General features: G+C 48.1%; 1 protein-coding gene across 5 annotated transcripts; it reads right to left on the bottom strand.

Moving 5' to 3' along the window:
* Positions 1–7,748: 7,748 nt before the first annotated feature.
* Positions 7,749–106,523, bottom strand: LOC140387886 (protein NLRC3-like). 5 transcript variants are annotated; one of them, XM_072471170.1, is made up of 14 exons: positions 106,388–106,513; positions 83,646–83,777; positions 82,586–82,640; positions 80,889–81,236; positions 76,355–76,513; positions 73,107–73,136; positions 59,049–60,765; positions 58,070–58,156; positions 57,800–57,967; positions 44,181–44,433; positions 23,685–23,840; positions 22,372–22,542; positions 18,608–18,675; positions 7,749–8,042 (listed from the first exon to the last, which is right to left on the bottom strand). In XM_072471170.1, exons 2-14 carry the CDS (start codon positions 83,646–83,648, stop codon positions 7,997–7,999), a joined length of 3,261 nt encoding a protein of 1,086 aa, XP_072327271.1. In that variant the 5' UTR covers positions 83,649–83,777; positions 106,388–106,513; the 3' UTR covers positions 7,749–7,996. The 5 variants fall into 5 exon arrangements, with proteins under 5 accessions (XP_072327271.1, XP_072327273.1, XP_072327270.1 ...); XM_072471172.1 differs by lacking the exon at positions 83,646–83,777 and having other exon boundaries at positions 106,388–106,523; XM_072471169.1 differs by lacking the exons at positions 83,646–83,777; positions 106,388–106,513 and adding an exon at positions 87,018–87,038.
* Positions 106,524–144,179: the final 37,656 nt, after the last annotated feature.

Below are 144,179 nucleotides of genomic sequence, written 5' to 3' on the forward strand. Positions count from 1 at the left end.
CCCGGCACCTGCAACAACCATTCCTGTCCCTGCTCTATCCATGTCTCCAAAATGGCCACAACATCGAAGTCCCAGGTACCAACCCATGCCGCAAGTTCACCCACCTTATACTGGATGCTCCTGACATTGAAGAAGACACACTTTAAACCACCTTCCTACCTGCCAGTACACTCCTGCAACTTTGAAACCTTACTCATGACCTCACTACTAGGTCAATCCACCTAGCCTGCATATCTTTTGGGTTGTGGGGGTGAAACCCATGCAAACACAGGGAGAATGTGCAAACTCCACACGGACAGTGACCCAGAGCCGGGATCGAACCTGGGACCTCGGCGCCGAGACACAGCAGGGCTAATCCACTGCGCCACCGTGCTGCCCTTCACTAAAGGTAATTGGGAATAACTGCAGTATAATCATCCATTCTCTCAGTCTTCAACTCCATTTCCATTTTTAAAATTATATTTCGAGTACCCAATTAGTTTTTTTCAGTTAATGGGCAATTTAGCATGGCCAATCCACCTACCCTGCACATCTTTGTGTTGTGAGGGTGAAACCCATGCAAACACAGGGTGAATGTGCAAACTCCACTCAGTGACCCAGAGCCGGGATCGCACCTTGGACCTCGGCGTCACTGTGCTGCCCTTCAACTCCATTTCCATGACAAATATTCCTTCTCCGTCGCACACTCGTGCCTGCGACACTCCTTTCACTAGCTAATGAGCAGTGAAAAGTTGCATCTGTATAGTACCCCAGCATGTTGCACACTGTTTTTGAAGCAAATTATTTTTGAAGTGCAATCGATAAATGTGTGAGTTGTCACCATCACTTTCACATGGATAAAGCTGGCCAAAGTTAATTCTTTTGTTGTTCAGGATGTCACAACTGAAACCTCCCATTTGATTAAATGCTACTTTTCCTATTTTAACTTAAAATCCTTAGCTTAGAAGAATTACTCTTGAAAGACAGACATTTATGGTGCTATGGGATAAGAGAAGGACTAAGTGGAAGAACCAGTACAGATACAACATGCCAAGTGGCCTCCTCCTGTGCTGTATGATCCGACAACTGTGGAATAAAGAAAAGCCATTAAATTCACAGAGCTTCCCTTCTCCCTGCAGACTGGGTAAGATTCACACTCTCAGCTCACTCTCAACCCTTCTGCAATGGGTTAAAAGTAATCTTCAAAGCTAGTATATTCAAAACATGTCAATATGTGCGTGAGTGGACCTGACTTTGCCTTGACGATTATTTTCACATAGATTTGCCAGAAATCCTTTTTGAAGATGTTGTTCCTTTAGTAGATGCTCGGAATGCAGAATTCCTCTTTAAAGGAAAAATTAGTTGTATAGCACTTAACTCTCGGAAATAACTCCAGACATTATGCTCCTGTTACGTCCATAAAAGGGAACTGTTTGTGACTATATATAAACACAAGCCCCATGTTCCCATTTTGCTTGTATATACAGTGGCTGCCAACCCACAAAGATGTCATCAAAACCATAGCCAAATACGAAGATAATCCAGTGTCAGCATTTCTTACTTTGACATTTAATTGGGCCAGGACTAGTTGCAAAACTTATTTTTTAACCTGTTGCCCAGTTTTGATTCTTCCCTTCTGATTTTTCTTCCTCTGCCCTCTCCTCTCCAGAAGTCACTCATTCTGGTTGGGGTACTGTTCCACAGAATCAGTCAACCTCCAACAGCTCACAAAATTTTAACTGTGTAGTTGCATAAAATTGGAGATTGGGAGCCTCACAGCCGAGCTCACTCCTGTCTTTAATTGATGTCTGCATGTCATCAAGAGAGAGGGCAGCACGGTGGCGCAGTGGGTGAGCCCTGCTGCCTCACAGCGCTGAGGTCCCAGGTTCGATCCCGGCTCTGGGTCACTGTCCGTGTGGAGTTTGCACATTCTCCCCGTTTGCCTAGGTTTCGCCCCCACAACCCAAAAATGTGCAGGGTAGGTGGATTGGCCACGCTAAATTGCCCCCTTAATTGGAAAAAATGAATTGGTTACTCTAAGTTTAAAAAAAAAGAAAGAACCAAGGCCAACCTTCCCCACCCTAATGAGGAGATCTCAGGTCAATGGTACAGTTTCTATCACCATCTCAGCTTAGATGAGTGGGGATCAAATAGGAGATCAATTGGAAATCCCATTGACAAGCGGCAGGATAGCTAATCTCACCGCCAGCGAACAGCGCGCCGCAGAGAAACACGTGTCTGGGGGACCGGAGAATCCAGTCATGGGAATGGGGGGTGGGAATCGCAGAATCGGGTCTCGCCTGCCATTTGAAAGGGCCCCTGAGTTAACCAGACTCAGCAAAAATCCAAATGACTATTTCCACAAGTGAGGGGAGTCTGGAACAAGAGGATACTTCAGTTAGTTTGTGTGATATCTGAAATCAGCACTGAACAAAGTAAGTGGAAATCTGAAACTTTCTTGCTCAAAAAGCTGTAGAAATAAATTAGAAACCATTAATTTGATCAAATATTACAAAAAGGTAATTTTTTACAAATCCGCAAAAACATTTCAGGAAAAAATACTAAAAATAATATAAACCCACATAAACCCCCCCCCCCCAACTGACGGTGATTAGTTCTTTAAAAGAGGCTATGATTGGACGCCTCCTCTGGTAGAGTCCCTCGATTGATCACCTCACGGAGTAGTTAACCTTCTCCAGGTAAATTTGAAACCAAAAGAGGTGTTCACAAACTGTTGGATTGTTAACTGGTTCAATAATGTCCTTTCAAAGGGAAACCTGCTTCCTGTGACTCCAGACCGTACGTGGCTGAACTCTGAACTGTCCTGTGAAATGAGCGAGCAAGCCATTCAGTTGTGTCAAATATACTAGACTGCAGTGGTCCAGAGGACCAACCACCAGCCTAGGCAACCAGGGATGAGCAATAAATGTCAGTCTGACCAGAGATTGTTAGATCTACAATCCAGATTCAGCTGCACTTTGCGAATCACTAAATCTCAGTAGAAATTTAAGTTAAAACTTCTCAGGTGCAAATAAGAATTGTTTTATTTATCTTCTATTGATTACAATTGAGAGTCATTTAAAAGGCAATCTGTAGACAATTGAAACTTTCAAAGAATCATAGAAATGATTTTCTTGCTTAGGCAAACAGCTCGCAATAACTTCAAAAATCAAGTCAGAAAGTGAAATATGAAAGACAGCGAATAGTTAAGTCAAAGTATAGATTGATTACGGAGAGAGAGAATGATCCAGCTAAAAATGGCCGAACAAAACTTCAGTTATACTGCATCATATCTGTCTTTAGCTATCTAATTACACCCCAACATAATCCTAATTGGTTTGGGTTAGATTCAAATACATTTGATTTGATGGTAAGCTGTCCATCTTTAATATGCAACATGAACTTAAATTGTTTCATAGATGAATTCCTGTATGAGTTATGGAATGCGATTTAGCGCTGTTAGCGCAAGTGACCTGAACTGGTTTGTTGCTGAGTACAATAGCGTCTTTAGGTTCCTGTGGCGTTGCCATGGCGCCTGCCCTGTCCCTGGTCACTTTATTTTGCAAATGTATTTGTTAGCTGCGTAAGAATGCTGTTTTAATCTATCTGCTTCTGTGTTCTGTTGAAGTTATGTTTTGAAATGACCTGAGGTTATCAGTGAGTTTTAAAATGGTATTTAATAGACATGGGGCTGAATGCTAAATAGCTATCTTTTACCTGTAGAAAATAGCTGGCTTCTACAGACATGCCCACATGCCAAGAATGAGTTCAAATAAATTTTGTCCTGAGGTACTTGATTGCAGCCGGGGCAGTGGCAGATGCGGATTAGGAAGCAGAAAATCCACCAGGGCTCTCGTTCCATCATTATCCAGTGATCCCTGCTGTATATGTTTGTGTGTGAATACCAGGTGAGAATATGTGTAACCTCCATGCTGAACATCCTTCCAATGTTCATTCGCTTGACCACTCGATGGAAATATCACTATCAAGGTACCGGAGGGATACTGGCAATCATGGACCTGTCCTGCAGTATAACTCAGCATCAGCACAGCAGAGGTGAAAATTAGGAGATTAAAAATCTTTAATGTTGATTTACTTTTGTAGAACTCTCAGACAGGGGTAACAATTCATTGCTACGTAATGTGTTAGTCGCCTCAGATTTCTCTCCTTTGAGCTACACTCCTGTGCTCGATATACATCACCCTGGAAAGAGTTTTGGTTGCAGAAGGAGATGAAAAGTGTCAAGAGTTTATTATTTCTCTATCATCACTGTGCAAGAGGTAGGTTATACTTGTGTTAGATTCTGAAGCACAATGATGGTTTGGGATCTCATTGCCACAAAGCCAAGGATTTTTCTGCCACACTTCATTAATCACAGTTCACATCAATGCAAAATTAAAATTCATCTGTCACGCAGTTACGTATTAGTTTTTTTTTGTGTTTTTTTAAATTTAGAGTATCTAATTCATTTTGTTCCCAATGAAGGAGCAATTTAGCGTGGCCAATCCACTTTCCCTGCACATCTTTGGATTGTGGGGGTGAAACCCACGCAAACAGGGGGAGAATGTGCAAACTCCACAGTGACCCAAAGCCAGGATCGAACCTGGGACCTCAATGCCGTGAGGCAGCAGTGCTAACCACTGCGCCACCGTGCTGCCCAGTTACGTATTAGTGACCAGTATTAGTTACTCAGGTCGCTGCTTACATTTACCTGAGCCTTTCAGGGCTCTCTCCTGCTTTTTCCTTGCATTTCTGGATAGGGAACAAGAGAGTGTAACAACGATCTCCTTGGCAGGAGATCCTTGGAGGAACAGCACCTCATCTTCCGATTAGGCATATTCCAGCCTTCCGGACTATAGTTCAACAACTTTAGACTGTGACTGTTCTCCTTCATCAATATATCCCATACATTTCTTGTCTCAGAACAAAAACCCTCCCTCCCCATCCAAACCGGGCTTTCTATCTTTGTTCTTATGTTTGCTGCCTCTTACGTTGCAATCCCTCCCAGCCACAGTATGATATCCAACACATTGTCCCGCTCTTTTAGATCCAATGAAGAGTGAAACGGACTTGAAATGTTAACTCTGTTTCTCTCTCCACAGATGCTGCCAGACCTGCTGAGTTTTCCCAGCATTCTCTGTTCTTGTTTCATAAATCTCATTCCTGCTTCTGAATAGACACCAATGTTTATATGAGTTACAATTTTCTCACAACAGGTTCAATAAAAACATTTACACGTTTCCTCCAAGTATTTATAAGCTTTAATTGTCTTTTTAAAACACAAAATGCAATTAGTAGGTTAATGAATAAAAGATTGAACAGCACAAATAAAACCAGACTAAAATCAATTGGAACAACTCCCAAGTCATTCAATTTACTTAAAACTAAATCAGTGACAGAAAAAAAAGGAACTTGACATTTATATAACTTCTTTCATGATCCAGAGGGTGTACTAAAGTGCTTCCCAGACAATTAATTACTTCTAAAGTGTGTGATTACAGGGGAAATGTTTTCACACAGCAAGATCTTCAGAGATTTCCAGGAGATATTTTACATTCACCTCAATAGGCCGATTCAACATCCCCCCTGCCAGGTGGCACTTTCACCAAAACCGTACTCCTTCAGTAGTGCCCTGAAGTATCACCCAAGATTGTGTTCAAGTCCTAAGCACCCCCAAAACCTATAAACATAGAAATTGGTATCATTAAAGGCAATGGTGGGCGGCACATGGCACAGTGGTTAGCACTGCTTCCTACGGCGCTGAGGACCTGGGTTCGAATCCCGGCCCTGGGTCACTGTCCGGGAATTTTCACATTCTCCCCATGTCTGCATGGGGTTCACCCCCACAACCCAAAGATGTGCAGGTTAGATGGATTGGTCATGCTAAAATTGCCCCTTAATTGGAAAAAAAAAGTAATTGGGTTAAATTTATTTTAAAAAACATAAAAGGTAACGATATTAAAAAGAGTTTAAAAAAATGCTTGATGATGGATGTCAGATGAATTGGGTTGGCTAACATTGTGGATTTGAAGGAGAGAGAAATGAGGAGCACCACAGAAACTTTGGTCAAACAGATTTTTTCTTGCATATCTTTACATATGTTTCTAAAATATAGAATATTTTCTAGCACAGCATTGGAGACTTCATAATATGAGCTAAATTCTCCAGGCACAACAGGGCTGAGAGACTGGTACACAGAGAAGCAAGGTTAGGTACAATAATGAAGGGTGTTCAAAGGAGACATGACACACCCTTTACACTAATGAAAGGTATCAAGAGGAGGTGGAAATAAATAAACAGTTTAACTTGCTCAATAATCTTGTCCTGCACTCACTCAAGGCCATTAGGCTGCGACAATGTGAACAAAGTAAAGTTGATCAAACTGGGCAAGCTGGTCATGGTACAGAGTTCCTGAAATGTAATCAAGGTTCAAGATTACAAACAAAATTTCCCCAGCGGGTTGGTTTGAGACAAGTGACATTTAATTTGAGCTGGTCCCTATTTGTTGAGAAGTGAGACTAAGGGTTATAAATATATTAATGGCTCTGATTGTTTTCAAATTGCTGAGGGGAGTCAAGTCAGGAAATTGACCCTTTCTCATGCGGGGGACATTGGCAGGTATTGTGGGACGGGAGGTCCCTGATAACCCAATCAGACGTGGACTCGGGCTGGAATAAGCTTGATTGTCTGAGTGGCCTTTTCTCATTTTCTGTACTTTTGTTGTGTAATCTGAGAAATGAGGAGGCGAGGTGGACAGTCCAATGCGATCCCCACAACCAAGTGAAGAGGAAAGATTTGGGCCCGTTTGAAAAGAGACTTTGAATCAAAATGTTCAAGAGTTAGGAACGAGGCTGTGTGAAGCCCAGCCAGGTAAAACGTCAACTGCAGTGAAAAGTTCAAAGATCCAGAGACCCATATTTAAAATTAGGGAGCCCGAGTCATAGAAAGAAAGAATCTGCATACATAAAGAGGAAAAGCCAGGCAAAACCCGTTTACTCAGAGTTAATGAATTTATGAAACAACTAAAGGAGCTGATAACAATGAGCCGAGGAGGAAACTGGATGAAATTGCAGAATATGGTAAAATTAACCAAAAAGGAAATGGATATTTGACCCCAATTTTTTCACGTTGCTGAAAATGTTGGCAGATCAAAGTACAACCTTCAAGGGCAGCACAGTGGCGCAGTGAGTAGCACTGCAGCCTCATGGCGCCGAGGTCCCAGGTTCAATCTCGGCTCTCGGTCACTGTCCGTGTGGAGTTTGCACATTCTCCCCGTGTTTGCGTGGGTTTCGGCCCACAACCCAAAGATGTGCAGGCTAGGTGGATTGGTCACACTAAATTGCCCCTTAATTGGAAAAAATGAATTGGGTACTCTATAAAAAAAAGTACAACCTTCAAGAAAGTGACTTTGTTGAAATGTTTTCATTTGTTTTAAAGGTGGACAATGGAATGACATCTTTCACTGCATCAATGGCCTCACATTTTCACTGTGAAAGAGTAAACTTCTCTTCCAAAAAAGTTCATCTACATAAAGACAGTTTCCCAGTAAGAAGAGAAGACCTTTGTACCAAGAACAGACTAATTCTTAAAGCTGAGTGGTCCTGTGCATCCATCAGATAACCAAGCTGTTTATCTTTGAGACCATCAGCACAGGACTTATTCTGTAAACGTCACACAATGGTCTTAACTCTATCACTCAGCACACCTCGCGACCGGGTTTGATTTGCACCATTACCAATGGGTGTGTGTTACAAGAATGAAGCACGTCATATTTTCAGTGCACACTTTATTTTTAAAAAATACAAGGGTTCTTTGCGGTTTGCTTTTGCATCAAGTGATTTGTGGGTCAGTAGTAAACCCCAACCCTGTCCAGTTATTCTGAATAATGTGGCCTAGCCAGCAGCACCAGAGAGAAGCTGGCAGCTTTACAAAGTTTTGATTCCAGTTAGAAGACACTACAAGTTGAAAGAGGGAGTTGCTTGTCTTGACTGCATGAAGAGAAATGGGTTCCACTTTGTCATTTCTTCAGCTTCTCACTTACTCGGTCAATCGCTTCCTTGATCCTGTTCAAAGGCAGTATGATTACAATGCAGCTCACGTACAGAGAGAGAACGCAGAAAACATCTTAAGTGATTCATTCCACAAAAAATACTAGAATTACTCAGCAGGTCTGGCAGAATCGGTGAAGTGAGTTAATGTTTCAACAGATTGCAACGAGACAGCTGCTCTACTACGCACGAATCTCAGCCAGAATCAGGTCATCTACGAATAATTTGGCACCAGGATCGGTTCATGACCTTTCAGAGTTCTGATGAAGGATCATTGTGCTGAAACATTAACTCTGCTCCTCTCTCCACAGATGCTGCTGGATATGCTGAGCAATTCTAGCGTTTTCTGTTTTTATTTCAGATTCCCAGCATCCGTGGTACTTTGATTCTTATTTATTCAGCAAGCAGGAGCATCACTCAAGTCCAAGTCGGGAGAAACATCTCTTACCATCCAGAGAATTTGAATGACCCAGCTGTCCAGCACGGAGAAATGCAAGACTCTGAGATGAGAGCTCCATTGAGCCCCAATTGCAATTTTCAAGAGCTTTATTAGACTCAATTTGACAAAATGGAAACTTGTTAAAGAAAAGCAGGTACATTACCTGCTTCTCAACACTTTTAGTTTGGTGTGTGTCGTGCACAATTTGTGTTTTCTACTGACACCTGGTGACCGAAATGCCAAATACTTTTCTTAATCCACTGACACCAGACTAACAGCTTCAAAGCTGCAGGGACAGCTGGCCATGTCCAATCGGGATGCCCGGGGTTCCCTACTTCAAGGCGAAGTTTGCCGTTGGCTTAAGACTGCAAGATGATTTCAGGTCTCCCAATTTTCAGGTGGGTAATTCAGGTTTGTAATGACGGAGGTAAATGGTAACATTTTCAACTGACAAGGGTATTATTGCTGTTACCATGGACATCCTGCCCCTAACCCTTCTTGTTGCAGTTACAGCCGCTCAGTATTTGTACAATAGTTTCCCCCATTTATTCTGGGTAAACAGCCTGAGAACAGTTTAATAATGTAAAATAATATAAAATTTAAAGCACTGAATCAGGCAACTGGACATCAACTAGTCTGTCTTGGTGTTTATACGCCACACAAGTCTCCTTCCATTCATCAAGGAAATAAGAAACTGCCTCATCTCAGCCGTTCAGGGGCAGCACGGTGGCGCAGTGGGTTAGCACTGCTGCCTCACGGCGCCGAGGTCCCAGGTTCAATCCTGGCTCTGAGTCACTGTCCGTGTGGAGTTTGCACATTCTCCCCGTGTTTGCGTGGGCTTCGCCCCCACAGCCCAAAGATGTGCAGGTTAGGTGGATTGGACATGCTAAATTGCCCCTTATTTGGAAAAAATGAATTGGGTACTCTAAATTTATATATTTTTAAAAAATCTCAGCCGTTCAGTGTGTCCTTTGGTATTGTTTCCCTCTCATGTGATGCATATAGTTTGTTTTTGAAAGCATTCAAGGTATTTGCCTCAACCACTACCGGTCATAGTGAGATCCACATTCTTTTTTTTTTTGAAAGTTTGAGTATCCAATTCTTTTTTTCTAATTAAGGGGCAATTTAGTGTGACCAAATCACCTACCTGCACATCTTTGGGTTGTGGGGGTGGAGACACACGCAGATGTGCAAGCTCCGCATGGACAGTGACCCAGGGCCGGGATCGAACCCGGGTCCTCGGAGCCATGAGGCAGCAGTGTTAACCACTGCACCATCGTGCCACCCCTTGAGTTCCACATTCTAACCATTCGGAGTGAAGTGATTTCTCCTAATTTCCCGATTAGTAACCTTGTACTTATGGACCTAGTTTTGGAATCTCCCACAAGTGATTTCCACATTTATCCTGCCCGACCCCATTCAGAAAGACCTCAATCAAGTCTCTTCTTAAGTCTTCCGTTTTCTAACAAAAAATGCCCCAACATGTTACCTTTACCAGTAGCTGTAATCTCCCAGTTCTGGCACCATTCTCACACATCTTTTTTGCACTTTCTCCAGTGTTTTCTATATTATGGAGATCAGCAATGTCTTCCTCTTCGGTGGTCATTCACTAACAAGTATGCTTATCCACCTGAGAAACTCCATTACTGGTCATGGGTTTGGTGGGTCCTTGAACTGGCTGATGAGCCCGATCCGAGAGCCACATCTTTTTTTTTTTATTAAATATTTTATTGAAAATTTTTGGTCAACCAACACAGTACATTGTGCATCCTTCACACAATATTATAACAACACAAATAACAATGACCTATTTTATAAACAAAAAATGAATAAATAATAAATAACAAAAATGAAAACTAGCCCTAATTGGCAACTGCCTTGTCACAAGTAACACTCTCCAAAAATATAATTTAACAGTCCAATATATAATTATCTGTAGCAACGACCTATACATACTATACAGTATATATTAACAACCCTGAGAGTCCTTCTGGTTCCTCCTCCTCCCCCCCCCCCCCCCCCCACCGATTCTGGGCTGCTGCTGCTGCCTTCTTTTTCCCATTCCGTCTATCTTTCTGCGAGGTATTCGAAGAATGGTTGCCACCGCCTGGTGAACCCTTGAGCAGGCCCCCTTAGGACGAACTTAATCCGCTCTAGCTTTATAAACCCCGCCATGTCATTTATCCAGGTCTCCACCCCCGGGGGCTTGGCGTCTTTCCACATTAGCAATATCCTGCGCCGGGCTACTAGGGACGCAAAGGCCAAAACATCGGCCTCTCTCGCCTCCTGCACTCCCGGCTCTTGTGCAACCCCAAATATAGCTAACCCCCAGCTTGGTTCGACCCGGACTCCTACTACTTTTGAAAGCACCTTTGTCACCCCCATCCAAAACCCCTGTAGTGCCAGGCATGACAAAAACATATGGGTATGATTCGCTGGGCTTCTCGAGCACCTCGCACACCTATCCTCCACCCCAAAAAATTTACTGAGCCGTGCTCCAGTCATATGTGCCCTGTGTAATACCTTAAACTGAATCAGGCTTAGCCTGGCACACGAGGACGACGAGTTTACCCTGCTTAGGGCATCTGCCCACAGCCCCTCCTCGATCTCCTCCCCCAGCTCTTCTTCCCATTTCCCTTTTAGTTCATCTACCATAGTCTCCCCTTCGTCCCTCATTTCCCTATATATATATCTGACACCTTACCATCCCCCACCCATGTCTTTGAGATCACTCTGTCCTGCACCTCATGTGTCGGGAGCTGCGGGAATTCCCTCACCTGTTGCCTCGCAAAAGCCCTCAGTTGCATATACCTGAATGCATTCCCTTGGGGCAACCCATATTTCTCGGTCAGCGCTCCCAGACTCGCGAACTTCCCATCCACAAACAGATCTTTCAGTTGCGTTATTCCTGCTCTTTGCCACATTCCATATCCCCCATCCATTCCCCCCGGGGCAAACCTATGGTTGTTTCTTATCGGGGACCCCCCCCCCCCCAAGGCTCCAGTCTTTCCCCTATGCCGTCTCCACTGTCCCCAAATCTTCAGTGTAGCCACCACCACCGGGCTTGTGCTGTAGTTCCTCGGTGAGAACGGCAATGGGGCTGTCACCATAGCCTGTAGGCTAGTCCCCCTACAGGACGCCCTCTCTAATCTCTTCCACGCCGCTCCCTCCTCCTCTCCCATCCACTTACTCACCATTGAAATATTAGCGGCCCAATAATACTCACTTAGGCTCGGTAGTGCCAGCCCCCCCCCTATCCCTGCTACGCTGTAAGAATCCCTTCCTCACTCTCGGGGTCTTCCCGGCCCACACAAAACCCATGATGCTCTTTTCAATCCTTTTAAATAAAGCCTTCGTGATCACCACCGGGAGGCACTGAAACACAAAGAGGAATCTCGGGAGGACCACCATCTTAACCGCCTGCACCCTCCCTGCCATTGACAGGGATACCATATCCCATCTCTTGAAATCCTCCTCCATCTGTTCCACCAACCGCGTTAAATTTAACCTATGCAATGTGCCCCAATTCTTAGCTATCTGGATCCCCAGGTAACGAAAGTCCCTTGTTACCTTCCTCAACGGTAGGTCCTCTATTTCTCTACTCTGCTCCCCTGGATGCACCACAAACAACTCACTTTTCCCCATGTTCAATTTATACCCTGAAAAATCCCCAAACTCCCCAAGTATCCGCATTATTTCTGGCATCCCCTCCGCCGGGTCCGCCACGTATAGTAGCAAATCATCCGCATACAAAGATACCCGGTGCTCTTCTCCTCCCCTAAGTACTCCCCTCCACTTCTTGGAACCCCTCAACGCTATCGCCAGGGGCTCAATCGCCAGTGCAAACAATAATGGGGACAGAGGGCATCCCTGCCTTGTCCCTCTATGGAGCCGAAAATATGCAGATCCCCGTCCATTCGTGACCACGCTCGCCACTGGGGCCCTATACAACAGCTGCACCCATCTAACATACCCCTCTCCAAAACCAAATCTTCTCAACACCTCCCACAAATAATCCCACTCCACTCTATCAAATGCTTTCTCGGCATCCATCGCCACTACTATCTCCGTTTCTCCCTCTGGTGGGGCCATCATCATTACCCCTAACAACCTCCGTATATTCGTGTTCAGCTGTCTCCCCTTCACAAACCCAGTTTGGTCCTCGTGGACCACCCCCGGGACACATTCCTCTATTCTCATTGCCATTACCTTGGCCAGGACCTTGGCATCTACATTTAGGAGGGAAATAGGTCTGTAGGACCCGCATTGTAGCGGGTCCTTTTCCTCCTTTAAGAGAAGCGATATCGTTGCTTCAGACATAGTCGGGGGCAGTTGTTCCCTTTCCTTTGCCCCATTAAAGGTCCTCGTCAGTACCGGGGCGAGCAAGTCCACATATTTTCTATAGAATTCGACTGGGAATCCATCCGGTCCCGGGGCCTTTCCCGCCTGCATGCTCCTAATTCCTTTCACCACTTCTTCTACCTCGATCTGTGCTCCCAGTCCCACCCTTTCCTGCTCTTCCACCTTGGGAAATTCCAGCCGATCCAAGAAGCTCATCATTCTCTCCCTCCCATCCGGGGGTTGAGCTTCATATAATTTTTTATAAAATGTCTTGAACACTCCATTCACTCTCTCCGCTCCCCGCTCCATCTCTCCTTCCTCATCCCTCACTCCCCCTATTTCCCTCGCTGCTCCCCTTTTCCTCAATTGGTGTGCCAGCAACCTGCTCGACTTCTCCCCATATTCGTACTGTACACCCTGTGCCTTCCTCCATTGTGCCTCTGCAGTGCCTGTAGTCAGCAAGTCAAATTCTACATGAAGCCTTTGCCTTTCCCTGTACAGTCCTTCCTCCGGTGCTTCCGCATATTGTCTGTCCACCCTCAAAAGTTCTTGCAGCAACTGCTCCCGTTCCTTACTCTCCTGCTTCCCTTTATGTGCCCTTATTGATATCAGCTCCCCTCTAACCACCGCCTTCAACGCCTCCCAGACCACTCCCACCTGGACCTCCCCATTATCATTGAGTTCCAAGTACTTTTCAATGCACCCCCTCACCCTTAGACACACCCCCTCATCTGCCATTAGTCCCATGTCCATTCTCCAGGGTGGGCGCCCTCCTGTTTCCTCCCCTATCTCCAAATCCACCCAGTGTGGAGCGTGATCCGAAATGGCTATAGCCGTATACTCCGTTCCCCTCACCTTCGGGATCAATGCCCTACCCAGCACAAAAAAGTCTATTCGCGAGTAGACTTTATGGACATAGGAGAAAAACGAGAACTCCTTACTCCTAGGTCTGCTAAATCTCCACGGGTCTACACCTCCCATCTGCTCCATAAAATCTTTAAGTACCTTGGCTGCTGCCGGCCTCCTTCCAGTCCTGGACTTCGACCTATCCAGCCCTGGTTCCAACACCGTATTAAAATCTCCCCCCATTATCAGCTTTCCCATCTCTAGGTCCGGAATGCGTCCTAGCATCCGCCTCATAAAATTGGCATCATCCCAGTTCGGGGCATATACGTTTACTAAAACCACCGTCTCCCCCTGTAGTTTGCCACTCACCATCACGTATCTGCCCCCGTTATCCGCCACTATAGTCTTTGCCTCGAACATTACCCGCTTCCCCACTAATATAGCCACCCCCCCTGTTTTCCGCATCTAGCCCCGAATGGAACACCTGCCCCACCCATCCTTTGCGTAGCCTAACCTGGTCTATCAGTTTCAGGTGCGTTTCCTGTAACATAACCACATCTGCCTTAAGTTTCTTAAGGTGTGCGAGTACCCGTGCCCTCATTATCGGCCCGTTCAGCCCTCTCACGTTCCACGTGATCAGCCGAGTTGGGGGGCTTCCTACCCCGCCCCCCCTTGTCGATTAGCCATCACCTTTTTCCAGCTCCTCACCCGGTTCCCACGCAGCTGTATCTCCCCCAGGCGGTGCCCCCCCGCCCATCCTCTCCCATACCAGCTCCCCCCTCTCCCCAGCAGCAGCAACCCAGTAATTCCCCCCTCCCACCCCCCCCGCTAGATCCCCCGCTAGCGTAATTACTCCCCCCATGTTGCTCCCAGAAGTCAGCAAACTCTGGCTGACCTCGGCTTCCCCCCGTGACCTCGGCTCGCACCGTGCGACGCCCCCTCCTTCCTGCTTCTCTATTCCCGCCATGATTATCATAGCGCGGGAACCAAGCCCGCGCTTCTCCCTTGGCCCCGCCCCCAATGGCCTACGCCCCATCTCCTCCACCTCCCCCCATCACCACCTGTGGGAGAGAGAAAAGTTACCACATCGCAGGATTAGTACATAAAACCCCTCTTTGCCCCCCACATTCGCCCCACCACTTTGTTCGAACGTTCTTTTTAATAACCCGCTCATTCCAGTTTTTCTTCCACAATAAAAGTCCACGCTTCATCCGCCGTCTCAAAGTAGTGGTGCCTCCCTCGATATGTGACCCACAGTCTTGCCGGTTGCAGCATTCCAAATTTTATCTTCTTTTTATGAAGCACCGCCTTGGCCCGATTAAAGCTCGCCCTCCTTCTCGCCACCTCCGCACTCCAGTCTTGATAAACGCGGATCACCGCGTTCTCCCATTTACTGCTCCGAGTTTTCTTCGCCCATCTAAGGACCATTTCTCTATCCTTAAAACGGAGGAATCTCACCACTATGGCTCTGGGAATTTCTCCTGCTCTCGGTCCTCGCGCCATCACTCGGTATGCTCCCTCCACCTCCAACGGACCCGCCGGGGCCTCCGCTCCCATTAACGAGTGCAGCATCGTGCTCACATATGCCCCGACGTCCGCTCCCTCCACACCTTCAGGAAGACCAAGAATCCTCAGGTTGTTCCTCCTTGCGTTGTTTTCCAGTGCCTCCAACCTTTCCACACATCGTTTCTGATGTGCCTCCTGCATCTCCGTCTTCACCACCAGGCCCTGTATATCGTCCTCATTCTCGGCTGCCTTTGCCTTCACGACCCGAAGCTCCCGCTCCTGGGTCTTTTGTTCCTCCTTTAGCCCTTCGATCGCCTGTAGTATCGGGGCCAACAGCTCTTTCTTCATTTCCTTTTTGATCTCTTCCACACAGCATTTCAAGAACTCTTGTTGTTCAGGGCCCCATGTTAAACTGCCACCTTCCGACGCCATCTTGGTTTTTGCTTGCCTTCCTTGCCGCTGTTCTGAAGGATCCACTGCAATCTGGCCACTCTCTCCTCCTTTTTCCATCCGTATCCAGGGGGGATTCCCTTCTGGTTTACCGCACAGTGTTTTTAGCCGTCAAAATTGCCGTTGGGGCTCCTATCAAGAGCCCAAAAGTCCGTTTCACAGGGAGCTGCCGAAACGTGCGACTCAGCTGGTCATCGCCGCACCCGGAAGTCCTCGAGAGCCACATCTTCGACCGCACACTTGGCAGGTGTTTCCGGGATGTGGGATCGGCCCTACACTCCAGATCGGCAGTATTCATTTCTTAGGCTCTTTTCCGGGCCTCCATTTGCTGTCAGGTGTCCTCTAAAAATTGTCTCTCTTGAATCAAGAGATGCCTCCAAGTAGGCCTCTTCTGAACAAGGGTCTCTCAAGCACTGACATCTATGTTACACTTCTTGAGGTAAGCCTTCAGGGTGTCTTTGAAGCACTTTCTTTGTTGTCCTCTTGTTTCGGAAGCCCTCCTTGAGCTGGGAGAGAATTTGCTTTGGCAGTCGGGACTCTGACATCCTTATGGCGGCACAGTGGTTAGCACTACTGCCTCACAGCTCCAGGGTCCTGGGTTCAATTCCAGCCTTGGGTCACTGTGCGGAGTTTGTACGTTCTCCCCTGTCTGCATGCATTTCCTCTGTGTGCTCCGGTTTCCTCCCACCGTCCAAAGATGTGCAGGTTAGGTGGATTGGCTGTGCTAAATTGCCCCTTAGTGTCCAGGGATGTGAAGATTTGATTGGGTTACTGATTATGGGATAGGGTGCGGCGTTGGTCTAGGTAGGGCGCTCTTTCAGGGGGTTGGTGCAAACTTGATGGGCCGAATGGCCTCCTTCTGCACTGTAGTGACTCTATGATTCCAGATCCTAAGCACTTGGCTGGCCCAGCGGAGTTGGTTTCAGATGATCATGGCCTCGATGCTGGTGCTCTTGGCTCCTTCAAGGACACTGATGTTAGTACGCCTGTCCTCCGAGCTGGTGCAGAGACTCCGTCTCAGACAGTATTGATAGTACCTCTCCAGGGCCTTGAGGTGGTGCCTGTACGTGGTCCATGTTTCTGAGCCGTATAGAAGAGTTGGGAGGACGACTGCCTTGTACACCAGGACCTTGGTGTCAGCACAGATGTCGCAGTTGTCAAAGACTCTCATCCTTAGGCGGCCGAAGGAGGTGCTCACTGATTTGATACGATGTTGGATCTCCACATCAATGTCAGCCTTAGGTGGCTCCTTAGTAATATTCCACGTTTGGGAGGGGTTCTCTGTTGATCTTCATATATGGAGAGACCAGACCTTTCCCTAGGGTGGGTTGGAAGAGGAATTGAGTCTTCTTGAGGCTGAGACCGATTCTTTGGTATGCTTCCGCAAAGGTGTCAAGCATGGCTTGGTCATTCTCTTCTGAGAGAGTGGAGGTGACAATGTCATCCGCATACTAAAGTTCTACGAGTGATGTCAGTGTCTTTTTCTTCTTGGATTTCAACCGGTTGAGGTTGAAAGGTTTTCCGTCCATCCTGTAGGCGATGACCACTCCACTGGGAAGCTTGCTCTTGAAAAGGTGAAGGATGGGAGTGATAACACATCCCTGCTTGACTCCAGTTTGACGTTGAAGGTTTCTGTCTTATTTCCATTGGTGAGGCCTGTCGCCGATATTTTCTCGTGGAGGAGTCGGAGAATGTTGATGAATTTCTCTGGACAGTTGGCCTTTGACAAGGCCTTCGACAGCATTTCCCTACTGATTGAGTCAAAAACCTTGGTCAGATCAATGAAGGCCATGTGGAGTGGTTGATGTTGCTCCTGGCATTTCTCTTCAAGTTGCCAAGCTGTGAAAAGCATGGCCGCTGTTCCACGGTTTGGTGGGAAGCCACTGACTTTCTGGAAGGAGTTTTTTCAGAGACGAGGAGAAGGCGGTTAACGAGGATTTGGGCGATGATCTTCCTGGCGATGAAGAATAGGGAGATTCCTAGTCCACTTTGTCTCCTTTCTTGAATATTAAGCATCCGTGAGTCGGCAGGGATTCCTTGTCGGTCTCAGATTTTCAGGACGAGCTGATGGAGATGACGGGTGATCTCTTCTTCTCGAAGTTTGAAAATCTCCGCTGGAATTCTGTGCACTCCTGCGGCTTTTCCAATCTTCATGGGTTTAATGGCAGCTTCGACTTCATCCACCGTTCTCACAGATCTTTTTTGCACTTTCTCTGGTGCTGTTTAATAGTAGAGATCAGCAGCGTACACAGAAGTCCAAGTGCAGCCTGCGCGTGTCCTATAAAAGTTTAGCACCATACTCTTGTCTTCCATATCCCAAAAGATAAATTCCAGCAGCTTGTGAACATTTTAAATTGTTTTGATGACTTGTGATGCTGCTTCTAATCATTTGTTCACTTTTATCCCTAGATCATACTGCTCTTCTGCACCAGTTTCTCATTTTCTAAGGTGTAAACAATGTTTCTACCCTATCTACCAAAGTGCACCACCTCACATTTATTCATGCTAGTTTATATGCTACTTATTGACCAATCTGCATGTTTTTTAATGCCTTCCTGTATTATGTTGCATTCTTCCTTATACTTATAACATCAAACTTTTCACTAAACATTTGCTGAAAATTATTAGAAAACACACACCCAGAGCAGCACGGTGGTAGTGGTTAGCACTGGGATTAGGGCACTGAGGACCCGAATCCCAGCCCTGGGTCACTGTCCTTGTGGAGCTTGCACATTCTCCCTGGTGTCTGCATGGGTTTCACCCCCACAACCCAAAAGATGTGCAGGTTAGCTGCATTGGCCATGCTAAATTGTCCCTTGATTGGAAAAAAATAATTTGGCACTCTGAATTTATTTAAAAAAAAGAAAACGCACACCCTTTCCTCACTCACTATTGTCTGCAAGGGTCTCTGTTAAACGGCTAAGTGCCCCCCCATGGGTTCTCTTTATTTGAAATGCCTGTGTATGTGGTTGTTGGAATGGGGGGGGGGTTACCGTACCGTGTCAGTGGGACCCGCTCCTCACACAGACTGACGAAGGCACTCAGTTGGTGACGAGCATACTCGTACTGCAAAAATAAAAAACACAAATGGACAATTAGCCAGGACGTCCACACCAGTTAAGAGAAACTCTTGCCTCGATACCAGTTACAGCGAGATGCTCTAAAACGTTAAATGAATTTAGAGGTTGAACCTTTTATTTTGCTAACTATTCCTAACTGCACCTTTCACTCCCATTCCTTGTAAAGTACCACATTCCCCGAGCCAAGAATGAGAATTGGAACGACGAATATAAGGGCATTAGCATAAATATGGGCTGGAGCAAAGGGTACAGACGGATAGACGTTTGTAGCCGGAAGGCTGTTTGTGATATTCTGCAGAGCTCAGTACTAGATTCTTTGTTTTTTGTGGTGTACCCATCAATGATTTAGATTTAAATGTAGGGGGTATGATTAAGAAATTTGCACATGATACAGAATTTAGCCATGTGGTTGATAGTGGAGAACACTGGTGTTGACTGCAGAAAGGTATCAATAGACTGGGCAGAAAAACGGTAAATGGAATTCAATCCAGAGAAGTGTAATAAATTTGGGGAGTGCAACGGAAGAGACCATGGCTACAGATTCCAGTGGGTAGCAAGACAAACGAGGTGGTTAAGAAGACATTTGGGACACTTTCCTTTATTTGTCAAGGCATAAAATAAATGTAAGAGCGGCAAGGTTATGCTTGAATGGTACAAAACACAAGTTAGGCCACAACTGGAATTCTGCAAACAGTTCTGGTCGCAAAGATATTGCCAGGACTGGAGAATCATAGCCAAGAGGAAAGATTAGGAGCTGGATTCTCCGCTGTCAGGAATCTCTGTTCCGCCGGCAGCGCATCCACGCCCAGGGATTTCCCGACGGCGTGGGGCTGCCCACAATGGGAATTCCCATTGGCCGGTTGGCAGGATGGAGAATTCCACCCTAGATTTCCTGGAGTTGCTTTCTTGGGAGCAGAGAAGGCTATATAAGAACATAAGAACTAGGAGCAGGAGTCGGCCATCTGGCCCCTCGAGCCTGCTCCGCCATTCAATGAGATCATGGCTGATCTTTTGTGGACTCAGCTCCACTTTCCGGCCCGAACATCATAACCCTTAATCCCTTTTTTCTTCAAAAAACTATCTACCTTTATCTTAAAAACATTTAATGAAGGAGCCTCTACTCTTCACTGGGCAAGGAATTCCGTAGATTCACAACCCAAGAAAGTAACTCCAGGAAATCTAGGGTGGGATTCTCCATCCTGCACAACCCTTTGGGGTGAAGAGGTTCCTCCTAAGCTCAGTCCTAAATCTACTTCCACTTATTTTGAGGCTATGCCCCCTAGTTCTGCTTTCACCCGCCAGTGCAAACAACTTTCCCGCATCTATCCTATCTATTCCCTTCATAATTTTATGTTTCTATAAGATACCCTTGCATCCTTCAAAATTCCAAAGAGTACAGTCCAAGTCTGCTCAACCTCTCCTCGTAATCCAACCCCTTCAGCTCTGGGATTAACCTAGTGAATCTCCTCTGCACACCCTCCAGCGCCAGTACGTCCTTTCTCAGGTAAGGAGACCAAAACTGAACACAATACCCCAGGTGTGGCCTCACTAACACCTTATACAATTGCAGCATAACCTCCCTAGTCTTAAACTCCATCCCTCTAGCAATGAAGGACAACACTCCATTTCCCTTCTTAATCACCTGTTGCACCTGTAAGCCACCTTTTTGTGACTCATGCACATCCAGGTCTCTGCACAGCAGCACGTTTTAATATTTTATCATTTAAATAATAATCCCTTTTGCTGTTATTCTTACCAAAATGGATAACCTCACATTTGTCAACATTGTATTCCATCTGCCAGACCCTAGCCCATTCACTTAATCTATCCAAATCCCTCTGCAGACTTCCGGTATCCTCTGCAATTTTTGCTTTACGACTCATCTTAAGTATCGTCTGCAAACTTGGACACATTGCACTTGGTCCCCAACTCCAAATCATCTATGTAAATTGTGAACAATTGTGGGCCCAACACTGATCCCTGAGGGACACTAGCTACTGATTGCCAACCAGAGAAACACCCATTAATCCGCACTCTTTGCTTTCTATTAATTAACTAATCCTCTATCCATGCTATTTTCCCTTAATGCCATGCATCTTTATCTTATGCAGCAACCTTTTGTGTGGCACCTTGTCAAAAGCTTTCTGGAAATCCAGATAAACCACATCCATTGGCTCCCTGTTATCTACTGCACTGGTAATGTCCTCAAAACATTCCACTAACTTAGTTAGGCACGACCTGCCCATGCTGCGTCTGCCCAATGGGACAATTTCCATCCAGATGCCTCGCTATTTCTTCCTTGATGATAGATTCCAGCATCTTCCCTCCAACCGAAGTTAAACTAACTGGCCTACAATTACCCTCTTTCTGCCTACCTCCTTTTTTCAACAGTGGTGTCACGTTTGCTAATTTCCAATCCGCCAGGACCACCCCAGAGTCTAGTGAATTTTGGTAAATTATCAATTGCAATTTCCCTAGCCATCTCTTTTAGCACTCTGGGATGCATTCCATCAGGGCCAGGAGACTTGTCTACCTTTAGCCCCATTAGCTTGCCCATCACTACCTCCTTAGTGATAACAATCATCTCAAGGTTCTCTCACCTGTCATAGCCTCATTTCCATCAGTCACTGGCATGTTATTTGTGTCTTCCACTGTGACGACCAACCCAAAAAACCTGTTCAGTTCCTCAGCCATTTCCTCATCCCCTATTATTAAATCTCCCATCTCATCCTCTAAAGGACCAATATTTACCTTAGCCACTCTTTTTTGTTTTATATATTTGTAGAAACTTTTACTATCTGTTTTTATATTCTGAGCAAGTTTACTCTCATAACCTATCTTAATCTTCTTTATAGCTTTTTAGTAGCTTTCTGTTGCCCCGAAAGATTTCCCAGTCCTCTAGTCTCCCACTAATCTTTGCCACTTTGTATGCTTTTTCCTTCAATTTGATACTCTTCCTTATTTCCTTAGATATCCATGGTCGATTTTCCCTCTTTCCACTGTCCTTCCTTTTTGTTGGTATAAACCTTTGCTGAGCACTGTGAAAAATTGCTTGGAAGGTTCTCCACTGTTCCTCAACTGTTTCACCATAAAGTCTTTGCTCCCAGTCTACTTTAGCTAGCTCTTCTCTCATCCCATTGTAATCTCCTTTGTTTAAGCACAAAACACTAGTGTTTGATTTTACCTTCTCACCCTCAATCTGTATTTTAAATTCCACCATATTGTGATTGCTCCTTCTGAGAGGATCCCTAACTATGAGATCATTAATCAATCCTGTCTCATTACACAGGACCAGATCTAGGACCGCTTGTTCCCTCGTAGGTTCCATTACATACTGTTCCAGGAAACTATTGTGGATACATTCTATAAACTCCTCCTCAAGGCTGCCTTGACGGACCTGGTTAAACCAATCGACATGTAGATTAAAATCTCCCATGATAACTGCTGTATCATTTCTGCATGCATCAGTTATTTCTTTGTTTATTGCCTGCCCCACCATAATGTTACTATTTGGTGGCCTATAGACTACTCCTATCAGTGACTTTTTGCGCCTTACTATTCCTGATTTCCACCCAAATGGATTCAACCTTATCCTCCATAGCACCGATGTCATCCCTTACTATAGGAGAGATCCTATGTTGTTCTGCTGGCCTGTCTCTAAATTCCAGCATCACAGACGTACCTCTTGCTTGCGCCAGTCGAAGCAGTGAATGCGGAAATATTCCACTGCTGCGTTATAGTTTTCCCGCTGCGTGAGGTGCGGTTTTGTGGTTAGCACACGTTCGGCCTGTTCCTTCGAGTCCGTAGCCAGTCTAACGACTTCCTGCACTGACTGTCGGATCAATTCTCTTGTCTGTGAAGTAATGGATTGATTTAGTTACACCCCAATCACCTGATAAAGGACCGACAGTGAATGAGATTCCACCATTTTATTCCCCTCCTGTGTAAACCAATATCCAGGTTTGGGCTGACAAGTGGCAAGTAACATTCACGCCACACAGGAGACAGGCAATGACAGCTGCACTCATCCAGGCAAGTGGAGAGTATTCCATTACACTCCTGACTTGTGGGCAGGGAATGACCATCTCCAACAAGACAGGATCTAACCATTGCCACATAACATTCAATGCCATTACCATCATTGAATCCCCTACTATCAACATCTTGGGGGTTACGATTGACCAGAAACTGAACTGGACTAGCCATATAAATACTGTGGCTACAAGAGCAGATTAAAGGCTAGGAATCCTGTGCCAAGTAACTCATCTCCTGACACCCCCAAAGCCTGTCCAGAAGTCAGGAGTGCAATGGAATATTCTTCACTTGCCTGGATGAGTGCAGCTCCAACAACGCAAGAAGCTTGACACCATGCAGGACAAAGCAGTCCGCTTGATTACTACCCTTCCCACAAATATTCAATCCCTCCACCACTAACAGTGGCAGCCGTGTGTACCATCTACAAGATGCACTGCAGTAACTCGCCAAGGTTTCTTAAGTAGCATCTTCCAAACCCACGACCACTACCATGTAGAAGGACAAGAGCGGCAGATACCTGGGAACCCCACCACCTGTGGGTTCCCCTCCAAGTCACTCACCATCCCAACTTGGAAATATATCGCCGTTCCTTCTGTCGCTGGGGCGACATCCTGGAATTCCCTCCCTAACAGCACTGTGGGTGTATCTACACCTCAGGGACTGCAGCGGTTTAAGAAGGCAACTAACCAGCACATTCTGAAGGGCAACTAGGGATGGGCAATAAATCTTGGCCTAACCAGCGATGCCTACATCCCATAAAATGAATAAAAATCTCAGGGATGGGGGTGCTCTCTGGTAGCAACATTCCCTAATGCCGAGTCAGCCAGTTAGTGAGCACCCAATCCCATCACTTCCTTAGTCCATCACTAAACAGTAATATTCAATCACTAGTTATGATGCGAGGAAGCACCCATTGGGTGGAGGGGTGCGGTGCGGGACTCCCACCCTATGTTCAGTTACCTCAAGGAGCTGGTCCAGGTCTTCCTGAAGCTTCGCTGTCTCCTCAGGGTCCTGGGCAGCTTTGATCCGATTCTGAAGGATGGCAACAGGTACATCGCATTGTTTCACAGCCTCCATTCCAGCCATCGGCACGGCACGGCGAGACTCCAACTCTACCTGTGGCAAGAACCATCACAAGATGATATTCAACTTCTGCCCAATGAAGCAACCCAAAGGGAAGAGACAATGAGTCTGAACAAATTTACACAATGCATTGAAACAAGGTGGACTTGCTGCGAGGAACTGCTTTCAAACAGGGTGAGCGTGCTGGGATACTCAGAGAGAGAGAGACTGATAATAACTGGATCAAACAGCAATAGCCGAGGTTGAATTGTGATTTTTATCATGAGCAAAATCCCCATTGGAATTTTGTTGTTACATTCAGTACCTTTAAATATTTTACACAAGTTGAAATGACCAGACAATACCTCCAATGTTGTTGGGCCAGCTGTGCATGTACACAGTTTACTGATCAAATGTTTTGACTTGTAGGAAACACAGTACACAATTTGCTCAAATATGATCCCAGGAACTGTTTGGGTGATATCGGTGGAGGGATAAACATTGGTCAGGTCACAGCGATACTTTCTCTAATTTTCCTCAAAGTACTGCCATGGACTCTTTTCTTTCTGTGCATCTGAGCTGGTGGCCCAGTTTCAAATCAAATTTGACAGAGTGCACCTTGACAGTGCAGCACTCCCTCCAGTACTGCAATTGGGAGTCAGACTGGATTGTTTTGTTCACATTTCTGAAATTAACTTCAATTCACCGACGGCTGGTTGAATGTCCAATTTGATTTCATGAAGGACTCTTACAGGTGCCGAGAGAAGAATTTTCATTCCATTGCCCTCTTGGTTCAATGGCAGCACTCAGCGATGAAAGTGCTCCTCAATGAACCATGCCAGACATCGCAAACGTCACTCGTTGCCAATGTGGTGGACTGATGGCGAGGGCAAGAGGATTCCAAAATGGGACGGAGTACAACTACACTGCAGAGCCATCAGACAATCAAGAATGGGATCCTGATTTTTCTCTCAGCTCAGGGACACTGTGGGAACACAAACTGGGAAAGGAACTTAAAAAAAAGCAGGAAATTCTGGAAATAGACAGTAGATCTGCCAGCATCTGTGGAGAGAAACAGAGTTAATGTTTTGGGTCGAAATTTAATCAGAATTTAATCTAATGTCCCCCATCTCGAAATCTCAGCCAAGTCCAAATCAACAAATAACACTTTTGTAGCACCTCAGCCCCCCTCATAGGGTAACCCAAAGAACTTCATAAACAAAGACTTAGATTCAAGTGTGATCGTTATTGATGTTTGACGGAATGTTGTGACCAAATTGCACACAGCAACGTGATACAAACAGCAATGTGGCAAATGCCAGGTTAATCTGTTTTGGATAATGTTGGTTGAAAGATGAATATTGGTCAGGATGCTGGGGAAAAATCCCAGCTTTTCTTCAAATAAATTCAAATTCTTCAATGTGATCTTTTACAAGCACCTGAATGGGCAAACGGGGCCTCAGCATAAGGTCTCATCTGAAAAGGAACACCTCTGGCAATGCTGCACCTCCCCCAGTACTGCACTGCAGAGCCAGCCTCGGTTAGGACTCTTTCCTGGAGTTCCCAAACCTGTAACTCCCTAAATCACAAGAGGAATGCCACCACTGAGCCAAGCTGACAATAGGAATGGAGGCTTTCTTCACCAAGTCTACCAGAAATTAGTTTGCAGTATTAACTAGAAGTCAGTGTGGGCAGCACAGTGGTGCAGTGGGTTAGCACTGCGGGCTCACGGCGGCGAGGTCCCAGGTTCAATCCTAGCTCTGTGTCATTGTCTGTGTGGAGTTTGCACATTCTCCCTGTGTTTGCATGGGTTTTGCCCCCACAACCCAAAAGATGTGCAGGGTAGGTGGATTGGCCACGCTAAATTGCCCCTTAATTGGAAAAAAATGAATTGGGTATTCTAAATTTATTTTAAAAAAACTAGAAGTCAGTGAGCACAGATCCACAATTGGGAAACTGCCAACAACCTGGGTCTAAACTGGCTTCAAGAATGGCTGGTGTAAGAGATGAAAACATTTAGTCTTGTGCAGTGGAGGCACTTTCAAGGCATTTTGGTTTGGAATGAATACTAAGTCAATAGCTCCGAGGTGAGTGGTCTAGCCAGATTGGATTCCGTTCATGTAGCATAATTATAATTAATCTGGTTGGTGGCTTATCACAAGCTAACAAAGATGCACTGGAGATTTATTCAGTGTCTCCTCTAAAACCACATTACATTCCTCCTGCAGAAACAGAGCATACTGCTCCATGGATTCCATCAATGCCTGAAACAAGAGGCCACTTTGTAGGATTGGGAAGTGAGGTTTGGAAACACCCCTCTCAAAGAGAAGTCAATGTGGATCACTTGATGCAGGCACGGGAATAGTAGCGTTTCCATGGGCTCTGTCGCTACTCGTCCTTTAATCCTCTCATTTATCCTGTTTGTGGCACATTCTTACCTAATCAGAGAGTGAATACTCCATAGCATGTCACAAGTAGATTTCCGGCTAAGCTTTGATGACAAAATGCCGAAGAATCCTAATAAAATTGTCGGCAAAAGGGAGCAGTCAGATGCAACCCGGGTGGAGCTGACTCCCCAAGATGGAGACCTGATCCTCGAGCACCCTACTCCTCGACTCCCCGGGTGTCAACCGGCCAGCGCACAACCACCGACTTGTGCCCCGCTGCTCCACGACTGAACTGCCGCTTCGTGTGCTCTGCCACGCTACAACATCTCCCTCCCCCTTAAACTTCTTTACTACCCCATTTACAATCAGACAACTATTTACAAGAATAGTTCTTTAAAAGAAATGGTGGGGTAACACAGTAGAATCACTCAAATTTCAGTCTATCAGGAGACATCCAAATTCTCAGAACGCGTCAGCTCTCTGGCCGGTTCTGCCTCAGTTGAGGTAACGATATCTTGTGCAGCAGTTGGGAAGCGTACGAGTGCAGACATCTGCTTCAGTTCCCATTGGAACAGGAGGCCTTTCCTCTGGAGTAACCGGTCCCACTGAACTTGACGCTATCGGAGGGACACTAGTATGTACTGCTGAATCAGCCTGCTTTGCTTTAATATGTTAGTTTTTCTGTTCCTTTTATGATCTACATATTTCCTTACTTTTTTTCCCTTGGCGGTCAATCAGACAGATACACGGCCTGTTTTTGTTATGATCTTCCCGGGGACCCAGGCTGGGCCAATCTTAAAGTTCCAGATGAATACTAAGCCATTTACCTTGAAGGACCTGTCACCTTTGACAGAATTGTGATATTTCTTTTGTGTATCTTGTTTCGCCCCCACCTTCCCTGCAAAATTGGGGAACATTGGGTCAAATCTGGTCTAAAGGCACCTCCCCATTAGTAGCTCTGCAGTGGATATTCTCAAAGTAAAACGTGGTGTCGTTCTGTAAGTCAGGAGGAATCCAGCAAGCATCAATCCTAAGGGTGTGGTGGCTATTTCTCAGACTTGAATATCTGGACAACTCTTCCTGTGAAGCTAGTCGAGGCTGGGTGATAGGGCTCAGTGCACACATGTTGCATTCCGTTAGTTTGAATAAAATGCTGAAACTTTGCCTCTGTAAAGGTAGAGCTATTATCAGAGACTTAAACTTCTGACAGGCCATGCATAGCAAAGATTTGTCGTAGTTTTTCGACTGTTGAACGACATTGCTGTTCTCATTTCATGAATATCAAGCCATTTGGAATGGGCATCAACAATAAATGGTGCCCAGAAAAAGACCTGCAAAATCCACTTGTAACTGTGCCCAAGGTCGGCTAAGCTGCTCCCATGGGTGCAAGTGAGCCGATAGAGGCAGTTTATGGCGATTGGCATTGATCACACCAGACTAGGTTTTCAATATGCTTATCAACACCTGTTCACCAAACACGTGAGCATTTTCATTTTGCTCTGACCTGGGTGAGCATCGTGTAACTCCTGCAGCAATGTTCCCTTTGATGGGGCTGGAACCACCACTCTAAATCCCCACAGTAACAGTCCATCCTGACAGCTGAGTTTGTGGAGCTGGAATGGCTGGACTTGGTCTGACCCATCAAAGTGCCATCTGTGAAGGACCATATGCTTCACTTTGGACAATCCTGGAGTCAAGTTCAGTATTTGCTGCAATGATATCAGCAGACCATCCAAGACGTTGAGGGCTAACACCATCTCTGGTGGTACTGGGGGTGGTGGCATAGTTTGAGGCAGTGGAAGTCAGCTCATGGCATCTCCGTTTGGGATTTGGGCACCTGGTCTGTGTTGTAAGCTGCTAGAAGTAAAGCCCACCGCTGGACTCTGGCTGATGGATGAGGCGGAATAGGCTTGTCCTCCCGAAATAACCCTAATAATGGCTTGTGATTGGCGATGATCATGAATTGATGCCTCTACACATACTAGTGGAATTTGTAATCCCCACAAAGGATGGCGAGGCCCTCTTTCTCAATTTGGCCCTCTTTCTCTCAGTATTAGTTAAGGTTAGTGTTGCAAAAGCGATGGATCGTTCTACGCCATCTTCCATTCTAGGACAAAATGCTGCCCCGATGCCAATAGGTGAAAGGTAAAAGACGAGACCTTTCCTGGTCCCCTGCTTCACTGAGATATGGCAATCGGAAACCCTGGCTCAACCAAAGGATCCACTCCCCGCTGAAGTCCCGGACAGAGGACCTCAAGTCTGACAACCCTGACCTATATAAGAAATCCAGGTACGACGTACGGAAAGCCATCAGGGATGCTGAAAGACAATACCGGATCAAACTAGAGTCCCAGGCCAATGACACAAACCCACAACATCTATGGCAGGGCTTACACGAGATCACAGGCTTCAAAGCAAGGCCAGGCAGATCTCTGGGGCTGGAGCATCCCTCCCCGATGAACTGAACAGGTTACATGCCCGCTTAGAACAGTCAGCCAATACATCAGTGCCACCCGCCACAACAGACTTGGACACGCCCACAGCCACTATGACAGCCTCAGAGGTAAGACCTACCTTCTTGAAAGTGAACTCACGGAAAGCGACGGGCCCCAACTGAATCCCTTAGCGAGGACTCAGAGCCTGCGCAGACCTACTGGCGAGTGTATTCGCAGATATCTTCAACACCTCACGTCTCTGCTCCGAGGTCCCCACCTGCTTCAAGAAGACCACCATAATACCAGTACCAAAGAAGAACAAGGTAGCCTGCCTCAACGACTACCCACCGGTGGCCTGCCGTCTGTTATCATGAAATGCTTCATGCAGCTAGTCATGAGATGGACCAACGGCAGCCTCCCAGACAGTCTCGATCCATTCCAGTTCGCCTATCGTCACAACCGATCCACAGCAGATGCTATCTCCCTGGCCCTACAATCAACACTCGAACATTTCGACAACAAGGACACCTATGTCAGACTGTTCATAGATTACCGCTCCGCCTTCAACACCGTTATCCCAACAAGACGAATAACCAAACTCTGCAATCTTGGACTTGACCCCTCCCTGTGCAGCACGGTAGCACAAGTGGATAGCACTATGGCTTCACAGCGCCAGGGTCCCAGGTTCGATTCCCCGCTGGGTCACAGTCTGTGTGGAGTCTGCACGTTCTCCCCGTGTCTGCGTGGGTTTCCACCGGGTGCTCCGGTTTCCTCCCACAGTCCAAAGACGTGCAGGTTAGGTGGATTGGTCATGATAAATTGTCCTTAGTGACCAAAAAGGTTAGGAGGGGTTATTGGGTTACAGGGATAGGGAGGATGTGAGAGCTTAAGTGGGTCGGTGCAGACTCGATGGGCCGAATGGCCTCCTTCTGCACTGTATGTTCTGTGCAGCTGGATCCTTGTTCCTGCAAGGTTTTCCATAAGTTATGTCTTGAACTCACTGTATGTGATGTTGTGCACCATATCACCTTCTCTCCTATTCTCTAACTTATCTGTTCGTTATACCTTTTTATTATACAGTCGGGGAGTCAATTTAACGATTAAGCTGAATCAATTGTGTTGGTGTTTTCCGGTCTTTTTCTGCATTCACATACGCAAAGCATTTATGCTGCATTGAGTCAGCTGAGGGTTTGTTGCGCTACTTGTAAAAAAGAAAAAACTCTAATAAGAAATATTTTATAAAGAGGTTAATGCACAGATATGTAATTCTGATTGAGGGGGGCAGGGTGCTGAAATCCAAATTTTTACTCAAATATTCCAATACAATGAGAACTGGCTGGTGGCGTGTTAACATTTGTAAAACATAATTACACATTGCCAAAAATATGTAAAGATTCATGACTCTACCTAACAAGAGAATGTGACAGCCATGCAATATCTCAAGTGTCTGACACACAGGCTATCATGTCACAAGGATTTCCGGTTAATAGGAAACACAATTCAAGTTCCACCTCTAGAGGGGACCTCTATCCAGGATTCCTCTGTGAAACTGGACACCCACTCTGCTTCCTGAGTTGTACTGTCTCACGAGGATTTCAGTAAACTGTCATTGTGGACTTTTGAAATGGGAATTTAGCTACACCATTTTGGTCCATCCCATTTGAATGTTGCTGGCCACTGAAGGCATCAACATGACTAAATCAGTGCAGCATGGTGGCACAGTGGGTTAGCCCTGCAGCCTCACGGCGCCGAGGTCCCAGGTTTGATCCTGGCTCTGGGTCACTGTCCGTGTGGAGTTTGCACATTCTCCCCGTGTTTGCGTGGGTTTCGCCCTCACAGCCCAAAGATGTGCAGGGTAGGTGGATTGGCCACTCTAAATTGCCCCTTAATTGGAAAAAATTAATTGGGTACACTTAAAAAAAATTTTTTTTAAACAAACATGACCAAATCAGCGGAGTCCTCAATAGTTTGTGCCTGTTCAGTTAGCAGCTACTTTGTATTCTTGTAGTTACCTTCTTGTATGTACCTTATACATACACGGACAACAGCCAGCTCCAGGTCTCTTGCTCCCTCTACTGCCTCTTTGCTGTAACCTGGTGTTGTAAGACTTCTTACTGTGCTTCTTTGCAGTCTCACTGCTTGTCTCACATCCAATCTTGGGTCATCCCACCTGAAAGTGGACCACCTCCACATCCTGCTTTAATACGGGTCCAGTTTCAATCCTTACAATCCATCACCGAGATTGTCAATTCCATTCTGAAATGGTGCCTTCCTCTGTCCCATCCTATCTAGACTGTCATTCAAACTCTCATCCATAGCTCCACCAGTTCAAAGCTTGCCGTCTCCAATATTTTCATTGGCCAACCTCAAATCCAACTCGTCCAAAACTCTACCATTTGCATCCTATTGTGTGCATGTCTACGTTAAAGGTGCTATATAAATGCAAGTTGTTTCCTGTGTGAAAGGCTAGAATGTACAATCATACAGTGTGGGTTTACCAGACTGATACACAAACTATGCTGCATTCCCTGGAATCTGGAAGGTCAAGGTCATTTGATCCAAAATTTTCAGTATAGAGTAGATCGATAAATTATTTTATTTGGTTGAGGAGTCTACAATTGCGAGGCATAGTTAATGCCTGATTTTTGAAGTTAAAATTATGGAACACTTCGACACACAAACCATGATGGAATTTTCTTCCAACATCAGCTCGATCAAGCAGCATTTTCCCAGTTAACCAAAAGGCATTCGGGCAAGGGGTAAAGGTAGGTGTGGAGTTATATTGCTGATCAGCCACCGAATGATGGAAGCTGGAGAGAGACTGGTCCTTGCTGGATGTTGTTTGGCTCAGTTGGCTGGTTTGTGATGTGGAGCGAGGCCAGCAGCGCGGGTTCAATCCCAGCACCGGCTGAGGTTATTCATGAAGGTGCACCTTGCCCCAGGTGTGGTGATGCTCAGGTTCCCCCCCCTCTTGGCAGCCCCAGCTGCCCCTCACTGGGGAAAGCAGCCTGTGGCTCTGGCGATGTTTCTTACTTCCTGCGTCTATGTTGTGGAGAAGATTCCCGATCCCACCCCCAACGCAAAAACCTCCTTTCAGCTCAATAAACTGTTCCTCTCTGGGAAGCGGCACACTTTCTGTCAGTTTACACATTCACACGGCCAGAGGGGAAGATACAAACCCTGCTCAAACTCACCGGGGAGCAGGAAGCGCCGCCCCTGCCGCTCACCCTCTCTGCGCGAGGCCCCGCCCTCTCACGGGTCCGCAGCCTCTCCCCTCGAGGCCCCGCCCTCTCGCAAGCCCGCAGCCTGATTGACCAGTGGGAAGCTGTGCCCACAATGCTCCGCGCGCAGGGCTGAGCCGCACGCCTGTCCATGACGTCATGGGGTGGGGACACGGTCGCCATGACAGGATGAGACAGTGTGAGCGGCTCCTTTCCCCCTCAGGACTGGCTTCAAATAGGCACCATTGCTGCTCCTTCATTCTCGGCTTGTCTCTTGTTTGGTGTCGGCTGCGGCGAAGGGCTCGGACTCTAAAAGCTGCAGACTGGAGACTTTGGCCCGGAGTTAGTGGTGAAGGAGAGCTGCACTGTCTGGCCGTCCTGCTATTGGAAGGAACATTTAATTAAGCTCCGTTTGCTTTCTTACAACATAATCCCTACAGTGCAGGAGACAATTTTTTGAAGAAAACAGTATTCCCTTGGTGCCTTGGGTACTTACAAAGAAAGGAATATTGTAGACAGCCGTTATAATTGAAATCAGGTGAAATAGGAATACACAGTGCTCCAAGCTCAATGTCCACCCCCCCCCCCCCCCCAACTTTACTACTTTTCTGATAGCTGTGTCTTCATTACCAAAGCCCCAATTCCCTCCCTAAACCTCTGCTTTTCCACTGCTCCTTAAAAATCAACCTCCTCTCTTGATGTGGAGATGCCGGCATTGGATTGGGGTGAGGACAGTAAGAAGTCTGGCAACACCAGGTTAAAGTCCAACAGGTTTGTTTCGAATCACTAGCCTTTGGAGCACAGCTCCTTCATTCACCTGAGGAAGGAGGAGTGATTCGAAACAAACCGGTTGGACTTTAACCTGGTGTTGTAAGACTTCTTACTGTACAAAACCTTTTACCCGTACCAGCCTCCGGCTTTTCACAGTAACTTCATTTGAAGCCTACTTGTGACAATAAGTGATTTTCATTTCATTTTGACCATCCAATATAATATTTCCTTTTCCTTAATGTCCATTTTGTCTCCTTACTCTTCTGTGAAATTACTTGAGTTTTTTGCTTATTTAAATGCGGTCTATTAATGCAAGTTATTGCCATTGGTGGAGAGGTTGAGAGATGCAGAGTGAGAGGAGATTAGAATGAGAAAGTATATGATGGTATTTATAAACAAAAAATTGGAAATCAGTGCTTTGGGGAAGGGGTGTGTGTTACAACCCATGTTTGTTTTACTACTGGACAGGAAGGTCCCAGAATGGAACGCCGGCTCAGAAGACTAACATTTAGTTTTTTTAGAAACATGTTGGAACAGAGTCACAGACTGCCAGTTACTTTTTAAAAACAAGAAAATACATTTGGTAAATATGAAAAGCATGATTACAGTCCAATATACTTCACTCACCTTTATCTTCACAAATGTCAACAGATATCAAGGATAACACCCCACTGTAAAACCAGTGACCCCGAGTTCTAGATTCCCCAACAAGAGGAAACATCCAATCCAAACCCACCGTATCAAAACCCCATGGCGACCTCTCATAACAGCAACTAACTACTTGGTGGTTAGCAAGGTATTGATGTGGATTTAAAGTGCTCCTTAAAGGGATAATTTCTTGTCCATTTGCTGCTGCAGTTGTGAAAACTATTACAGGGGGAAAAGATGCTACTGGATCTCAGGGGACAGATGCTGCTGGAGCCCGGGGGACAGATGCTGCTGGTGTCCGGGGGGAAGATGCTGCTGGAGCCCGGGGGAAAGATGATGCTGGAGCCCGGGGGACAGATGCTGCTGGAGCCCGGGGGACAGATGCTGCTGGAGCCTGGGGGACAGATGCTGCTGGAGCCCGGGGGAAAGATGCTGCTGGAGCCCGGGGGAAAGATGCTGCTGGAGCCCGGGGGAAAGATGCTGCTGGAGCCCAGGGGACAGGTGCTGCTGGAGCCCGGGGGGAAGATGCTGCTGGAGCCTGGGGGGAGGGGGGAAATGTTGCTGCTTGGAGCACTGGATAAACATGCTGCTGGAGCCCAGGGGGGAACGTTGCTGCTTGGAGCCCAGGGGGGGTGGGGAAACGTTGCTGCTTGGAGCCCAGGGGGGGTGGGGAAACGTTGCTGCTTGGAGCACTGGATAAACATGCTCTTGGAGCCCAGGGGGGAAATGTTGCTGGATAAACATGCTGCTGGAATCCAGGGGAAAGATGCTGCTGGAGCCCGGGGTACAGATGCTGCTGGAGCCCGGGGGGAACGTTGCTGCTTGGAGCACTGGATAAACATGCTGTTGGAGCCCAGGGGAAATATGCTGCTGGAGTCCAGGGGGGAAGGTGATGCTGGAGCCCAGGGGGGAAAGTTGCTGCTGGAGCCCAGGGGGGAAAGGTGCCAACAAGATAGTCGCCCCGCCCGAACATGGAGCCAAGTGACTAATGAAGACTTGCCCTCGTCACTCCAGGATCCACTTAGCTTCGTCTCCCGGGGCGGTGTTGGTTTCTTGCAGGAAGCACACCTGGTGCTTTCCATCCCAGAGGACAGAGGAGCACTGGAATCGGTGATGCGTGTCCCTGCTGCCGTGGATGTTGAGGCTGGCTATGGTTACCTCCATGTCAGTTGTGTGTATCCGTCACCAATCACACACAACGCAGTGCTCAGAGGGACGCCTGCGAGGAAGAGGACAACTTGGCACTGCTCCTCCAGGTCTTGGTCGAACTCCCGTGCTGGAATCTCGGAGCAGCGCCAGGTCGAGTCAGCTGTCCAGGGCCAGCCAATTGCAGTCTCGGTGACCGTGATGCTGTTTCAAAAAGGTCCGGAGTTCCCCCGAGGGGATGAGGGAAGACTCTGTATCGCTGCAGAGTGTCAACATTCTCCTCATCGCCCGCTACCGAGCAGCTGTCCTCCTCCGGGCGGCACAGGCCCACCGTCTAGCTCTTGGCCCGAGTCGATCGCACCCCCAGGGTCAACAGCGGGTGGGTTCCCCACTGGCATCTCCCGGGGTTCAGGGTCCGTGGGCGGCAGCGGCTCCGACCCCACCCCCGACGCACGTCCACCGGAGAGATTGGGGAACAGCCCCGGAAACAGCTGCAGGATGGTAGCCGGGCACTCTGGCGCCGAGAGTTGGGATGGAGGAGGGGGGCTCCCTCACCACCACCTACCCACAACCCGAAAATAAACGAGTGCTGCTGCCCCCGAGAGTCGAAAAAAAGGTATACGGGGTGCAAAACCGCACAGGGCGGAATGAGCTCTCGGGGGTCGTGCCTCCGCACGGACCCTCCTGCTGGGGGGGGGCAACGGCGACTCAGGCGTCTTGGCGGCCTTTTTGATTTTCTTCCTCGTGGTTCTGGGTGTGATGTCGAGGGGATGTACTTGGGCGACACCCGTCCCTCACCTGGGATGGGGATAATGAGATCTACCTCCCCTCCCGGAAATGCGGCGCTTACCGGGGAGGGAGGGAGGGGGGGGGGGGGTGTCACCCGTCTGCGGGGCCTCACCCCGTCCGCATCGCCCAGCCCCTGGGGTCGTGGCAGGGCCATAGCACCGCCGGCTTGGGGCCTGACACAGAGTCCCCGCTGCCCTCTGGAGACCATGAGGTGTTATCGCTGGGCCCAGGATATTTCGATGTGGCAGTGAAGTGAGATGGGGTAGTGTGGTGATACACCACTGTACCTCCCTAGCATTGTACATAGTTATATAATCGTGTGTAACGTGGCCCTGTAATCCTGTGTATGGTACTGTGCATTGTACTGTAGCTCTGTAGAGGTTCGGTCACCTGTATGTAACCTGACCTGGCCACGGAGAGCTCCGCCTTGGCCACTCCCCCGGGAGTTAAGTATAAGACCCAGCTTCTGAGACCGGACCCATTTTGTCTGGGGTCGTCTGTGTCGGGTAAGCTTCCTATGTAGTGTATTAAAGCCTTGGTTAAAGTCTCACATGTCTTTGTGGTTCTTGACGCTTAGTGCATCAGGTAGCGGCCACCAAGCTGGACTGGATGGGCACAGGGTCCTTGTCCCCGACCGCCGTGACATCTTTTTGCCTTTTTGGGCAGTCAGTGGTCGTGAGGAGGCTCCGTCTCCCCCTACCCAGCAGCCGCGGTGTTGTCATGGGCCGGCTGCTGGGGTGGGGGAGGAGGGGGTGGTAGTGCCAGCCGCGGCCGCCTTGGTGGTGGTAGTAGTGGCGGCTGTAAGGGCGGGGCAGTTGAAACTAATGTGCTCCACCCCTCTGCATGCAGTCCGCGGACCAGAAGATTTTGAAGGTCTCCCTCTGGTGGAAGACACCGCTCCGTGACCTCCTCCCGGGCCAGGCGGACAAAGACCTGGCGCCGGAAGGAGTAAATACGGCGGAGGGAGGATCCCTCAGGCCGAGCGTGAGCTGCGGCACCCCGGACCTAACCTCCTCCAGTAGGTGGAGATGGGGGAAGAAGAAGCTCGGTGGGATGTAGGGCGGGACGTTGGAAGGAATAACATGCTCGGCGGTGGCCTCCAGCGGGTCCACCGCATGTGCGTCCGCCCATTGCACGAGTGGCCTCAAGCGGGTCCACCGCCCCGACAACCCCGGCCATTGCACGTGTGCACACCTCAATGGTCATGGTGGGGTGAGCATAGCATTTTACCGCCAATCGCCTCGTCAATAGGCGGAAGGGTGACGGGGCCGCGGAGAATTTGGAGGCTGCAACCCCTGCATTGGTGGTTTTCGACTGTCCCGCCCCCGGCAGGGTGTAGAACACCTTTGGGGTATTAGCCACGCCCACCCCAGAACCGTCTCGGCCGTGTAACAGTGTGCAAGGGGGGGGGGGAGGGTACCACAAGGGAAGCCCTGGAGTGGCTGGCCCCCTGTGCTGTCGACAAGGGTTAAGGTGGATAGCTCTCTACGCTGCTGAGGCCACCTCCCTGGACTTTTGTTGGACACAGGTTGGAAGTTTTTTTTCTGTTACACCATGCCTCTTTATGAACATTTGGGTGTCTTTGATGCTGCGCTGGAAAGTTGGAACCAGTATGCACAACGGTTGCGGTACTACTTCCGGGCGAATAACATCACCAAAAACGAGCGCCAGGTGGTCATTTTGCTCACCGCCTGCGGCCCGCATATGATTGGGGTGATTAGGAGCCTTACATAACCAGCTGCGCCTGACAGCAAAACATTTGATGAACTTGTGACCTTGGTGGGGCAACATTTTAACCCAACCCCATCCACGATAGTCCAACGTTACCGGTTTAATACCGCTGAGAGGACCCCAAGAGAATCCCTTGTAGAGTTTCTATCCAGGCTACGCAGGATTGTGGGGTACTGTGACTATGGTGAGACTTTGTCAGAAATGTTACGTGATCATTTGGTTTGTGATATTAACAACGCGGCCTCCCAGAGGAAGTTGTTAGCCGAGCCGTCATTGACTTTTCAACAGGCCATCCAGATAGTGTTGTCCCGAGTGAGCGCAGAACGGGGAGTGCAGGAGCTACAGGGAATGGAGGTGCATGCCTTGGGGTGCAACCCCTTCTGTCCAAAAGGGTCTCCCCGCACCCCTGCTGTACCTTGGGCGGGGTGGCGTCCGAATCGGCGCCAGTGGCCGCTGGACGTTCCTCCCCAAACGGAGCCTTCTCCAGAACCGATAGACGAGGAACCGTGTCAGTGTTGGACTTGTGGGCGCTGACCCCGTCGGGGATGCCGGTGCTGGGGGCACCAGGGGGGCTGTCGTTCTGATCGAAACTGGGCCAGCCCAGGGGCTGTACCTTCCATTTGGATGAACCTGCGGGGACTACACCCGAGGATGTGGAGACGGAGGACTGCCGCCTGCAGCTGCATTGTGTGGCAGCTCCCAGAGTGTCCCCCATTAAGGTGACGGTACGGGTCAACGGTCACCCACTTGAGATGGGAGTTGGATGCTGGCGCATCGGTCTCCGTGATTGCCCAGAGGACATTCGACCACATCAAGCAGGGTATACAGACCCTTACATTGACTGATACACAGGCCAGGTTGGCCACCTATACGGGGGAACCATTGGACATTGCGAGAACTACGATGATCCCTGTTGCTTATGGACGCCAGGAGGAGCGTTTCCCGCTTATCTTGATGTGCAGCCACAGGCCAGCCTGTTGGGTTGGGACTGGTTGCGCCATTTGCGGCTGCAGTGGCAGCACATTTTTCAAACAGGTTCTGGAGGGTTAACAGAGGTACTAGGACGGTACCCAGTCCAGTTTGGGAGAAGATAAAAGGGTCTGTAGCCCGTATCCAGGTTGCACCGGGAGCCACACCGCGCTATTTCCGGGCACGCCTGGTGCCTTACGCCTTGCTCGAGAAGGTAGAAGCGGAGCTCACTCGTTTGGAGACCTTGGGTATTATCACCGACTGGGCAGTGACAGTTTTACTGGTCAGGAAGCCAGATGCCACGGTTCGCTTGTGCGGCGACTATAAACTTACAGTGAATATGGCTTCCTGCTCGACCGATATCCAATAGAAGATCTCTATGCGAAGCTTGCAGGCCGACTCTCGTTCATGAAATTGGATATGAGTCATGCCCATCTACAGTTGGAGCTGGGCCCTGCCTCCTGGCCATATGTAACTATTAATACACACAAGGGCCTGTATGAGTATACACGGTTGTCCTGCTTGCGCTATCTTTCAATGAGTCATGGAGGGCATCTTGAGAGGTTTATCGCATGTCGCTGTCTACTTAGACGAGGTTTTGATTACGAGAACTTCGGAGCAGGAACATTTGGAAAATTTGGAGGCTGACCTTAGACGCTTCTCAGAGGCTGGAGTCCGTTTCTGTCGAACAAAGTGTGTTTTTCAGGCAAAGGAAGTGGTCTACCTGGGTTATCGGGTGGACTGCGAAGGTTTGCACCCCATTGCAGAGAAGTTACGCGCAATTCAACAGGCCCCCCCGCCCCAACTGACGCTTTGCATCTTCGTTCTTTTCTCAGCCTCAAACTATTACTGGAAGTTCCTCCCCAATCTGGCAACTACGCTGGCCCCGTTGCACCTTCTGGTGAAGAAGAATCACACCTGGGTTTGGGGTCATCAGCCGTTAAGAAACTGCTTTCCGGTGGGTGAAACAATTGCCGTCTGGATTATTAACCCACTATGATTCTGGAAAGCCATTGCTCATCACGTGTGATGCATCCCCATATGGTATCGGGGCCGTCCTGTCCCACAAGATGGAGAACAAAGCCGAGCGGCTGATAGCTTTTGCCTTCTGCACATTGACTGCAGCGGAAAAGAAGTATGCGCCGATCGAGAAGCAGGGCCTGGCGGTGGTCTTTGCGGTGAAACGCTTCCACCAGTATGTTTATGGCCGCCACTTCACTATCGTGGCTGATCATAAGCCTCTGCTTGGACGTTTACAAGAGGATAAGCCAATTCCTCACATCGCATTGCAGATCAGTGAGTGGACCCAGACGGACCCAGTCCTGTCAAAGGTTCGGCACATAGTCCTGTATGGAAGACAACAAAGACAGATCCCAGGCGAGTTGTGGGCATTTTCCGCCAAGCTGTCAGAATTTAGCGTGGAAGACTGTATCCTTTTGTGGGAGACGCGTGTGGTCGTCCCGGAAAAAGGACAGGAGCTGATACTAAAGGACTTGCGCAATGGACATCCGGGTATGACCAAAATTAAAATGTTGGCCCGGAGTTATGCCTGGTGGCCAAGCATCGACGCTGATATTGAGAAGGTGGCCTAAAACGGATCCATTTGCCAGGAGCATCAGAAGCTTCCGCCGGCCGCGCCCTTACATCACTGGGAATGTCCAGGGCGGCCTTGGGTGCGCTTGCATGCGGATTTCGCCAGCCCTTTTCAAGGATCCATGTTCCTTTTATTAATCGCTGTCCAATCTAAATGGCTAGAGGTGGATAAGATGGTGGGCACAAAGTCCTGCGCAACGATCAAGAAGATACGTTTGTATTTTAGCACGCATGGCCTCCCCGAGGTGCTCGTCACGGACAATGGCACTCCTTTTACAAGTGAGGAGTTTGCGAGATTCATGATGAATGGCATACGCCATATCTGCACCGCTCCGTACCACCCAGCTTCCAATGGGTTGGCGGAGCGCGCAGTGCACACGTTCAAATGGTCTTTCGGGTCTATGGACAGTAGACTGGCTCGCTTTTTTGTTTTTGTATAAGACCACTCCACATGCGGTGAATGGGATAACTCCCACAGATCTCCTAATGGGCTGGAGACTTCGCACCCGCCTTAGCATGGTTTTCCTGGACATTGGCGCAAAAGTACACCGCAGGGGCATGGCCTTTCTCGGCATCGGGTGATTTGGCAGTTTGCGCCTGGTGACCCGGTGTTCATTCAAAATTTTGCTGGTGGTGCCCAGTGGGCCTGGCATTATCTTTCGATGAACGGGCCCGATCTCGGACCAGGTGCAAGCCCAAGTTGTCTCCAGCATAAGCACGTAGACCACGTTTGGTCCAGAAGGCCGCTTCTTCCAAAGATTCCCTGCCCCCGGAGCTTACTTCCACAGCCGCAGAGACCAGACACAGTGGATATTTATCCTCACGATCTTCCTCTGGCGCTGCACTCAAAGCTTGCGCGGGTTGTTGCAGATCCGCGTGGAGTTATGGACGCCGAGATGACAGAGGTTTTTGACTCTGACTCCGCGATGGAGACACAGGACAGCTCCGAGGGGGAGTCCTTGAATCCATGGCCCGTGGATGTAGAACCGTTACACCGTTCATTGCGGAAGTGTCGTTCGCCTTCTCGTTATGTGCTGCCCAATCCAGCGACTCGTGCAAATGGTGTCCGGCCTGCGGCAAAACGAGTCCGACGCCCTCCTTCGCCAAGGTCTTCAGTGGATTCCTCAGACTTGGGGGGGGGGGGGGGGGGGGGGGGGATGTTATAAACTGCCTGATTATTATTGGCTAGGGACTACTGGCAATATATTTTAGTTTATTGACAACTCAATAATACAGCAACATGCAGAATAGCAGTCAAAGAAAAGAACAGAAACATGTCAAAAGCAGTTACAAGATACAAAGACCACCAGCACACCCACACAACCACCCCCTGTCCCCAATGGCAGCTCCACATCAGCGGAAAGGTGCCCAACGAGCAGCACAGAACACTGTTAAAGGACACACCGATGTAGTGCACAGTGTGAGAGAGAGAGAGCGGGAAAATCCTTCCTCTCCCATGAAGGGGGTCACAGTTCAATCCAAAACAACAGTTCCTTTAAATAGGCCACCAGCTGCAAAGCCAGCATATGCAACCCCCCCCGCCCCCCCCCCCCCCCCCCCCCCCGGTGGCCCCACATCGGTGGAAAGGCACCCAAATGAGCAGCACAGACACTGGAAAAGGAGACACCAAAGCCCTGCCCCAACGTCAGCCCAACATCAGTGGAAAGGCACCCAAACGAGTAGCGCAGACCACCGGAAAAGGACACACTGATACAGGACATGGAAAAGAGAGAGGGATCTCCCTTTACAAAACCAAATACAGAGCAACCACAAGAAACTCAACAATCAGTTAAATACAAGGCCAAGCTACCAGGCCCCAAGCCAGCGCACGCTCCCCTCCCCCACCCTCCTCCGGCTCCAGCAACAGCCTCACATCGGTGAAGAGGCGCCCGCAAGCAGCTCAGTTCACCGGAAAAGGACGGGCAGCGCGCGGTTGAGGAGAGAGAGAGAGAGAGAAAACACCCCTCCCCCTCACTAACACCAGGACAGGCCCCTCAACCCCCAGTGCACAGAAGCAGGAGGGTCGCAACTGGCAAGCACCCAGCGCTAAGCCCAGAATAATACACAACAAAAAATAGCAATACACCCCCCAACAATAAAACACAACCAATATCAGTACAAACAGTACACAGTCAATTGGGCCACCGCCCTACTGCACTCACAGTCCTGGCGTCCGTTCTCAGACTGGAAAAACGAGTCCATTCCACTCCTCTTTCAGCCTGGCAGCTGGCCAACCAAAATCCGCTCCTTGCTCCACTCCAAGCCAACAAGGGTGAAGAAGGCAAATGGTATGTTGGCCTTCATAGTGAGAGGATTCGAGTACAGGAGCAGGGATGTTTTGCTGCAGGGCCTTGGTGAGGCCACACCTTGAATATTGTGTGCAGTTTTGGTCTCCTTATCTGAGTAAGGATGTTCTTGCTCTAAAGGGAGTGCAGTGAATGTTTACCAGACTGACTCCTGGGATGGCAGGACTGATGTATGAGGAGAGATTGAATCGGTTAGGATTACATTCGCTGGAGTTCAGGAGAGGGGATCTCATAGAAACCTATAAAATTCTAACGGGACTAGACAGGGTAGATGCAGAAAGGATGTTCCCAATGGTGCGCGTGTCCAGTATCAGGGGTCACAGTCTGAGGATATGGGGTAGATCATTTAGGACAGAGATGAGGAGATGTCTTCACCCAGAGTGTGAGCCTGTGGAATTTGTTACCACAGAAAGTTGTTGAGGCCAAAATATTGCATGTTTTTAAGAAGCAATTAGATATAGCACTTGGGAGGGGCAGCACGGTGGCGCAGTGGTTAGCACTGCTGTCTTGTGGCGCAGAGGTCCCAGGTTTGATCCCGGCTCTGGGTCACTGAAGGAATCTTAGTTGAAGGATCTTATCGAGCCGAACTATGACAAGTTGAAAGAATCTGTAATATTTTTGGACTGCGCCAAGTTGTTAGATTCCTACTACTTTTTGACTGTGTAAAGTTGAAGGAATTTATATTATTTCTACTATTCGGTTACCAGTAGCACTTTGCGATTACTGGGACTCAGCAGAAATTTAAGTTAAAACTTCTCGGTTGCCCAAAATAATTGTTTTATTTGTCTTCTATTGATTACAATTTGAAAGTCATTTAAAAGGCAATTCGTAGACAATTTGAAGCTTTCAGAGAATCAAAGAAATTATCTTTTTGCTTAGGCAGACAGCTCGAAAGTAACTTTTAAAAGGTCAAAGTCTGGAAATGAAACATGAAAAGAGAGAGAGAGCTAATCTTCAGCTAAACTCAAACTCAAAGTCAAAAACACTACATCACTACAAAAACAGACTGACAGACAGACAGACTAACAGACTTACTAAACAGACTAAAATGGCGGGGGGGAAACTTTTCAGTTATGCACTTTCATATCGGTCTTAAATCATCTAATTACACCCTAATATAATCCTAATTGGTTTGGTTTGACTCAAACACATTTGATTTGACCGCAAGCCGTCCATCTTCAATGTGCAACATTAGCTTTAAATGTTGCGTATCTGCATACTTGTCTATGTTACGGAATGAGATATTCTGCTTTATCTTTACCGGCAATAAATTGGTTTTAAGCTAGCTTGGCTAATGTAACAATGGAGACTTCATGTCGAGAAAGTTGGAATCAAATATATATTTGATTCAATGTTTTATAAACTGTCCATTAAAATGTTTCAGCGTGAGAAGTTCTGGAATGTGGTTCACCCTGTAATCACTAATGGCCTGAAAAGAGAACAATAGAGCTTTAGTTACTGGACTCTTGTCACCTCGTTGCCATGGAATTCAGCCCTCGTCCTTGACAGCAGCACAAGCAGTGCCAAATTGTCTTGCAACTGTGCTGTTTTAATCTATGATGTAATTATGCTGTTTCATGTATCTATTGAAGCTATATGTTTTGAGATGACCTGAGGTTATGGGTGCTGAAATTCTCATTTTTAAATGGGTATTTAAAACTGGGGCTTAATATTTATGCTTAAACAGCTATCTTTTACCTATACTAGTTGTATTAGAAATACCTGGCTTCTACAGTCACTGTGTGTGTAGTTTACACATTCTCCCCATGTTTGCGTGGGTTTCACCCCCACAACCCAAAGATGTGCAAGGTAGGTGGATTGGCCACGCTACATTGCCCCTTAATTGGAAAAAATGAATTGGGTACTCTAAATTAAAAAAAAAAAAGATATAGCACTTGGGTGAAGGGGATCAAGGGTTATGGGGGGGAAATGGGATTAGGCTTTTGAATTGGATGATCAGCCATGATGATAATGAATGGCAGAGCAGACTGGAAGGGCTAAATGGCCTCCTCCTGCTCCTATTTTCTATGTTTCTAATAACCTATCAACTGCCAATTGGTTAAACAAGGGAGTCAAATTAAATGTAGTGTTCAGATGGAGTTACTTGAGAGGATGGTTGATAACTGGACCAGATATGTGGAAAGCTTGCACTTTAAAGAAGAAGTTCTGTCTCTGCCCATCAGTCTTTTGTTCACTGACAGTACTGACATTGAGCCAATTGCCAGGAGGTTGCTAGTCCACAGTACTCTTCCTGAGACCCTGGCCCGTTTCTCAACATCACTGTCTAATAGGGAAGCTGCTGCAAAGGGAATGAATACAAAAATGTGGACCTGCTTCAAGCAGACATGGTTTGTTCCTGACACAGAAGTTTGTTAATATTTTCTTTTATGTTTCCCACCCTAGTCTTTGTTCTTTGGTCCGTTATGTCGCTCTCGTCTCCAAGATCTTTCAGTATGGACTCCATGATTTTCCGAAGCCATTCTCGGTTGTACTCGTGACTTTGAGAGAGTAACTGAATAGCCTGTGTCTCAACCCGGAGTAACAAATCTTCCTCTTCTACGATTTTAGTGACAATCTTCAGACCATTCAGCAGCTTTTTCGCTTCTTGAATATTTCTCCATCCTTGATCACCAAATTTATTTGCACATAAACTGAAAATGGAAAGGCAATGATATTTCGTGAAATTTCAATCATACATAAATCTTCAGGACAATACAAGAATCAAAAAATCCGTTCACCTGGTCATCCTGAAAGAATTATCCCACACAGAAGTGTTCATTCAGCTCATTGTGCCTGTGCCGGCTATTTAAAAGAGCCACCAATTAATCCACTTCAGATTCTTCCAATAGCCCCACAGAAGTTTCCCTTTCAAATATTATTCAATTTCTTTTTGAAATTTGAATTAAATTTGCTTCCATCCTTCACAGAATCATAGAATGTACAGTGCAGAAAGAGGCCATTCGGCCCATCGAGTCTGCACCAGTCCTTGGAAAGAGCTAACCTAAGCCCACCCCTCCACCCTACCTCGGTGACCCAGTAACCCCACCTAACCTTTTTGGACACCAAGGGCAATTTAACATGGCCAATCCACCTAACCTGCACATATTTGGACTGTGAGAGGAAACTGGAGCATCCGGAGGACACCCACGTAGACATGAGGAGAACGTGCAGATAGTGACCCAGGCTGGGAATTGAACTTGGGACCCTGGAGCTGTGAAGCAACTGTGCTAACCACTGTGCTAACGTGCCGCCTTCAGGCAATGAATACCACAGTAACTCACAACGTTAAATAAATTCTCATCTTCTCCCTGGTCCTTTTGATAATTATTTTACATTTGTGAAGGACGGGAGTTTCACTTGGCGGGGGGAGGGGGGGGGGGAGGCAGCTGCAGTGCTGGAGAACTTCATCCCAGTTAAAATAACAGAAAGGCATGGCACCTTTTACACCTCCCTCATGCCTCCCACCCCACCCAACATCTTTAGCGCTTTATGCCCCTATGCAAAGGTATGAAATTTCAACACCCCCGATGGCCCCTCCATGCCCATTTTCCTACTATACAGTGCATAGATTTGGTGAACCCTATAGTGATAGCAGGATGTGTAAAAAAAGCTTTAAAAAGTAATTAATTGATTACTTACCACTTGCCTGAAAAAAAACTTTTTGCTACAATCCTATAAAAGTGTCAATCACACTGACCCTGCAAGCACTTGAAACTTCTTTATCTTGTGTAAATGAACATTGTGAAATTGACAGCTGTTACGGCACCCTGGGCTAGTGCGTGGTCATTTCCAGACCCACTTGACACAGAGACACAAGACAATTGAAATTAACTATTCATTCCTAGAAAATACCCAAGTCTTTGGCTGCCCAATACTTCAATCACCAGGTTTGTAAATTTAAACACAGTTAATTTTTATTAATAACAATAACTATAATTAAATAGGCAGCAATTACAATTGGTTACCTCTTGTCTAATTCCAAACCTCCTCTTTAACTCACCCCACCCCCTATACACACACACATACAAGACAGACAAACACAGAGGGGTGTATAGGAAATTAATACAAAAAGGAGAAAGGATAAAAGTTTGATTCAGATGGACGGCTTCCAGTACATTTTTTAGCCTGGTTTTTCAGTTGGGAGATTTTTATTTTCAGTCTGTAATGGTTTTCACTGTGGATTCATCACAATATCAAGTTTTCTCTGCAGATCGAGAGAATCAGGCAAGAAACCTTTTTGGAGAAAGCGAGAGAGAGAGAGAGCAACTCACAGCTTCTTCTCTCAGCGCCCAGGATAGTTTTGATTCCTTCCTGGGTCCTCTGAAAACCTCCCACATGACTGAAGCCAATCACAGTCTGTTGCCGGGCAGAATACAGACTTTGACCAATTCAGTGGCCACCAGTCAACCAATCAAACCGAATCCCTCTGATCTCTCAGGTGCCAAAAAGTCTTGAGTTCTTTTAAAAATTAATTTGGAGTACCCAATTCTTTTTTTCCAAGTAAGGGGCAATTTAGCATGACCAACCCACCTAACCTGCACAATTTTGGGTTGTGGGGGTGAGACCCACACAGACAAGGAGAGAGAGAATGTGCAAACTGTACACGGAGAGTGACCTGGGGCCAGCATTGCGCCTGGGTCCTCGGCGGTGAGAGGCAGCAGTGCTAACCACTGTGCCACCGTGCTGCCCCGAGTGCGAGTTCTTCTTGTTAAAAATCTAAATCTTCATAGCACAGTGTACTATTTTGCAGCTTTTGAATTCCTCACTTCCTCTGCTCGACTTAAAGGTATACATAGAAAATAATGTAGAAAATAGCAGGTGGAGGCCATTTGGCCCTTCGAGCCTGCTTCGCCATTCATTATGATAATTGCTGATCATCAAATTCGATACCCTGATCCAGCCTCCCCCCCCCTCCGTAGCCCTTTAGCCCCAAGAACTATATCTACCTCCTTCCTGAAATCACACAACGTTTGGCCTCAACCAATTTTTGTGGTCGTGAATTCCACAGATTCACCAATCTCTGGGTGAAGACATTTCTCCTCACCAAAGTCCTTAAAGGTTTACTCCTTACCCTTAAACTATGACCCCCAGGTCTGGACTCCCCCCACCCCCCCCCCCCCCCCCCCCCACCCCCACATTGGGAACATTCATTCTGAATCTACCCTGTCTAATCCTGTTAGAATTCTATAAGTTTCCATGAGTTGGGGCAGCACGGTAGCATTGTGGATAGCACAATTGTTTCACAGCTCCAGGGTCCCCAGGTTCGATTCCGGCTTGGGTCACTGTCTATGCGGAGTCTGCACATCCTCCCTGTGTGTGCGTGGGTTTCCTCCGGGTGCCGGTCCGGTTTCCTCCCACAGTCCAAAGATGTGCAGGTTAGGTGGATTGGCCATGCTAAATTGCCCTTGGTGTCCAAAAAGGTTGGGTTGGGTGGGGTTACGGGGATAGGGTGGAGGTGTTGACCTTGGGTAGGGTGCTCTTTCCAAGAGCCGGTGCAGACTCGATGGGCCGAATGGCCTCCTTCTGCACAGTAAATTCTATGATAATCCCCTCTCACTCTTCTAAACTCCAATGAATATAATCCTAACCGATTTAGTCTCTCCTCATATGACAGTCCCCGCTATCCCAGGAATCAGCCTGGTAAACCTTCGCTGGACTCCCTCCTTAGCAAGAGCACCAAAACTGCACACACCCGTCCTGGTGCGGCTTCTCCAATGCCCTATACAGTTGCAGTAAAACATCCCTATTCCTATATTCTTGCTATGAAGGCCAACATACCATTTGCCTTCTTTACTGCCTGCTTTGTATCTGCGTGCTTACTTCCAGTGAGTAATGCACAGGGACACCAAGGTCTCACTGAGTATCCACCTCTCAATTTACCCCATTCAAATAATAATCCACCTTCTTATTTTTGCTACCGAAGTGGATAACCTCACATTTATCCACATTATACTGCATCTGCCATGCATATGCCCATTCACATAGCCTGTACAAATACCTCCTCACATCTCACCTGCCCACCCAACTTTGTATCATTTGCAAGTTTGGAGATAATTGTTCCCTTGTCCAAATCATTCACATATAATGTGAACAGTTGGGGTCCTAGCACAGATCCCTGCGGTACCCCACTAGTCACTGCCTACCAATTGGGAAAAAAAACATTTATTTCAAGTTTTTGCTTCTTGTCTGCCAACAAGCTTTCTATCATCTCAAGACACTACCCGCAATCCCACCCTTTAACTTTACATAGTGATCTGCTTTGTGAGACCGTGTCGATAGCCTTCTGAAAATCTAAATCACATCCACCGGTTCTCCCTGACCATCCCTACTAGTTACATCTTCAAAAGAATTCTAGTAGATTTGTCAAGCATGAGTTCCAGTTCGTAAATCCATGCTGACTTTGTTTCATTATACCACTGCTTTCCAAATGCTGTGCTATGAAATCCTTGATAATGGACTCCAGCAATTTCCTTAGTACTGAGGTTAGGATCATTGGCCTACTTTCTCTCTACCTCTCTTTTTGAATAGTGGGGTTATATTAGCTACACTCCTAGGACCCATTCCAGAATCCCAAGAATTTTGGAAAATTACTATCAATGGATCAACTATTTCTAGGGGCACTTCCTTAAGTACTTTGGGATAAAGATTATCAGGCCCTGGAGATTTATCTGCCTTTAATCCCATTAATTTCACTCAAATCTCTACTAATAGTAACTTCCTTCAGCTCCAACTACAACTTGTGTTACTTAGAACTTCCAGCACATTATTCATGTCTTCTTGGGCGGCACAATGGCGCAGTGGTTAGCACTGCTGCCTCATGGTGCTGAGGTCCCAGGTTCCTGGTCCTGGGTCACTGTCCGTATGGAGTTTGCACATTCTCCCGTGTCTGCATTGGTCTCACCCCCACAACCCAAAAGATGTGCAGGGTAGGTTGATTGGCCATGCTAAGTTGCCCCTTAATTTGGAAAAAAGAATTGGATACTCTAAATTTATTTTTAAAAATTCATGTATTCTTTGTGAAGACAGAAGCACAAATATAGTTCCTCAGCCATTTTCTTTGTTCCCCGTTATGAATTCCCTCGTTTCTGACTGTTAAGGGGCCTACATTTGTTTTGAATCAATCTTTTTGTCTTCAAGTACCTACAGAAAACTTTAGTCAGTTTTTATGTTCCCCACTAGCTTACTTTCATATTGTATTTTACCCTTCTTAATCAATCCCATGGTCCACATTTGTTGAATTTTAATCTATTCCCAATCCGCAGGTCAATTGCTTTTTCTTGATAATTTGTATGCCTCTTCTTTGAATCTAATACTATCTCTAATTTCCATTGTAAGCCATGGTTTGGCCACAATTCCATTTCTACTCTAGCGCCAAATAGGAATAAACAACTTTTGGGGTTCACCTCTTCATTCCTTGAATGCCTGCCATTGCCTGTTCACTGTCCTTTCTTTCTCAGACCCTCATAACCAACTCATGTCCCATACCATCATTGCTACCTTTATTGAGGTTCAGGACCCTAATTTCAGAATCAACAACCTCATTATCCACCTTGATGAAGAATTCTATCATATTATGGTCACTCATCCCCAAGAGTTCTCTCACAACTAATTCTTTCTCAATGCACAACACCGAGTCCAAGATGGCCTGTTCCCTTATTGGTTCCTCAACTTATTGGTCCAGAAAACCATCCCATATACACTCCAGATATTCCTCCTCTATTGTACTGTGACTAATTTAGCTCGCCAATCTTTTTTTAAATAAATTTAGAGTATCCAATTTTTTTTTACAATTAAGAGGCAATTTAGTGTGACAAATCCACCTAACCTGCACATTTTTGGGTTGTGAGGGTGAGACCCACGCAGACACGGGGAGAATGTGCAAACTCCACACATACAGTAACCTGGGGCCGGGATCGAACCCGGGTCCTCAGCGCTGTAGGTAGCAGTGCTAACCACTGCACCACCGTGCCACCCTGACTCACCCAATCTATATGCAAATTAAACTCACTCACAATCACAGATGTTCCTTCATCACATGCATCTCTGATTTCCTGTCTGATGCTATTCCCAAAATTACCACTGCAGCTTGGTGGTCTGTGTACCACCCCTACGAATGTTTTTTGCCCCTTTGTGTTTCTGAGAATAGAATCATAGAACTGGCACCGTGGTTAGCACTGTTGCTTCACAGCTCCAGGGACCCAGGTTTGATTCCCGGCTTGGGTCACTGTCTGTGCAGAGTCTGCATGTTCTCTCTGTGTCTGCGTGGGTTTCCTCCGGGTGCTCCAGTTTCCTCCCACAAGTCCCGAAAGACGTGTTGTTAGGTGAATTGGACATTCTGAATTCTCATTCTGTGTACCCGAACAGGTGCCGTAGTGGCGACTAGGGGATTTTCACAGTAATTTCATTGCAGTGTTAATGTGAGCCTAAATGTGATACTAATAAAGATTATTATGAAAGAATCACTACACTGCAGGAGGCCATTTGGCCCCCTCAGGTCCGCACCGACCTTTGGAAAGAGCATCCAATCTAGGCGCACATCCCCACACTAGCCCCGTAATCCAGTAACCCCACTTAACCTTTTTGATACTATATTTTAATATAAATTTAAAGTACCCAATTCATTCTTTTTCCAATTAAGGGCAATTTAACATGGCCAATCCAGCTACCTGGCACATCTTGGAGTGTGCGGTTGAGACCCACGCAGACACAGGGAGAATGTGAAAACTCCACACGGACAGTGACCCGGGGCTGGGATCGAATCCGGTACTCACTGCTGTAAGGCAGCAGTGCTAACCACTGCGCCATCATGCAGCCCCAACCTTTTTGATACTACGGGGCAATTTAGCGAGGCCAATCCACCTACCCTGCACATCTTTGGCTTGTGGGGGCGAAACCCTTTGCAAACACGGGGAGAATTTGCAAACTCCATACGGACAGTGACCCAGTGCTCGGATCAAACTTGGGACCTGAGCGCCATGAGCATCAGTGCTAACCACTGTGCCACCGTGCTGCCCTGGTACATTGGTGTTTTGATACTCTAATGGATTTCTGGTCCCTCATTATGTATTCTTGACCAAGAACCCTGACATCCATAGAGCACTAAAACACATGAACTCCAGAGAAAACATTTGCTTAATTGACAGCTCTGGCTCTCTGATCAATTTCACAATGTTTATATACATAAGATGATAATGTTTCAAGTGCAGTTTCAGCTATTGAAAATTTAAAAGGTCTGGATGACGGCGTTTTTTAAAATGTTAAAAAAAAATTTAAACCACAAGACCAACCAAAGCCTGAAGTCACAAATTCTCAAACACACAAACATACATGTGGCTGTATATACACACGTAGATGTGTAAGTGTGATTATTGTAAGAAATTAATATTTGATATCATTTGCACTAATGTTATGAAAACCTGGATTAAGATGCGTATAGACAGCATGTCTGCTGAGCTATGATTAAGGGATCGTACAAGTGATTGTTATTTTTATTTATTTTTTAAATTTAGAGTACCCAGTTCTTTTTATTCCCCAATTCAGGGACAATTTAGCATGGCCAATCCACCTACCCTGCACATCTATGGGTTGTGGGGGTGAGACCCACACAGACACAGGGAGAATGTGCAAACTCCATATGGACAGTGACCCAGGGCCAGGATCGAACCCAGGTCCTCGGTGGCATGAGGCAGCAACGCTAATCACTGCGCCATCGTGCCGCCCCAGGAAGATCGTCATTGATTTTACAGGTCAAGTGTTTTGCTTATAGATCTTGAAACATTTACTTGTTTCCAGATAGCTGGGTAATAGAATATTGTTTACGTTTGAAGGACTCTTGGGATGTAGGTAATTTATGAGGGTACTGTGTTTAGTCCTGGCTAAATAAGTCAAGGACATCTTGTAAGAAGAGACAAAATACTGCCTTATGCTTTGGGTGTAGTTAATGGGAGGGGCAGGTCTGAATGCAAAGGTCAGTTGGTCCTCAAACTTTGGAGAAAGGTTCTTTCTTTAAAGGTTTTGCACAGAGCAAAGCAAGTAAAAACCTGGTTGTTAGCTTCATTCATGAGTGATATTTGAAATATATTGGTTTGCTTAATTGGAATAGGGAAGGTTTAGGAAGTAAGTTAAGGTTTTTCTTCTTTAACTTTAGAACTGTTGTAACAGTAAACTATAAAGTTATTTCTTTGCTGCTAATGTGGTTAATTATGTATTTAAATTAAAGTTTGTTTTAACATAAAATATTGGTCAGTGATATCACCCCTGTGCTGCAGTAATACTTCCCCACAGTTTTACAAATTGAAAATAGTTGGGTTCTCCTCCAGGATCCTAACACAAGTAGAAACCTCCTGCCGTAGATGCATTTATTTATGATAGTATCAGTAGGAGTGACCACCTCATAATGCTTGTAGAGACAAGTCCCATATTCACATTGAGGATACCCTCAACCACAATCTGTAACCTCATGACCATTCTCCATTCTACCATTACCATCAGGCCAGAGAATCAACCCTGGTTCAATGAAAAATGCAGGAGGGCATGCCAGGGGTAGCAGAAGGCATACCTAAAAATGAAGTAAACATCTGGTGAAGTTACAACACAGGACAAAGTGCATGCCAAACAACATAAGCAGTAAGCGTAGACAGAGCTTCGCAATTCCACAACTAATGGATCAGATATAAGCTCTGCTGTCACATCCAATGGTGAATGATTAAATAACTCACTGGAGGAAGAGACTCTGCAAATATCCCCATCCTCACATGATGGAGAAGTCCAGCACATCAGTGCTAAGGATAGGGCTAATGCAGTTGCAACAATCTTCAGACAGAAGTGCCGAGTGGATGATCCATCTCGGACTCCTTCAGAAGTCCCCAGCATCACAGATGCCAGTCTTCAGCCAATTGATTCAGTCCACGTGATATTAATTAATTTTAATCATTTTTATCGTCACAAGTAAGTTTACATTAACAATGCAATGAAGTTACTATGAAAAGCCCCTAGTTGCCACAGTCGCCCCTTGTTCAGGTCCACAGAGGAAGAATTCAGAATGCACAATTCACCTAACAGCACGTCTTTCGGGACTTGTGGGAGGAAACTGGAGCACCCGGAGGAAACCCACAAAGACACAGGGAGAATGTGCAGACTCGCTCATTAACCACATCAAAGATAGATGATTCTTTAATAACCACTTAAACCTATCAATGCAAATATTAAGAAATGTCCGAAGTCATTGGACGCTCAAACGACTACAAACTGACAACAGTACCAAAGACTTATGCTCTAGAACTTGCTACGGCCCTTGCCAAGCTGTTCCAGGCCTTGACATCTACCCTGCAATGTGGAAAATCGCCCAGGTATGTCCTGTATGCAAAATGCAGGACAAATCTAACATGGCCAATTATGATGATCAGTAAAATGATGGAAGGAGTCATCAACAGTGCTAATAAGTAGCACTTCCTTAGCAACTGTGTGGGGTATGCCTGTTTTTGCTGTGTCTCCATGGGTTTCCTTTAGGTGCTCCGGTTTTCTCCCACAGTCCAAATATATACAGGTTAGGTGGATTGGCCATGCTAAATCGCTCCTTAGTGTCCAAAGAAGTTCAGGTTAGGTGGATTGTGACTTATGACACTAATAAAGATTATTATTATTGATTGGCTATTATCAATGTGCAGGGTTACAGGGCGGTGGTAGGATGCTCTTTCAGAGAGTCGGTGCAGACTGAATGGGCCAAATGGCCTCCTTCTGCACTGTAGGGATTCTATATAACCTGCTTATTCATGCTGTTTGGGTTCTGCCAGAACCACTCAGCTCCTGACCTCACTACAGCCTTTTTCCAGACATGGGGAAAAGCGCAGAACTCCAGAGGTGAGATGAGAGTGACTGCCCTTGACATCAAGACAGCATTTGACTGAGTGTGGATTTAAGGAGCCCCAGCAAAACTGGAATTAATGGGAATCAGGAGGAATATTCTCTGCTGGCTGGAATCATACCTAACACAAAGCATGATGGTCGTGGTTGTTGGAGATCAATCAGCTCAGTTCCAGGATATCACTGCAGGAGTTCCTCAGGGGAGTGTCTTAGGACTGACCATCTTCAGCTACTTCATCAATGACCTTCTTTCCATCATTCGGTCAGAAGTTCGGTTCAATGATGATTGCACAATGTTCAGCTCCTTCTCAAACTCCTCAGACGCTGAAGCAGTTCATGTTCAAACGGACGATATCCAGGCTTGAACTGACAAGTGGCAAGTAACATTTGTGCCAAACAAGTGCCAGGTAATGACAAATCTCCAACATCAGACAATCTAACCATCACCCATTGACATTCAATGGCATTACCATTGCTGAATCCCTTGCGATCAACATCCTTGAGCTTACCATTGACCAGAAACTGAACTGGACTAGCATTTAAATACTGTGGCCACAAGACCAGTTCAGAGGCTAGGGAAACTAATGAAGCTAAAGGCCAATAAGGCCTCTGGACCCGACAGGCTGTATCCTAGGATATTAAAGGAAGTAGCTACAGGGATAGTGGATGCACCAGTAGTGATCTTCCAAGAATCCTTAAATTCTGGAGAAGTCCCAGAGAATTGGAAAACTTTCAATATAACATACTCATTCAAAAAGAGAGGGAGTCAAAAAACAGGTAATTATAGGCCAGTTAACTTAACATCTGACATTGGGAAAATGTTGCTTTGTCCACTATAAGGGATGTAATAGCAAAGCATTTCAAATACATAATATAATCAAGCAGAGTCAACATGGCTTCATGAATGTGAGATTTTCCTGACAAATGTATTAGAATTTTTTGGGGTGGTTAGCGAGCAGGATCAATAAAGGGGAACCAGAAGATGTAATATACTTGGATTTCCAAAAGTTTGATAAGGTACCATACAAAAGGTTGCTTAATAAGATGAGAGCCCATGGTGTTGGTGCCATTTATTGGCATGGATAGAGGATTGGCTAACTAATAGAAGACAAGAGAGTTGGGATAAAAGGGGTATTATCGGGATAGCAACCTATAACTAGTGGAGTGCCACAGGGACCACTATTCTGTTCTGGGGCCACTATTATTTGCAACATATATGAATGGCTTGGACAAGGGAAATTAATGCACTATTGCCAGATTACAAAAAAAAGATGGGAAGGTACATGGTGAGAAAGACACAAAGGACGCGATTCAGCGGACTCCAGTTAAAGTCAGCTGAACGGCACGTTCAGTGGGGTGTTTCTTGGCCCCAGCGAAGAAGTCCCCATCCAGACCACTCTAAGGAATTTCCAGGGGCGGGATTCTCTGACCCCCTGCTGGGCCGGAGAATCGCTGGGGGGACACGGCGTGAATCCCACCCCGCCACCGGCTGCTGGATTCTCTGGCGCCGGTTTTTCGGCGGGGGCGAGAATCGTGTCGCGCCGGTCGGGTGCAGTTGGCAGTGGCCCCCCCGCCGATTCTCCGCCCCACGATGGGCCGAATGGCCACCCATTTTCGGCCAGTCCCGCCGCCGTAAATCAAACAAGGTCCTTACCGGCGGGACCTGGCTCTGCGGGTGGCCTGCAGAGTCCTCGGTGGCACGCGGGGGGATCTGGCCCCTGGGGGGGGGCCCACATGGTGGCCTGGCCTGTGATCGGGGCCCACCGATCCGCCGGTGGGCCTGTGCTGTGGGGGCACTCTTTCCCTCCACGCCCGCTGCTGTAACGGTCCGCCATGGCCGGCGGGGAGAAGAACCCCCCTGCGCATGTGCTGGGATGACGCCAGTACACGCTGGCGCTCCTGCACATGCGGCAACTCACGCCGGCCGGCGGAGGCCCTTCGGCGCCAGTTGGCGTGGCGCCAACCCCGCGTCAGCTCCATCTTTCGACCCCACTGTGGCTTCAGGACCCCCAACCTACCTCTCCGGGTCCTCAAGCCACCCTTGCCCCTACTCTTATGGCCAAGGACCCCCCCAGGCCCGACCCCTGGCATGAGCAACCTGGCACTGGGTGGCACTGCCAGAGTGCCAGGCTGGAAGTGCCAAGGTGCTACCTTGCCTAGTGCCCAACCATCCGGGCAGGAGCCTCAACTCCCCAGCATGACCCCTTGAGATGCCATCACGACTGCTTGACGACTTTGCGGACCAGTACCAAACAGCTCCTGGTTGAGGCCTCGCATGCAATGCTGGTGAATCCGTCGCCCAGCAAGAGCGAGATCCAGTTTGCGACCCGCCGGGAGATTCCTTTGAATCTCACAAGATGTTTTGAGCGTCGCGAATCCCGATGCAAATCTCTTGAGAGATTCAACAGCCTCGTCCCAACACCAAGTCAGGTGCGGCAAGGCCGCTGAATCCCACCCAAAGAGTCTACAGAGGGATATAGATAGGTTAGAATTGGGCAAAATTTAGAAGATATAATAAAATGTAGGAAAATGTGAAGTTATGCACTTTGGTAGGAAGAGGATAGGAGTTGAATAGTACTTAAATGGGGAACGACTGCAGCACAGAGGGATTTGGGGTCCTCATGCATATGTCATAAAACTCTAGCATGGAAGTTCGGCAAGTAATAAGGAAGGCAAATGGAATGTTGGCCTTTATTTCAAAGGGAATGTAGTATAAAAATAGGGAAGTCTTGCTCAAACTATACAAAACACTAGTTAGAGACCACACCTGGAATACTGTGACCGGTTGTGGTCCCAAGATATACTGACATTGGAGGCAGTCTGGAGAAGGTTCACTGGGTTGATCCCGGGTATGGAGGGAATTTCTTATGAGGAGAGGTTGAGTAGATTGGGCTGTACTCATTGGAGTTTAGAAGAATGAGAGGTGACCTTATTAAGACATATAGGATTCTCAGGGGGCTTGACAGGATAGATGCTGAAAGCTTGTTTCCTCTTGTGGGAGAGTCCAGGACCAAACGTCATAATCTCAGAGTAAGGGGTCACCCATTTAAAGCAGAGATGAGGAGGAATTTCTTCTCGGAGGATATTGAATCTGTGAAATTCTTTACCGCAGAGAGCTGTAGAGGATGGGTTGTTGAGTATGTTTAAGACTGAGATAGCCAGAATTTTAGGAAGTATCAAGGGTTTTGTGGGGATATGGTAGAAAAGTGGAGTTGAGGATTATCATTTCAGATCAGTCGTGATCTCATTGAGACTTGAGAGGCTGAATACCTACTTCTGCTCGTATGTCTTCTGGAATCCTGCAGTGAGTAACTCACCTCCTGACTCCACAAAGCCTGTCCATCATCTACAAGGCACAAGTCAGGAGCGTGATGGGAATATTCTCCACTTGTCTGGATGAGTGCAGCTTCAATGACACTCAAGAAGCTCAACACCATCCAGTACAAAGCAGCCTGCTTTTTTAAATATAAATTTGGAGTACCCAATTCCCCCCCCCCCCCCAATTAAGGGGCAATTTAGTGTGGCCAATCCACCTAATCTGCACATCTTTGGGTTGTGGGGGTGAAACCCATGCAGACACGGGGAGAATGTACAAACTCCACACAGAGAGTGACCCAGGGCTGGCATTTGAACCCGGGTCCTCAGCGCCGTATAAAGCAATCTGCTTGATTGGTATCCCTCCCACAAACATTCAAACCCTCCACCACCAATGCACAGTGGCAGCAGTGTATGCTATCTACACTATGCACTGCATGAACTCACCAAGGCTCCTTAGACAGCACCTGCCAATCCCACAACCGTTACCATCTAGAAGGACAGGAACAGCAGATATCTGGGAAAACCACCTCCTGGAAGTTGCCCTCCAAGTCACTCATCACCCTGACTTGGAAATATATTGCCGTTCCTTCACTGTCGCTGGGTTAAAATCCTGAAACTCCCTCTCTAACTGCACTATGGGTATACATACACAAATGGAATGCAGTGTTTCAAAAAGGCAACTCACCACCAGCTTCTGAAGGGCAATTAGGGATGAAGCAATAAATGCTGGCCTCGCCAGCGAAACCACATCTCTTGGATGAAAAAAAATAATTCTTAACTCAATAACACACACATATGCAGTGCACAAATGTGCAAGGACACATACTGCATACTTACTAGAGCTTCTCAAGCGTTCTGTTGCACCTCAGGTGCTGAACCATGTTTTCTGTACCTTCATCTGTAATCTGATTATCGTACAAACGAAGGGATTTGAGGCTTTGATTTTTTGCCAGAGCTTTCCAAACAAATTGAGCTCCTTTGGAACCAAAACTGTTTGTGCCACATCTAAACAAAAACAATAAACCAGAGACACAAATGATAGGGTTTGGATTTTATATTGAAAACTGAACAATTTTAATAAATGAAGTTTGCGATGAGAAAACTCACGACAATGTCTCAATGTTGCACTTCGGGCCTTGAAGGATTTCACTCAAAATCTCTGCTGACTTTTCAGTCAGTTTGTTGGAACTTACTCTGTAACACAAGATGATAGTGACAATTAAGAGTTTTGAAACATGCCTAATAAGAATCTCCAACCTGACTATTGGACGGCACGGTGGCACAGTAGTTAACACTGCTGTCTCACAGCGCCAGTGACCCGGGTTCAATTCCAGCATTGGGTGACTGTGTTGAGCATGCACTTTCTCCCAGAGTTTCCTCCGGGTGCTCCGGTTTCCTCCCACAGTCGAAAGATGTACAGGTTAAGTGGATTGGACATACTAAATTGCCCCTTAGTGTCCAAAAAGTTAGGTTGGATTACGGGGATGGGGTGGGGGCGTGGGCCTAGGTAGGGTGCTCTTTCGGAGGGTCGGTGCAGATTAAATGGGCTGAATGGCCTCCTTCTGCCAAGGGGCCTGTAAATAGCACAAATGCATGCTACAGCAATGGCGGTCTGATCCAGGCGACCCCGACCCCAAGGGAGACATCCCGAGAGCACAGACCTGGCACCAAGTCATTCCCCGCTATTCCTCCTGGCCCAGGCAGCGCCCCCCCCCCCCCCCCCCCCCGCGACCCTCAACAGCCTTGGCACCCGCTTGTAAATACTTCCACCAATTCACACTCAGTAACTCCCGCCTGAGAGGGGTGGAACATCACATGCAGAGGGGTGAAGCATACTTTTTTTCAACATGCTAATGAGATTTTAATCCATACAAATGGCAGTTCTCCCTGGGTCCGTTGGCGGGGGTGCGAACTTCACTAACTCTTGCAAGCGGGGGACTGGAGAATGGTTCCGGGTGCAAATCGTGATTTTTGCGTTATCGACTATTCTCCATCTGATCGCAATTCCAGCTGCCGCCGTCGGGAAGCAGAGAATTCAGCCCCTATTGTACTATCACTTCAAATTCTTACAAAGAATATTACTCACAAAACAGTTTTGCACTTGAACAATACTTCTTTGAGCTGTTTTATTCCAACGTCCCCCAAGGTACAGAGCCTTAAATCCAATGTGTCCACAGTGGAATTACTGAGGCAATAACGCAAAGCAGTGAGGTCGAGTGGGCTCAGAGAAATGTTGAAAAAATCTACACTTTTGATATGTGGAGACACTGCTGCTGTTACAGTTGAATCATGCAGTTCAAAAAGACAACGCATTAAACTCAGCATCTCCGACTTCTTAATATCTTGTTCAAGATGATTTTTGAACCAAGTTATGAGAGCTCTGGTTGTGGAACGAGTGAGAGGATCGTTACAATTCCATAATGTGCTATCTTTCCCTGCTCTTAACGAGCCCATGAGAAGTCTTGTGAAATTGTCCATTTTCTCGGTGTCTTCAGGCTTAAATGCTCTCAGGTAATATTGGCTTTTTTGATTCAGTGGCATTTTCCCAAAACACCAAAGATCTAGACTTTTGATCAACTCTTCAGTATCATCTTTCAGTGAAGTTGCACAATACAAAGCTGCAAACTGTTCCTTCAGCACACCGTGCTGGAACTCAAAAGTACTTTGACCCTCACACGTGTTTTCCAAGATAAGGTTTGAAAAATATGCTGAAAGAACTTCTGGGTTTATTCCATAGGCATCCAGATCATCCGTTTTCAATTCAAGTTTCCCTGACAGCAAACTGTTGAAGCACAGTTCTCCCAAGTTCAGGATGGTATCTTTAAGCAATTTCTGTTCAGTCTCAGACTTAAATTTTTCAGCCGCATCACAGTTAACCAGGCTGTAAAGGAACAGCAAGAATATTTTGCTGTTCGTCACTGGTAACTGTGTTATCGCATCTAGACTGCAGCTACATCTGTCCAGAATATTGCACAGGATATAACTGTTGAGGGGATTAGAAGTCAGGTAGTTGATGCTGTCATTTTCTATAATGTGTTGATACATTTTTGCTGCTTTTTCCTTTCCCTGATAGAACAATTCACAATATCTTCTCAGCTGATCATTAGTAAACCCGGAGATAATAAGGATGCAATCAAAATATTTCTTGTTAGCTTCTATCGGTTTGGTATTCCATCGGGAGGTAACCAATACTTGTGCTTCTTTAAGGAGATCCTTGGAAATTATTTTGGAAACAAGAATATTTACTTCAGCCTTGGTGTCTATGTTAAAATCACCATCCAATGAATCCCATTGCAACTGATGACTGAATTCATCCAATCCATCCAAAATGATCAACACACCCCGAGGGTTACTGAGAAGTTCTGTTAGGACTGGTGACAATGGTGCACACTGCTTCTCAAACAATTTCCGTAGAGTGGTCTTTCCTTCAACCCTATTGAAGTCGTAGAATCTGAAGACAATGACACAGCTGGCCGGTGGACTTGGTTGAGATGCTGCCCACTCTTGCTGGATGCTGGTCACAGCCCAACTTTTCCCCACTCCTGCATCACCTATTAGCAGGACTCGCTTTGAGGAGCACATTTTCTCCTGGGGTAATGACAGGAGATGTGCAGCATTCACTTCTCTCTCAATATCCGAAGTACCTGACTCCACAATGTCATCCAGTGTGCACTGCTCTTTTGGACAGGTGACCTTCACAGTTCTGGCAAGTGAGCTGTAGGTTTTGGGCTTCCTCTGTGACACCTTGTCAAAGCAATTTGTTGTGTTTTTCATAATGTACGCCTTGAAAAGTTGAATGGCCTCTGGAAGGGAACGGTTACATTTCTCAACATGAGTTTGTGTTTATTGCAGTGGATCAACAAAACATGCGAAATGTAAGTTTCCAAAAAATTCTAAAACGTTACAGCATTTACTTGTTCGTCGTCAGTATTTGATAAATGGGGCAGGACTTGGATGGTAAAATGAGGGTAGGAACTGAGACAAAAGGGACCTGTTGGGTTCAACAATTATGGAGGGGGTCCTTTAAAAGAATTAGCTGAAATATACTGGAAAAAAATTATTGAATTTGGAGAAATATGATCAAGTTATGAAATTGGCTAAACTTTTGAATCCTGACCATGACTTGCAAAAGCTGTACAGTAGAGAAGCGATATGAGGGCACATTCAATAAATTTGCAACAATCACGTATGTGAGACCAGACGTGACGTAGGAAGTTTGACCATTGGAGAGGAGCTATGAGAAGGATAATTAATTTGGAGTAATTGACTGTCTAATTAACCAATCACCTGTTAAGTGACTTGACACTTTCCTGCACAAATCAAGGGGGTCTCAGCTGAGAATTAGAACCAATGAAAGTAAATAAGGGGCTAAACCATAGCTAAGGATTCCCTTAAGAATGTGATCCGTGTGACTGATTAGAAGAAATTAGTCTTCCACGATTCTTGAAGCATTTTTCAAAATTACTTTTAAAAAGCCTTTTGTTGAAATGATTTATTTTGTACATCTGGAGTTAATTGTATCTTGAAGCTTTTTGCTTTCACTCTTTAGTTTCTCACAAACTTTTCAATGTACTTTCAAAAACTTTTCGATTTAATTTTCTGCAAATGTACCAAGTGAATTATTGAAAATAAAGAGTGCTTTGTATACCTCTTCAACCGGACTGAGTACCTTGTCCTGAGGAAGAGATAAGTGCATCTTTCATATTGGTGAGCCAGCCAGGACAAAAAGGAGGAGATACCGAATGCCTTACCAGAGTACTAGACATGGAAGAAAAGAAGCGAGGGACGTTAACCTGCAAATCTGTTACCGTGTGTAGAGATCGGCTGACTCCTTAGCTCTCTTTACGAACCAAATGTGTCCAGAGTGAACCGAGGCTACAAGCATGGTCTCAGAGTTGAAATGGCAGCCGGGAATCTGCTAGCAACCTCGAGGCATGGACAAGATCCACCAGAGATTTCCATAGAAGAAATATTTTGTTTGGCAAACAATTTTGTAGACTGGCAACTTTAGTTAATCAGGATCAGTACAGAAATTGAACAAAGGTTTTTAAAGCACGATGCTTCAAAGGGACAATGGTCCACTGACGATTTAAGAAAGGTTTGGGGAAAAACTACCAGTATGACATTGGAAAACACAAAGTTTAAAATGAGCATAGCAGACCTTTTTAGTCAAAATTGGGAATTAAAAAATAGAACACCAGTCGAACTCTTGACCTGGGGTGAACGCCTTTTCAATGGGTCCCCGACACCCATTAAACAAAAATCCATCCCGAGCACAGCAGACTCAACTTCAGAAGTCCCGCCTCTATGGGCAGCACGATGGTGCAGTGGTTAGCACTGCTGTTGTCTCGAAAGGAGGAAAACCAGTTACAGCCACAAGCAGGCAGGTGGAAGTCTCACCCCATTTAAAAATGAAAATAATTAGATCAAAACAAATAAAAAAGAAAAAAACTCTTCTTTGGAGTCTGATGATGATTCTGAAGCAGAACTCAGGAGGGAAATGCTTGAGAGACACAAAAGATCCAAAGCTAAAAAAAAGAAGGGTTCGGCTAGCTCCATAAAGTCAAAGCGGTATAAAACTGGGATAGTAGAAGCAATTGTTGGGGATAGGAGGATCACTCAAGCCCAATATGTTCAACGTATAGCCCATAAACTTGCTGACCCAGATAGAATTGGCCAGTGGTCCAAAGAATGATTCAATCCAAGGAAAGGAGGAACATGGGAGGGTTTGAGACACTGAGACAGATTTACAATCCCCACCCATGAGATGGAGTTCGAGTTTTGACCGTAATAACCCCTAAACGAGAGGGTGACCAACTTTTTAAGAGAGGTCAAAAGAGCATAAGGGTACAGTGGTTAGCACTGGGACTGTGGCGCTGAGAGTCCTGGGTCTCTGTCCGTGTGGAGTTTGCACATTCTCCCCGTGTCTGCGTGGGTTTCACCCCGACAACCCAAAAATGTTCAGGTTAGCTGGATTGGCCACGCTAAATTACCACTTAATTGGAAAAAAAATAATTGGGTACTCTAAATTTAAAAAAAGAGCATAGGGTGGGGCAGCAAGAGGATTGCTGGCTTGTAATAAAACAGTGGCTGTTGCAATACAGGCTGCCGAAAACCGATTGGACAAAAATTAATGCTTGTCTGAAAAAGAGGTCAGAGGATGTAACAGATTATGAAGAAAGATTTATGAATGTGGGCAGAACACTCAGGACTGAAGTTGCCAGGGGAACTGAAGTCGTGGGTTGACAGTACTCTTGAACCGTTAAAGTCTACATTCCTTGCTGGTTTAAAAATAGATGTATCCAATGCATTGAAACTAGTGCTTCCTGACTGGGATTGAGAGGCAACAATGTACTCAGCATTAGTAACTCGATGTATGGAAGGGTTCACCAGTCTGGAGGAGTTAAGGGAGAGGGTAGAGGTGCCGGGGGAGTGAGTTCAGGAATCTGCAGGTTATTGACTTTGCGCGAAAGGTTAGGAGGGGGTTCCCTAGGTTGCCGGGATACTCCCTGCTGGAGCGACTGCTGCTTCCAGATGTGGAAGGGGAGGGAAGAATTGGGGATATATACAAGTGGTTGGGGGAGCAAGGAGGCGAGCGGTGGTGAAGATCAAGGAGAAATGGGAAACGGAGTTGGGAGGGGGATTAATTGGCGAGTATGGAGTGAGGCACTGTCTAGGGTAAACGGGACCTCTCCTTGTGCAAGGATGAGCCTGATACAGTTTAAGGTGGTGCACAGGGTGCATATGACTCGGGCGAGAATGAGTGGGTTCCTTCAGGGGGTAGCAGATGAATGTAGAGGTGTGGACGGGGGCCAGCGAATCACGCGCACATGTTTTGGGGTTGTGAAAAATTGGGAAGATTTTGGGAGTGTTTGCGGTCTTAGCCAGGATAGTGGCGATATTTGGGGTTTCAGAGAAGCCGGAGCTCATGGAGAGGAGGAAGGCCGATGTCTTGGCCTTCGCCTCTCTGATTGCACGGCGACGAATTTCACTGGAGTGGCGGTCGGCATCGCCACCGGGGATAGCGGCTTGGTTGCGTGTCCTGTGCGACTTCCTGAGATTAGAGAAGATAAAGTATGAGTTAAGGGGCTCTTCAGGGGGTTTGAGGAAAGGGGATGTTTGTGACCGTGTCTGAGGGACTGTTCGTCGCGGGGGAGGGGGTGGGGGTTTGAAAAAGAGGAAAAATCTGTATAGTTGATTGTTGGGAAGTAAGTTTCCCGGGGCGTTTGTTCACTGTAACCTGTTTTGATACATGTTTGTAATAAAGTACATTTTTAAAAAAAAGTAACTCAATGTACTCAAATTGATAGAGATTTTGATTCTAAGATCAGTGTTTTTCAAACAGAAATACAACCTAAAGAAGTAGCAGTCCAATCAGTAAATAATGGCATGTACAATTCAAATGCTTCTCGAAAATCAAAAATTGCAAGAGGAAAATGTTATTTTGTGGAAAGGAAGGACACTGCGCTAGGTCATGTCGAGCTAGATTACAAGAACGGCAAGGACAGTATGTGCTTTTAAATTCTGCTCCCGCATCCACACCTACATATTATCCACAATTTCCACCATCCCACTCTAATTCTTCCTTGCTGATTGGGAGGAATTTAAGAGACTGTCACCAAATGCACTGTGGGAGTTACATAAAAATATAGGAAAATAAATAGGAGCACAAAGTTAACTATTTCAGCAGCCGATTAATTAAATTGTCCAGAAACTTAAGTGTCTAAATTATTCGATACAAGGTTTAAGTGTTAATTTATAGGAACTCACTGACGGTTGTTAAAAGCAGGAATCATTGACTGAACTTTAAGAGCAAATGAATAAGTGGGTGTTATAATCATGTTATTGTTAAGGTTTATATTTATTGCTGCTGGTGTGTGAATGATATTCATGTGTGTCTATTTCAAATGTTGGATTGATCTGGAGTTAAAACATCTTGTCAGGTTCAAAAAAGAATTGTTCCTAATACAACTGATACAAGAAGAAAGACAGGAAAATTCTGAGATCGGAGTGTAAAGTCGCGATTGTTAAAAAAGCAGGTCCCGAGAGGTAATGACATCCAGCTGAAAACTTTTACTCCGCCCCTTTTCAAACAAGCAGAGAATTAATGCTTGCCTGTTAACAGCTGAAGATGGATTTATATTTTTACATTCTATGTGGATGGCCCGATTAGAGGTGGGGGCAAAACAAAATTGGATGCAATTCAACGGAATATTTCAATCTGGCATTAATATGAGGGGGAAAGTCTAGAGGAGGCTAGTAAATTGATAAACTTTCTCTTGGTTCCATCCCGGCCCCGGGCCACTGTCTGTGTGGAGTTTGCACATTCTCCCAGTGTCTGCGTGGGTCTCACTCCCACAACCCAAACAATGTGCGGGGTAGGTGGATTGGCCAGGCTAAATTGCCTCTTAATTGGAAAAAATAATAATTGGGTACTCTAAATTTATTTAAAAAAACATTTCCAGTCTCATGCCAAAGGAAGTATGGTCAATGGATCACTAAATTCAAGAGGAAGTATTTTCCTGTGGCCTTTCCCCCCTGCACATTGGGAACAATTGTGGGTCCTGAGCCCGCATTTGCTAGAAGCCCGACTCGGTGATCTGTTTTCCCAGAGACAACCTCCTAATTGGCCACCTCTGTGCTCACTGTTCAAATAAGGAAAGCAGATGGGATCCCTGTGCCACCAATCCAATCAAAGGGCCAGCAGCTCCAGAGCCTTGGCAGCCCCACCAGAGAGGTGGGCTCTGCTGATGTAGGTCTGAGAATACAAAGCTGCTTCAAAATGGAGGTGTCCTTGGAAGCAAACATTTAAATGTAGAATTCAGAGGGTCACACAGGCAGGCCAACTTGGAGCAGAGAAGTAATCCCTCACGGCAGGATTTTGCCCACGGCTATGGCCTTTGCTGATCGTGATCCTCTCCGGATACGGATCCTCTGGTTCTGATGAACGCCCGGCTGGAAGCAAGGAGGCTTCTCCTGAGGGACTGGTGGCTTCCACAGGATGCAGCAGAAGGAAACATGAAGTTAAGCCCCCTCAATTGCCCCTAATTGGAGCCCTAGATATGCAAATTAGCTGCCCGGTTCCATTCAACTTGCAGCCTATCAATTTCTCTGTCCATCCCTGGGAAACCTCCCTGACAGTGAGACTGTGTCAGGAAACTGTCTCAATGTGGTTCCCTGCTGTTTCTTTCCAGCCACCTGCCTTCTGCCCTGGGACTGAGAAAATTCAGCACAAGGGCTCACTAATTGCTCTGAGCCCAAGGCCCTTAAAAGCATGGGAAATATTGGTGGAATAATGAACCCTGTTGCAAAATTGGAGTAAAACTGATGTGCACAACTGGTTTTCAAACCTAGACTTTGGTGACATTCCTATATTGCGATGTTTTCACATGACCTCCAGTCGATGGTTTATGCACATCTTCCCTTTTGCACTGCCTGGACGACATAGACACACAGTATTTGATGTCATTAATACAATATTGTGTACACTTTCGTTCCAATTATTTGAAACACTTCAGAGATGGTTCACTCAACTATATCCTGCAATGAAGGGTTTATCTTATGAAGAACAGATTGGGCCTATCTCCATAGGAATTTAGAAGATTGAGAGATGATCTTACAGAAACATACAAGATCCTGAGGGGATGTTATAATCTGCCTGCTTACCATTGGCTGGGGACTAATGACAATCCCACAATCCTGTGAGAATATTCCCCAATGAGGGGGGTGGAGAAACCATTAGTAAACTCCAAGTATAAATAAAGCTGGCCAGTTTAGGAACCAGCAGGAAGGAGTGTGCAGCAAGGGAAGTTGCTGCTGCTGTTATATATATATGTTATTGTAAATAAATGTTATTACTTTGTATCCTTAAACTCGTGCTGGATTCTTCGTGGCCCTTACAAAACTGGCGACGAGGGTTAAAGTGAATAGCTGTCTACACTGCTGAAGCCACCTCCCTGGATTTTTGTTCGATACAGGTTGGAAGTTGTTTTCTATTATACCATGCCTCTGTACGGACGTTTGGATGTTTTTGATGCTGCGCTGGAAAGCTGGAACCAGTACGCACAACGGAGGCGTTACTATTTCCGGGCAAACAATATCACCGAAAACGAGCGCCAGGTGGTCATATTGCTCACCGCCTGCGGCCCACATACGTTTGGGGTGATTAGGAGCCTTACGTACCCAGCTGTGCCGGACACCAAAACGTTTGATGAACTTGTGAATATAGTGGGGCAACATTTTAACCCAACCCCGTCCACGATAGTCCAGCGTTACCGGTTTAATACCGCTGAGAGGACCCCTGGAGAATCCCTTGCCGATTTTCTATCCAGGCTACGCAGGATTGCGGAGTACTGTGACTATGGTGAGACCTTGTCAGAAATGTTACGCGACCGTTTGGTTTGCGGTATTAACAATGCGGCCACCCAGAGAAAGTTGTTAGCTGAGCCAACATTGACTTTTCAACAGGCAATTCAAATAGTATTGTCCCGAGAGAGCGCAGAACGAGGAGTGCAGGAGCTACAGGGAATGGAAGTGCATGCCTTGGGGCGCAACCCCTTCCATCCGAAAACGTCCCCCCGCGCTCCTGCGGTACCTTGGGCGAGGCGACGTCCGGACCAACGCCAGTGGCCTTCGGACATTCCTCCCCGAAGGGAGCCTTCTCCAGAACCAATGGATGAGGAGCCATGTCCGTGTCAAACTTGTAGGCGCCGACCCCGTCGCGGACGCCGGTCCTGGGGGCGCCAGAGGCGCCGTCGTTCCGACCGAAACTGGGACCAGCCCAGTGGCCGTAACTGGGACCAGCCCAGGGGCCGTACCTTCCATGTGGATGAACCTGCGGCGACTACTCCTGAGGACGTGGAGATGTAGGTCGACTGCCTGCAGCTGCATTGTGTGGCAGCTCCCCGTGTGGCCCCCATTAAGGTGATAGTACGGGTCAATGGCCACCCGCTTGAGATGGAGTTGGACACTGGCGCAGCGGTCGCCGTGATCGCCCAGAGGACATTCGACCGCATCAAGCAGGGTATACAGACCCTTACATTAACCGACTCACAGGCCAGGTTGGCCACCTACACGGGGGAACCACTGGACATTGCAGGAACTACAATGACCCCTGTTGTTTATGGACGCCAGGAGGGGCGTTTCCCACTTATCGTGATGCGTGGCCATGGGCCCAGCCTGTTGGGTCGGGACTGGTTGCGCCATTTGCGGTTGCAATGGCAGCACATCCTCCAAACGGTTTCTGAAGGGTTGACTGAGGTGCTAGGACGATACCCAGATGTATTCCAGCCTGGTTTGGGGAAAATAAAAGGGGCTGTAGCCCGTAGCCAAGTCGAACCAGGAGCCATGCAGCGCTATTTCCGGGCGCGCCCGGTGCCTTACGCCTTGCTCGAGAAGGTAGAAGGGGAGCTCACTCGTTTGGAGAGTTTGGGTATTATCAGGCCCGTCCGTTTTGCTGACTGGGCAATACCAATTGTACCTGTAATGAAACCAGATGCCACAGTTCGCTTGTGTGGCGACTATAAACTTACAGTGAATACGGCTTCCCGACTCGACCGATATCCAATGCCTCGCATAGAGGATCTCTACGCGAAGCTTGCAGGCGGACTCTCATTCACAAAATTAGATATGAGTCACGCCTACCTGCAGTTGGAGCTGGACCCTGCCTCCCGACCATATGTAACAATTAACACACACCGGGGCCTGTATGAATATACACGGTTGCCCTTTGGAGTATCCTCTGCGTGTGCTATTTTTCAACGTGTTATTGAGGGCATTTTGAGAGGTTTACCACGTGTTGCTGTCTACTTAGATGACGTTTTGATTACAGGGACGTCGGAGCAGGAACATTTGGAAAATCTGGAGGCTGTCCTTAGACACTTTTCGGCGGCTGGAGTCTGTTTACGTCGCACAAAGTGCGTATTTCAGGCAAAGGAAGTAGTCTACTAGGGTTATCGGGTGGACCGCGAAGGTTTGCACCCCGTCGCAGAGAAGGTGCGTGCGATTCAACAGGCTTCCGCCCCGACTGACACTTCGCATCTTCGTTCTTTTCTCGGTCTTGTAAACTATTACGGGAAGTTCCTCCCCAATCTGGCAACTACGCCGGCCCCGTTGCACCTTCTGCTAAAGAAAAAACACACCTGGGTTTGGGGTCAGCCGCAAGAAACCGCTTTCCGGCGGGTAAAGCAACAATTGTCGTCGTCTGGGTTACTAACCCACTATGAACCTGGAAAGCCTTTGCTCGTCACATGTGATGCATCCCCGTATGGTATTGGGGCCGTCCTGTCCCACAAGATGGAGAACGGGGCCGAGCGACCGATAGCTTCCGCACATTGACTGCAGCGGAGAAAAAGTATGCGCAGATCGAGAAGGAGGGCCTGGCAGTGGTTTTTGCGGTGAAACGCTTCCACCAGTACATGTATGGCCGCCATTTCACTATCGTGACTGATCATAAGCCTCTGCTGGGACTTTTCAGAGAGGATAAGCCAATACCGCCCATTGCTTCCGCACGGACCCAGCGCTGGGCTTTGTTGCTTGCTGCATACGAGTATTCTCTGGAGCACAAACCAGGACGCAGATAGCAAATGCCGATGCACTGAGCCGATTGCCTTTATCGACCGGCCCCACGACCGGTGAGGTAGTTGCAACCCTAAATTTTATGGACACCTTGCCTGTCACGGCATCACAGATCCATGAATGGACCCAGACGGAGCCAGTCCTGTCAAAGGTTCGGCACATAGTCCTGTATGGTGGGCAGCATAGACAGCTCCCAGGCGAGTTGCGGGCATTTTCCTCCAAGCTGTCAGAATTCAGCGTGGAAGGTGGCATCCTCTTGTGGGGGACGCGTGTGATTGTCCCGGAAATAGGACAGGAGCTGATACTAAGAGACTTGCACAATGGGCATCTAGGTGTGATCAAAATGAAAATGTTGGCCCGGAGTTATGTCTGGTGGCCAGGCCTCGACACCGACATTGAGAAGGTGGCCCAAAACTGCTCCATTTGCCAGGAGCATCAGAAGCTTCCGCCTGCCGCGCCCCTACATCACTGGGAATGGCCAGGGCGGCCTTGGGCACGCTTGCATGCAGATTTCGCAGGCCCTTTTCAAGGATCCATGTTCCTTCTATTAATCGACGCCCAGTCTAAATGGCTAGAGGTGCATAAGATGCAGGGGACAACGTCCTGCGCAACAATTGAAAAGATGCGTTTGTCCTTTAGCACGCATGGCCTCCCCGAGGTGCTGGTCACGGATAACGGCACTCCATTCAGGAGTGAGGAGTTTGCGAGGTTCATGAAGATGAACGGCATACGCCATATCCGCACTGCCCCTTACCACCCGGCTTGAAATGGGTTGGCAGAGCACGCAGTGCAGACATTCAAAAGAGGACTAAAGAAGCAGTCTTCCGGATCAATGGACACGAGACTGGCTCGCTTTTTGTTTACGTATAGGACCATCCCCCATGCGGTGACTGGGCTAGCTCCCGCAGAACTCCTAATGGGCCGGAGACTTTGCACCCGCCTTAGTATGGTTTTCCCGGACATTGGCGCAAAAGTACGCCGCACACAAGAACGGCAGGGACAGGGATTTTCTCGGCATCGGCCGATTCGGCAGTTTGCGCCCGGTGACCCAGTGTTTGTTCGGAATTTTGCTGGTGGTGCCCAGTGGGTTCCTGGCGTACTCTTTTGCCAAGCGGGCCCTATATCTTACCAGGTGCAAGCCCAGGGTCGTCTCCAGCGCAAACATTTAGACCATGTTCGGTCCAGAAGACTCTCCCCTCAAAAGATTCCCCGCCCCCGGAGCTCATTTCTACAGCCGCAGAGACCAGAGACAAGGGAAGGTAGTCCTCACAATCTTCCACTGCTGCCTCACTCAAAGCCTGCGCAGGTCGTTACAGAACCGAATGGAGTTAGAGACGCTGAGATGACGGAGGCAGCAGACTCTGACTCCGAGATGGAGACACAGGACGCATCAGAGGGGGAATCCTCGGGTCCACGGGCCGTGGATGTACAACCGTAACGCCGTTCATCACGGAAGCACCGGTCTCCGTCTCGTTACACGCCGCCTGATTCAGCGCCGCGTGCAAATGGTGTCCGGTCTGCGGCAAAACGAGTCCGACACCCTCCTTCGCCAGGGTCTTCGGTGGATTCCTTGGATTTTGGGGGGGGGAGTGATGTTATAACCTGCCTGCTTATCATTGGCTGGGGACTAATGACAATCCCACAATCCTGTGGGAGTATGAGCTTCCCCAATGAGGGGGGCGGAGAAACCATTAGTAAACTCCAAGTATAAATAAAGCTGGCCAGTTTAGGAACCAGCAGGAAGGAGTGTGCAGCAAGGGAAGTTGCTGCTGCTGTTATATATATATGTTATTGTAAATAAATGTTATTACTTTGTATCCTTAAACTCGTGCTGGATTCTTCGTGGCCCTTACAAAAGGAGGCTGGAACTGGAACCCCAGTTTAAGAATAAGATGTCTTCCTTTTAAGACAGAGATGAGTAGAATTTTGCTCTCTCAGAGGGTCATTAGTCTGTAGAATTCTCTCGCCCAGGCAGCCGTGGAGTCTGGGTCATTGAATTTATTGAAGGTAGAGTTAGATAGAGTTTTGATAGACAGAGTTAGATAGAGTTTTTATAGACAATGAGTCAAGGGCCATGGGGGCCAAACAGGAAAGGGGAGTTGAGACCACAGCCAGACCAACAAGGATTTAGTGAATGCCTGAGCAGGGTCAAAGGACCAAATGGCCTAATCCTGCTTCGAAGGCTTATGTTCCTTTACCTTGTTACTCAGCACAGAAGGAGAATCACAGTTTCATAACCATGCTGTCAAATTGAACGTGTGAGAAAAGGTTATCAGGTTTGGATCTCCAGTTGAATCCTAATTTATATCTGGGTGACAGACGTGAAAGAAATTACTCGGAGAAGTGTTTCAACAGAATATGGGGTGGGATTCTCCACTCCCACGCCGGTTGGGAGAATCGCCTGGGTCGGATTTTCCCGCGACGCCGGTCCGACGCCCTCCCGTGATTCTCCCAAGCGGCGAGAACGGCCCCGTCGAGTTCCACGCAGCGCAGGCCGGAGAATCGCCCGAGACACCCAAAATGGCGATTCTCCGGCACCCTGCTATTCTCAGGCCCGGATGGGCCGAGCGGCCAGGCCAAAACGGCGGGTTCGCCCCGGCGCCGTCCACACCTGGTCGCTGCTGGCGGGAACAGCGCGGGAACGCTGGGGGTGTGGCCAGCCCGGGGGGGGCCTCAAATGGGGTCTGGCCCGCGATCGGTGCCCACCGATCGTCGGGCCATCCTCTCTGAAGGAGGACCTCCTTTCTTCCGCAAGATCCGTCTGACATCTTCTCGCGGGGCGGACTCGGAGAGGACGGCAACCACGCATGCGCGGGCAAACCCGCGCATGCGCGGGTGACGCCAGTTATGCGGCGCCACCTTTACGTGGCGACAAGGCCTGGCGCGTGTAAATGACGTGGCCCCGCTCCTAGCCCATTATCGGGCCCTGAATCGGTCGGGATAGGGGCCGTTTCGCGCCGTTGTGAACCTCGACGGCGTTCACGACGGCGTGGGCACTTCGGCGCGGGAGTGGAGAATCCCACCCATGGTTACACCCCAAAAAACTCTCCAGAAGGGTGTTCCAAAGATATTTTTGGAAGATCTAAAGGAAGCATGAAAACCAAGTCATTTTTCTCATCAATGTACTGTGTGGGGAGGTACATCCAGATGACATTATCGAGGTTTTAAAGCAGTATCTTTCTTTCTAATGTGGGCAGGTGACTTGAGGAGAAAATTGAACTGTAGATACCTATTAGACTGTTCATGTTTTCTGAATGGAATGTACTTGATAAAGCTAATGTTTTTTTTAACATGTCCCAATATACATAGCTTGAAAATGACATAGGTCTATAGTTTATAATCTCCTTTAATATATGGAAATCAAGTTCCAAATTATTTAATGAAAAGAATTACATTTTTGCCTGGTTAAATTACAAAATCAAACATGTCATCACTGTTCTCAGAGGATCAGGTCGGGTTTCGTTTTTATAAAAATGGATTCAAACAGGTTTTATCATTGTAGTCAGATGTAGTAGCATTATATATCTGAGAATCTAAGAAGGACACAAAACAGAACTCAGCTCATTACCTTCTACACCGTCTCCCAGTAAAGGCGCTTCTGAAAAACAAAATAACCTGGAGTTAGTGTCTGCTTCTTTACAGGTACTCTCCTTACTGCTGGTATAATAGGAAATCACTTGAGCCTGTGCCACCATTCAACTAGATCATGACTGAGCTTCTACCTCAATGCTACTATCCTGCACTATCCCCATATCTCTTGATTTATCTAATATCTAGATATCTAGCAATCTCTGTCCTGAATATATTCAATGACAGAGCTTCTGTGGGCCTCTGGAGTAGAGAATTCCACAGATTCAACACCGTTTGAGTGAAAATCCTCCTCACCAGTCATAAATGGCCTAACACTCATTTTGAGATTGTGTCCCCTGCATCTAGAACACTCCCAACCAGGAGAATCACCCTTCCTGCAACTAGACTATTGAGCTATGTATGCTTCAATGAGACTACTTCAATGAGACCACCTCTTATTCTTCGAAATTCCAGAGGACATAGGCCCAGTGAACTCAGTTTGTCCTCACAGGACAATCCTGCCACTCCACATGCAGTCTGGTGAACCTTTATGCACTATCTCTATAGCAAGCATATCTTTTCTGAGATAAGGAGACCAAACTGTATACAATGCTGGTTTAGCTCAGTGGGCTAAACAACTGGCTCGTAATGCAGAACAAGGCAGCAGCGCGGGTTCAATTCCCGTACCAGCCTCCCCGAACAGGCGCCGGAATGTGGTGACTAGGGGCTTTTCACAGTAACTTCACTGAAGCCTACTTGTGACAATAAGCAATTATTATTATGCATCAGGTATGGTCTCATCACGGGGAATTACAGGAAAACTTATTTACTCCTGTACTCAAATCATGTTACAACAGAGGTCAACATATCATTTGCTTTCTTACTTGCTTGCTGCACGGCATGTTAGTTTTCAGTGACTTAGGAACAAGGACACCCAGGTGCTTTGAACACTTCCCAATCCCTCAGCATTTAAGAAATACTCTGCATTTCTGTTTTCCATATGAAAGTGGATAACTTCACATTTTTTCACATTATATTCTTTCTGCCATGTTTTGGGCCACTTTGTCTGTCTAAATTTCCTTTGAAGCCTCTTTAAATCATCCTCAAGATTCATATTCCCATCTAGTTTTATGTCATCAGCAAACTTTGAAATACTGCATTTGGTCCACATATCCAAATGTAGATTGCGAAAAACAGGGCCCAAACACTGATCCTTTGAGGTAGCTCACTAGTCACAACCTGCAATCCTGAGAATAACCCATTTATTCCTACTCTCTGTTTTCTGTGCATTAGCCAGTTCTCAATCCATGCCAGTATAATACTCCAAAACCCATGGGTTCTAATTTTGTGTCCTAATCTCCTATGTGGGACCTTTTCTTTTTTTTATATATAAATTTAGTGAACCCAATTCATTTTTTCCAATTAAGGGGCAACTTAGCATGGCCAATCCACCTACCCTGCACATCTTTGGATTCTGGGGGCGAAACCCACGCAAACACGGGGAGAATGTGCAAACTCCACACAGACAGTGACACAGAGCCGGGATCTAAACTGGGACCTCAGCGCCGTGAGGCTGCAGGGCTAACCCACTGCGCCACCGTGCTGCCCGTGGGACCTTTTCAAAAGTCTTCTGAAAACCCAAATTCACCATATTAGGGATCTGGCAGTCAGGGTCAAACACAGTCAGAGGTCGGCAATGTCCGGGAACAGTCAATCAGGTGTGATTTTCCCTGAATTGGCCAATGAAAGGCCAGAGGATATGGTCACCATCCAATTAAGGATGCATGGTAGGCCCCAAGAGCTGGAAAGTCAATAGGAAGCCCTCTACCATGCCGGAAACAGCAGTCTGACCTTTCTAGTAACTGAAGGTTAGGGGTCCAAAGATGGATGTGCCCTCTCTCTCCAACGTCTAGTAGTTCATTTATAAAAAACCCGTAGCAGTCAGGTCACCATTGTGGGGTGTGAGGAGAAATCACTAAAGGACAACCCCTGGCTGCATCTGAAGCTAGGCAGGCGGAGAAAGCCTCTAAGCGAGGCAGGCGGGGAAGGCCTCTATGGAGGCTGACCTGCCCGGCTGCTGTTGGGTTGTGGGATGGTGCTGGAAGACTGGCATGCTGGCCAGTGCTCACTCCCACCTACCTCAGTGCTCACTCCCACATACCTCAGTGCTAACCCCCACTGGGGACTAAAATTTCAAGCCACTGTATATAAAACTTAATCCTGTACAGAATATTATTAGATTAAATTACAACAAATCTGACAAGATTTCCCACAAGTCGCAGTCAATGATTGAGAATACAAGGACGTTGTGAAGCAGTAGTTGTGATCTTTATTGTGTAACCGCTTGTTGCTCAGTGGTTCTGTGACCTTTATTGTGTAACAGTTTGTTGCTCAGTGAGTCCGAAGCCGTTTCAAGCTCTATTCATACACAAACTGAGCATCAGTGTCATTCTTACTGATATTAAGACGTATCACAGTTCTGGTGTTAGGAGCTGAATCGAGCCCACAGTGAAGCTTGCCCTGGAGAAGGGCCTCTCAAAAATCAGTAATTCAACCCCTGACTCTTGACTTAACACTCGGGGGATATTTCTTTAAATGTGCAATTCCAGTGCCATGGGGTCAATGCCATAAGTGGAAATTTGGAAGCTTTTAACTCACAATCTATTAATGCTGGTCCAAAGCAAGACTACTTCTTGTTAAAGCTATGCTGGTAGTATAAATGCAAGTTAAGTTAGACTTAGTATAAGTTAACAATCACATCACAGATCATACATTTACAGAACTTAATCACATCACACATCTTGCCCCAACACTCATTTTAATATCTACACAACAACATAGGATGAGTTTCTCTGATCTCCCACGTGGTGTGTTTCTCGGCAGCGGGAGGTGGCCCGCTGTGGGCTGGATCTTCTGGTCCCACAGTTATTAATGGGATTTCCCACTGAATCCACCCCACGTTGCTGGGAAACCCTCAGCGGGGCTGCGTCGGCGGCGGGACCAGAAGATCCCACAAGCGTGTAGTCCCTGAGGATCTCATCTGTAGTTTTTAGGTGTAACCAGAATAGAAGTGAGATAAAAAGCAGCAAATTCACTTCCATGTGAAGAAACCGTAACCGTAAATATTCAAGAAAATTTCCACTGAATTTTGTAATTCAGTTGTTGCAGAAAATTTGTATCAAATTTGTATTTATGTTTATCCAAGTCACATGGTAAATGCCTAACATTTCTAAACACTTTACTCACCCTCGTCATGATATTGTGACTTCTTTTGCTTTCTGTAAAGTCCAACTCCGACTACAATTAAAGCGATCAGAGTTCCAACTGAGATTCCTATTGAAAATTCTGGCATTATCTTTTCCAGAGCTGGATTTTTATCATCAGTTCCAGGAACCAGTGGTTTTTCTAGGATATATGGAAAAGCAGGACATTAAGGTTAAATGACTCCATTAAGAATTGACATACAAAGATCACTCAGTCTATCTGTGAAATGAACTATTTTTAGCAGCGTGTCCAGGCATTAACTGTCCCCTGATGTGACCATGGTGACGGTTTGATTTCGTAATATGTTCATTTTGGAGAATACATATCAAAATAACGGCTGCCGTGAAGCTGAAATACCAAATTAGTTGGTGTTTCGAGCAAGATGTCACCTTGTTTTCTTTTATATAAATTTAGAGTAACCAATTCATTTTTTTCCAATGATGGGTCAATTTTAGCATGACCAATCCACCTACCCTGCACATCTTTTTTTTGGGTTGAGGGGGCGAAATCCACACAAACACGGGGAGAATGCGCAAACTCCAAATAGACAGTGACCCAGAGCTGGGATAGAACCTGGGACCGCGGCGCCGTGAGGCTTTTAAAAAAATGTATTTGAAATGAAATGAAATGAAAATCGCTTCTTGTCATGAGTAGGCTTCAATGAAGTGGCCTAGTCACCACATTCCGGCACCTGTTCGGGGAGGCTGGTCCGGGAATTGAACCGTGCTGCTGGCCTGCCTTGGTCTGCTTTCAAAGCCAGCGATTTAGCCCAGTGTGCTAAACCAGCCCCTTTATTACAAACATGTATCAAAGCAGGTTACAGCAAATAAACACCCCAGGAAACATACTTCCCAACAATCAACTATATAGTCTGTACAGATTTTTCCCCTTTTTCACCCCCCCTCCCCATCACCCACCCCCCTGCGACAAATAGCTCCTCAAACACGGTCACAAACTTCCCCACCTTTTCTCAAACTCCCCGGCTGAGCCCCTTAACTCATACTTTATCTTCTCTAACCGCAAGAAGTCGTACTGGTCACCCAACCATGCCGCTACACCCGGTGGCAATGCCGACCGTCACTCCCGCAAACTTTGCTGCCGTGCAATCAGAGAGGCGAAGGCTATGACATTGGCCTTCCTCCTCTCCTTGAACTCCGGGTTTTCTGAAACCCCAAATATCGCCACCAAAGGGTCCGGGTCCACCTCCTCCTCCACTATCCTGGCTAAGACCGCGAACACTCCCGCCCAGAATCTTCCCAATTTTTCGCATCCCCAAAACATGTGCATGTGATTCGTTGGCCCCTGCCCACACCTCTCACACTCATCTGCTACCCCCTGAAAGAACCCACTCATTCTTGCCCGAGTCATATGCACCCTGTGCACCACCTTAAACTGTATCAGACTCATCCTTGCACATGAAGTCCCGTTTACCCTTCCCAGTGCCTCATTCCATACTCCCCAATTGATCTCCCCTCCCAACTCCGCTTCCCATTTCTCCTTGATCTTCACCACTCGCTCGCCTCCCTGCTCCCCCAGCCACTTGTATATATCCCCAATATGTCTCCCCCCCTTCCACATCCGGAAGCAGCAGTTGCTCCAGCAGGGTGAATCCCGGCAACCGCCTCCAGACCTTTCGTGCAAAGTCTCTAACCTGCAGATACCTGAACTCACTACCCCTCGGCAACTCTACCCTCTCCCTTAGCCCCTCCAGACTGGCGAACCATTCCTCCAAATGTAGATCCCTCACCTTGACCAGCCCCACTTCCCTCCACCTCCTATATACACTATCCAGCCCCCCCCTGGCTCAAACCCATGATTCTCGCACAGCGGCGTTAGCGCCAACACCCCTTCCATCCGAAAATGCCTCCTCAGCTGATTTTATATCTTCACCATGGACTGCACTACTGGGCTCCCTGAATACCTACTTGGAGCCATTGGCAATGCTGCCGTCACCATAGCCCTCAAACTAGATCCCTTACAAGATTCCTCCTCCATCCTAACCCACTCTACCCCTTCTCCTTCCCAAACCGCCGAACCTTGTCCACATTTGCCACCCAATAATAAGTTCGGCAACACCAACCCCCCTGCTGCCTCTGCCTCTGTAGCAGGGTCCTCCCCACCCTCGGCACCTTCCCCACCCATACAAAGTCCGAGATGATAGTGTCCACTTTCTGAAAAAAGACCTTTGGTATAAAGATCGGGAGAGCCTGAAAGATAAACAAGAACCTCAGCAGAATATTCATTTTCACCACTTGGACCCCCCCTGCCAACGTTGAGTGCAGTGTATCCCACCTCCTAAGATCGTCCCTGGTCTCCTCCACCAGCTTCGTTAAGTTCCACTTATGGAGTCCCGTCCATTCCCTCGCTACCTGAATCCTTAAATACCTAAACCTATCCCTCGCTACCGTAAATGGCATTTCCCCTACATTAGCCCGTTGTGCCAGCTCATTCACTGGGAATACCTCGTTTTTCCCTACATTCAGCTTGTACCCAGAGAACCCTCCAAACCTCCCAAAGGCCCATAATCCATCCCATACTCTCCAACGGATCCGAAACATACTGCAAGAGGCCATCGGCATAGAATGACACCCGTGCTCCCTCTGTACCCTCATTATCCCCCTGCCACTCCGCCAAGCCCTGAAGAGCCATCGCCAATTGCTCCATGGCCAGCACAAACAGCAACGGCGACATTGGGCAGCCCTGCCTCGTACCCCTGGAACCTCACAAAAGAATTGTTTGCCACTTCAAATGTCTGCAGAACTCATTAAGGAGGCAAGACTTTCTTGGTTATCGTTCAGCCTTTACTAACACTCGAGCAACATCTATTCAAAAAAAGCTCTGAGGACTTCACCCAAAAAGCTATGTGCTCTGCTAATCAATCTCCTAGGTTTATAGGTCTGATATTGAGATATAGGACCCAATTTTACAAAAAGGTTTCTCAGTGTGGTAGCGAGCAGGAACTGCTGTCAGCTTTCCAACGCTCAGCCGTCATCACTGTAAAACGTTAATTGGTCCACTTAACTAGGCCCCATGAGCTTCACGCCGCAAATGATGGTCCCACCAGCTGATTCGCCGGGACCGTGCTCACCAGCCCCCTGCTAACAAGGGTGAGCAGTACTTACTGATCCTGCAAGCCGACCCCACACAGCTCACAGCCATGCCACAGAGACAACCAGCCCTACAATTCAGGTTTGCAGATCTGGGCAGATTACTTGAAGCAGTTGAGGTCAGATGGGATGCCCTGCCCACCGGAGGGTCTCGGAGGGTCAGCCACAGGGCAATCGGTGCCGCTTGTGAGGCAGTGGCAGCGGCCGTCAGCTTGGGAAGTGTGACCCAGAGGACCGGCACCAGTGCCACAAGAAGGTCAACAATCTCCACCATGCAGCTCGGGTGAGTTGGCACTGGAATCACCACCCCTGCCAAGAGAATGTGCCTAGCCCCACCCCCGCCCAACACCACTGCGTGCCGCAGCACACCCATGTCCAGCAGTGCCACCCATGTGCCTCTGTGTCCCTGCTGGAGACATTGCCCCACAACCAATGGGAGAGGGTCCAGACGGGCAGCAGCATGCTGGAATCAGAGTCCTCACCTCCGATGAGGAATGGGCCCTGGAGGCTGCGGGTGTGGCCGAGGATAGATCTGTCTTGATGTAGAAGTTGACGTACGGCGCAGAGGTGAGGATCCACCGGCCCCCACCCAGATGGCTGGTCAAACGCGAGTTAATACCATACACTGACCACATGTCCATTCTCCCGCAGGACCAGCAGTCAACGGTGTCGGCCCATCTGTTATGGTCCCCCCCCACCTTGCCTCCCAAGAGAACACCTCAGAGAAAAGCTCCAAGAATGCCACCATTTTTGCTGCACAGCTGTCATCCCCACCTTCTACCAGCGCACAGACACAACACTTCGGTGGCAACGATAGTGGTCAGACTTCTGGGGCACATTCTGGTGAACACCTCACAGTTGATGATCAGGCAGAGGCAGCTTAACCGACAGAGTAGCAGCGTCAACAGCAAACTAGTTGAGTCCTTGTCATCAGTTTTTTAGACCATGAAGGAGTCCATACCGAGTTGTTAAAAGGAAATAAAGGTTTATTACGCTATTATTTACACAGCACGAAAGATCCCAATTGGGTCTCTCCTGCTGGTACCCAAACGACCCAACTTTACACAGAAGATAACTATACATGGTTTAGGTTCCCTGTCCACTTCAACGAGGGAGATCGTATTCGGCGAGGTTCACGGAGTGTTTAATTATTGCCACTTCCTAGGTCCTGTGTGGGTTATGACATTCACCATCTGCAAAGCATAAAAGTGGCTCAATATATTCATCCTACACACCTCACAAGCTCTATTCACTTGAATCTTCCTCATTCACAGTAACTTTTAAATATATCAACATTTTGCAGCACTTTCCAGATGATGATCAGGAGTCTCTAACTAAGCACAATTCCCACAATAAAATGTTGATTATTCTTTGATCTATCTACTGCTGGGAGATATTGATGCGCTCACCATACAATTCTAGTTCCACCGAATGCTCAATGTAGCCTTTTCCATCCTCTTGAATCACGTAGCAGGTGTAGTTCCCCTGATCTGACATAGTTGCTCCTTTCAGTCTGACAGCAGCATTCCCTATGGGGAATTCTTGGGGAAATAGCTTGGTCCGTCCCTTGAATGCTGAGTCTTGATACTCTGGATGATTTTCCTCACTGTAGAAGCTGTGAACCACAATTGAACCGGCTGTTCGCTGCCAGGTAATGACAAGATCCTGCAGATTGAAATTGACTGCAACAGGAAAGGTGCAGGGCAGTGATATGTCTGTACCCAAGACTCCATTAACCTGAGAGAAAGATCCCTCACCTAATGAAAATACAGGACATAAAAAATACATAATTTTAATGGCAAACATGGAGGAACCATAGAGATTCTGCTTGATTCTAGAAGACACAGGAAGCATGACGGGTTGGGAGCTGGGTAAAAGGTGACTGGGTAATGGGGGACAGAGATATCGATGGAGGGGGCGGGGTGGGGAGGGAGGACATTGGACCTTAAAACAGGAGTGGGGGTGGGACACCCAAAGTTAAACAAGAGTCTCTGTTGGAGCGCCCCCCCCCCCTCCCCCGCCTGCAGTCTAGGTGAATTGGCCATGCCAAATTACCCCTTAATTGTAAAAAAAATAGTGGGTAATCTGAACTTTAAAAAATAATAATTGGTCATTTAACAGCCTTAATTAGGACATAGATGGGCAGCCCATCTGAGCTTTTGCCTGCCTTAGCGTAAAATTGCTGCGAGGTCAGGGCAGGTATAAACCCAGCGGGAAGCCTATCTGTGCTATTTCTTGCTCACCCCTGCCTATAAACCCCCAGAGGGAGAGTATGAAATTCAGCCCAGGGAGTTCACTGCTCGCTTAATCAATGTTCCTCTTTCAAACGACACCATTGTGAGTATCATTAACTGATCATTCACATCATAGACAGTTTGTGGGATCTTGCCATGCACAAATTGACTGCCACATTTGTCCACATGAGAGCAGTGATTGCACTTTAAAACTCTTTGGCTTTCAGGATTTGGGATTTCTGAAAATAAGTGGTACATTGCTATATAAATGCAAGTTCCTTCCAAACTTGTGTTTAACCTTTTAACCTATAGTTCCACCGTTCAAGTTGCATTTACACTACGTTCTTACTAACTATTTTTCTTAGATTCCTATTCACAGTCTTCATTAGATAATGTTTAACGCAGAAACAGAATGAAAGGATTATTGGAACTGGTCCAATTATTTAGATATAAAAGGCAGAGACGGCCTGCCATTGGCTAGGGGCGGGATCTTCTCGCCCCGCCACTGTCAATGGGGCTTCCCGTTGTTCCCACCCTCCTCCACCGGGGAATCCACAGTGGAGAATTCAACGTCAGCACGAACTGCTGGCAAATCCCGTCCAAAGTAAAAATAGCCAAAGTAATAAAAAAGGAATAAATGAAGACTGAACAGGCAAGTAGGGAGGACAATGGAAGAGACACACCCGCAGACAGTTATCCTTTGTGATATTGTTGGGCACCAAGTTACTGGTAAAAGAACATTTGTGATGAAATCAATGAATAACCATTAAAGATAAAACTATTGGCTTAAGGGCAGCTACATATTTTGAGACCAACCACACAGTGGATTATATACTAACAGAAAGCTCCTGAATGAAGACAAAAGCACTTACTGAAAATAAGCCGTTGGAAGAACAGAAATGTGATGCACAGTAGATTCTCCATTGTCTGAAAAATAAAACCCATAAAATGAGTAACTGGTTTATTTTTCCAAGCATCTGTTCAATATTTGTGGCAAATACATATCCAGAGGGACTGATATTAAGCAGAGCAGGTGATAGGAGTTTCACATCACCAGGTTTCACTGGTACCTTAAGTTGAAGGAGTCACTCCCCATTTCTGTTTCTTGCTCCATCCAAACCGATCCTATTTCTTTATTAACTGAGCTCAGTTCCTTTCTCCCGACCATCTTTATCCCAATCTTTAATATCATGAAAACCACACCTCCCTTTTCATTTTATCTTCCAGAAATGAAGTCCTAAATACTTACTTCCCAGTCTCGATCTCTTTGCAATCATGTCAGAAGTGGGGATGTTTGCGGATGACTGCACAATGATCAGCACCATTCGCGACTCCTCAGATAATGAAGCAGTCTGTGTCCAAATGCAGCAAGACCTGGACAATATCCAGGCTTCGCGCCACACAAGTGCCAGGCAATGACCATCTCCTATAAGAGAGGATCTAACCATCATCTCATGATATTCGATGGCATTACCATCGCTGAATCTCCCACAATCAAATTCCTGGGGGTTACCATTGATCAGAAACTGAACTGGACTAGCCACATTAATACTGTGGCTACCAGGGCAGATCATAGGCTAGGAATCCTACGGCGAGTAACTCACTTCCTAACCCCTCCAAAGCCTGTCCACCATGAGTGTGATGGAATACTCTCCACGTGCCTGTATAAGTGCAGCTCCAACAACATTCAAGACGCTCAACACCATCCAGTACAAAGCAGTCCGTTTGATGCTCCCCCTTTCACAAACATTCAAACCCTCCACCACCGACGAAAAGTGGCAGCCGCGCGTACCATCTACAAGATGCACTGCAGCAACTCGTTAAGGTTCCTTAAACAGCACCTTCCAAACCCATGGCTGCTACCATCCAGAAGGACAAGGGCAGCAGATACCTGGGATCCCCACCATCTGAAAGTTCCCCCAAGTCACTCACCATCCGGACTTGGAAATATATCGCTGTTCCAACGCTGTTCCTTCACTGTCACTGGGGAAAAATGCTGGAACTCCCTCCCGTGCAGCAGCTTAGGGACTGCGGCGGTTCAAGAAGGCAGCTCACCACCACATTCTGAAGGGCACCAAAGGATGGATAATAAATGCTGGTCTAACCAGCAACACCCACATTCTGTAAATGAATTTTAAAAAAATGTCTGCACAATGGCTATTAGATCAAACCTATTAATTTCTCTCTCTCTCTCAATAGATTTCATTGAATTTACAGTGCAGAAGGAGGCCATTCAGCCCATTGAGTCTGCACCGGCCCTTGGAAAGAGCACACTACTTAAGCCCACACCTTATCCCTGTAACCCAGTAACCTCACCCCACTTTATTGGACATGAGGGCAATTTAGCATAGCCAATCTACCTAACCTGCACATCTTTGGACTGTGGGAGGAAACCGGAGCATCCGGAGGAAACCCACGCAAACATGGGGAGAACGTGCAGACTCCGCACAGACAGTCACCCAAGCTGAGAATTGAACCCGGGACACTGGCGCTGCGTTCTACCCACTGTGCTACCGTGCCACCCTAATTCATCCAATTCGTTGCAAAGCCTTTACACATTCAGATGCAGTGTCTTTAACTTTCTTCTAATTTTGCCTGACATCATCTTAGCTGCTTATACTGTATAAATTGCTTGACTGTCATTGTCCCTTCCTGACCCAGCTGCTTAATTTGACCCAAAACACTGTTCTGCCTCAGAACCTTGGCATTTCCCTTGTTGCTTTCAATGTATCCTTTTGTGGATCCTCCGACCCCAACCTTCATTAGTTTAAAGTTGTTTTTAAAAAATTTTGAGTACCCAATTCATTTCTTCCAATTAAAGGGCAATTTAGTGTGGCCAATACATGTTTGGGTTACGGGGGCGAAAGGGCTACGAGCAGCAGGTAGACGAGCCGGCGGATCCACAAGGTGAAGGGACCCCGGCCACCCAGGATGGAGACCATCGACCCGAGCATCAGCCTCCCCCTCCACTATCTTGAGACGGATGGAAGAACCTCCTCATGAAGGAGCTGACCGCTATAAAAGAGGTGATCAGGATCAAAATCCAGGTGGCGGTGAGAGAGGCGATGGCCATGATACAAAAGACAATCAATGGGTTGGGGAAGAAAGTGGAGACACAAGAGACGACAATCCACAACCTGGGAAAGCCTAGACGGACCAGAGCAACAGGATTGGCGCCCTGGAAGCAGAAGTTAAAACGTTGGTGGCGGCCCACGGGAACTTAAAGGGGAAAGTTGAGGACCAAGAAAACAGGTCCCGAGGACAGAATATTTGGATTGTGGGCCTGCTAGGTATGAGGCATAGAGGGTAGAGATCTGACGGGCTATGTTGCCCAAATGCTGGGCAACCTAGGTGAGAGAGACAGCTTCCCCAACACCCCAGAGCTCGAAAGGGCACACAGGTCGCTCAGGCCGAAACCCAAGTCGGGGGAGCAGCCGAGGGCGATCATTGCAAAGCTGCACCAATATCAGGATCATGAGAGGATCCTGCGGTGGGCACGTCAGACGAAAGCGAGCAACTGGGAAAGACACAAAATTCGAATTTGCCATGACATTGGGGCAGATCTGGCAAAGCGCAGGGCTGAGTTTAACCAGGCGAAGTTGGCTCTGTACAAGAATTGGGCGCAAATTGGTATGTTGTTCCCAGCCAGGCTCTGGGTCATGTACCAGAACAAAGAGCACTATTTCAACACTCCGGCGGATGCAAACAAATTTGTGCGAACCAGCGGCCTGGACAAGGGACAGGCGAGGCAACGATGAAGACTGATCAGAGGTGGATTGCGAAAAATCAAAGACTCATTGGACAGTGAACATGTTTGCGCGGGACTGCGCTGTCTCGCTCTGATCGAAAAGACCGGGTCACAGAAAAGAGCGAGGACAGGGGAATGCAGGTGTGGATTTAGGCAGAGAAAGCGGGCATAACTAAACGGCTACACACTAGCAGGGATAGCTAGCACGGGAAGACAGTTAGCAAGGGGGGCCGCAGCACACCTCTTGGCAGGGAAGGAGCAGCTGGTCGGAGGGACAGGATGGGAAGAAAATAGTTGGTTTTGGATTGGCTTTGGCAGGTAAGGTGCAGGCTGAGGAGACAAGATGGCGCCGCAATTGGCCACTTTGGAGGGTCCCTCAACAAAAGGGAATCCTCGGAGTGCAGGGGCGCACCCACGTGGCGTAACCAGAGTTGACAGCCATGTTGGGTGTCCCCTAGACAAAGGCGCAGGGGCTCAATTTCATGGTGAGAACGGTGACACGGCCATTTTGGACGGCCCCTAACAAAGAGAAACCAGGCAAGTATGGTTGATCCCGCAGGAGTGGGGGAACAAAACCCCCCCACCAGCATTATGACCTGCAATGTCTGGGGTCTTAATGGCCCAGTGAAAAGATCCAGAGTCTTCGCACCGTACGGACCTGTAAAGACTTTGCTCAAAGAAGTTTGAAAGCCAACATAGTTTTCCTATAGGAGACACACCTGAGGGAGGCAACAGCTGATCGCCTCCATTCTTGAGGTCGACAGAAAGTATTCCAAGGCCCCAACCGTAGAGCTTCTGGCGGAGAGGAAAATGCTGCAAATGGACTTTAACCTGCTATCTACCAGGAAAGCAATGCACCAACTCCGCCAGACACGGAGCACCTTTTATGAACGCAGGGAAAAGGCTGGCCGCCTACTGACTCACCAACTGAGAAAGCAGGCAGCCACGAGAGATAGCCGAGGTGATGTATAGCAGAGGCAAACTGTTAACCGAGAAACGGCTACATCGAAGGCATCTTGAAACCCATCATACAAGGAACTCCCAGCTTCTGAGCGACACAACGGACTTCTTACAGAAACTCAGCACCCATGGATCAGTTGAACCAGGAACATTCCTCGTCACAATGGACGGCTCGGTACTTTACACCAGCATCCCCCATGACAACGGCATTGCTGCAACAGCCTTAGTACTCAACACCGACAACTGCCAATTTCCAGACGCAATTCTGCAACTCATCCATTTCATCCTGGGCCACAACGTCTTCACCTTCGACAAAACGTTCTTCACACGGAACAACCACACGGAACAGCCATGGGGACCAAATTCACACCTCAATACGCCAACATCTTCATGTACAAGTTTGAACAAGACCTCTTCACTGCACAGGACCTTTAACCGACGCTCTACACCAGATACATCAATGACTTTTTATTCCTTTGGACCCACGGCAAAGAATCACTGAAACGACTACACAATAACATTAAGAAGTTCCATCCCACCATCAGATTCACCATGGACTACTCTCCAGAACCGGTGACATTCTTGGACACACGCACCTCCATCAAGGGCGTCACCTCAGCACTTTGCTTTACCGCAAGCCCACGGATAACCCCACGATGCTCCACTTCTCCAGCTTCCACCCTAAACACATTAAAGATCATCGACATTGATACCATCATTACATGTTGTCATGTGAGAGTACCTTTAAGGAATAGGTGTTTATCAAATAGCTGTAGTGGATGTACCTTTAAGAAATGGGTGTTTATCAAATAGCTGCAGTGATGTCAGAGTGTGGGTGGAGCTGGGCTGTCTACCTGCTTTCCCTTTCGTTTTTGAGCTGGCAGCTACAGTGTGTGTTTAGTTTCGTTTTCAGAGTTGGAGCTGCATCCAGCCAAACAAGGTGTAATTTTGATCTCTCTCTGCATGAAAAGGAATGTCTTCAGATCACTTGCTAATTTAAAAGTGATAACTGCTCTCAGTAGAAAATTTAAATCTGTTGTCTTTGTTAAAGAGGGTATTTGTCTTATGGATGTTGCTAGGAAAGATTAAGGGCTACTTATAGAGTATGTATTCTTTGGGGGGGGGGGGAGTATTTGAGTTGATAGTTGCTAAGATGTTTACTGTGTTTTGTAAAATGTTAACTGGATTCATATAATGAACATTGTTTTGTCTTAAAAGTACTTTAGATCTCTGTTGCATCACACCTGTAGAGTGTGCCCTTGTGTTCCCCTTAACCAAAATCTATTAAAGGTTGTGGGTCAGGTGAGATCCATGATACACTTTGGGGTTCTCTAAATCCTGGCCCGTAATAACTTGGGGGCTTGAGGATTAAAAGTCTATCTTTCATGATTGGATTGGCTTAGTGAACTTAAAGACAGTGAGGGGTGAGCATATTTGTGGTTGCTTTTCAGGTGTGGTATATCAGTTTAAGTAGGGAGTGTGTTGTGGGGTGAAGAAGGTCACACGCAGTACCTTACGAGCAGAGACTAAGAAGAAGCTTTTAGATTTGGCGTTATCTGAGAGCACACGAAAAGAGGTACTTATGGTGCTAGCTGAGTATTTAAAATTGCCTGAGATACAGTCTGACTCATTAGAAATGGCAAAAATTCAGTTACAGATCATGCAACTTGAACATGAAAAAGAATTAAAACAGCTTGAACACAAAAGGAGAGAAAAAGAGAGAGAACGGGAGATACAGATCAGGGAAAAAGAAAAGGAGAGAGAAGAAAGAAACAAAGAAAGAATAGCGCTAGAGAACAAAAAGAAAAAGAGAGCGAGGAAAGGGAAAAAGAGAGTTTGAACTTCAGAAGATGGCCATGAAACATGACAGTCAGTTAAAATTGGCGGATGTAAAGGGAAACGTACAGTTGGAGGATAGTGATGAGGATAAAGAGAAAGAGCGTCATAGTCAAAGCCTTGGTGGGGATCTATTCAAATATGTCCAAGCATTGCTAAGGTTTGATGAGAAGGAGGTAGAAGCCTTTTTCATTTCATTTCAGAAGGTGGCTAAACAAATGAAATGGCCACCGGACACGTGGGTATTACTGATTCAAACAAAGCTGGAAGGTAGAGCTAGTGAAATGTTTGCATCACTACCAGAGGAGGTATTTGTGATGTATGAGGAGGTGAAAAAAATCCATCTTGGGTGCATATGAACTAGTGCCTGAAGCCTACAAAGGTTTAGGAATTTAAGGAAAGAATTTGGTCAAACATACATGGAGTTTGAAAGGATCAAACAGAGTAATTTTGATAGGTGGATAAGGGCTTTGAAAATAGACCAAACGTATGAAGCTCTCAGAGAAATTATGCTTTTGGAGGAGTTTAAAAATCCAATTCCTGATGTAGTGAGAACTCATGAGGAAGAGCAGAGGGTTAAAACTGTGAGGTTAGCAACAAAATGGCAGATTATTATAGATTAGTTCATAAATTAAAGCTTGGTTTCCGACATCAGTTTCAGCCTGTGAGGGATAGAAACTGGGGAAAAGAGAAATACTCAAGTGATAGAGGTAAAGGAGATCTGATGGGGGATAATAAGGAGAGTATACCTCAGATTAAAAAAGAAATCCAGGAGGGTGGAGGAGAAATGAAAAGTTTCAAATGTTTTCACTGCAATAAACTAGGCCATGTGAAGTCACAATGTTGGTGGTTGAAGACAAGCCCGGGAAAGGCTGATATGGTAAAACAGGATAAGACAGTGGGGTTTGTTAAAGTGGTAAAGGAAATCCCAAGTGAAGGGAAGAAGGTGCAAAAGATTGTACAGCCTGATCAAGAGGTGATTGATAAGAAGATGCCAGATCTCTTTTAAAGAATTTATTTGTGTGGGTAAAGTTTACTCATGTGTACCAGAAGGAACAGGTAAAGAAGTCACAATTTTAAGGGACACGGGAGCTCGTCAATCTTTAATGGTAAGAGATGAGGAGTTATGTGGTTTGGGAAGAATATTGCCAGAAAAGGTGGTAATATGTGGAATTCAGGGTGATAAGAGTAGTGTTCCATTATATAAGGTACGGTTGGAAAGTCCAGTGAAGAGTGGTGAAGTGGTAGGAGGACTAATAGAGAAATTATCTTGTCGAGGAATACAGTTTATCTTGGGTAATGATATAGCTGGATCGCAGATGGGCGTGATGCCTACTATGGTTGATAAGCCAGTGGAAAATCAGAGAACTTAAGTGTTGCAGGACGAATATCCTGGGATATTTCCGGATTGTGTAGTAACAAGGTCGCAAAGTCACAGGTTAAGACAAGAGAAATCAAAGAGTGAAGATAAAGTTGAAGTTCAATTATCCAAAACGATTTTTGATCAGGTGGTTGGATGAGGCAGATATTTTTAGTTTAGGAAAATTGGCGGAATTACAACAGAAAGATATAGAAATAAAACAGATGCATCAGAAAGCATACACGGAAGAGGAATCTGCGTGCATACCAGAATGTTATTACCGTAAAAATGATGTCTTGATGAGAAAATGGAGACCTTTACATATGCAGGCGGATGGAACGTGGGCAGAAGTTCATTAAGTGGTATTGCCGGTAGGGAATAGAAAGGAGGTGTTGCGAGTAGCACATGAGGTTCCAATGGGAGGTCATTTGGGAGTAAGGAAAACTCAAGCTAAAATCCGTGGGCAGCACGGTAGCATTGTGGACAGCACAATTGCTTCACAGCTCCAGGGTCCCAGGTTCGATTCCCGGCTTGGGTCACTGTCTGTGCGGTGTCTGCACATTCTCCCTGTGTGTGCGTGGGTTTCCTCCGGGTGCTCCGGTTTCCTCCCACAGTCCAAAGATGTGCAGGTTAGGTGGAATGGCCATGCTAAATTGCCCTTAGTGTCCAAAATTGCCCTTATGTGTTGGGTGGGGTTACTGGGTGGAGGTGTGGACCTTGGGTGGGGTGCTCTTTCCAAGAGCCTGTGCAGACTCGATGGGCCAAATAGCCTTCTTCTGCACTGTAAATTCTATTAAAAACAATTTTATTGGCCTGGACTACATAAAAATGTAGTTAAATTTTGTCGATCATGTCACACATGTCAAGTGATAGGGAAACCTCAAGCAGTGATAAAATCAGCGCCCTCAATACCCATTCCAGCATTTGAGGAACCTTTTACACGGGCCTTAATTGATTGCGTAGGACCGCTTCCTCAAACGAAAAGTGGGAATTGATATCTTTTGACTACAATGGATGTGTCTACTAGGTTTCCAGAGGCCATTTCAGTACATAATATTATAGCTAAAATGATTGTGGAGGAGTTACTTAAATTCTTTACTAGATATGGACTACCCACAGAAATACAATCAGATCAAGGATCAAATTTTACCTCAAGGTTATTCAAAGAAATTATGGATAGCTTGGGAATAAAACAATTTAAATCAACTGTGTACCATCCAGAATCGCACGGAGCATCAGAAAGGTGGCATCAGACTTTAAAGACAATGCTGAGGGCTTATTGTCACGATTATCCAGAGGATTGGGACAAAGGAATTCCATTCGTACTGTTTGCACTTAGAGACGCACCTAATGAGTCAACCAAATTCAGTCCTTTTGAACTAATTTTTGGTCATGAGGTAAGAAGATCACTTAAATTGATTAAGGAAAAATTGGTGAGTGAGTAGTCGGAACTTTTGTTATAAATGTTTTTAATTGATTTTTTAACAAAGTATATTTACCGTTATGTACACAGAATAATATATATATATATATATATAGAAGAGAAGAGCACACACAAACATACCACAAAAAGAACATAAAATAAAATAACTGGTTGGATATTATGCACCAGCTCAACAGCAGCAATTCTGTACAATTGGCAATATTATTTTTTTTTTTAAAAATAATTTTTATTAAAGTTTTCATAAAATATCAATAACAAAATGAGAAAGAAAAAAGAACCCAACAGGGTTAAGTACAAAACACAATCTAAAAAAGCAACCCCCCAAACCCCTCCCCCCCGTACATAAGTAATAAATTAACATTAACACCCCGACTTAACACAACAGGTGTATACACCCCCTCAAACCCTCCAGTGTAAATAACATAAACAAAAATAAAGTAACCCCCCCCCCCCCCCCCGAGCTTCTGCTGCCACTGACCAATGTCTATCGTCTGCCAGAAAGTCTAAGAACGGTTGCCACCGCCTAAAGAACCCTTGTACCGACCCTCTCAAGGCGAATTTCACCCTCTCCAATTTAATGAACCCTGCCATATCGCTGATCCAGGATTCCACGCTTGGGGGCTTCACATCTTTCCACTGAAGGAGAATCCTTCGCCGGGCTACCAGGGACGCAAAGGCCAGAATTCCGGCCTCTTTCGCCTCCTGCACTCCCGGCTCCTCTGCCACCCCAAATATTGCGAGCCCCCAGGCCGGTCTGACCCTGGATCCTACCACCCTCGACACGGCAATATTATTTTTGACACACAAGTAGCCATCTGTTTGTGGGTGTGGGGGGTGGGGGGACAGGACTGGGGAGGTAGATATACATTTGGGTGCCGGAGAAACAATTACAGGGGCAATACGCGAGTGGGTCTGGTGCTGGTGTTGTCTCGTCGGAACTTACATTATTGGATTACGTGTCAAATCTTACGGAACTATTAAATAGAGCAGGTGAATTGACTAGACACCATTTAAAAGTTGCACAAAATGTGATGAAACGGGTAGCGGACAAGAAAGCAAAAGTTTGTAGTTTTGCCAGTGGAGATAAAGTTTTAGTATTGTTACCAGTCATAGGTGAACCTTTAAAAGCAAGGTTTTATGGCCCTTATCAGATTGAAAGTAAATTAAGTGAGGTGAATTATGGGTAAGAACGCCAGATAGAAGAAAAACTCACTGAGTGTATCATGTGAATATGCTTAAAAGGTACTTTGAAAGAGAAGGAGAGCAAAAGGAGGAGGTTTTAATGATTCTAACTCAAAGTGAAGAACCAAATGCAGATGACTTTGAATTTGACATCCCTCAAATTAAATTGGAAAACGAGGATGTTCTTAAAAATTGGGATAAATTGTTGAGTTACATTCCAGAGGAAAAACAAACTCACCTCAAAGAGTTATTGATATCACATGGGCAAGTTTCTGGAGATAAGTTGGGAAGCACTAAAATGGCTATACATGATGTAGATGTGGGAAATGCTGTTTCAATTAAACAACATCCATATAGACTTAACCCTTTAAAATTGGCACAGGTTAACAAAGAGATTGAAAGTATGCTTAAAAATGGCATAATTGAAGTGGGTTGCAGCAAATGGAGCTCACCCATAGTGATGGTACCAAAACCGGATGGTACCCAATGCTTGTGTGTAGACTATAGAAAGGTTAATGCAGTTACAAGAACGTACTCATCCTATCCCACGTTTGGAGGATTGCATCGAGAAGGTGGGACAATCAGCTTTTATTTCCAAACTGGATTTACTTAAAGGTTACAGGCAGGTGCCTTTATCCGAAAGGGCGAAGGAGATTTCAGCTTTTGTGACTCCAGATGGTATATATCAATTCAAAGTTATGCCATTTAGCATGAAAAACGCCCCAGCCATATTTCAACAGTTAACGAACAAAGTTGTTTCAGGATTACCCAATTCTGCGGTATACATTGACGATCTGGTAATTTTCAGTCAGACATGGAAGGAACATTTTCAGCATCTGATGGAGTTATTCGATTGTCTTCAGGAGGCGGGTTTGGTGGTAAACCTAGCCAAAAACGAATTTGGAAAGCCCAAGTCACTTTCCTTGGCCATACAATCGGACAGGGTCGAATGGTCCCACGAGGTGTGAAAACAAAAGTTATTGGGGAGTTTCCAATACCGTCGACACGAAGGGAAATAATGCAATTTCTTGGCATGAGTGGATTCTACCCAAATTTGTGCCAAATTCTAGCAGCGTGGTTGCTCCACTGACAGACTTGCTAAAGAAGCATAGTACATTTAAGTGGACAGCGGAGTGTCAACAGGCATTTGACTGCCTGAAGGCTGTGTTAATCAATGTTCCTGTGTTGGAGAATTACAAGGGGCTCTGTGATCAGATTGAACTAAAGTATCTGACTTTAAAGAGAAATGCTGAGGCGGAGAGAAATGGATGGATCGTGCAGAGACCTTCTTGTCCAAAGTGACTGTCAATCAAAAGAGATTCCAGCTGGAGGAAGAAGAACTAAAATGGACTATGTTATTATAAATGTTTGCTTGTTTTGTTAAAAAAAACGTATATTCACTGAAAATATTTCTTGAAGGAAAATTAAAAGGTGAAAAATGAAACCATATTTTTTTTCTTGTGGGGAGGTGTCATGTGAGAGTACCTTTAAGAAATGGGTGTTTATCAAATAGCTGTAGGGGCTGTAACTTTAAGAAATGGGTGTTTGTCAAATAGCTGCAGTGATGTCAGGGTGTGGGTGGAGCGGGGCGGTCTGTCTGCTTTTACTTTCGTTTTTGAGCTGGTAGCGACAGTGTGTGTTTCGTAAACGTTTTCAGAGTTGGAGCTGCATCCAGCTAAACAAGGTGTAATTTTGATCTCTCTGCATGAAAAGGAATGTCTTCAGATCACTTGCTAATTTAAAAGTGATCACTGCTCTCAGTAGACAATTTAAACCTGCTGCTTTTGTTAAAGAGGGTATTTGTCTTACGAATGTTGCTAGGAAAGATTAAGGGTTACTTATAGAGTACTGTATTCTTTGGGGGGAGTATTAGAGTTGCTAGTTGCTAAGATGTTTACTCTGTGTTTATGAAATGTTAACTGGATTCATATAATAAACATTGTTTTGTCTTAAAAGTACTTTAGATCTCTGTTGCATCACACCTGTAGAGTGGGCCCTTCTGCTCCCCATAACCAAAATCTATTAAATGTTGTGGGTCACGTGAAGTCCATGATACACTTTGGGGTTCTCTAAACTCTGACCCATAATAACGTGAGACCACCACCCACCAGGTACGCGGTACATACTCGTGCCACTCGGCCAGCGTTGTCTACCTCATGCGCTGCAGGAAAGGATGTCACGAGGCGTGGTACATACAGACATTGCGACAACAGATGAACGGACATCGCACGACAATCGTCAGGCAGGAATGTTCTCTTCCAGTCAGGGAACACTTTAGCAGTCAAGAGCATTCAGGCTCTGATGTTTGGGTAAGTGTTCTCCAAGGCGGCCTTCAGGACGCGCGACAATGCAGAATCGCTGAACAGAAACTGATAGCCAAGTTCCACATGCATGAGGGCGGCCTCAACCAGGATTATTGTCTCATTACAGTCACCCCCCCACCACCTGGCCTGGGCTTGTGAAATCCCACCAACTGTCCTGGTTTGAGACAATTCACACCTCTTTAACCTGTGATTATCCCTCTCTCCAGTTGCACCGTATGGACCTGTAAAGACTTAATTACCTGCAAAGCCTCGCATTCAAAGTATCGTCTTGCATCTTTGACTTTGTGGAACCCTCCTCGTCACTAACATGGGAAAGGAGCAGTGCTCCTGACGAATGTGATATAAAATAGTTACTTGAGAGATATTAGTTACTGTAATGTAGAGATAGGCCAGTCTCATTCTGGTGAGTTCACAGACAAAGGATTTCAGACCGCATGGCAAAGCAAGGAAGAGGTGTGTCCACCAAAGGAGGAGAAAAGTATGCTGGGTAATAGGGGCCAGAGGAAGGGATTGGAAGTGAGCCAATCAGAATATATCAACAGGTCAGGAGGGAATTAGGATGACCTATGGGAATCGTGTATGTGAAACTTGATGCCATTTGAATGTATCAGTACAGACTCCTTTGTTCTACAGCCTCACTTGATTCCAGAAGTGTACGAAGCAGGATGTGCTTTGTGCTCCTGAGAATTGAGGAAAGCTTGCAAGCTAAATAAAATAACTAATGCTGTACCTGCAAATCCATCTCGACTTTTATTGAGGCCAGACTGACGGGTAAAGAAATTTGGGATTTGACACTCCGAAAGCTAGTGATTCAAAACAAACCTGTTGGACTTTAACCTGGTGTTGTAAGAATTCTTACTGTGCCCACCCCAGTCCAACGCCAGCATCTCCACATCATCACTTCCTTCTAGCCTCTGTGGTGCTCCCTAGCAGTGGTGCCCAATGATAGTTGAAATTGAATTGGGAGACTTCCGGTTGCGGCGATGACCAGCTAAGCCGCACGTTTCGGCGGCTCCAGCTCGAAAGGACCTTCGGGCTCTTTTAAGAGCCCCAACGGGGAATTTTTTCGGGACGAAACCCGGTGTGGGGTGAGACAACAGGGAGTCCCTGTAGCGCACAAAGACTCCGTGAGACGAATAGAGTGAAGTCGATGAGGCTTTATTAAGCGTGTCTGTTCCCCCGCAGCTCGCTAGTAAACTGGCCTGCGGGGCAAGACTCCGGCTTCTTATACTCCGCCTTCAGGGCGGAGCTAGAGGTCAACGGCCAACCAGGACCCGGGATCTGTCAGCCAATGACATTAGGGCTTCCAGTCCCACATGACCCCCAATACATACTACCACATTTACCCCTTGTCAAAAATGAACCCGGTGGGGTGATGCTTCGTATGGTGGTAAGGGTTTACAGGGCTGGTCCTGGGAGGAAAAAAAACATTCACATGGCAATACAGTATTGTACAATTTTGTCCTGTTGCAACTATTTACAGAGGGTATAGGAAGAAAGCAAAATGTTCTTGTGAAAGTCCATATTTAGTTTTAGATCGACGCCACGAGTCGGTCGGGTGGTCTGGTCGTCCGTGTCGATCGCCTCAGCCCCGGTGGTGGTGGTGCTTGTACCGGTGTTGTCGCCTCCAGGAGCCTTACGGTTTCAGCTTGGGCTTTATTCTTGGTCGGTGCTGAGGGGAGGGGAACCGATCCTCCTGGGAAGGGGGCGGTCGCGGGGTGCGGCGGTGGCAGGAAGGGAGGGGGTTGGGTTGATGGCGTCGGGGGTGTGTGCGTGTTGCCGGCGGGCGCCAGATCCCGCAGGGAGACCGTGTCCTGTCGGCCGTCGGGGTACTCCACGTAGGCGTACTGGGGGTTCGCGTGGAGGAGGTGAACCCTTTCGACCAACGGGTCCGCCTTATGTGCCCGCACATGCTTTCGGAGCAGGATGGGTCCTGGGGCCGCCAGCCAGGTCGGCAGCGACGTTCCAGAGGAGGACCTCCTAGGGAAAACAAGGAGACGCTCATGAGGCGTTTGATTAGTGCTCGTACATAATAACGACCGGATGGAGTGGAGAGCGTCCGGGAGGACCTCCTGCCACCGTGAAACTGGGAGGTCCCTGGACCGTAGGGCCAGTAGGACGGCCTTCCAGACCGTGCCGTTCTCCCTCTCTACTTGCCCGTTCCCCCGGGGGTTGTAGCTGGTCGTCCTGCTTGAGGCTATGCCCTTGCTGAGCAGGAACTGGCGCAGCTCGTCACTCATGAAAGAGGACCCCCTGTCGCTGTGGATGTATGCGGGGTAACCGAACAGTGTGAAGATGCTGTTCAGGGCTTTAATGACTGTGGCCGCGGTCATGTCAGAACAGGGAATGGCAAAAGGGAAGCGGGAGTATTCGTCCACCACATTAAGAAAATATGCATTGCGGTCGGTGGAGGGGAGGGGCCCTTTGAAATCGAGACTGAGGCGTTCAAAGGGGCGGGAATCAGGTGCGCTCCATCCGGCCTGAAAAAATGCGGCTTGCATTCCGCGCAGATGAGGCAGTCCCTTGTGACTGTACGGACCTCCTCTAAAGAGTATGGGAGATTGCGGGACTTGATGAAGTGGTAAAACCGAGTGACCCCCGGGTGGCAGAGGTCCTCGTGGAGGGTTTGGAGGCGGTTAATTTGTGCGTTGGCACATGTGCCGCGGGATAGGGCATCGGACGGCTCGTTCAGCTTTCCAGGACGATACAAAATCTCATAGTTGAAGGTGGAGAGCTCAATCCTCCACCTTAAGATCTTGTCGTTTTTGATTTTGCCCCGCTGTGCATTATCGAACATGAAGGCTACCGAGCGTTGGTCAGTGAGGAGAGTGAATCTCCTGCCGGCCAGGTAATGCCTCCAATGTCGCACAGCTTCCACTATGGCTTGGGCTTCCTTTTCTACTGAAGAGTGGCGGATTTCTGAGGCGTGGAGGGTCCGGGAGAAAAAGGCCACGGGTCTGCCCGCTTGGTTAAGGGTGGCCGCTAGAGCTACGTCGGAGGCGTCGCTCTCGACCTGGAAGGGGAGGGACTCGTCGATGGCGCGCATCGTGGCCTTTGCGATATCCGCTTTGATGCGGCTGAAGGCCTGGCAAGCCTCTGTCGACAGAGGGAAGGTCGTGGTCTGTATTAGGGGGCGGGCCTTGTCTGCGTACTGGGGGACCCCCTGGGCGTAGTATGAAAAGAACCCCAGGCAGCGTTTCAGGGCTTTTGGGCAGTGCGGGAGGGGAAATTCCATGAGTGCGCGCATACGTTCGGGGTCGGGGCCTATTATCCCATTGCGCACTACGTAGCCCAGAATGGCTAGCCGATCGGTGCTAAAAACGCACTTGTCCTCGTTGTACGTGAGGTTCAAGGCTTTGGCGGTCTGGAGGAATTTTTGGAGGTTGGCGTCGTGGTCCTGCTGATCGTGGCCGCAGATGGTTACATTGTCGAGATATGGGAACGTGACCCGCAACCCATGTTGATCAACCATTCGGTCCATCTCCCGTTGGAAGACCGAGACCCCGTTTGTGACGCCAAAAGGGACCCGTAGGAAATGGTATAATCGCTCGTCTGCCTCGAAGGCTGTGTACTTGCGGTCACTTGGGCGGATGGGGAGCTGATGGTAGGCGGACTTGAGGTCCACGGTGGAGAAGACTTTATATTGGGCAATCCGGTTGACCATGTCGGATATGCGGGGGAGAGGGTACACGTCTAGTTGTGTGTACCTGTTGATGGTCTGGCTATAGTCAATGACCATCCTTTGTTTCTCCCCTGTCTTCACTACTACCACCTGCGCTCTCCAGGGACTATTGCTGGCCTGGATTATGCCCTCCTTTAGTAGCCGCTGGACTTCGGACCGAATGAAGGTCCGGTCCTGGGCGCTGTACCATCTGCTCCTAGTGGCGACGGGTTTGCAATCCGGGGTGAGGTTCGCAAACAAGGACGGGGGTTGCACCTTGAGGGTTGCGAGGCCGCAGATAGTGAGTGGGGGTATTGGGCCGCCGAATTTGAACGTAAGGCTCTGTAGATTGCATTGGAAATCTAATCCCAGCAAAGTGGGGGCACAGAGTTGGGGAAGGACGTTTAGTTTGTAGTTTTTGAACTCCCTACCCCTGCACCGTTAGGGTAACTATGCAGAATCCCTGGATCTGTACGGAGTGGGATCCTGCAGCTAGGGAAATCTTTTGTGCGCTGGGATAGGTGGTCAAGGAACAGCGTCTTACCGTGTTGGGGTGTATAAAGCTCTCCGTGCTCCCGGAGTCGACTAGGCATGGCGTCTCGTGGCCGTTTATTAGCACCGTTGTCGTCGTCGTCTGGAGTGTCCGGGGCCGAGCTTGATCGAGCGTAATTGAAGCGAGACGTGGTTGTAGTAGTGGAGTGGGGTCCGTTGTTGCCGTCCAAGATGGCGTCGGGGATGGAGAAAATGGCCGCCCCCATACATCGCACGTGGCTGGGGGGTCACAAGATGGCGGCGCCCCTCCTCCCCTCGTGGTGGCCGGGACCCAAAATGGCGGCGTCTGTGGGTCGCACATGGTGCGCTGGGGAGCGCTAGGACCGCGAGCGCTAGGACCGTGAGCGCTAGGACCGCGCGGAGCTCCCTCACCGGGGACAGCGGTGGTCGGGGCCCAAGTAGGTGGCGCCGGCGGGTCAGGCGTGGGGCGCGGGGTGGGGGTTAGGGGAACGTTAGGGACGCGCAAAACTCCCTCCTCTCCGTGGAGAGTGTTGGCCGGGACCCAGAGCGGTAGCGCCGGCGGCGGGTCATACATGGGCTGCGGGGAGGGGGGTTGGGGAGCGTAAGCGGCGTGCAGGGCTCCCTGTTCTCCCGGTGGTCGGGACCCAGAGGGTCTGCGCCTGCGGGTCGTACATGGCGTGCTGGGGGGGTTGGGGTGCGTAAACGGCTTGCAGGGCTCCCTGTTCTCCCGGGACAGCGGCGACCTCGCGGGACCGGCACACAACCGCATAGTGGCCCTTTTTCCCGCAGCTTTTGCAGATAGCTGCGCGGGCCGGGCAGCGCTGTCGGGGGTGGTTCGCCTGGCCGCAGAAATAACAGCGGGCGCCCCCGGTGCGACTCGGCGTTTGGACTGCGCAAGCCTGTGGGGTGTCCGGGGGGGGGGGGGGGGTAGGGGGTTTGCCGCGACGGGTACGTACGGGGCCCAATGGGCTGCCGCGCGGTCGGGGCCGTAGGCGCGGGTATTACGCGCGGCCACGTCTAGGGAGGCTGCTAGGGCCCGTGCCTCTGAGAGTCCTAGTGACTCTTTTTCTAGAAGTCTTTGGCGGATTTGGGAGGATTGCATACCTGCCACAAAAGCATCGCGCATTAACATGTCCGTGTGTTTGTTTGCGTTCACCGACGGGCAGCTGCAGGCTCGTCCCAAAATCAGCAGCGCGGCGTAGAATTCGTCCATCGATTCTCCGGGAGCTTGCCGTCTCGTCGCGAGCTGGTAGCGAGCGTAGATTTGGTTAACTGGGCGGACATAAAGACTTTTCAGTGCTGCGAACGCCGTCTGGAAATCCTCCGCGTCTTCGATGAGGGAGAAAATCTCTGTGCTCACCCTCGAGTGCAGGACCTGCAGTTTTTGGTCTTCTGTGACCCGGCCGGTGGCCGTTCTGAGGTAGGCCTCGAAGCAAGTCTGCCAGTGCTTGAAGGCTGCTGCCGCGTTCACTGCGTGGGGGCTGATCCTCAGGCATTCCGGAATGATCCTGAGTTCCATAGTCCTTTTTAGGCACGCTTAATAAATTGTAGCGCACAAAGACTCCGTGAGACGAATAGAGTGAAGTCGATGAGGCTTTATTCAGCGTGTCTGTTCCCCCGCAGCTCGATAGTAAACAGGCCTGCGGGGCAAGACTCCGGCTTCTTATACTCCGCCTTCAGGGCGGAGCTAGAGGTCAACGGCCAACCAGGACCCGGGATCTGTCAGCCAATGACATTAGGGCTTCCAGTCCCACATGACCCCCAATACATACTACCACAGTCCCCCCCAACGAAAAAGAAAAATATCGGCGGCGGCGGCCAGATCGCGAAGAATCCTCGAGGACAGGGGCAGAAGGAAAAAGGAGCAAGATGGCGGCGGAGGGAGCCCAGGCGACATGGGGGCCGGACCAAGATGAATTTTTGAGACGGTGTGTGGAGCTGCTTAAGAAGGAGGTACTGGCCCCGATGCTACAAGCAATTGAGGGGCTTAAGGAGACACAAATGACCCAGGAGATGGAGCTCCGCATGGTGGAGCAGAAGGTGACGGACAACGAGGACGAGATCCTGGGCCTGGCCGTCAAAATGCAGACGCACGAGGCGCTCCACAAAAAGTGCATTGAAAGGATTGAAGTCCTAGAAAACAGATCACGGAGAAAGAACCTTCGGATCCTGGGTCTCCCTGAGGGAGTGGAAGGAGCGGACGGCGGGGCTTACGTGAGCACGATGCTACGCTCGCTAATGGGAGCTGAGGCCCCCTCGGGCCCCTTGGAAGTGGAAGGGGCCCATCGGGTCCCTGCGAGGAGACCAAAGGCGGGAGAACCACCTAGGATGACGATCGTGCGATTTCATCGCTTCAAGGACAGAGAGGTGGTTCTGAGATGGGCCAAAAAGGTACGAAGTAGTAGATGGGAGAATGCGGTGGTACGGGTGTACCAGGATTGGAGTGCGGAGGTGGCGAGAAGGAGGGCGAGTTTTAATCGAGCCAAGGAGGTGCTACACAAGGTGAAGTTCGGGATGTTGCAGCCGGCGCGACTGTGGGTCACGCACCAGGAGAGGCATCACTACTTCGAAATGGCGGAAGAAGCATGGACCTTCATTAAAAACGAGAAACTGGATCAGAACTGAGGGACTGATGTTGGAGGGGAAACGACAATGCTGATGTATATCGAGATGTAAATTGGGGAGGGGGGGGGGACACTGAGAAATGTGGGCGCTGGTGGGGGGGGGAAGAAGAGACATAGGCGGGGGATGGGGAATGGGAGTGGGGCGGCAGAGGGAGCTGCGCCACGAGGGGCGGGACGGCTCTAGACAACACGGGGCTTATTGTTCTTGTTCCCACGCCAGAAAGATGATGGCGGGAAGATAGGCGCAAGGTAGATTGGAGTTCCCCACACGGGGGGGTCAAGGAGAGAGCGGGAGAAGCCGGGGTCAGTTGAAGTCAGCTGACTTTCGGAAGCAATATGGGGGGAGTAATCAAGCTAGATGGGGATCTAGCAGGGGGGGGTAACTGGGTTGCTGCTGCAGAGATCGAAGAGGAACTGGTAAAAGAAAAGGTGGGCGGGGCGGGAATGCGCCGCCTGGGGAACGGGTGGGTGCGCGGAACCGGGACGTGGGACTGGCCTAGACAGGGTGATGGCTAGTCGACAGGGGGGCAGGCAGCCCCCCAGTTCGGCTGATCACGTGGAACGTGAGAGGCCTAAATGGGCCGATTAAAAGGGCCCGGGTGTTCGCGCACTTGAAAGGACTAAGGGCAGACGTGGCCATGCTTCAGGAGACGCACCTGAAGGTGGCGGACCAAGTTAGGTTCAGGAAAGGATGGGTGGGACAGGTGTTCCACTCAGGGCTGGATGCAAAGAACAGAGGGGTGGCCATACTGGTGGGGAAACGGGTGTCATTCGAAGCTAGGAACATTGTAGCAGACAGCGGAGGCAGATATGTGATGGTGAGTGGCAGGCTGCAGGGAATGGAGGTCGTGTTGGTTAACGTATATGCCCCGAATTGGGATGATGCGGGATTTATGAAGAGGATGCTGGGACTTATCCCGGACCTGGAGGTAGGAAGCCTGATAATGGGGGGGGACTTCAACACCATGCTGGACCCAGGGTTAGAAAGATCTAGATCTACGACCAGAAGAAGGCCGGCAGCGGCCAAGGTGCTTAGGGGGTTTATGGATCAAGTGGATCCATGGCGATTTGTTAGGCCGATGGCCAAAGAGTTCTCCTTCTTCTCCCATGTTCACAAGGTATACTCCCGGATAGATTTCTTTGTTTTGGGAAGGTCACTGATCTCGAGGGTGGAAGGAACTGAGTACTCAGCCGTAGCTGTTTCAGATCACGCCCCACACTGGGTGGAACTGGAACTAGGAGAGGAGAGGGAGCAGCGTTCACTCTGGCGACTGGATGTGGGATTACTGGCGGATGAGGGAGTCTGCGTAAGGGTGCGGGGATGTATCGAAAGGTACCTGGAGGCCAATGACGACGGGTAGGTCCGAGTGGGAGTAGTATGGGAAGCACTAAAGGCGGTGGTCAGAGGAGAGCTGATCTCCATCAGGGCCCACAAGGGGAAAATAGAGGCCAAGGAAAGGGAAAGACTACTGGGGGAGATTTTGAGAGTAGATAAAGAATATGCGGAGGCCCCGGATGAAGGACTATACAGGGAGAGGCGACGACTCCAGACGGAGTTCGACCTGTTGACCACAAGGAGGGCGGAGGCACAGTGGAGGAAGGCACAGGGGATGAGATATGAATATGGGGAAAAGGCGAGTCGCCTGTTGGCCCATCAGTTGCGAAAGAGGACAGCGGCAAGTGAGATAGGGGGAATTAGGGATGAAATGGGAGCTACGGTGCGGAGAGCAGGGAAGATAAACGAGGTGTTTAAGACCTTTTACGAGAGACTATATAGGTCCCAACCCCCAGAGGGAAAAGAGGAGATGCGGCAGTTTTTGGACCAATTAAGGTTCCCGAGGGTGGAGGAGCAGGAGGTGGAAGGCCTGGGGGCGCCGATTGGGGTGGATGAGGTTACCAAGGGGCTGGGGAACATGCAGGCAGGGAAGGCCCCGGGACCAGATGGGTTCCCGGTGGAATTCTATAGAAAATATGTGGACTTGTTGGCCCCGCTGCTGGTAAGGAACTTTAACGAGGCCAGAGAAGGGGGGACCCTACCCCCGACAATGTCGGAGGCGACGATATCGCTAATCCTGAAGCGGGATAAAGATCCGCTGCAGTGCGGGTCCTATAGGCCTATCTCACTGCTAAATGTGGACGCCAAGTTGCTAGCAAAGGTGCTGGCTTCGAGGATAGAGGATTGTGTCCCGGGGGTGGTGCACGAAGACCAGACAGGGTTCGTAAAGGGGAGACAACTAAATGTCAACGTGCGACGGCTATTAGGGGTGATAATGATGCCCCCAGCAGAGGGGGAGGCAGAGATAGTGGCGGCAATGGATGCAGAGAAGGCATTTGATAGGGTGGAGTGGGAGTATCTATGGGAGGTGCTGAGGAGGTTCGGGTTCGGGGACGGGTTTGTCAGCTGGGTTAAACTCCTCTATGGGGCCCCAACGGCAAGTGTGGTCACAGGTCGGCAAAGGTCGGAGTATTTTCGACTACACAGGAGAACAAGACAGGGATACCCGTTGTCCCCATTACTGTTCGCGCTGGCAATTGAACCACTGGCCATAGCGCTGAGAGACTCCAGAAAATGGAGAGGGGTGATTAGAGGGGGAGAGGAACACCGAGTGTCGCTCTATGCGGATGACCTACTGCTGTCTGTGACAGACCCAGTGGGGGGGATGACAGAGGTCATGCAGATATTGAGGGAGTTTGGAGATTTCTCGGGATATAGGCTTAACATGGGAAAGAGTGAGCTTTTTATGATACACCCTGGGGACCAGAGTAGAGGGATAGATGGCCTACCGCTAAGGAGAGTGGAAAGAAACTTCCGATACCTGGGGATTCAGATAGCCAGGAGCTGGGGAACCTTACACAGACTCAATCTGACACGGCTGGTGGAACAAATGGAAGAGGATTTCAAAAGGTGGGACATGCAGCCGCTGTCACTGGCGGGCAGATTGCAGGCAATTAAGTGGATGGTCCTCCCGAGGTTCCTATTTGTGTTCCAATGTCTCCCTATACTGATCACTAAGGCCTTCTTTAAAAAAATAGATAGGAGCATCACGAGCTTCGTGTGGGCAGGGAAGGCCCCGAGGGTAAGGAGGGGGTTCCTACAACGTAGCAGAGACAGAGGGGGACTGGCGTTGCCGAATTTGGGCGACTACTACTGGGCCGCCAATGTGGCGATGATTCGTAAATGGATGATAGAGGGAGAGGGAGCGGCGTGGAAAAGGTTGGAGATGAAGTCCTGCAAAGGGACGAGTTTAAAAGCGCTGGTGACGGCGCCACTACCGCTCTCCCCCAAAAAATTTACCACAAACCCAGTGGTGGCGGCAACATGAAGTATCTGGGGGCAATGGAGGCGACAGAGGGGTGTGCTGGGAGCCTCGGTGTGGTCCCTGATCAGGAACAACCATAGGTTTGCCCCAGGGAGGCTGGACGGAGGATTCCAGAGCTGGCACCGGGTAGGAATCAGGAGAGTGGGAGATTTATTTATAGACGGGACGTTTGCGAGCTTGGGAGCGCTTGAGGAAAAGTATGAGCTGCCCCGGGGAAATTTCTTTAGATATATGCAGGTGAGAGCGTTCACGAAACAACTGGTGAGGGAATTTCCGCTGCTCCCGACACAAGGGATCCAGGACAGGGTGCTTTCGGGGGTGTGGGTCGGGGAGGGCAAAGTGTCAGAGATATACCGGGAGATGAGAGAAGAGGGGGAGGAGTTGGTGGGCGAACTGAAAGGAAAATGGGAAGAAGAGCTCGGGGAGGAGATTGAGGAGGGTTTGTGGGCTGATGCCCTAAGCAGGGTAAATTCCTCTTCCTCGTGTGCCAGGCTTAGCCTGATCCAATTTAAGGTGCTGCATAGAGCACACATAACGGGAGCAAGATTGAGCAGGTTCTTCGGAGTGGAGGACAAGTGTGGGAGGTGTGGGGGAAGCCCGGCGAACCACACACATATGTTTTGGTTGTGTCCGGCACTGGAGGGGTATTGGAGGGGAGTGACGGGAGTGATCTCGAAGGTGGTGAAGGTCCGGGTCAAGCCAGGCTGGGGGTTAGCTATATTTGGAGTAGCGGATGAGCCGGGAGTGCAGGAGGCAAAAGAGGCCGATGTCGTGGCCTTTGCGTCCCTAGTAGCCCGGCGTAGGATTTTACTCATGTGGAAGGAAGCGAAACCCCCCGGACTGGAGGCCTGGATAAACAATATGGCGGGGTTCATAAAACTAGAGCAGATGAAGTTTGCGCTGAGAGAATCGGCTCAAGGGTTCACCAGATGGTGGCAACCGTTCCTCGACTACCTAGCGGAACGTTAGAGGGAAGATAGATGGCCAGCAGAAGCAACTCAGGGGGAGGGAGGGGGGGGTAAATTGTTTGGGTTTTTGGAGGGGGAGGGGGAGGGGGGGAGTATTACTTCGTGTTATTTGGTTAGCTTACCATGTTAGTTAAACAATGTTATATTGCAGTTATCATGTTACCTTTTTTTTTTGATTTGTAAAGGAAAAAAATTGTTTGAAAACTTTAATAAAATATATTTAATAAAATATATTTTTTTAAAAAGAAATTGAATTAGGAAAGTATCTTGAAAGATGGCCAACTGTCCCGTATTTAAATGTTTCTCTCTGATTTTGGCTGTTTGGCCGGGGGGCGCGGGGGGGGGGGGGGGGGGGGGTGCGGAAGTGGCCGTTAATTCCCTTCAACTGGGGGAAAGGGCGGGCTTTCTGTCCGACGGCTCGCGGCCCCCGGCATTAAATCGGTGTGAGGCGGGGGAACGCGGAGTGAATCCCGACCCTGGGAGGCTCGGGGGTCCCGGGAAGGGGCGGGGAGGCTCGGAAGGAGCAGGGCGGCTCGGGGCCATTTTGGCCTCCGCTCCTTGCTGTCGGGGCGGGAATTGCAGAAGTGAAGCCAACTTGTGAGACGTCGAAGAGCCGATGGTTCGCGTTAAATATTCACCTTGAAGCAAAATAGACCCCCGCGAAACAAAACCTGACCCCCCCCCCCCCCCCCCCCCCCCCTCGTTATTCGGAGAGTTTAATTTCGTTAACGTACCTTTTCCACCAGCCGGAGTGTGGGGGGGAGGGGCAGAGTGAACAACAACGGTTTATTTCTCTGCGGATATCCTCTTCAGGTTTCACCCTGATAAAGAAATCTGCTTTCATTTTCACTTCCAACATTTTAGATTGACAATCAAAAATAAAGATCAACCCCCCCCCCCCCCCCCCCCCAAGGAGGCGGCCAATGTAAACATGCAGACTCGCTGTTTCCCAGAGGGCTAACTTCATGGTCAAAGTATTTCTCCTCAGTAGATAAAATAATAGACAAATGCGCGCCAGCCACTGGCTTTTGGACTGCGGGATTATGTCTGATCAGTAAATACAAGTGATAGACATTGAGAAAACCGACTGAAACCGTGGGCAGGTTTCATTGGGGTGGAGGGTAGAGACGGCCGGGCGGGTGGGTGGGTGTGAACATCTGTGCCGCCAGCTGACATGCTGTTTTGCCAGCACCATCTTTTTCCCGGGGTCATTTTCGCACGTTGGCCGGGGAGGGGGCAGCGGGGCAATTCACCCGTTCACATTTGTCCTCCACCTTCGGGAAGAACCTGTTCATTTGGGTTCAGGTCGGTGCATTTTGTGCAGCGCCTTTAGTTGCATTCGTGTGATGAATAACTGTACCTTTTAATGTCATGACCCCTTTAAGACCGGGTTTGGAACCTGGGGGACTCCGCCACCCAGGGAGCCATATATAAGGTAATGTTCAGTGTGCAGTGAGCACACTTCTCGGTAGCTGTGTGGTTCTCTGCTAATTAAAGCCTTTGTATTATCAATCATCTCTCTCGAGTTGTAATTGAGGGTATCTCAATTTAATTAGCAGATTACTTCAAGGTGGGCAGCGGTCTAAAGCCGAAGAAGCTCAATTTGGATGCTCAGTCGCCGGAGGCCGCTGAAATTTTAAAATACTGGCTCCGGTGTTTTGAGGCCTACCTGAACTCCTCAGACGCTCCAGTCGACGGACCTCGCAAGCTGAGCTTGCTACATGCCCGGGTGGGCCACAGACTCTCCTCCGTGATCGAAAAGGACACCACGTACGAAACAGCGGTTGAAATCCTGCAGAAGCGCTTTGTTAAGCCAATAAACGAGGTACACGCCCGGCATTTGGTCTCGACCTGCCGGCAGCGCTCCGGGGAAACGTTGGACGAGTACGTGGAGAGACTCAGCGCGCTCGCTAGGAACTGCGACCACAAGGAGGTGACGGCAGAAGTCCATATGAACTTGCTCATTCGAGATGTTTTCGTGTCCGGTATACGAACCACATACATCAGGCAGCGACTCCTCGAAGACGGAGCAAAGGACCTCCAAGACACGGTAACGCTCGCCTCGTCTCTGGAAGTGGCCCACCATAATCTCCGCACGTAGTCTGCGGACCTTGCAAACCCCTCGCGATCCCCTCCAGACTTGGCCACGCTACAGGCCTGCGCCGTGTGGCAACCCGCTCACACCGAGGGCACACTGCTATTTCTGTGGGCAAGGCCAGCATCCACGTCAGCGTTGCCCAGCCCGCTCCGCTATCTGCAATGACTGCGGAAAGAAGAGACATTTCGCAAAGGTCTGCCTAGCTGGGCACAAAGTCCAGAAACAAAAGTCTCATCGGGCCCAAAATTCCAGCTCCCGGGCCCACAGGCCCTGCACTGCGGCTGCGCGCCTGCCTGACACGCCCCCTTCTGACGCGTCATCGGCCTCGTGCGAGTCATGGGGATGGCCATCTTGGCAGTGGCCATCTTCAAAATCCGACACGTGCAACCGACGGCGGCGGTCATTTTGTGACTCCGAGTGGCCATTTTGTGAGTTCGACTCAACTGAGGACTCTGACTACCCGCAACTGGGAGCGATCACTCTTTTTTTTTTAAATAATATTTTATTGAAAATCTTTGGTCAACCAACACAGTACATTGTGCATCCGTTACACAACATTGTAACAATACAGATAATAATGACCTTTTTAAATTTAAACAAAAACAACAAATAAATAAATATTAAATAACAAAAAATAAAAACTAGCCCTAATTGGCAACTGCCTTGTCTCAGGCCACACCTCCCCCCCCCCCCCCCCCCCCCCCCCCAAAGTCCTGGGCCGCTGCTGCTGCCTTCTTTGTTCTCCCCTATCTATCTTTCCGCAAGATATTCGACGAACGGTTGCCACCGCCTAGTAAACCCTTGAGCCGACCCCCTTAGGACGAACTTAATCCGCTCTAACTTTATGAACCCCGCCATATCATTTATCCAGGTCTCCACCCCGGGGGCTTGGCTTCTTTCCACATTAGCAATATTCTGCGCCGGGCTACTAGGGACGCAAAGGCCAAAACATCGGCCTCTTTCGCCTCCTGCACTCCCGGCTCTTGTGCAACCCCAAATATAGCCAACCCCCAGCTTGGTTCGACCCGGACTCCTACTACTTTCGAAAGCACCTTTGTCACCCCCATCCAAAACCCCTGTAGTGCCGGGCATGACCAAAACATATGGGTACGATTCGCTGGGCTTCTCGAGCACCTCGCACACCTATCCTCCACCCCAAAAAATTTACTGAGCCGTGTTCCAGTCATATGTGCCCTGTGTAATACCTTAAACTGAATCAGGCTTAGCCTGGCGCACGAGGACGACGAGTTTACCCTGTTTAGGGCATCTGCCCACATCCCCTCCTCAATCTCCTCCCCTAGCTCTTCTTCCCATTTCCCTTTTAGTTCGTCCATCATAGTCTCCCCTTCGTCTCTCATTTCCCTATATATATCCGACACCTTACCGTCCCCCACCCATTTCTTTGAGATGACTCTGTCCTGCACCTCTTGTGTCGGGAGCTGCGGGAATTCCCTCACCTGTTGCCTCGCAAAAGCCCTCAATTGCATGTACCTGAATGCATTCCCTTGGGGCAACCCATATTTCTCGGTCAGCGCTCCCAGACTCGCAAACTTCCCATCCACAAATAGATCTTTCAATTGCGTTATACCTGCTCTTTGCCACATTCCATATCCTCCATCCATTCCCCCCGGGGCAAACCTATGGTTGTTTCTTATCGGGGACCCCCCCAGTGCTCCGGTCTTTCCCCTATGTCGTCTCCACTGTCCCCAAATCTTCAGTGTAGCTACCACCACCGGACTCGTGGTATAGTTCCTTGGTGAGAATGGCAATGGGGCTGTCACCATAGCCTGCAGGCTGGTCCCCCTACAGGACGCCCTCTCTAATCTCTTCCACGCCGCTCCTTCCTCCTCTCCCATCCACTTACTCACCATTGAAATACTAGCGGCCCAATAATACTCACTTAGGCTCGGTAGTGCCAGCCCCCCCCTATCCCTACTACGCTGTAAGAATCCCTTCCTCACTCTCGGAGTCTTCCCGGCCCAAACAAAACCCATGATACTCTTTTCTATCCTTTTGAAAAAAGCCTTCGTGATCACCACCGGGAGACACTGAAACACAAAGAGGAATCTCGGGAGGACCACCATCTTAACCGCCTGCACCCTCCCTGCCATTGACAATGCTACCATATCCCATCTCTTGAAATCTTCCTCCATCTGTTCCACCAACCGCGTCAAATTTAGCCTGTGCAATGTGCCCCAATTCTTAGCTATCTGGATCCCCAGGTAACGAAAGTCTCTTGTTACCTTCCTCAACGGTAGGTCTTCTATTTCTCTACTCTGCTCCCCTGGATGCACCACAAACAGCTCACTCTTCCCCATGTTCAATTTATACCCTGAAAAATCCCCAAACTCCCCAAGTATCCGCATTATTTCTGGCATCCCCTCCGCTGGATCCGCCACATACAGTAGCAGATCATCCGCATATAAAGATACCCGGTGTTCTTCTCCTCCCCTAAGTATTCCCCTCCATCTCTTGGAACCTCTCAGCGCTATCGCCAGGGGCTCAATCGCCAGTGCAAACAGTAATGGGGACAGAGGACATCCCTGCCTTGTCCCTCTATGGAGCCGAAAATATGCCGATCCCCGTCCATTCGTGACCACACTCGCCACTGGGGGGGAGCGATCACTCTTGATCAATCATGGCCAAATCGCTTGTGGAACTCCATGATGCAGGTCCAAATCAACGGGCGCGACACCCCCTGCCTTTTCGACTCCGGGAGCACGGAGAGCTTTATTCACCCAGAAACGGTAAGATGCTGCTCCTTGCGCACCTATACCGCCTCCCAAACTATCGCCCTCGCGTCCGGGTCCCACTCGGTCCAAATCACGGGGTATTGTGTCGCAAACCTCGCAATCGAGGGCGCCGAATACGCCCGTTTCAAACTTTATATCCTCCCTCGCCTCTGCGCCCCCCTGCTGCTCGGTCTGGACTTTCAGTGTAGCCACCGAAGCCTGACACTGAAGATCGGCGGACCCCTGCCCCCACTAGCCTGACGACACTTAATGTTGCACCAACCCCCCTCTTCGCGAACCTCACTCCCGACTGTAAGCCCGTCGCCACCAGGAGTCGGCGGCACAGTGCCCAAGATATGGCTTTCATCAAGTCAGAGGTTCAGCGGTTACTAAACGAAGGGGCCATAGAGGCTAGCAAGAGCCCCTGGAGAGCACAAGTATTGGTAGTCCGGTCTGGGGAAAAGCAATGAATGGTGGTGGACTATAGTCAGACCGTAAACCGTTCTACGCAACTCGATGCGTACCCGCTTCCCCGCATAGCAGAAATGGTTAACCAAATCGCCCAGTAACGGTTATTCTCCACGGTTTGTTGCTAACTTTGGTTGGCTCTTAAATGTTGCCCATTGTGTCTTTACTTAATTTGCTCTGTTTCTATAACCTTTGCTCTAATAAAGTCGCCAGGTATCATTATGATACCGCCACGAGGTTCAAGTTCAAGTGCTGATCAATAACTCAATACACCAGTTAGTAAGTTTCAAATCAAAACACATTTATTACACACAGTCAATCACTACTCATGCATAAAACTCTACTTACTAGACTATCTCTATCACTAAAAGGCCTATACTTAGCTTCGGAACCGGCCCACCAAGTCAGGGGAATAACTGGCCTTTCATTCGATTCTGAGTCTGCAGGATTCAAAAGCTGGTATGGACTGGTAGCTAGGAGCGCCTATCTCGTAGCGTGTGTTGACTGGAGACTTACTTGGTTGGTGCAGCTACTAGGCAGGTCACTGTCAAGGGTTGTTTCGAGCTGCTGAGTGACTGCCAAGAAGAACAAATTGAACTTGGGGACTCTACTTTATAGTCCCCAGGGGCTTCGCGCCGTTCGGAGCGGACCCCATATCTGGTTCCAAGTGATTGGACTAGGTTCTGATCACTTGGATCGATTTCTCCAATACTGGAGCCGTTCCCTGATCGCTGGGCTGTTCCTGAGTATCCGTTGGCCTTCCTTTGTCTTGGCTCCTGCTGGCGCTGAGGAGTCTGGCTTGGCCTTATTTACCTTAAATGTTTCAATTGTTCCCGGGGATCGCTCATTAATATGCGGATGGTTGCTAGTTTCAGTGCTGTCTGGGTTTCTGCAAGTTGTAATACACAGGAAACTTTGCACCTGCTAGTTTTTCCTGGCTTGACTGAATTTCCCTGCATTCTTTGCAGATCTCCATTTTAAGTCGGGAAGTGGCCAACCCAGGTGGCTACACACCCTCCTTGTGATCCCTAACGCGTGAAGGATCACATAACTGCGTTGTCTTCACTTTCTGACCCAGCGAGCACTCTTCCATGGCCTCTACACTGACCATAACTATGCAATAAATTTTTAACTGACAATTCTAAGTGGCGCTATGTCACAACAGGGACATGCAGTGCAATATATGAAAAAAAAAACAGTACCTCTAACTATCTTCGATAAACTACACTCACTTAAACATCCAATCATACTAACTTTCATACAATACAAAAATAAGAGCATCATTCACATTTCCCTCTGGCTTGGCGGTCAAGCTCAGAGTTGTACAATCTCTCAGTTGTCTTTATTCACAAAATGACGCCGAACGAATGTCCTTTATTGTAGATCAAGGGGTTCGGGGGCCTGGTGAAAACCGAAAATAAGGGCTCTCATCCTGTATACCGGGGTGCGAGAGTGGTAGGCTCTCCTTCGCCATTTTCTCATGCGGATAGTCTGCACGATGCTGCAGAATATCGCCAATACTACAAGGGATTCAATTACATAATGAAAGGGAGTACCATGTTATAAACCTATCACACCATGATGGTGCGTTGTTACTTGTCACTGGGCTCTGGGTGCTATGGGGAAGTGAATCATTGACGGCCGGGGGGTTTGGGGTCAGGGGGTTCGCGTCCGTGCGTAACCGAATACAAATTACAATAACGAAAAACACGTATGATGTCTTCATTGTTCTCTTCTTTCTTCTCTTCCTTTTCGTCTCTTCTCTCTTTCTGGAGTTTTGTAAATCAAGCATAGTTTCTGTTACTGTCTTGTTTAATTTCTTGTACGTTAGCATGTCTGTCTTTTAGTGCCAATTTCCCTTTATAATTGGTCACCATGTGTGACTCCCTCATTTAAAAAAAAATTTTTTTTAACCGAATATTTGGACTAGACATCTAAGAGAATACTGCCGTATTGCGAGCCGTCTTGCAGCCTGTGTGATTTACCATCCTAGTGTTTGAGGATGTAAATAGCACAAGGAAGCAATCCTAAGGGTTGCTAAACCAAACAACAGAATTTTGAAAGTAATCGAGCCAAAATGGAGTGCGTATGGGCCGCGGGTAAGATTTGGATGGAATCCCCGGGTAGGACAGTGATCAATGCCGTATGTGCTCTACCCAAGCGTAGCTGACCAGAGGGGGGCTCCTCAGGCAGGGCGGAGACCAATGCCGTTTCTCCACTGCCTGAGCAACCGGCAAGAACGGGTAAGAATGTGGTCGTCGTGGGGGCTGCCTCTCATGATTACCTTCGAATCAGGAGAGTAGTTATGATTGTTGTCTGCCGACAGACTAGTTCCTCTGAACTGTTGTCTGGGATAAACTAGATCCTCTTACAATTTTCAGTCGACAGACTAGTTCCTCTGAACTGTTGTCTGGGACAAACTAGATCCTCTAACCATTTTCTGTCGACAGACTAGTTCCTCTGAACTATTGTCTGGGACAGACTTGTTCCATTAACAGCCGGGCGTCAACGGAGTGGTGGCGTGGGGCCGTGAAACTTCCGAGTTTACAAACAACACTTAACGATAACATTAACGAAAAAACATTGAACACCATGCTGCAGGTTCCATCAGAAAGGACACCGTTTCTCCCAAGCGGTTCCTTTTTAAAACATCATCTGGACACCTCAGTTATCAGTTGTGAACAGGGTCGCAAAGGGGTTCTCGTTTTGGGAGTCAGACTCAAAGTCATCATCTTCTCACAGATGCCATACTCTTGAGTCAATGAGGATTGCTAAAGCTGCATGGTGTGACTTAGGGTCCATCTCGTCGTTTCGGACGAGCCTGTACGAATTGTCACGGTGCCAAATAGTGGTGTCTAATTCTGTGGGGACTGAGTCGGGGTCGTCATCGTAGGGTGGTGGTCTTTGGTGAGGTTTGTTGAGGAATGTGATCAGGAAGGGATCACTCTAATCGTATTCAGATTCGCTGGGTGTGGGTCCAGTTGCATGGGGATAGTAGGGAGGCGTGCTGTGGCTATTGCCTATGTCACAGTCGCTGTCGCTGCTGCTGTCTGTGGGCGTTCCTGGGCGGAGTCTAGAGTTCGGGGGTGGAGTCGAGGGTGAGTCCGTGGATGGGGTGGACGTGTTGGGGGAGTGTAGGGATACGTTGGCTGTGGGCGGGGCGTGGTCTGCTGCGTCGAGCATGACATGGTGTGTGTGGTTTGACTGCGAGCCATATGCCTTGAGCTGGTTAATATGGAACCACGCGGTCTTCCCGTTGGGGTACCTAATCTTATAAACGGAGGGACTTACTTTGTCCGCAACGGAGTACGGACCCGAATACTTAGGTGACAGGAACGTGCTGGGGTTGTAGATGGAGAGCATGACCTGTCCTACATCAAACTCAGTCGCATGCACTGTCTTGTCGAAACAGGTCTTGCTCTGTTTCTTCCTGGTGCCTAATTTTACTGCGGCTGCCAGCTGAACCGTTTTTACATTCTCAACTAATTGTTTTACTGCATTCTCGTGTGTGAGGGCCGTCACTTCGGGGCTGGTCAAGTCAAGTCCTAATAAAAATTCTGTGCCTTTCATGGGGCGTCCGGTCATGAGTGTGTGGGGTGTATCCTGTGGATGACGAAACAGTGTTACGCAAAAACATGGGTGCAAAAGGGAGGACTGAATCCCAAGTGGTGCTGTTTTGTTGGACCATTTTCCTGAGGGTTGCCTTTAGGGTCCGATTCATTTGCTCCACGATACCACTTGACTGGGGGTGGTATGCGATGTGGAATTTTTGGGTAATGCCAAATATCGTGAGGACGTTGTTCATGACACGTCCCGTAAAATGGGAACCTTGGTCGGATTCAATGCTGCGGGGGAGTCGCCATCTCGTAAAGATGTGGTGGGTTAAAATCTTAGCGGTAGTCTTTGCCGTGTTTGACCTAGGTGGGAATTCATCTACCCATTTTGTAAACGTGTCTATGATAACTAACACGTTCTTGTGACCATTCCTGCTAGGGGGCAATGGTCCTATAAAATCAATCTGGAGGTTAGTCCAGGGGCCATTAACGTGGTGGGTGTGGCTAAGCTGAGCTTTCTTCGCATATCTGTCCGGATTGTTTTGGGCACAGATAAGGCAGTTTTCAACATAGTGTGTGAATCATAGAGAATCATAGAATCATAGAAGTTTACAGCATGGAAACAGGCCCTTCGGCCCAACCAGTCCATGCCGCCCAGTTTTTACCATTAAGCTAGTCCCAGTTGCCCGCACTTGGCCCATAACCCTCTATACCCATCTTACCCATGTAACTATCTAAATGCTTTTTAAAAGACACAATTGTACCCGCCTCTACTACTACCTCTGGCAGCCCATTCCAGACACTCACTACCCTCTGAGTGAAGAAATTGCCCCTCTGGGCCCTTCTGAATCTCTCCCCTCTCACCTTAAACCTATGCCCTCTAGTTTTAGACTCCCCTACCTTTGGGAAAAGATGTTGACTATCTACCTTATCTATGCCCCTCATTATTTTATAGACCTCTATAAGATCACCCCTAAGCCTCCTACGCTCCAGGGAAAAAAGTCCCAGTCTATCCAGCCTCTCCTTATAACTCAAACCATCAAGTCCTGGCAACATCCTAGTAAATCTTTTCTGCACTCTTTCTAGTTTAATAATATCCTTTCTATAATAGGGTGACCAGAACTGCACACAGTATTCCAAGTGTGGCCGTACCAATGTCTTGTACAACTTCAACAAGACGTCCCAACTCCTGTATTCAATGTTCTGACCAATGAAACCAAGCATGCCGAATGCCTTCTTCACCACCCTGTCCACCTGCGACTCCACCTTCAAGGAGCTATGAACCTGTACTCCTAGATCTCTTTGTTCTATAACTCTCCCCAACGCCATACCATTAACTGAGTAGGTCCTGGCCTGATTCGATCTGCCAAAATGCATCACCTCACATTTATCTAAATTAAACTCCATCTGCCATTCGTCGGCCCACTGGCCTAATTGATCAAGATCCCGTTGCAATCCTAGATAACCTTCTTCACTATCCACTGTGCCACCAATCTTGGTGTCATCTGCAAACTTACTAACCATGCCTCCTAAATTCTCATCTAAATCATTAATATAAATCACAAATAACAGTGGACCCAGCACCGATCCCTGAGGCACACCACTGGTCACAGGCCTCCAGTTTGAAAAACAACCCTCTACAACCACCCTCTGCCTTCTGTCGTCCAGCCAATTTTGAATCCAATTGGCAACCTCACCCTGGATCCCGTGAGCTTTAACCTTCTGCAACAACCTACCATGCGGTACCTTGTCAAAGGCTTTGCTAAAGTCCATGTAGACAACGTCTACTGCACTGCCCTCATCTACCTTCTTGGTCACTCCCTCAAAAAACTCAATCAAATTTGTGAGACATGATTTTCCACGCACAAAGCCATGCTGACTGCCCCAAATCAGTCCTTGCCTCTCTAAATGCTTGTAGATCCTGTCTCTCAGAATACCTTCTAGCAACTTACCTACTACAGACGTTAGGCTCACCGGTCTGTAGTTCCCAGGCTTTTCCCTGCTGCCCTTCTTAAACAAGGGCACAACATTCGCCACTCTCCAATCTTCAGGCACCTCACCTGTGGCTGCCGATGATTCAAATATCTCTGTTAGGGGACCCGCAATTTCCTCCCTAGCCTCCCACAACATCCTGGGATACATTTCATCAGGTTCCGGGGATTTATCTACCTTGATGCGCTTTAAGACTTCCAGCACCTCCTCCTCTGTAATATGCACACTTCTCAAGACATCACTATTTATTTCCCTTAGTTTCCTAACATCCATGCCTTTCTCCACCGTGAATACCGATGAGAAATATTCATTCAGGATCTCACCCAACTCTTGTGGCTCTGCACATAGATGTCCTTGTTGATCCTTAAGAGGCCCAACTCTGTCCCGAGTTACTCTTTTCCCCTTTATGTATCTGTAGAATCTCTTTGGATTCTTCCTTGCATTATTTGCCAAAGCAATTTCATGTCCCCTTTTTGCCCTCCTGATTTCCCTCTTAACTCTATTTCGACAATCTCTATACTCTTCAAGGGATCCACTTGATCCCAGTTGCTTATGTACGTCATATGCCTCCTTCTTCTTTTTGACCAGAGTCTCAATATCTCGAGTCATCCAGGGTTCCCTACTTCTACCAGCCTTGCCCTTCACTCTAAAGGGAATGTGCTTACCCTGCACCCTGGTTAACACATTTTTAAAAGCCTCCCATTTACCAGCCGTCCCTTTGCCTGCCAATAGTCTCCCCCAATCTACCTCTGCAAGTTCCTGTCTGATACCATCAAAATTGGCCTTGCCCCAATTAAGAATTTTAACTCTTGGGCCAGACCTATCATTCTCCATAGCCATCTTAAAACTAATGGAATTATGGTCACTTGTCACTTGTGACGTCTTCTTTTAAATTCGGCCACCAACCGAGCTCCCTGAGGTGGACTGTAGTGGGGTCAATTCCCTGATACCCATGACTACCATGGAACAAATAAATAAGCTGATTCCTGGCCTGTTCAAGAACCACATAAAGGGTGTATTTTAGGACCACACCGCCATGTGTGGTCAGTGCATTTTTAAACCTATCGTATGGGGCTGGAAAGTTTCCTTTTAAAATCTCCCTGAGATTACTATCTTGCTTCTGGGCCTGCACTAAATCTTCGACATTTGTCTGTGAGACCTGAACTGCGTTAACTGGGGCACTTTCAGGGGGTTCCAAAAATGTCCATGTCTGGAACCTGCTTTAGCCAGTGCGTCGGCCTTTACATTTCCAGGTGGGGAGGAACGGTGGTGACTTCGGACTTTAATAATGCCAAAAATCCTGTCCTGTGCTTTGTCCAAAATGTGCCGGAGTAATGGGGCTGAAGGGAGGGGTTTTCCATCCGCGGAAACAAATCCTCTTGCTTTCTACAGGGGTAGGAATTCTGTGAGGCTGTTACAGACATAGAGGCTGTCCGAGTATATGTCTGCTGGGCTGGGGAAGGAATCTGGGTGATCTATAATATACGCAATGGCTGCTAGTTCTGCCGCCTGCGCGCCTAAGTGGCCTGGCAGTTTTAAGGAGATTTCTTCTAGGGCGCGTCCCTGCGCGTCCTCAACATAGATGCTGCATCCTGTAATGCGCTTCCCGTCTAATACAGTGGAAGAACCATCCACATACATTCTCAAAGTTGCGCACGTGTCTGTGTGCTGGGGGCTCTGGGGTGAACTACCTATCTTTCTGGGGGGTGTTTTCGCGATAAAGGGGCCTGTGTTGTGGTGCGGTGAGATGATTTCACATTCGTGGGGGGTGCCTGGGTACTGAAGGTTGTCGGCTAGGAAAGTGTGGGTTTTGGTCCTTTTAACAGTGATGTCCTGTCCCTGCAAAAGAAGGGTCCATCTGGCTGCTCTGATCTGGCTTACTGTACAGTCCTTAAGTCGTCCGTCTAGTAAACGTTGGGTGGGGGTGTGTTCCGTGAGGATTGTGATGGGGTTTAGTCCGGTGATGTATGAAAAGTATTGAACTGCCCAGAAAACTGCGAGCAGGTGCCTTTCACAGGCCGAAAATCCCTGCTCCACAGGATCTAAAACTCTGGAGGCGTAAGCCACGGGTCTTAACTGTTCGTGCCATTCCTGGAGGAGCATGGCCGAAATGGTACGCTCTGTGCTAGCTATCTCTATAGCACAGGGGGAAAGCGGGTCTGGAACCTGTAGTGCGGGGGCTGCAATGAGTACGCGCTTGAAATCATCTACAGCATCCGTGTGCTGCGGAAGCCATTCCCAAGGGGCTCCTTTCTTTAGGAGTTCCGAGAGGGGCGCTGCTTTGGTGGCGAAACCGTCAATATGGTTTCGGCAGTGGCCAACCAGTCCTAAAAACGACCGGAGGGCTGAAACATTCTGGGGAAGGGGCAATTTGACAATCGAGTCAATTCTTTTATGCTCGATCTCGAGTTTACCATGCGTGATAATCGCTCCCAAATATACCACTTTGTTTTCCAAAATTTGGGCTTTCTTGGGGTTCACTTTGCATCCAATTTGCTGTAGGAGTTCCAGGAGTTCGGCCAGAAGTGCGATGTGCTCTGCCTTGGTGTCTGTCTGCAGTAATAGGTCGTCTAAATACTGGACCAGACATTCGGGGCCAGGAAATTTTGAGAGACCATTAGCCAGTTGTCGATGGAAAATGGAGGGGGAGTTGTGGAAGGCATGTTCATGTATACTGCTGACCTTTAAAAGTGAAGGCAAATTTGTACTGGCACGCTTTTGCCAATGGAATGGACCAGAATCCGTTACTGATGTCCAAAACCGTAAAATATCGTGAGTTGAGTCCCTGTTTGAGCATGGTCTCGGGACTTGTGGCTACTGTGGGGGCTGATGCGGGGGTGACTTTGTTGAGTTCCCGGTAATCGATGGTCAGTTGCTTTCTCACTGGCCAAATCGGGGCATTATTAGTAGAGGCTACTGATCTAAGTACGCCTTGTTCTAATAAGCTATCAATAACCTTTGAGATTTCTCCCTCTGCCTCTTGGGGAAAACCATATTGCTTCTGGGGTCTAGGGTCAGGTCCTCTGATTTGAACCGAACCAATCATCCTGCCGCAGTCATGTTTATGACTTGCAAATGCGGTCCTGTTTTTCTATAGAACTGCCCTAACCTGTTTGTCTGCACTAATCGTGGTCGGGTCAAACCAAAAATCGGCGACTGCGCTAATCTTATTAGCATACTCACCTACTGTGAGCGTTGCGGGGACTCTTGTTGACTTTGTCATTTTCCAGACACATCGATTTACTGGGTCAAATGAAAGGTTGTGTGGGTGCATGAAATCAATGCCCAAAATATGTTCTGCTGTGTGGTCCAGATCACCAAAACTATGGGGTGTTTTGTCGTAATGTATCCAATTTGAATGGGTACAGGATGTGTCCCTGTTCTGAGTGTCCTGTGAAGCCGCTGAGGGTGATTGTGGCTGTAGTGGGCCACGTGTCTTTTTGGAACATGGTGGTGGAATTAATTGTGGTGCTTGACCCTCCTGTGTCTCAGAGAAATTCGATGGCTGTCCCCGTATTTTCGCTGCAACGACTGGTCGGCCGGACCTATCTTAAAGGGTGTCGCAGACCCAAGTGGGGAAATCCGAACACCGTCAGTCAGTTCCGGTCATGTCTGTCTGGTTTGAACGGGTGCTTACACTATGTGTGGGCTTTGTCCAGTTATTCAGAGTGCCTGCCAGCTGGGCTCTCTGTGGCTTTCGTGGGGCATTGCATTCTCGTGCAAAGTGACCTAAATGTCCACAGTTGTGACACTCCTGTGGTTTCTGTGGGGGGCTGTTCGTGCCTTCGTTCACCAATGCGGGGTTCTGGTGCGTTTTAACTGCTTGGATATCTGCCTCTGCCTGCTGTTCTTCAGGTTTCCTAATCCCGGGTTTGTTGTGGACAGATTGCTCCCAGGAGCGGGACAACCATTTAAGAAACCAATTTATCGTTGTGCGCTTCTTCCAAGGGGTCATAATTGGTGCAAGCTTTTTGTCCTGTCTCTGTGGCATGGGAGATAAGGGTGCGGGTCCATTTGGCCATGTTGTCTGGGGACAAATGGGCGTGGGCTAACTCTCTGAAAACTGCTGTGAAATGGATCCACAGGCGTCCAGCACACGCTGTGGGGTGTTCTGTTTTCTTCTGCCTGCACTTATTCAGGCCTTCTACTGGGTCACCTCTGTTATAGCCGATCGCGTCTAGGATCGCCGTGTGCATCTCAGCAAGGGTGCCTCCTCCTACATTCTGTTGGTCGGGAAGGGTTGCTACAATCGAAGGGTCTAAGCTTAAAACTGTGAGCTTCACTTGCTCATGCTCATCCAGGCAGTACATGGTCGCCTGCTGCTTCACTCTAGCAAAGAAGTGGTGGGGGTCTGAGGTGGGGAGGAACGGTGTGATCTTTTCGCACGCGTCCCGTAATTGGGTCACGGTTAAGGGGGTGGTGTAAAGGAATTCCGCGTCTCCTTCCGATGTGACTGTGCAGTGGGTGGTTACTGGATTCATGGGTGCCTGATCTATCTGCTCTGTGTGGGGTTGGGGTGCTTTTCTCCTTTGGGGCTTTCCTTGCGCACATGTTCCCTGTACATATCTATGCGCGGTTTTGTTTAGTTCTTGCCAATCAGGGCCGTCTTCTTCATCTAATTGGGATCCAAAGGTGCTTTGAAACCCATTTTGCACTGAAAGCAAAGACTGCAGTTCCGCAATCTGCTTCCTGCATTTCGCATGTTCCACTGAGCTTTGTCTGTGCTCCGTGGTAGCAGCATGGAGTGCTCTTAACGCTGCTTTTAGATCACTGCACTGCCTTTGCAATGCCTCTACCTGTTTCTCTGTCTCTTCTCTAACAGGACTGCACGTTGCGTGTCCTGATAGGCCTTATCGTATTGGGTTTGGAAGCTGCTCAGATGTGCTAGACAAGACTGGTGTGCCCGCTTGGCATCATCCACCTCTCCGTCCTTTGCTGCCAACTTCCTTCTTAATTCTATATTCTCTCTCTCGATCTCACTAACATCGACCTTGCTCATTTGATGTCTCTCTTCTATCTCTTTGCGGAGCGTCCGAACCTCCTCTGTGCCTCGCAATTGTGCCAGACAGGACACGATTGCCATCGGCTTGCGAGCTTTCCCTAAGCTTTTCATATGGATCTCTGACAGGTTTTCCCACCAAGTATGTCCTATACTCCCGGGTCCTGTTTCCTCATTATCACAGAATTCACTCCAAAGGGGCCATCCTTTCCCTTTGATATATTTTCTGATCTCTTCTTCCCAAATGGGACACTGTCCTACTCTGCTGCTGGTCGCTGCGACCTCGAATTCCTGGGGGTCCATAAGGCGTTCCGAGCCTTCATTGCCATTTTTCCTATCTGAATGCTCTTTTAAAATTTGGAACGAGGGGTACAAAGGCGGTGCTGTAAACACGGGTATGGCATTCGCTATTTTCCGGAATACAAACTCCCGACCAAAGTTTTTCGCAACCAGAATCTATCAGTTTTACCTTATAGCCCTGTTAGTTACGCATACATTAACACGCTTCCGAATTGTGAGGATTGATCAGATCTGCTTGAACACTTGTGGTTTTTCTGTTCCCAATTGAATTCTCAATTCAAATTTTGGGTTCTCCCGGAGTGGTTAGGGTCCAGCCAGAATGTCGCCAGTAAATGTTGCTAACTTTGGTTGGCTCTTAAATGTTGCCCGTTGTGTCTTTATTTAATTTGCTCTGTTTCCATAACCTTTGTCTAGAGTCGACAGGTATCTTTATGATACCACCACGAGGTTCAAGTTCAAGTGCTGATCAATAACTCACTACACCAGTTAGTAAGTTTCAAATCAAAACACATTTATTACACACAGTCAATCACTACTCATGCATAAAACTCTACTTACTAGACTATCTCTATCACTAAAAGGCCTATACTTAGCTTCGGAACCGGCCCACCAAGTCAGGGGAATAACTGGCCTTTCATTCGATTCTGAGTCTGCAGGATTCAAAAGCTGGTATGGACTGGTAGCTAGGAGCGCCTATCTCGTAGCGTGTGTTGACTGGAGACTTACTTGGTTGGTGCAGCTACTAGGCAGGTCACTGTCAAGGGTTGTTTCGAGCTGCTGAGTGACTGCCAAGAAGAACAAATTGAACTTGGGGACTCTACTTTATAGTCCCCAGGGGCTTCGCGCCGTTCGGAGCGGACCCCATATCTGGTTCCAAGTGATTGGACTAGGTTCTGATCACTTGGATCGATTTCTCCAATACTGGAGCCGTTCCCTGATCGCTGGGCTGTTCCTGAGTATCCGTTGGCCTTCCTTTGTCTTGGCTCCTGCTGGCGCTGAGGAGTCTGGCTTGGCCTTATTTACCTTAAATGTTTCAATTGTTCCCGGGGATCGCTCATTAATATGCGGATGGTTGCTAGTTTCAGTGCTGTCTGGGTTTCTGCAAGTTGTAATACACAGGAAACTTTGCACCTGCTAGTTTTTCCTGGCTTGACTGAATTTCCCTGCATTCTTTGCAGATCTCCATTTTAAGTCGGGAAGTGGCCAACCCAGGTGGCTACACACCCTCCTTGTGATCCCTAACGCGTGAAGGATCACATAACTGCGTTGTCTTCACTTTCTGACCCAGCGAGCACTCTTCCATGGCCTCTACACTGACCATAACTATGCAATAAATTTTTAACTGACAATTCTAAGTGGCGCTATGTCACAACAGGGACATGCAGTGCAATATATGAAAAAAAAAACAGTACCTCTAACTATCTTCGATAAACTACACTCACTTAAACATCCAATCATACTAACTTTCATACAATACAAAAATAAGAGCATCATTCACATTTCCCTCTGGCTTGGCGGTCAAGCTCAGAGTTGTACAATCTCTCAGTTGTCTTTATTCACAAAATGACGCCGAACGAATGTCCTTTATTGTAGATCAAGGGGTTCGGGGGCCTGGTGAAAACCGAAAATAAGGGCTCTCATCCTGTATACCGGGGTGCGAGAGTGGTAGGCTCTCCTTCGCCATTTTCTCATGCGGATAGTCTGCACGATGCTGCAGAATATCGCCAATACTACAAGGGATTCAATTACATAATGAAAGGGAGTACCATGTTATAAACCTATCACACCATGATGGTGCGTTGTTACTTGTCACTGGGCTCTGGGTGCTATGGGGAAGTGAATCATTGACGGCCGGGGGGTTTGGGGTCAGGGGGTTCGCGTCCGTGCGTAACCGAATACAAATTACAATAACGAAAAACACGTATGATGTCTTCATTGTTCTCTTCTTTCTTCTCTTCCTTTTCGTCTCTTCTCTCTTTCTGGAGTTTTGTAAATCAAGCATAGTTTCTGTTACTGTCTTGTTTAATTTCTTGTACGTTAGCATGTCTGTCTTTTAGTGCCAATTTCCCTTTATAATTGGTCACCATGTGTGACTCCCTCATTTAAAAAAAAATTTTTTTTAACCGAATATTTGGACTAGACATCTAAGAGAATACTGCCGTATTGCGAGCCGTCTTGCAGCCTGTGTGATTTACCATCCTAGTGTTTGAGGATGTAAATAGCACAAGGAAGCAATCCTAAGGGTTGCTAAACCAAACAACAGAATTTTGAAAGTAATCGAGCCAAAATGGAGTGCGTATGGGCCGCGGGTAAGATTTGGATGGAATCCCCGGGTAGGACAGTGATCAATGCCGTATGTGCTCTACCCAAGCGTAGCTGACCAGAGGGGGGCTCCTCAGGCAGGGCGGAGACCAATGCCGTTTCTCCACTGCCTGAGCAACCGGCAAGAACGGGTAAGAATGTGGTCGTCGTGGGGGCTGCCTCTCATGATTACCTTCGAATCAGGAGAGTAGTTATGATTGTTGTCTGCCGACAGACTAGTTCCTCTGAACTGTTGTCTGGGATAAACTAGATCCTCTTACAATTTTCAGTCGACAGACTAGTTCCTCTGAACTGTTGTCTGGGACAAACTAGATCCTCTAACCATTTTCTGTCGACAGACTAGTTCCTCTGAACTATTGTCTGGGACAGACTTGTTCCATTAACAGCCGGGCGTCAACGGAGTGGTGGCGTGGGGCCGTGAAACTTCCGAGTTTACAAACAACACTTAACGATAACATTAACGAAAAAACATTGAACACCATGCTGCAGGTTCCATCAGAAAGGACACCGTTTCTCCCAAGCGGTTCCTTTTTAAAACATCATCTGGACACCTCAGTTATCAGTTGTGAACAGGGTCGCAAAGGGGTTCTCGTTTTGGGAGTCAGACTCAAAGTCATCATCTTCTCACAGATGCCATACTCTTGAGTCAATGAGGATTGCTAAAGCTGCATGGTGTGACTTAGGGTCCATCTCGTCGTTTCGGACGAGCCTGTACGAATTGTCACGGTGCCAAATAGTGGTGTCTAATTCTGTGGGGACTGAGTCGGGGTCGTCATCGTAGGGTGGTGGTCTTTGGTGAGGTTTGTTGAGGAATGTGATCAGGAAGGGATCACTCTAATCGTATTCAGATTCGCTGGGTGTGGGTCCAGTTGCATGGGGATAGTAGGGAGGCGTGCTGTGGCTATTGCCTATGTCACAGTCGCTGTCGCTGCTGCTGTCTGTGGGCGTTCCTGGGCGGAGTCTAGAGTTCGGGGGTGGAGTCGAGGGTGAGTCCGTGGATGGGGTGGACGTGTTGGGGGAGTGTAGGGATACGTTGGCTGTGGGCGGGGCGTGGTCTGCTGCGTCGAGCATGACATGGTGTGTGTGGTTTGACTGCGAGCCATATGCCTTGAGCTGGTTAATATGGAACCACGCGGTCTTCCCGTTGGGGTACCTAATCTTATAAACGGAGGGACTTACTTTGTCCGCAACGGAGTACGGACCCGAATACTTAGGTGACAGGAACGTGCTGGGGTTGTAGATGGAGAGCATGACCTGTCCTACATCAAACTCAGTCGCATGCACTGTCTTGTCGAAACAGGTCTTGCTCTGTTTCTTCCTGGTGCCTAATTTTACTGCGGCTGCCAGCTGAACCGTTTTTACATTCTCAACTAATTGTTTTACTGCATTCTCGTGTGTGAGGGCCGTCACTTCGGGGCTGGTCAAGTCAAGTCCTAATAAAAATTCTGTGCCTTTCATGGGGCGTCCGGTCATGAGTGTGTGGGGTGTATCCTGTGGATGACGAAACAGTGTTACGCAAAAACATGGGTGCAAAAGGGAGGACTGAATCCCAAGTGGTGCTGTTTTGTTGGACCATTTTCCTGAGGGTTGCCTTTAGGGTCCGATTCATTTGCTCCACGATACCACTTGACTGGGGGTGGTATGCGATGTGGAATTTTTGGGTAATGCCAAATATCGTGAGGACGTTGTTCATGACACGTCCCGTAAAATGGGAACCTTGGTCGGATTCAATGCTGCGGGGGAGTCGCCATCTCGTAAAGATGTGGTGGGTTAAAATCTTAGCGGTAGTCTTTGCCGTGTTTGACCTAGGTGGGAATTCATCTACCCATTTTGTAAACGTGTCTATGATAACTAACACGTTCTTGTGACCATTCCTGCTAGGGGGCAATGGTCCTATAAAATCAATCTGGAGGTTAGTCCAGGGGCCATTAACGTGGTGGGTGTGGCTAAGCTGAGCTTTCTTCGCATATCTGTCCGGATTGTTTTGGGCACAGATAAGGCAGTTTTCAACATAGTGTGTGAATCATAGAGAATCATAGAATCATAGAAGTTTACAGCATGGAAACAGGCCCTTCGGCCCAACCAGTCCATGCCGCCCAGTTTTTACCATTAAGCTAGTCCCAGTTGCCCGCACTTGGCCCATAACCCTCTATACCCATCTTACCCATGTAACTATCTAAATGCTTTTTAAAAGACACAATTGTACCCGCCTCTACTACTACCTCTGGCAGCCCATTCCAGACACTCACTACCCTCTGAGTGAAGAAATTGCCCCTCTGGGCCCTTCTGAATCTCTCCCCTCTCACCTTAAACCTATGCCCTCTAGTTTTAGACTCCCCTACCTTTGGGAAAAGATGTTGACTATCTACCTTATCTATGCCCCTCATTATTTTATAGACCTCTATAAGATCACCCCTAAGCCTCCTACGCTCCAGGGAAAAAAGTCCCAGTCTATCCAGCCTCTCCTTATAACTCAAACCATCAAGTCCTGGCAACATCCTAGTAAATCTTTTCTGCACTCTTTCTAGTTTAATAATATCCTTTCTATAATAGGGTGACCAGAACTGCACACAGTATTCCAAGTGTGGCCGTACCAATGTCTTGTACAACTTCAACAAGACGTCCCAACTCCTGTATTCAATGTTCTGACCAATGAAACCAAGCATGCCGAATGCCTTCTTCACCACCCTGTCCACCTGCGACTCCACCTTCAAGGAGCTATGAACCTGTACTCCTAGATCTCTTTGTTCTATAACTCTCCCCAACGCCATACCATTAACTGAGTAGGTCCTGGCCTGATTCGATCTGCCAAAATGCATCACCTCACATTTATCTAAATTAAACTCCATCTGCCATTCGTCGGCCCACTGGCCTAATTGATCAAGATCCCGTTGCAATCCTAGATAACCTTCTTCACTATCCACTGTGCCACCAATCTTGGTGTCATCTGCAAACTTACTAACCATGCCTCCTAAATTCTCATCTAAATCATTAATATAAATCACAAATAACAGTGGACCCAGCACCGATCCCTGAGGCACACCACTGGTCACAGGCCTCCAGTTTGAAAAACAACCCTCTACAACCACCCTCTGCCTTCTGTCGTCCAGCCAATTTTGAATCCAATTGGCAACCTCACCCTGGATCCCGTGAGCTTTAACCTTCTGCAACAACCTACCATGCGGTACCTTGTCAAAGGCTTTGCTAAAGTCCATGTAGACAACGTCTACTGCACTGCCCTCATCTACCTTCTTGGTCACTCCCTCAAAAAACTCAATCAAATTTGTGAGACATGATTTTCCACGCACAAAGCCATGCTGACTGCCCCAAATCAGTCCTTGCCTCTCTAAATGCTTGTAGATCCTGTCTCTCAGAATACCTTCTAGCAACTTACCTACTACAGACGTTAGGCTCACCGGTCTGTAGTTCCCAGGCTTTTCCCTGCTGCCCTTCTTAAACAAGGGCACAACATTCGCCACTCTCCAATCTTCAGGCACCTCACCTGTGGCTGCCGATGATTCAAATATCTCTGTTAGGGGACCCGCAATTTCCTCCCTAGCCTCCCACAACATCCTGGGATACATTTCATCAGGTTCCGGGGATTTATCTACCTTGATGCGCTTTAAGACTTCCAGCACCTCCTCCTCTGTAATATGCACACTTCTCAAGACATCACTATTTATTTCCCTTAGTTTCCTAACATCCATGCCTTTCTCCACCGTGAATACCGATGAGAAATATTCATTCAGGATCTCACCCAACTCTTGTGGCTCTGCACATAGATGTCCTTGTTGATCCTTAAGAGGCCCAACTCTGTCCCGAGTTACTCTTTTCCCCTTTATGTATCTGTAGAATCTCTTTGGATTCTTCCTTGCATTATTTGCCAAAGCAATTTCATGTCCCCTTTTTGCCCTCCTGATTTCCCTCTTAACTCTATTTCGACAATCTCTATACTCTTCAAGGGATCCACTTGATCCCAGTTGCTTATGTACGTCATATGCCTCCTTCTTCTTTTTGACCAGAGTCTCAATATCTCGAGTCATCCAGGGTTCCCTACTTCTACCAGCCTTGCCCTTCACTCTAAAGGGAATGTGCTTACCCTGCACCCTGGTTAACACATTTTTAAAAGCCTCCCATTTACCAGCCGTCCCTTTGCCTGCCAATAGTCTCCCCCAATCTACCTCTGCAAGTTCCTGTCTGATACCATCAAAATTGGCCTTGCCCCAATTAAGAATTTTAACTCTTGGGCCAGACCTATCATTCTCCATAGCCATCTTAAAACTAATGGAATTATGGTCACTTGTCACTTGTGACGTCTTCTTTTAAATTCGGCCACCAACCGAGCTCCCTGAGGTGGACTGTAGTGGGGTCAATTCCCTGATACCCATGACTACCATGGAACAAATAAATAAGCTGATTCCTGGCCTGTTCAAGAACCACATAAAGGGTGTATTTTAGGACCACACCGCCATGTGTGGTCAGTGCATTTTTAAACCTATCGTATGGGGCTGGAAAGTTTCCTTTTAAAATCTCCCTGAGATTACTATCTTGCTTCTGGGCCTGCACTAAATCTTCGACATTTGTCTGTGAGACCTGAACTGCGTTAACTGGGGCACTTTCAGGGGGTTCCAAAAATGTCCATGTCTGGAACCTGCTTTAGCCAGTGCGTCGGCCTTTACATTTCCAGGTGGGGAGGAACGGTGGTGACTTCGGACTTTAATAATGCCAAAAATCCTGTCCTGTGCTTTGTCCAAAATGTGCCGGAGTAATGGGGCTGAAGGGAGGGGTTTTCCATCCGCGGAAACAAATCCTCTTGCTTTCTACAGGGGTAGGAATTCTGTGAGGCTGTTACAGACATAGAGGCTGTCCGAGTATATGTCTGCTGGGCTGGGGAAGGAATCTGGGTGATCTATAATATACGCAATGGCTGCTAGTTCTGCCGCCTGCGCGCCTAAGTGGCCTGGCAGTTTTAAGGAGATTTCTTCTAGGGCGCGTCCCTGCGCGTCCTCAACATAGATGCTGCATCCTGTAATGCGCTTCCCGTCTAATACAGTGGAAGAACCATCCACATACATTCTCAAAGTTGCGCACGTGTCTGTGTGCTGGGGGCTCTGGGGTGAACTACCTATCTTTCTGGGGGGTGTTTTCGCGATAAAGGGGCCTGTGTTGTGGTGCGGTGAGATGATTTCACATTCGTGGGGGGTGCCTGGGTACTGAAGGTTGTCGGCTAGGAAAGTGTGGGTTTTGGTCCTTTTAACAGTGATGTCCTGTCCCTGCAAAAGAAGGGTCCATCTGGCTGCTCTGATCTGGCTTACTGTACAGTCCTTAAGTCGTCCGTCTAGTAAACGTTGGGTGGGGGTGTGTTCCGTGAGGATTGTGATGGGGTTTAGTCCGGTGATGTATGAAAAGTATTGAACTGCCCAGAAAACTGCGAGCAGGTGCCTTTCACAGGCCGAAAATCCCTGCTCCACAGGATCTAAAACTCTGGAGGCGTAAGCCACGGGTCTTAACTGTTCGTGCCATTCCTGGAGGAGCATGGCCGAAATGGTACGCTCTGTGCTAGCTATCTCTATAGCACAGGGGGAAAGCGGGTCTGGAACCTGTAGTGCGGGGGCTGCAATGAGTACGCGCTTGAAATCATCTACAGCATCCGTGTGCTGCGGAAGCCATTCCCAAGGGGCTCCTTTCTTTAGGAGTTCCGAGAGGGGCGCTGCTTTGGTGGCGAAACCGTCAATATGGTTTCGGCAGTGGCCAACCAGTCCTAAAAACGACCGGAGGGCTGAAACATTCTGGGGAAGGGGCAATTTGACAATCGAGTCAATTCTTTTATGCTCGATCTCGAGTTTACCATGCGTGATAATCGCTCCCAAATATACCACTTTGTTTTCCAAAATTTGGGCTTTCTTGGGGTTCACTTTGCATCCAATTTGCTGTAGGAGTTCCAGGAGTTCGGCCAGAAGTGCGATGTGCTCTGCCTTGGTGTCTGTCTGCAGTAATAGGTCGTCTAAATACTGGACCAGACATTCGGGGCCAGGAAATTTTGAGAGACCATTAGCCAGTTGTCGATGGAAAATGGAGGGGGAGTTGTGGAAGGCATGTTCATGTATACTGCTGACCTTTAAAAGTGAAGGCAAATTTGTACTGGCACGCTTTTGCCAATGGAATGGACCAGAATCCGTTACTGATGTCCAAAACCGTAAAATATCGTGAGTTGAGTCCCTGTTTGAGCATGGTCTCGGGACTTGTGGCTACTGTGGGGGCTGATGCGGGGGTGACTTTGTTGAGTTCCCGGTAATCGATGGTCAGTTGCTTTCTCACTGGCCAAATCGGGGCATTATTAGTAGAGGCTACTGATCTAAGTACGCCTTGTTCTAATAAGCTATCAATAACCTTTGAGATTTCTCCCTCTGCCTCTTGGGGAAAACCATATTGCTTCTGGGGTCTAGGGTCAGGTCCTCTGATTTGAACCGAACCAATCATCCTGCCGCAGTCATGTTTATGACTTGCAAATGCGGTCCTGTTTTTCTATAGAACTGCCCTAACCTGTTTGTCTGCACTAATCGTGGTCGGGTCAAACCAAAAATCGGCGACTGCGCTAATCTTATTAGCATACTCACCTACTGTGAGCGTTGCGGGGACTCTTGTTGACTTTGTCATTTTCCAGACACATCGATTTACTGGGTCAAATGAAAGGTTGTGTGGGTGCATGAAATCAATGCCCAAAATATGTTCTGCTGTGTGGTCCAGATCACCAAAACTATGGGGTGTTTTGTCGTAATGTATCCAATTTGAATGGGTACAGGATGTGTCCCTGTTCTGAGTGTCCTGTGAAGCCGCTGAGGGTGATTGTGGCTGTAGTGGGCCACGTGTCTTTTTGGAACATGGTGGTGGAATTAATTGTGGTGCTTGACCCTCCTGTGTCTCAGAGAAATTCGATGGCTGTCCCCGTATTTTCGCTGCAACGACTGGTCGGCCGGACCTATCTTAAAGGGTGTCGCAGACCCAAGTGGGGAAATCCGAACACCGTCAGTCAGTTCCGGTCATGTCTGTCTGGTTTGAACGGGTGCTTACACTATGTGTGGGCTTTGTCCAGTTATTCAGAGTGCCTGCCAGCTGGGCTCTCTGTGGCTTTCGTGGGGCATTGCATTCTCGTGCAAAGTGACCTAAATGTCCACAGTTGTGACACTCCTGTGGTTTCTGTGGGGGGCTGTTCGTGCCTTCGTTCACCAATGCGGGGTTCTGGTGCGTTTTAACTGCTTGGATATCTGCCTCTGCCTGCTGTTCTTCAGGTTTCCTAATCCCGGGTTTGTTGTGGACAGATTGCTCCCAGGAGCGGGACAACCATTTAAGAAACCAATTTATCGTTGTGCGCTTCTTCCAAGGGGTCATAATTGGTGCAAGCTTTTTGTCCTGTCTCTGTGGCATGGGAGATAAGGGTGCGGGTCCATTTGGCCATGTTGTCTGGGGACAAATGGGCGTGGGCTAACTCTCTGAAAACTGCTGTGAAATGGATCCACAGGCGTCCAGCACACGCTGTGGGGTGTTCTGTTTTCTTCTGCCTGCACTTATTCAGGCCTTCTACTGGGTCACCTCTGTTATAGCCGATCGCGTCTAGGATCGCCGTGTGCATCTCAGCAAGGGTGCCTCCTCCTACATTCTGTTGGTCGGGAAGGGTTGCTACAATCGAAGGGTCTAAGCTTAAAACTGTGAGCTTCACTTGCTCATGCTCATCCAGGCAGTACATGGTCGCCTGCTGCTTCACTCTAGCAAAGAAGTGGTGGGGGTCTGAGGTGGGGAGGAACGGTGTGATCTTTTCGCACGCGTCCCGTAATTGGGTCACGGTTAAGGGGGTGGTGTAAAGGAATTCCGCGTCTCCTTCCGATGTGACTGTGCAGTGGGTGGTTACTGGATTCATGGGTGCCTGATCTATCTGCTCTGTGTGGGGTTGGGGTGCTTTTCTCCTTTGGGGCTTTCCTTGCGCACATGTTCCCTGTACATATCTATGCGCGGTTTTGTTTAGTTCTTGCCAATCAGGGCCGTCTTCTTCATCTAATTGGGATCCAAAGGTGCTTTGAAACCCATTTTGCACTGAAAGCAAAGACTGCAGTTCCGCAATCTGCTTCCTGCATTTCGCATGTTCCACTGAGCTTTGTCTGTGCTCCGTGGTAGCAGCATGGAGTGCTCTTAACGCTGCTTTTAGATCACTGCACTGCCTTTGCAATGCCTCTACCTGTTTCTCTGTCTCTTCTCTAACAGGACTGCACGTTGCGTGTCCTGATAGGCCTTATCGTATTGGGTTTGGAAGCTGCTCAGATGTGCTAGACAAGACTGGTGTGCCCGCTTGGCATCATCCACCTCTCCGTCCTTTGCTGCCAACTTCCTTCTTAATTCTATATTCTCTCTCTCGATCTCACTAACATCGACCTTGCTCATTTGATGTCTCTCTTCTATCTCTTTGCGGAGCGTCCGAACCTCCTCTGTGCCTCGCAATTGTGCCAGACAGGACACGATTGCCATCGGCTTGCGAGCTTTCCCTAAGCTTTTCATATGGATCTCTGACAGGTTTTCCCACCAAGTATGTCCTATACTCCCGGGTCCTGTTTCCTCATTATCACAGAATTCACTCCAAAGGGGCCATCCTTTCCCTTTGATATATTTTCTGATCTCTTCTTCCCAAATGGGACACTGTCCTACTCTGCTGCTGGTCGCTGCGACCTCGAATTCCTGGGGGTCCATAAGGCGTTCCGAGCCTTCATTGCCATTTTTCCTATCTGAATGCTCTTTTAAAATTTGGAACGAGGGGTACAAAGGCGGTGCTGTAAACACGGGTATGGCATTCGCTATTTTCCGGAATACAAACTCCCGACCAAAGTTTTTCGCAACCAGAATCTATCAGTTTTACCTTATAGCCCTGTTAGTTACGCATACATTAACACGCTTCCGAATTGTGAGGATTGATCAGATCTGCTTGAACACTTGTGGTTTTTCTGTTCCCAATTGAATTCTCAATTCAAATTTTGGGTTCTCCCGGAGTGGTTAGGGTCCAGCCAGAATGTCGCCAGTAAATGTTGCTAACTTTGGTTGGCTCTTAAATGTTGCCCGTTGTGTCTTTATTTAATTTGCTCTGTTTCCATAACCTTTGTCTAGAGTCGACAGGTATCTTTATGATACCACCACGAGGTTCAAGTTCAAGTGCTGATCAATAACTCACTACACCAGTTAGTAAGTTTCAAATCAAAACACATTTATTACACACAGTCAATCACTACTCATGCATAAAACTCTACTTACTAGACTATCTCTATCACTAAAAGGCCTATACTTAGCTTCGGAACCGGCCCACCAAGTCAGGGGAATAACTGGCCTTTCATTCGATTCTGAGTCTGCAGGATTCAAAAGCTGGTATGGACTGGTAGCTAGGAGCGCCTATCTCGTAGCGTGTGTTGACTGGAGACTTACTTGGTTGGTGCAGCTACTAGGCAGGTCACTGTCAAGGGTTGTTTCGAGCTGCTGATTGACCCTGCTAAGAAGAACGAATTGAACTTGGGGACTCTACTTTGATAGTCCCCAGGGGCTTTGCGCCGTTCGGGGCGGACCCTGTATCTGGTTCCAAGTGATTGGACTAGGTTCCGATCACTTGGATCGATTTCTCCAATATTGGAGCCGTTCCCTGATCGCTGGGCGGTTCCTGACTGTCCGTTGGCCTTCCTTTGTCTTGGCTCCTGCTGGCGCCGAGGAGTCTGGCTTGGCCTTATTTACCTTAAATGTTTCAATTGTTCCCGGGGATCGCTCATTAATATGAGGATGGTTGCTAGTTTCAGTGCTGTCTGGGTTTCTGCAAGTTCTAATACACAGGAAACTTTGCACCTGCTAGTTTTTCTTGGCTTGACGGAATTTTCCTGCATTATTTGCGGATCTCCATTTTAAGTCGGGAAGTGGCCAACCCAGGTGGCTACAGGTTGATCTAAAATTTGCCTATCATCAGCTCCCTATCCGCCCGGAGGACCGCCCCTACATGGCCTTCGAAGCAACCGGACGGCTTTTTCACTTCCTCAGGGTCCCTTTTGGCGTCACAAATGGGGTCTCCGTTTTTCAAAGGGCGATGGATGAAATGGTGGACCAGTACGGCTTACGGGCTACATACCCGTACTTGGACAATGTCACCATCTGCGGCCATGACCAGCAGACCACGACGCAAACCTGAGAAGGTTCCTCCAGACCGACCGGGCCCTCAATCTGACATACACTAAAGAGAAATGCGTTTTCCACACAACCCGACTAGCCATCCTCGGCTACATCGTGGAAAACGGGGTCCTAGACCCAGACTCCGACCGCATGCGCCCCCTAAAGGAACTTCCCCTTTCCCGCAGCCTCAAGGCACTCAAACGGTGCTTGGGGCTCTTTTCCTATGACGCCCAGTGGGTCCCCAGATATGCGGACAAAGCCCGACCACTCATTAAGACCACGGTTTGTCCCCTGACGGCTGAGGCCCGATCAGCCTTCAGTCATATCAAGGCCTATATCATCAAGGCTGCCATGCACGCGGTGGACGAAACCATCCCCTTCCAGGTAGAAAGCGATGCATCAGACGTCGCCCTGGCTGCTACCCTCAACCAGGCAATCACGGCAGTAGCCTTTTTCTCCCGAACCCTCCCCGCCTCGGAAATTCGGCACTCTGCAGTCGCGAAGGAGGCACAAGCCATTGTGGAGGCCGTGCGGCACTGGAGGCACTACCTAGCCGGTAGGAGGTTCGCCCTCGTCACCGACCAACGGTCGGTAGCCTTCATGTTTGATAACCCACAACGGGGCAAAATAAAAAATGATTGAGGTGGAGGATCGAACTCTCCACCTACACGTACGATATTACATATCATCCTGGGAAGCTCAATGAGTCCCCAGGTGCCCTGTCCCGCGGCACGTGCACCAACACACAGAAAGACCGTCTGCGGGCCATCCACGATGACCTCTGTCACCCGGGGGTCACACGGCTTGCTCATTTCATAAAATCCCACAATCTACCTTACTCCACCGAGGAGGTCAAGGCCATGACCAAGGCTTGCCAGACCTGTGCAGAGTGCAAACTGCACTTCTACCGACTAGACAAGGCTCATCTGGTGAAAGCCTCTGGGCCCTTTGAGCGACTAAGCGTGGACTTCAAAGGGCCCCTCCCGTCCACCAACCGCAACATTTATTTCCTCACTGTCATCGACGAATTCTCCCGCTTCCCATTCTCTGTCCCCTGCCCCGATATGACCTCGGCCACCGTAATCAAGGCACTGCACAGCATCTTCACCCTGTTTGGTTCCCCACCTTTATATCCACAGCGACCGGGGTACATCGTTCATGAGCGATGAGCTGCGTCGGTATCTGCTCAACAAGGGCATCGCCTCGAGCAGAACGACCAGCTATAACCCACGGGGAAACGGGCAGGTGGAGAGGGAGAACGCGACAGTTTGGAAGGCTGTTCTTCTAGCCCTACGGTAAAGAAGCCTGGCCCAGCGCAGGTTTCTTTCCCGGTCCTCGTACAGGTGTATTTTGGCGATTATCGCCCTCGGCTGCTCTCCAGCCTTGGGTTTCGGCCGGAGCGAAGGGTGGGCTTTGGCCGTTTCTGGGTGGGTTCGAGAAGCAGTCCCTTCCCACCAGGTTTCCTAACATCTGGGCCACATAGTTCATGGAGTCCCTGCCTTTCAAACCCTTCCGGCAGGCCCACGATCCTTAAGTTCTGGCACCGTGACCAGTTCTTCTTGTCCTCTATTTTCCCTTTCAGACTTCCCTGCATTATGACCAGCCCCGCTATTTTCGTCTCTAGAGCGGCGATCCGGTCGCTCTGATCTGTTGAGGCTTTTTCTAGTTCCTTGATGGTGTTACCATGGGCCTCCAGTTGCCTCTCTGCTTTGTCCAGGGCCACCTGCATGGTGGCCAGGGCTTCCGCAAATGACACCTTGACCGCAGCTTGAATGTCAGTCTTTATCTCTTCCTTGAGCTACTTTAGCTCCCTGGAGAGGAACTTCCTCTGTCCGCCCTGCGGTGAGGGGGAGCCCCGTGTGCGATTTCCCAGTCCCTCTCGTTCTGGTGTGGCCGGCACTTCATTATCTCGTGCGTCCGCCATGTAGGCTGCTTGTTTCTCCTGGTTTCTGTCGCTTTTGTCTCTTTACGGCCTCTGGAGCTCATGTTGCTCGGCATCTTCTTTTGTGCTATTGTTAGATAGGGTGAGGGGATACTTTTCTCCCCTCACTTTAATAGCAGGCTATTTTGAGCAAAAGAGCCTAATTTTGGGTTCTTCGGAGGATAGCCACCTGATGTGCGACTATTCAGCACATCCCCGTCACCGGAAGTCTGCGGCAGTGATTGTCATACTCGGGGGCGCGACCCGCGGGTGGGTCACGGGCGGGTGTCGGGAGGGTCGTGGAGCCGTTCTTCGCGGCGCTCCCGATCGCGCAAATCCTCGTCAGCAGCCGGCTTTTAATAACGCCGGTTGCAAGCGGCCTTCAAAGTGGCCACGAACCTGTAAAAAAAATTTGGCCGCATTGCGCATGCGTGCATGATCATCGGCGCACATGCACAGTGCAGACGCTATTTTTTTTAAAAGGTCGCAGCTTTTTGTTTTACACGTTTGGGTTTTTTAAATTAATTTTATTCATTTATTTTATTCATGTAATTTTTATTTTTTTCATTTATTTTATTCTTTTTTTTTACAAGTTCGGGTAGGTTTTATTCATTTTTTTTTACAAGTTCGGGGGGTTTCATTTCATAAAATTTTACAGGAAAAAAATGCAGAACTTTGGATAGATGGAGACTCCATACTTTCCGACACCGGAAGACTTCACCTTCATCCAACAGGTTCCATTGGAGGAGCGGGTACGAGGGCCAAAGTGACCTAAAACCATTTCCTCCATTTTTGTCAGCAGCAAACAAGGTAAGAGAAAATTGTGGGTCTCGCAGGTCAGCCGGCGTGGGTTGCGTAGGTCGACTGGGTTGAGTCCCGAAGGTTGGCCGGTTGGTAAAAATGGGTCCCCGGAAAATAAGTTTGAAGAACACTGGTCTACGGGAAAGTTGCTAAGTGTCAATTGTGGCAGGTTTTGCTGGGAATTTCCCACCGGCTCTGGTGGCGAGTTCCCCACCGCTATCAAATGACATTTAGTCACTTTTTGGGCCCTGGTGAGTTTCTCACTGGTTTAGCCCACACTTGGAATTTTTTTAGCACTGGGGAGCTGAACTGAGATTGGGCCGCCATTTTGAAAGGGTGTCCCGATCTCCATTGAACTTGTGGGTCTCCCACAGCCCCCACCCATGGACAATGTCATCTCCCACACACATGGGCATTACCCCACATCCCCCAAGTGAGTACACCCCACTATGGGGCCCCTGGGGCCTCCCTGTTCAGGCCCCCCACACCCCCTTCCAGGACCCACACCCATCACCCCACAAATTCCCAGAGGCCTTTCCTGCCCTGCACCCACCCCCACCCTCCTTTCATAGGCATGGCCCCCTTTGGGTCCTGACCCTTGGTAGTCCCACCATGGTATCCTGGCAGTGCTCTTGCCAGCTTGGCAGTGCCATGCGAGCACCTTGGCAGTGCCTATGTGGCAGGGTCAAAGTGCCAGCTGGACAGTGTAAAGGTGCCCACATTCCAGGAGGAGGGCCAGGAAGCTTCCCTGCTCTATCCATGGCCACCCAGGGGCCTCCGACTTGTGTGGACCAGTAATGAACATTGCCCAGAGGGGACTCCCTGAGGAGGCCAATAGATGCCGGGAGGCCGGTAGATCCCGGGTGAGTAGATCCTAGTAGGTTTAAGGCCTACTTATATGAGCGCGGCCTGATCACGCCCATTGTGATTGGGTTCCTGATCTCGACACCTCGCCAGACTTGAATTGATCTCATGAGGCATAATGGCTGCCAGGAAGAACCTGGGCTTTGAGCGCTACGCAGCCAATAGACCTTGTCCTACATCTTTTTTGTTCCTTCGTTCTAGCCAATTGGATTCTGTCCTTGATCCCTGTCAAGTGCATCCTCTTTCTTCAGCACTGCATTGTCATCGTTAATCATTACTGTCACCTCAACCCCTAATAATATAATAGAACTAGCAAGAGTTGGGGCAGCACGGTGGCACAGTGAGTTGGCCCTGCAGCCTCACGGTGCCGAGGTCCCAGGTTCGATCCCGGTCTGGATCACTGTCCATGTGGAGTTTGCACATTCTCCCCGTGTTTGCGTGGGTTTCGCCCCCACAACCCAAAGATGTGCAGGCTAGGTAGATTGGTCATGCTAAATTGCATCTTAATTTTTAAAAATGAATTGGGTACACTAAATTTATATTAAAAAAACAACAGAATTGGCAAGAGTTGTATTGTAAACCCTTAGCAGAAGATTGTATGTTTTCTGTTTCTGTCTCTCTTCAGAAAAAAAACATTCCTCGCAGCCAACAATGAGACAAAGCAAAGATGTGCACATTCCAGAACTGATGGCACCGAGCCTTCTTGTGCCTTATCTATCTTTTTATCTATACAAGTGCCTGGTAAGAGCTAGCAACTGACCCTCAGCATGAGGTTAACTAAAAAAGTGACCTCAAGATAAGTGATAATTGGGGGGGGGAGTTCGTGCCATCCTGACATCTTGGGTACCTTTCCTGCATTAATTGGTTCAAAGGTTTCAAACAAATGATTGACATGTGGCAACACTGGCATATAACAGGCAATGTTGGAAAATTTAGCAGGTGTGTCCTGTACACAAGAAACAGGACAAATCCATCCAGCCAATTATTACCCTGTCAGTCTACTCTCTATCATCAGCCAAGTGATGGAAGGAGTCATCCACAGTGCTATCAAGCAGCATTTACTCAGCAATAACCTGCTCACTGACGCTCAGTTTGGGTTCCGCCAGGGTCACTCAGCTCCTGACCTCATTACAGCCTTGGTTCAAACATGGACAAAAGAGCTGAATGCCAGAGGTGAGGTGAGAGTGACTGCCTTTGATATCAAGGCAGCATTTGACTGAGTATGGCATCAAGGAGTCCTACCTAAACTGGAGTCAATGGGAATCTCCGCTGGTTGAAATCATACCTGTCACAAAAGAAGATGGTTGTGGTGGTTGGAGGTCAATTATCTCAGCTCCAGGACATCACTGCAGGAGTTCCTCAGGGTAATGTCCTCGGTCCAACCAGCTCCAGCTGCTTCATCAATGACCTCCCTTCCATCATAATGTCAAAAGTGAGGATGTTTGCGGATGACTGAACAATGTTCAGCACCATTCGCGACTTTTCAGATAATGAAGCAGTTCATGTCCAAATGCAGCAAGACCTGGACAATATACAGGCTTGGGCTGACAAGTGGCAAGTTACATTCGTCAGGGGGAAAAAAACAAACAGGCAGACAGTGCAGGGATCCCTCGTGGCCATTCCCCTTCAAAACAAGTATACCGTTTTGGATGCTGTTGGGGGGGATGACCTACCGGGGGAAGGCCCTAGCGGCCAGGTCTCTGGCACTGAGTCTGGCTCTGGGGCTCAGAAGGGAAGGGGGGAGAATAGAAAAGCAATAGTTGTAGGAGATTCAATGGTTAGGGGAATAGATAGGAGATTCTGTGGTCGCGAGCGAGACTCCCGGAAGGTATGTTGCCTCCCGGGTGCCAGGGTCAGGGATGTCTTGGATCGTGTCTTCAGGATCCTTAAGGGGGAGGGCGAGCAGCCAGAAGTCGTGGTGCACATTGGTACCAACGACATAGGTAGGAAAAGGGGTGTGGAGGTAATAAACAAGTTTAGCGAGTTAGGCTGGAAGTTAAAAGCCAGGACAGACAGAGTTGTCATCTCTGGTTTGTTGCCGGTGCCACGTGATAGCGAGGCTAGGAATAGGGAGAGAGTGCAGTTGAACACATGGCTGCAGGAATGGTGTAGGAGGGAGGGCTTCAGGTATTTGGATAATTGGAGCGCATTCTGGGGAAGGTGGGACCTGTACAAGCAGGACGGGTTGCATCTGAACCAGAGGGGCACCAATATCCTGAGAGGGAGGTTTTCTAGTACTCTTCGGGAGGGTTTAAACTAATTTGGCAGGGGAATGGGAACCGGATTTGTAGTCCAGCAACTAAGGTAGCCGATATTCAGGACGCCAAAGCGTGTAATGAGGCAGTGGGAAAGGGAACACTGACAAAGGAGAGGACTTGCAGGCACGGAGATGGGTTGAAGTGTGTATACTTCAACGCAAGAAGCATCAGGAATAAGGTGGGTGAACTTAAGGCATGGATCGGTACTTGGGACTACGATGTGGTGGCCATCACGGAAACTTGGATAGAAGAGGGTCAGAAATGGTTGTTGGAGGTCCCTGGTTATAGATGTTTCAATAAGATTAGGGAGGGTGGTAAAAGAGGTGGGGGCGTGGCATTGTTAATTAGAGATAGTATAACAGCTGCAGAAAGGCAGTTCGAGGAGTATCACCCTAATGAGGTAGTATGGGTTGAAGTCAGAAATAGGAAAGGAGCAGTCACCTTGTTAGGAGTTTTCTATAGGCCCCCCAATAGTAGCAGAGATGTGGAGGAACAGATTGGGAAACAGATTTTGGAAAGGTGCAGAAGTCACAGGGTAGTAGTCATGGGTGACTTTAACTTCCCAAACATTGAGTGGAAACTCTTTAGATCAAATAGTTTGGATGGGGTGGTGTTTGTGCAGTGTGTCCAGGAAGCTTTTCTAACACAGTATGTAGATTGTCCGACCAGAGGAGGGGCAATATTGGATTTAGTACTTGGTAATGAACCAGGGCAAGTGATAGATTTGTTAGTGGGGGAGCATTTTGGAGATAGTGACCACAATTCTGTGACTTTCACTTTCGTAATGGAGAGGGATAGGTACGTGCAACAGGGCAAGGTTTACAATTGGGGGAAGGGTAAATACGATGTTGTCAGACAAGAATTGAAGTGCATAAGTTGGGAACATAGGCTGTCAGGGAAGGACACAAGTGAAATGTGGAACTTGTTCAAGGAACAGGTACTACGTGTCCTTGATATGTATGTCCCTGTCAGGCAGGGAAGAGATGTTCGAGTGAGGGAACCATGGTTGACAAGAGAGGTTGAATGTCTTGTTAAGAGGAAAAAGGAGACTTATGTAAGGCTGAGGAAACAAGGTTCAGACAGGGCATTGGAGGGATACAAGATAGCTAGACCGGTCCAGATCCAGGACCGGGAGAAGGCCGGCAGCGGCCAAGGTGCTTAAGGGATTTATGGAGCAGATGGGAGGGGTAGATCTGTGGAGATTTGCTAGACCGATGGGGAAAGAGTTTTCTTTCTTCTCCCACGTCCATAAAGTATACTCCCGGATAGACTTTTTTGTCTTGGGAAGGGCGCTGATCCCGAAAGTGGCAGGAACGGAGTACTCGGCTATAGCCGTTTCAGATCACGCCCCACATTGGGTGGATCTGGATCTAGGAGAGGAAAAGGATCAGCGCCCACTTTGGAGATTAGACATGGGACTACTGGCGGACAAAGGGGGTATGCGGAAGGGTGGGGGGATGCATCGAAAGATACCTGGAGGTCAATGATGGTGGGGAGGTCCAGGTGGGGGTAGTATGGGAAGCGCTGAAGGCGGTGGTTAGAGGAGAGCTGATTTCCATTAGAGCCCACAAGGGGAAACAAGAGGGTAAAGAAAGAGAGAGATTGGTTGGGGAAATTCTGAGGGTGGATAGGCAGTATGCGGAGGCCCCGGATGAAGGGCTATACAGGGAAAGACGAAGACTACAGACGGAGTTTGACCTGCTGACCACGGGAAAGGCGGAGACGCAGTGGAGGAAGGCACAGGGAATACAATATGAATATGGGGAAAAGGCGAGCCGGCTGCTGGCCCAACAACTTCGAAAGAGGGGGGCGGTGAGAGAGATCGGAGGAGTTAGGGACGAAACGGGAAGGATGGAGCAGAGAGCAGGGAAAGTGAACGAGGTGTTCAAGACATTTTATGAGAGGCTGTATAAGTCCCAACCCCCGGAAGGGAAAGAGGGAATGATACACCTTTTGGACCAGCTGGAGTTCCTGAGGGTGGAGGAGCAGGAGCAGGTCTTGGGGCGCAGATTGAGGTGGAGGAGGTGATCAAAGGAATTGGGAATATGCAAGCAGGGAAGGCCCCGGGACCAGATGGGTTCCCGGTGGAATTTTACAGGAAGTATATGGACCTGCTGGCCCCGCTTCTGGCGAGAACCTTCAATGAGGCTAAGGAAAGGGGGACACTACCCCCGACAATGTCGGAGGCGACGATATCGTTAATTCTGAAACGAGACAAAGACCCGCTGCAGTGCGGGTCATACAGGCCCATCTCCCTCCTAAACGTAGATGCCAAGCTGCTGGCCAAAGTGATGGCGACAAGGATAGAGGAGTGCGTCCCAGGGGTGGTACATGACGACCAGACAGGGTTTGTTAAAGGGAGGCAATTGAACGCCATTATACGAAGGTTGCTGGGGGTGATGATGATGCCCCCACCGGAGGGGGAGGCAGAGATAGTGGTGGCGATGGATGCAGAGAAGGCATTCGATAGAGTGGAGTGGGACTATTTGTGGGAGGTGCTGAAGAGATTTGGGTTCGGGGAGGGGTTCATTAGATGGGTTAGACTCCTGTACGGGAACCCGGTGGCAAGCGTTGTTACAAATAGGCAAAGATCGGGTTACTTCCGATTACATAGGGGTACAAGACAGGGGTGGCCCCTGTCCCCGTTACTGTTCGCGTTGGCAATTGAGCCATTGGCCATAGCGCTGAGGGACTCTTAAGAAGTGGAGGGGGGTGCTTAGAGGGGGAGAGGAACATCGAGTGTCACTATATGCAGACGATTTACTGCTATATGTGGCGGACCCAGTAGAGGGGATGCCAGAGGTAATGCAGATACTCAGGGAGTTTGGAGAGTTCTCGGGATATAAATTAAATATGGGAAAGAGCGAACCTTTTGTGATGCACCCCGGGGAACAGGACAGGGGGATAGATGCTCTGCCGCTGAGGAGAGTGACAGGGAATTTTCGATACCTGGGGATTCAGGTGGCCAGGAACTGGGGAACCCTACACAAACTTAACCTGACACGACTGATAGAGCAGATGGAGAAGGACTTTAAGAGGTGGGATATGGTGCCCCTGTCATTGGCGGGCAGAGTACAGGCGGTCAAGATGGTGGTCCTCCCGAGGTTTCTTTTCGTGTTTCAGTGCCTCCCCATCCTGATTACTAAGGCCTTTTAAAAAAAAAATAGATAGGAGCATTACGAGCTTTGTATGGGCGGGAAAGACCCCGCGGGTAACGAGGGGGTTCCTGCAGTGCAGTAGGGACAGAGGGGGATTGGCACTGCCGAGTCTGAGTGACTACTATTGGGCCGCCAATGTGTCGATGGTCCGTAAGTGGATGAGGGAAGAGGACGGTGCGGCGTGGAAAAGGCTGGAGCTGGCGTCCTGTAAGGGAACAAGCCTGAAAGCGCTGGCGACGGCACCGCTACCGTTCTCCCCGAAAAGGTACACCACAAACCCAGTGGTGGTGGCGACCTTGAAGATCTGTGGGCAGTGGAGACGACACAGGGGAGTGACAGGTGCCTCGGTGTGGTCCCCGATAAGGAATAACCACAGGTTCGTCCCAGGGAGGATAGATGGGGGATTTCAATGTTGGCAGCGAGCAGGAATTAGGAAGCTGAAGGACCTGTTTGTGGACGGGACGTTTGCGAGTTTGGGAGCATTGAAAGAAAAATATAAGTTGCCACCAGGGAATGCTTTCCGATACATGCAAGTGAGGGCATTTACGAGGCAACAGGTGAGGGAATTTCCGCAGCTCCCGACGCAAGGGATCCAGGATAGAGTGATTTCGGGGGCATGGGTTGGAGAAGGTAAAGTGTCGGAAATATACAGGGAGATGAGAGACGAGGGGGAGACGATGGTAGAGGAGCTGAAGGGAAAATGGGAAGAGGAGCTGGGGGAAGAGATTGAGGAGGGGCTGTGGGCAGATGCCCTAAGCAGGGTAAATTCCTCGTCCTCATGTGCCAGGCTTAGCCTGATTCAATTTAAGGTTCTATGCAGGGCGCATATGACGGGAGCAAGACTGAGCAGGTTTTTTGGGGTGGAGGATAGGTG

The sequence above is a fragment of the Scyliorhinus torazame genome, chromosome 13 (assembly GCF_047496885.1).
Source record: "Scyliorhinus torazame isolate Kashiwa2021f chromosome 13, sScyTor2.1, whole genome shotgun sequence".
Taxonomy (NCBI): Eukaryota; Metazoa; Chordata; class Chondrichthyes; order Carcharhiniformes; family Scyliorhinidae; genus Scyliorhinus; species Scyliorhinus torazame.

Coding starts and splice junctions, on each gene's coding strand:
- LOC140387886 (XM_072471169.1), bottom strand. Junction 44,434..57,799: donor AGAACGCTTGAGAAGCTCTA/GTAAGTATGCAG, acceptor TTCCATTTTCAG/TTTATGTGCAAATAAATTTG. Junction 8,043..18,607: donor GAGCGGGTCCCACTGACACG/GTACGGTAACCC, acceptor GCCTTTGAACAG/GATCAAGGAAGCGATTGACC.